The sequence below is a fragment of the Carcharhinus amblyrhynchos genome, chromosome 2 (genome assembly GCF_965287045.1).
Source record: "Carcharhinus amblyrhynchos chromosome 2, sCarAmb.v2.hapA, whole genome shotgun sequence".
NCBI classification, from domain to species: Eukaryota; Metazoa; Chordata; class Chondrichthyes; order Carcharhiniformes; family Carcharhinidae; genus Carcharhinus; species Carcharhinus amblyrhynchos.
In genome coordinates, this window is record NC_137325.1 from 97,618,925 (window position 1) to 97,758,605 (window position 139,681).

At 42.0% G+C, this 139,681-nt stretch overlaps 1 protein-coding gene across 1 annotated transcript; it reads right to left on the bottom strand.

The window, feature by feature from the left end:
• Positions 1 to 2,721: 2,721 nt before the first annotated feature.
• LOC145361306 (raftlin-like) lies at positions 2,722 to 113,693 on the bottom strand. The gene is made up of 10 exons (XM_080216962.1): positions 113,113 to 113,693; positions 108,482 to 108,637; positions 71,677 to 71,851; positions 56,203 to 56,311; positions 43,625 to 44,270; positions 33,332 to 33,535; positions 30,545 to 30,651; positions 10,969 to 11,072; positions 6,078 to 6,159; positions 2,722 to 3,708 (listed from the first exon to the last, which is right to left on the bottom strand). Exons 2-10 carry the CDS (start codon positions 108,624 to 108,626, stop codon positions 3,079 to 3,081), a joined length of 2,202 nt encoding a protein of 733 aa, XP_080073088.1. The 5' UTR covers positions 108,627 to 108,637; positions 113,113 to 113,693; the 3' UTR covers positions 2,722 to 3,078.
• Between the last annotated feature and the right edge of the window lie 25,988 nt (positions 113,694 to 139,681).

Genomic DNA, 139,681 nt, shown 5'->3' on the forward strand with positions numbered 1-139,681 from the left:
CCTTAAGTGCATGCCCCCTAGTATTAGAAATTTCATCTCTGGGAAAAGGATTTTGACTGTCAACCCTATCTATGCTTCTCATAATGTTATAGACTTCTATCATGTGTCTCTACCACTCTAGTTTGTCCAGCCCCTCCTTGGAGCTCATGCCCTCTAATCCAGGCAGCATCCTGGTAAACTTCTTCTGCATTCTCTCCAAAGCCTCCACATCCTTCCTGTAATGTGGCAATCAGATCTATAGAAAATTTGTGTGGATTAACATCCTGGTAGTATTTAAAAAGGGTTAAAAAATGAGGTTGGTACAGCTATTGATGCTCCTTTTAAATTGCATTTGGTTTGTGACTTTATAAAATAAAATTTATGTTGCTTCTGTGTCCCTAAATAATAATTAGGCTTTTCCTGTAGCATGCACACTTTTCTGATTAATGACCCGTATCTAAACAAATGACCGAGTAAATCTCATGAAGACAGTTGATATTATGAGCAAGAATATTTTGCCTCCAGGAAAACTATCTGCCAGCTAGACTTTTCTTACTCTCTTCCTTTTCACTTGTCTATTCGCTGAGTGCACTTTCATGTTTTTTTAAGTCTTTCCTGCCTCTCTCTCCTACTGGTATTTTTCATTTATCCTTGTTCCTTGTTTTCTTTTTGCTTCCCTCCGGTAAATCCATCTTAAACATCAGCAATGGTGAGAAGATTTGAATGACATGATATTCTAATTAAATATGATCATCAAATCCATTTACACAGAAGCAGTACTTGTTTCATTCAAAAAGTCATAGAACATAATTTATGAAAGGCACATCAATTCCATGATCTGTAGTCATCAGTAATATTTTTAATACTTATATGATCCTCATTTCTTTGAAAAGGTTTGTTCCCAATTCTTTCTGCCCTTAAAGTGGCAGGGGGTAACTGAAATGTAGCATGAATGATGAATTTCTGGCTAGTTCAAATGTAAAATTCTCAGGGGAGGATTCCTAGGGTTTAATGTGTATGATGATTGAAATGTATGTTGCTGACACATGCAGATGAATAAACCCAGATGTGCAAGAGGATTCTTTTTACTCTCAAATGCAATTTGCATTCTGGAATTGGTATGGTGCTGAACTGACAGTACTTGATACATCGCCTTTTTGAAGCAGACATTAGAGCCAGAGCTATTTTTGAGCTTTGTCTGAAACTCAAAGGCCTCAAATTACTATAGAAGAAGCTACGTGCGAGGGATTTGGTTGAATATTAATGTAGAGTCCAAGCAACAGTCTGTAAGAGTACTTGATACGCGACACCAACTTAGATTTAACAGCTGTCACACCCAGTGAAAGAAAGGACATGTATGAGACTGCAGTTGTATTAAAAACAATTAAGATAAAATGAAACAAATCTGAAAGTTGGAAGTTCAAATATAACACAAGAAATAGAATCCTACAGTGCAGAAGAAAGACATTCGGTCCATCGAGTCTGTGCCAACCACAATCCCACCCAGGCCCTATCCCCACAACCCCATGCTTTTACCTTAACTAGTCCCCCCGATACTAAGGGGCAATTTGGCATTGTCAACCCACCTAACCCGTACATCTTTGGATTATGGGAGGAAAACGGAGCACCCAGAGGAAATCCACGCTGACGTGGGGAGAATATGCAAACTCCACACAAGCAGTGACCCAAGCCAGGAATCGAACCCAAGTTCCTGCTGTGAGGCAGCAGTGCTAACCACTGTGCCACCCCATATGAAGAAAGATGGGAATAAAGTATATTTATGAGGGAGAAATTCATTGCCAAGTAGGGGTGCATGCCAGAACTGGGACAAAGTTGAGTCTCACTGGAAGACACACATGGGCTCTGAATTTTCAAATCTAAATTCCACAGCAATTTAGCCTCTGGGTTGTGAATATGTTCCAGGAATAAAATACCTTTTGAAAAGAAACTGAGAATTGTTCATGAAAGTGCTGCATGTCACTGTATTCAGGGATTTTGACAATAATTACCAGTCAGACAAAAGGATCAATAATTGACAGCTTATTTAGAAATAATGATTGGGAAAATAACATGATATTCTAACAAAATGTTCTACATCCACTCCTTTGATATTTTGAAATAATAAGACACTTAAAAAAATTCAGCGCAATAGCTGAGTCGACATTAATAAATCTTCCTTACTGATACTAAGGAAACACCTTGAGATAATCAATGAGCTGACTGGAAAGATTAGAAACAAGTTGATTGAGTCAAAGTTATGAAAACTATAAAAACTCTGATGTGCCTACATTGTTTTGCTCCTTGAACTGTAGCAGGTCTCCTATATCCCTGTGAAGATGGTGGCGTTTTTTAAAATGGCATAACATTCCACAAGCAACAGTACTTCAGCAGTACTTCACCCTGGTGACTGATTTCATTGTTAGAATAACCAGTGAGAGTGCAAGGTTATTCCATAATAGAGTATTATAGCTGACCACAATACCCACATGTGATTGGTAGCCAGGGCCATGGATAGCAACTCAGCCCAGTGTTCTGAGGTTTTGTAACATTATCTCTAACTTTCAGGTCAATTAACTCAGCACAAAAACTGAATCTTGAACCTTGCGAGCATTATAGCTTAACACCATAAAAATATTCAAACACAAAGCTTGAAATGCAAACATAGAAATTGCCTTCTCAGCTGGAAGAATCATTTCTTCACTGGTTGGAAAACAAGATTAAATGATGGCAGAACACACACAATCTTGTTAAAAAAAGGGAATAAACAGAAGACATTTATTTTTGTATAAAAAATGTTGTATTTCATGTTACATTAATTCAAAGAAGGTTACCATCTTACCCGAAACACAAAAAGTATTTTATCACCAGCACATTTCTACATATTAGTATTTTTTTACTGTTAGCAAATCATACCATCAGCTGTAGTATCACAATTTTTTTAAAAAAATGCCAGCGTACATTTGTATTTGGTTCTATTGCACAGAAAGCAAAGGTTGTAATTGTGAGTTCATGCACTATGCGTGGCACAATACTGACATTAAAAAGTATATTAAAACATGGCCAGCAAGAGTACTCCACAGGACAAAATACGTAATCATTTCAAACTGGAATTTCACTTTCTTCAGGCGCTGCACCATCACCATCCTGTCCAGCGATGACACCTTCCCTTTTCTCAGGTACAAAATTGGCTACTTCTGGGATGGGCCCACCTGTCTCCTCCGGGGCCTCAGCTACTGGCATGCTGCTCAGCTGCTGACTGGTAACAGCCTGCTCACCATTTTCTGGAGCGACACTTTCTGTTTGGCTGGCCTCTTCCTCTTTTTTACTAATTGTGCCATTTTGACATTTATCATCATGTGTGACCTGTTCATCTTCCTTATCCTCTTTTTCACAAATATCATTGTTGCCACTGGCCTCACTGATGATACTTTCTGAAGCAGTACTCCCGCCCACTTCTGCACATTTCCTGATTTCAGCATTTGTCTCACAAACGGAGTCTTGTACTGATTCAGCTGCAGGGACACTTTCCTTTTCTTTTCCTTCCTTTTTCGAGGAAATTCCATTTTCAGCATTTTCTTTGTCACCATTCTTCGCAACGGTTTGTTCCTGTTTTGCTTTTTCATCGGAATCTCCTGTAGAGCTCTTCACTTGAGCAGCCCCTTTGCCATTTTTATCTTTTAGGCAAATTTTGTCTTGCTTGCTTAGTTTGTCATCTTTTGTTGATCTTTTCTGGAGGCAAGGGAAAGAAAGCATTCAATTAATGCCAGCATTGTCTGCAGTTTTAATTCCAAGCGACATTTATGATCTTTGTTTTTCAATGTGCAAAGGTAGCGTTTCTTTCAAATGGCCATTGTTAGGAATGTTTAACTGCCTAAAGTTAGCAAACCCAAGCAATTTGAACATAAACCCTTTCAACGTTTCTGAACAGTACACAGCATTGCATGCTCAATTTAGCTTTAATAATACTGCAACCCAGGCAGCTTCAGCAGAATAATCACAAAGTCCTTTAGGAAACTACAGCATTTGCTCCAGTAAATAAACCTAGTGCTTTGCATTTGACCTAATTTGTTTTCTCATTTCTTTTTACTGCAAGAGAATTGATTAAAATGCTGTTTCTTTCATGTTCTACTGAGGGTTTGGTGAAATGTCCATGGATTACTCTGGTCCTATGAGTTTGAGCAGTAAAGCACTCATCCTTCTGAAAGGGGAGGAGGTTCAAATCTATCACACATTGTTCCTCTTTTGAATAACATTACCATAAAATTGATCCTAATGTCAGAATTATTTGCCTAACCTCTCAAAAGTGGATCAAAGCTATAATTAGAAGTTCCAGCGAGAGATTGAAACTTTTTAGAAAGATCTCCACTGTGCATTAGTAATAGCACAATCAGAAATATTAACAGCATAATTGGGCAGCACGGTAGCACAGTGGTTAGCACAGCTACCTCACAGCTCCAGGGACCCGAGTTCAATTACTGGCTTGCGTCACTGTCTGAATGGAGTTTGCACGTTCTCCCCATGTAAGCCTGGGTTTCCTCTAGGTGCTCCAATTTCCTCCCACAGTTGAAGATGTGTGGGTTAGGTAAATTGGCCATGCTAAATTGCCCCTTAGTGTCAGGGGGGCTAGCTAGGGTAAATGCATGGGGTTGTGGGGATAAGGTCTGGGTGGGATTGTGGTCAGTACAGACTCGATGGCCAAATGGTCTCCTTCTGTATAGTAGGGATCTATGATCAATCACAAAGTGTGCACTTGGAAATGGCAACCTGGAGAACTCTTTCTTGCAAATGATCAATATGTGATAACAGTTAGCAAACTTCAAAAATCACAAACCTATTCTGCACCAGTACCTGAGATTATTTTACTCCATGTAGCAAAATAAGTGAACACAAATATAAAGTAGGGAACATTGCTCATTTTAATGAGAATGCTGTCGTGAGTGTGAATCAAATGGAATTAAACATAACTTACAGAATCCTTTCTACTAAAGATAACATTCTTTTCCTGTTTTAACTATTTCAGTTCATCCCGACCCCTCATGAGTTAATGCTAGCACCCAACTTTTAGCCAGCTCCCTCAATGCTACCATTTTTCCTTTCCATTGTAGACTTCTGTTGACCCTCACACTCTCCACACATTCTGTAGTTGATGGAAGTTATTATGAGGCTTCATGCCTACAGAATGAAATAATAAATAATAAAATTGTATGATTGGGGAAGGAGTTATAGTTGAACGGTGAAGTGAATAATCCATTCAGCTTCAGCTAATATAGTGCGAATGGTTGTGATGCCACCAGGAATGGATCTCTCAGGGCAGGTACTTAATACCTTGGTGATGATCTGACTTGGAGTCATAGAGGTTTACAGCATGGAAACAGGCTCTTCGGCCCAACTTATCCATGCCACCCAATTTTTACCACTAAGCTAGTTCCAGTTGCCCACATTTGGCCCCATATCCCACTATATCCATCTTATGTAACTATCTAAATGCTTTTTAAAAGACAAAATTGTGTCTGCAAAAAGACAAAATTGTGTCTGCAGTTGTGGATGGCCACAGTCACATTTTGAGCTGTTCCTCTTACAAATGTCCACATCTCTACTACCCCATTGTCAAGCAGTGGGTTGTCCAGATTTTCCATTTGGGCCAGTTGCTGGGTCAGTTCCCAGAATTCAATGACTTCCATTAACAACAATGCTCAGGTACAAGATTCACCATCTTTATTGAAGGCGGTTTTGAAAAGGATTGATCAGTGCCAAAAGCTGGGAGCAGTGTCATTCAATTCAAGTAGATGTATGATGGCAGCACTTTCAGCAGAGGGTTGATGAAAAGATCACATAGTTTTGCTATGATGTCATCATGCTGCTGTAACAGCTCCACTCCTGGTAATGAAGACGGTGACCCTTTAAATGTAACCCTTTTATGGACCCACTTCAACAATTCAATTGTGTTGAACTTGAATGGGTTAAGAACCATGCTGGGCAAACAGGTTTAGATTGATCGTTTAAAATAGTCTAACGCAGAATGATATAGCTGTGCAAATCGTTTGTGAAGTTACACTTGCTACCAAGAAAAACAAAGAGAAGAATGTAAAAGCATTTACCTTTGACTCTTTCTTCTTTTCTTTGTGGGATAGTGAGGGTCTCTGGAGGAAGACAATCTGTTTAGTAGCAAGGTTCCCTTCACTAAAAAACACACCACACCAAGAAGATTAGATATCAGTCTTTCCTATTTCTTACCTTTTACAAATTCTAATCAAACCTACTTTTGAATACAGTATTCTAAGGCCCTCTGTCATCAGTTTCAATACATGTAAGTCCCTGAAATATTCTACACTCTACATATTCTTTGTAAATGCAAAGCTCAAATCGGTTATGCAAATGCAGATAGAGCTCATCTCACATATAACATTTCCTCTCTACCTGCTCCCCTCACCTCTATTCCCAAAGTGACCTGGTAGAAGGTAATATCAGATCCAGGGTAACAATAATAATAGCCCAAAATATCTATGAAGGGAGAGGGCCTACCCACCCCAGTTTGGCTTTCACTCCATTATCTATTTCGGTCTACAGCGCTCCAGCTCTTGACATTGGTGGGTTCTTCTGCTGCCTTTAGCATTGATGCAACAGGGACTCCTTTGCAGAGTGATTGATATTGACTAGGACCAACTTAGCAGTGGAAGTCCCACCATACAAGAGCAATGAATCCCAAAAGCAGTGGTGTCAGAGGACCCATTGCAATAGTCCCACCGTGCCTAAACACCACAGCTTACATATATATTATGCACAGGTTAAGGGCAGGAATGGACCACTCGGCTTCTCGAGCCTGCTCCTCCGTTCGATAAGATCATGGCAGATTTGATATTACCTCAAATCCACATTCCCGCCTACCACCCCACCACAATTCACCCCCTTGCTTATCAATAATCTACCTACCTCTGCCTTAAAAATATTCCACTTCCTTTTGTGGAAGAGAGTTCCAAAGAGTCATGACCCTCTGAGAGAAACAAATTTCCTCATCTCTGTCTTAAATGGATGACCCCTTATTTTTAAACAGCGACTCCTCGTTTGAGATTCTCCCACAAGAGGAAACAATCGCTCCAAATCCACCCTGTCAGGGCCTCTCAGGATCTTACATTCGATAAACATTTATTGTATTTCCTTCATTACGATACACTCCATTAAAAGTATGATAATTGTGTTCTGTAATTTTCAGTGGAGGGAGATGAGAATGTGGCAACATAATCAAAAATAATTCTGGTAAAACATTACAGCACAAAATTCAACAAACAAAATAACATGATAAGATTTTCACTTTTAATGAAGGTGGAAGTTGGTCAGTAGTGTATTAGCACCAGGCATACCGAAAAATGAGGTGCCACCCTGATGAAGCTACAACTTGTGTGCTGAACAGTGGAAGCAGCATGCAAAAAGCAGAGCTAAGTGATCCCACAAAATAACAAACCAGATCAAAGTTCTCTAAACTCACCACATCGCGTCATGAATGGTGACGGACAATTAAACAACTAACCTCAACTATCCACACCCTCAATGATGGGGGAGCCTAACACAACAGTGCAAACGACAAGAAGCATTTGCAATAATCTTCAACCAGAAATGCCAAGTGGATAGTCCATCTTAGCCTTTAGAGTTTGCCAGCATGACAGATGCCAGTTTCCAGCCAATTTGATTCACTCCACATGATACCAAGAAATGGTTGAAAGTATCGGATATTGCAAAGGCTAAGGGCCCTGACAACACTTCGGCTGTGATACTGAAAACATGTGCTCCAGAACTTGCCGTGTCCCCAGCCAAGCTGTTCTAGTGCAGCCACAACATCAGCATCTACCTATCAATGTGGAAAATTGACTGCGTATATCCTGTCCACAGAAAACAGGACAAATCCAACCTGGTCCTTTATCACCTCATCAGTCTACTGTCAATCATTGGCAAAATGATGGAAAGTGTTATGGACAATGCTATCAAACGGCACTTGAACTAACCAATGTCTGGCTCACTAATGCTCAATTTGGTTACCACCTAGATAATTCAGTTCCTGGCCTCATTACTGCCAAACATGAAAAAAGCAACTAAACTCAAGAGGTGAGGCAGCATTTGACCAAATGTGGCATGAGTGCCATGATGTCTCAGGCCTTAACGCTAATGTTTACATCCATCAAGAGATTGTCCACCTGTATGGAGTATCAAAGGCATTAGGGTGGCTGACGGCACGCCTACACTGACCAATGATCTGCCCATCCTGACAATGGTCTGCAAACTCAGTCTCGCTCCCTGAAGCACGATTATTGAAAACCTTGCCTTGGCCAGTCTGAGCCTTACTGACATGAAGCAAAGTCCTCTCAGCTCTTGGCTAGCAAGGAAATCTGGGTGGGCCATGAGAGGGAAGATAGGGAAGGGGGCAGATGTAAAGAAACAATGCTTGCTCACTTGTGTTGTGTGGCTCACCATGTGCTAACCAACCACCGGTTTGGAGGATTCTACTGAAGTGTGTCTAACAGAACTGGTGGAGGCAGAACATGAGTCATGTGACAGCGGATTCTCAGAGTGAGTGAATAACCTTCGTCCTTTTCCAGCACTGGCTCCTGAGGAACACTCATAGGGCTCCTGACATCAAATCAACATGACTGAGGTGTTGTGCATCACGTTATGTGACATCTAATTCTGCCACTATGAAGCTGGGAGGTTTCAATCTCCCCATCATCATGTATGCCAAAATATGGTTCATCTCAATCGCTTCCTCCTCCACTGCTGTGAAGTTGGCGATGGCTGATGGGTCAGCTCTACTTTTCTGTCTGTCTCCGCTGTTCTGTTCTCGATTCTCCTCCACAGAGAAATAAAAGAGAATCATGAGTGTGAATTTGTGGAATGTTTTGAGAGGATGGAAGGACAACATCTGTGAAGGTTCACAATGGATTGGTGATGGATTGGTATCATGTTGCAATATAAGAGTGAGTGGTAGCTGGTCAGATGGGGTTGCGAGGCAATGAGGAGAAGCCTCAAGAGAGACACATGGGTGCACCAGCAAGCTGCGCTGGTTTGAGGAATGATGTACAGGAGAAGGCAGAGTGAAGGGATTTGCACTGGAATGTGGAAACTAGTTACCTTTTGCTGCCCTGATGTGGTCATTCAATCTCTTGCAGCACTGTATCCAGAAGCAAGGCACCACTCTCCTGCTGCTGATCTCCTCTACCACTTCCAATATGATAGCTTGTTCACTGTGGTGCCCTTTTTCCACCAGTTCATAGGGAAAATGACCTTCCTGCTGGCCCTTACTGTAACCCAAGGCACTAGTGAGCAATGTGGCACAGCCCCTAGGTTCTAACCAGTAGCTTATCTGTCCTATCAATTCCGTTAATATCTTTATAACTCTTAATCAAATTACCCGTAGCTTTCTAAATTGCAAGGGATATGATCCTTGTTTGTGGGTCCTCCTAATTTAATCCTTGGAGTCCAGGCATCATTCTGGTAAATTACACTGTTCCCTCTCCGAGGTCAATATATGTTTCCTAAGGTTTGGTGTCCTAAACTGCTCACCTTTCTCCAAGTATAGTCTAAGCAGGATTATATATAACCCTATCTAGGTGTGTTTTAACCAAGATTTTGTACAGCTGTGGTTTGATACAACCATCTGCTGCATATTGTTGTGGTGATTTGGAAGGAGTTAATACATAAAGATTTATCATATTGTGACCTTGACTGCCTCTGACTGACAACCCATGGTGGAGATTGCCTGCGGGTGGATTTGCAGCCAGGATAACCTGCCTCCTTAAACATCAACCTCCGGCAACAGTTCTCTTCAAGACAGTCTTAGGTAGGTACAGCTGGATCTGTAAATCTTTCTAGAAAATTAATACACGCTGATTAAATGCACTTCCTTGGCTTTCCTTATTTCAGCTTCCTCTTACACACCCAGAGAAGCAAAAAGGAGAGATACGCACTGGAGTAATTTTATCTACTTTTGCTTTAGCAACCAATATTCCTGTTAGAAATCACTTCCTAGACAAAGCCTGAACATGACCATGACATCAATATTTCTGAGAGTATATTCAATGATATCATAAGAACATAAGAACATAAGAAATAGGAGCAGGAGTAGGCCATCTGGCCCTTCGAGCCTGCCCCGCCATTCAATAAGATCATGGCTGATCTGTCGTGGCTCAGTTCCACATTCCCGCCCTCTCCCCATAACCCTTAATCCCCTCTCTTATCAAAAACCCATCAACCCGCTTCTTAAAAATATTTAGCGAGGCAGCCTCCACCACTTCAACGGGCAGAGAATTCCAGAGATTCACCACCCTTTGAGTGAAGAAGTTCCTCCTCAACTCCGTTCTGAACCGCCCCCCCTTTATCTTGAGGCTGTGCCCCCTAGTCCTACTGTCTTTTTTGAGCGGGAAGAGTCTTTCCACCTCTATCCTATCCATCCCATTCATCATCTTATACGTCTCAATGAGATCTCCCCTCATTCTTCTAAACTCTAACGAGTACAAGCCCAGTTTATTCAGCCTCTCCTCATAGCTCAACCCCCTCAACTCCGGTATCAGCCTAGTAAACCTCCTCTGCACTCCCTCCAAGGCCAAAATATCCTTGCGCAGGTGCGGCGCCCAAAACTGCACACAGTACTCCAGCTGCGGCCTCACCAATGCCCTATACAGCTGCAGCAAGACCTCCCTACTTTTATATTCAATCCCCCTCGCTATGAAGGCCAGCATCCCATTCGCCTTCCTGACCACCTGCTGCACCTGCAGCATCATGCTGCACAGATGAGAATTGTGCTGGGTCTTTCCATCTGAGGACCAATGAATTGAATAGTAAAATAGCTCCCTGAAAAGCTCCACGACAGAGTAATTAACACAAGCAAAAGTGCAAATAGAATTTGTGAAGCAGTGTAGCCAAACAAAACAGATTCTCACCCACTTCTGCGGTCCTTGAACACCTATTCAAGTTAAGGTTTCTGTTGACATAAAATGTTCTTACCTGTCCCTCTTTACAATCGGAGTAGGAAGCACACAGGTTAACTGCCAGCCGTATGCAGCCAGAGAATTCAGCAAGGGAACATAATCAGTTTTCACCTCAACTCCCTAAAGAGAGAAATAAAAAGGAAGCTGTTAATGATAATCATGTTAACTTAGGGCATTGATGACAATCTCATTTCATATTAAAATGTTGCTTCAATGTCTGTTCCTTTCATCATTATTAGTGCTGGCTGCTTGTTGTCAAGTTTTTTTTTGCTTCCAGCAAGTGGTGGGATACAGGTTCAATCTCCCATTCTGCTGAGCTGTCATTCTGAATTATATTACTGCGAGTAGCACAATGCTGGAGCAAAGTCACTGCTCCAGGACTGGAGGGAAAATTAGATTGAGTGTAATTGCTGGGGCTGGTTTGGTTCAGCTCCTAGTGGTTAGCTCAGAGTAAAATAGACTGAGATCTTGGGGCGGGAGGTGGGTAGCTTCAGTCTCTGTCACGTTTAGCTGCAGACTAACTACGCTTAGGGACACTGAGTCCTCAAAACTATGGATGTAAGATTCTTCTTGTTGAATAACCTTAAAGAAAGGTCAACATGCGTACTAAATAGAATGGGTGGAATTTTCTGGCTGTTCCGTTCAGTGGGATCCTCTGGTTCCACTCACGTCCCCACCCCTCCCCCACACCCCCACCATTGGTTCCCTAGCAGTGCAGGTGGCACGACTGGAAAATCCTGCTGCTGGCCAATAGTGTGCCATCTCTGCCGCTACGAAGCACAGCACCAGGTTGTGGGGGGTGTGGTGGGGGGGGAGGGTGGAAAATTCGAGCCGATTTTACATTTACATTCAAAGTATGGGATTTTCCAGCCCTTCCTGCCAGTAGGGTCTTTCAGTCCTGCTGAAGATGACTGCCCCACCCCCATCACCACCTCCTCCGCCCCCTGGCTGGTTCCCCAGTGACGGGATGGTGAGCCATTTCAAACACTGTAGTCAGCAGGACGGAGGATCCAGCAAGCGATCAATGAAGGCGCTGCCTCTCTGTCACTGGAAAGCACACCGTGAGGTGAGGTGGGGGGAAGGGGAGGAGAGGGACGGCGCAGGCAGAAAATTCCAGCCAAACTCATTCTTTTGTTAAAATTTTCAATAAGAGGAACTTTAATCTCTTAAAGAATGTAAACCACCACACATATATTACAGCCTTAAAGATTTAATTATGTTAGTCTTAAATTGTCATTATTTCCACCTCACTCCTATTTAATAACTTTGTTCTTTTAAATGTTTCTCACAAAAAGTATAGCACTTATCCTCTAACTTTGAGATGCCCCCTCATTCAAATAAACTTGCGATTGAAACAGAGCTTCAGTACTTCAGGGAATTTTTATATTCTTAAATTTTCCAATGATTGAAAATGAATATATTTAATACTAAGCACTTTTCCATCTGTCTAAAAGTCAAAAAAATGTATTATAGAATTCAATTCCTACAAAATAAACTTTTACTTCTTAAAAATTAGATACGGATAATATTTTATCCCAGTATTTTGTTTGAATAACGACAGATAGAGACACTATTGCAAGGCTGGGTTAACCTGATTGGAGCTTGAGGATAGTGTCTCTACCTGTCGTAAGTACCGAATGCTGCTCATGTTGTATCTTCATCAAAATACTGCATTTGTCTTAATTCACACTACTTCTTGAGATGCAATGGACATCACGGGGGCGATTGTCCCAAAAACATCAAATTCACATAAAAATTGGAGTAAATCCCATAGGATTTTTCGGTGAGAGTTTCAAAATGAATCTCCACACTCTGTGCACTGCACTGTATCTCATCGTGAATCAAGCTGAAATTCCATGGGCAATGCTGCCTCTCTGACTCCTCCATGGCCAGCCCAGCATCCCCTTCATTGCTGGCCCCCCAACCTCCCCACAGCCCGTTCACAGACCCCCTGGATGTGCCCTGTCCAGCCTCGCCCAAACCCCCCCCCTCCCAATGGCCTGACTCAATCTCACTCCCAACCTTCCGCAGCCCCGATCTCCCAATATGCCCCCCGCTCTGGCAGGCCCAACCCTACAGTCCCGAACCCTCCCCTACAGCCCTGATGTCTCCCAGAGGCTGAGCCCCCCGTCCCCCTCCAACCTGATGCCCAGTTCTGATAGCTGACCACCCTCCTTCTGTCACTCAGCTCGAATGCAGAATGGCAGTGGGACCCCCGCCCCCCAATCGCGTCTCAGAGACCCTGCCCCATTAGTCTCCACCCCCATTAGGCCACAACCCCTTGCCCTGTACCCACTGGACAGTGCCAAGATGCCCCCGGGCATTGGCACTTTGCCCCTTGGACAGTGTCAGGGGGCCCAGGCTGGCACTGCTGGATTGGCAATGTCCAGGGGAACACCCCACTGGCACCCAACTTTCTGGGGGGGGCTTTGATACCCTTTCTTTCACTCCAGCAGGATTGGTCCACCAGCTCCCGCAAGTGGGAACCTATAGTAAACCCCGCTGGAGTGAACCAGTCTTGGCAGAGGCGGGGAGAGAGACGCTAGTGGACCTGGAGATTTCAGTTCTGTCCAGGTCCACTAATGCTATTTAAATGAGATTTAAATTGAAATTAGCATAAATTATGCAGCTCCAGGCTGATTTCTGGAGCAGAACTGATGGCACCAGAAATCCAGCTGCCAGAGACATTTGGAGGGTGTGGCAGGAAGCCTGCAAAACACCTCCACTTGGGTCTCCTGGCCTGCTGTGCTACAAAAGCAGCACAGTGGGAAAGGAGAATTGCCCCATTATGGTATTATTTCTACACATATTAATTCCTACTTCCAATGCAGGGAGCAAGAATAGGTCATGTTGTTGCTTCAAATAATAGATTATGATGGCACTTTAAGAATCAGACTTCTGGCATCATATTTTCTAAATATTTTACTTCAATCTTGATGGGGAAGAGTTGAAGCTTTACACATCAGATCACATACGAGCCCTATCTTAGTGTTGACAGCTCAGATCAAATTCATGGAATAGCGGATCCTGCAAAAATTCATTTTGAATCTTTTTTTGAATGACATTTGGGAAAATTAGTGACCAAATCTTCCATCCTCATTATTGGCTGACATTTTCCAGTGCCACTGAAAGTGAATGGAGTTTCGGCTGGAATGCCAAATTTTTCATACTCATTCGCTACAAAGAACAAGGAGAACAAAGAAAAGTACAGCATAGGGACAGGCCCTTCAATCCTCCAAGCCTGTGTCGATCATGATGCCTGCCTAAACTAAAACCATATGCACTTACAGAGTCTGTATCTTCCATTCCCATCCTATTCATATATTTGTCTAGATGCCCCTTAAATGCTGCTATTGTATCTGCTCCCAACATTTTCCCAGGCAGTGTGTTCCAGACATTCACAGACTCTGTAAAAGACTAGCCTCTCACATCTCCTCTAAACTCTTCCCCATGCACCTAAAGCCCATGTCCCCTAGTACCTAACTTTTCTACCCTAGGAAAGAATGTCTGACTATTCAATCTGTCCATGCCACCCACAATCTTGTAAAACTCTATCAGGTCACTCCTCAACCTCTGTCGTTCCAGTGACAGCAAATCATGTTTATCCAACCTCTCCTCATAGCTAGTACCCTCCAGATCACGCAACATCCTGGTAAACCTCTTCTGTATTCTCTTCAAAGCCTCCACATCCTTCTGATAGTGGACGCTTTGGAGAGGGTACAGATGAGACCTGTAACGATGCTGTGCCTTTAACAAATGCATTTGACTCATGTTTCTGTTTTAACAGTTTATTTTAACTGGGGCTGCTGGATCTACATTCAGCATACTCTATAGTTACTGCAGCAGCATAATTGCTCCTTATTGCTAGAATGTTTGTTTTAATCCGAACTAATGCTGTTCTGTTGATTTTAGTGATTTCTCCTGGGTTGATTGACAGTAATATCAGGTGACTCAGTAGAACTAGGCTTACACAGAGAACTCAAGCTTAGATGCCTCTTGGAAGCTAGAGAGAGAAGTAGCTCTTTCTTTCTCTAAAGTCTAGAGACTGGGATCAGCCAGAGGCAAGGTTTATTTCTCTAAAGTTCTATTGTTTGAGAATCTGTCTGGTGTTAAAAGGCTGGAAATCTAATATCCATGTAAATATAGCTGCTTTTGGTGCTAACTGGTTCTGAAGAAGGGTTTTTTATCAAAGGGAATATTGCTAAATTGGAAAGATAGAGATGGATAGCTATTAAGAAACAAAGAAACATAGAAAATAGAAGCAGGAGTAGGCCATTCGACCCTTTGAGCCTGGTCCACCATTCATTATGATCATGACCGATCATGGAAGTCAATATCCTGATCTTCCCTTCCCCCCCGTATTGTTTGATCCCTTTAGCCCCAACAGCTATATCTAATTTATTCTTGAAATCAGACAACGTTTTGGCCTCAACTACATTTGGTGGTAGTAAATTCCACACATTCACCACTTGCTGGGTAAAGAAATTTCTCCTATACTTTGTCACGCTTGAGTATTTTAGTTGGTAAACGTTACGCTATACTTATCATATTCTAACTGTGTCCTCAAATGAAGTTTGTTTTGGTAAAAACTTCCTTGTGGGTCAATTGAATCATACCTAGAGCGAAACAACTTATGCTCACTTGAATGCCAAAATAAAAAGAAAAAGTTGGGGTCTAGCTGATTTCATAATACACCTTGGAGTTTCTGATCTGGTCTTTAACAAACCAAAGAATCTCAGCCATTTGGTTAACTACAATCTCATAAACAAACAGCTAGAAATATAACAACATAAAATTTATACCAATCAGATAGTTTACAACGTAGGAAGGGTTCCTGAAACTGCAATGCGGAATTGGACGCAAGGAGCAATTTCCGAAATATTGAATCAATCCTACAAGCTTCCACACACAAATAGCAAAGTAAAAACTTCAACTATCCACTCACCATACAAACTGACCCAGTTCATGTCCTTTACATGACTCATTGCCAGAAGATCTAAGGTAATATTATGTCTCGGCTTGCAGCAACTTCGGTCAAGACTCAGTAAAAATAATGTGTTTTAGTAAATGCATCATTTAAAAATGCACCTTGGGGATTTGCACAGATGTGATTTAAAGCACTGGAATATAATGTGTAATTTTAATGTGTTATTTTAATGATTCATGCAAACCTGTTCAAAAATTCACCATGTTTTTGGTTCACTGTGGATTTTGATAAATTTTAGCACAATGGGGGAGCAATAAAGTACCAGAACTACAAACCTTACACTAGGTACCAGCCAATATAATTAACTACAGTCACGGAAAGCAGTTCAGAATGGCTCAAAAAGAACATCTGGGAGGCAGAATCTATTCTCCAAACTTGATATATTACTTTCCTTTAATAACTATTGTGTTAGTCCTGTTAAGTTCACTGAAATTGTTCACAGACTCAACTAATCAGGCTTGAATTTTGTGCTGCTGATCAGCTAAGCATGTCCCAATGGCAATGAGGCCCCATTACTCTGTGGCTTAGGCCTCATTTGACTCTGGTTGGCAAATGTTTCTGAGCAACAGCAATATTAGCCAGCTAGGGTACTTGCTAAAACTGCATTTACATCCAGGACAAGGAAAGGGAAGGTGAGGCTGACGGGGTTAGGCCTGGTCCGTTTGTTGGTATGATGACACAGTGGTTAGCACTGCTGCCTCACAGTGCCAGGGATCTGAGTTTGATTTCCAACTTCGGTTACTGTCTTTGCAGAGTCTGCACATTCTTCCCTCGTCTGCGTGGGTTTCCTTCGGGTGCTCTGGTTTCCTCCCACAGTCTGAAAGACGTGTTGGTTAGGTGTGTTGGCTATGCTAAATTCTCCTTCAGTGTATCCGAACAGGCACTAAAGTGTGGCGACTAGGGGATTTTCACAGCAAGTTCATTGCAGTGTTAATGTAAGCCTACTTGCGATACTAATAAATAAACTTTAAAATATATTTTGGTGGAGCCTTGTGGAGAAGTACCTTTGCTCTTCTCTGTCCCACAGATAATGTGTGAATCTTTCCTCGTCTAGGATTCTTTAGCTTTAATGTGGGGAAAAGAGGTTGGAGGGTGTACAGCCCAATTCCCTCTATAAATCGTACTTGCGGTTCCATGTGCACCAATTATCATTTTAAATGGATCTACTGCCTAACTGGGGGCGGGGGTTGTCCAGTGACCATAGTCATGAGGCAGAAAGCTTCTGTTTCCACATCACAAATTAGCCCAGAGTTCATTGTGAGTCACAAATGACCTAAAAAAGAGGCTTTACAGAAAGGGCAGGTGAAGATTACGTTGGAGATGGAAAATAATCTCACGCTGCATACCATAATATCACACCAAATGTGAATAACCAAAGTTATGTGTACATCTCAAAACATATCAGTTTGGAGTTTCCTTTGGGATATGCAGCTAATTCCAGTGCACTTCATGCAAAGTCATCACAAAAGGTCGAGGAATTTCAAACGCAAATTACATCCATTGCAAATCAAGATACTTGTGCGGCAGTTTAAAAACCGTCACACTGAAGGATCACCACACCCACAAACTTGACACACTTACAGCCCCGAATAATTACTATGGTGAGTTTCTGCACATTGTGCTCATTTTTTAAATGTATAAGGATGCTAATAAGCACCTTTTAAAAGCTTTTTTTAAAACCTCTTCTGCTTGCTGTACATCAATGAAAGTAGTAAATTGTTCAGTATAATACTTAAAGCGACTTTTCAGTCATTTAAAGTCATGTTACTCACAGATGATGAATGAGAAATTTGTTTAAAAATGATTATTTTATGTAATAAGCCAATTTTCAGCTATATTAATAAAATGGCACATGTATATCTATATATAGAGGTACATATATCTCTTACAAGCAGGAGAGAGGTGGCCCACTTCTTGACTGACCAGACAGATGTGTTTTTAAAAAGAAAACATGGTGGGTGCTGCCACTGTTCAGAATAGGTAAAGAATAGCTTTTCTCATAAGTTTAAAAGAAAGGATAAATGTCTGTTACTCAACACCTAAATTATATTTGCAACCAGACACACTCATACAGACACACACACATATACTCACAAGAAAAGATGATGCACTGAGGTCTTAAAAGTCTAACACTTCTCTGTCAGACTTGCTTCTCCCAACTTGAAGCCTTGAAGCAGGCCTGTGATTCCTTCTTGGTCCACTGAAGAAACAGAGTTTGGATGTTGCTGAAGACAGATTCGTACTGGTTTATTGCTTCCAGTAGCAGGTTTCTTTTGTTTCACTCCAGTCCAGCTGCAGATGGACCTCTGTAGTGAAAACCTGGCTCTTCAGTTAGATAGGTAAAGGCCAGCCTGAATTTTCTGCTTTCTGGTGATGCCAGTCTGGAGCTTTCTCTCCATTTCTGCTCCAAAAATGTGCATTATTGAATGTCCCTGATCAGAAACCTAGTTTGTGGCATGTGACCACAGTATCTGTTTTTCATTGTCCTTTGAAAACTTGGCCATTGTCAAACAATGGGGTCCAGGTTTCACCCTTTGATATAACAATGTGATAGAATAGGGTATTTTCACCCCTATTCTTTGTAATTCGTTTCAAATTTATACTCAAACTCCATGAGTCCATACTGTATGAGCGTTGTAATATCAAGGAATATTTTGTCACTTTTTGAAAGGTTGCATTCAAAAATGCTGCATGATTGCACTGAATCATAGAGGATATTATAGGTATAATACTGTTAAAACTGGTCGCTAGGCAATGTTTCCTAACTTGTCAACTGTCTGAATGAATTTTGTCAAACCCCCAGGTGAGGAGGAATTTGCTGGTTCCTCTTTTTATTCAACACAACTCCCCACCTCTGGTTCATCACAGCAAGGCTAATTTAAAAGAAAACCTTTCCCCTGTGGATATCTTTACCCTGTCCAAATGTATTAACGTATTTAAAGGAGCCAATTTAACCAGCCTTTCTTGAATCAAAGAAAGAGTAAATCTAATAGAACTTGAGAAAATAATGAAGAATGCAACACACACATTCACACACTGTTTGGAAATGGGAAGCTAAAAGTAAGAAAAATATACCAATCGGTGTTTGGCTCGTCTGTAAGGGCAGATGGTATGGTGCAGCATTTAAGTTGGGTATTTCCAGCAGAGCTGACTTTGGTAGATAAGTAGTTGGTTTGAAGGTATTGAATTCTGTAGGGTGGCTGAAAAGCTATTCAGTTTCCTTTAGCTGGGGCTTTTGCTGAGCTTTCTCCAGCAGTAGAGAGAGAGAGAGATCATTTCCTGTCTGCTTGTCATTTTTTCAGTGGTGACTAGCTATGGTTCCTTCTTGTTTCTGAAGTCATACACACACTCTGACACATCAGCACACAGTACACACAAGATATATCTGAATTTCTTTCACCCACGGTTTCCCGTGTATTCTGAAAGGAACGAACGACATATCTCTCACCCCAAAGTCAGATTCCTTTGAATCATTTCCACATTCTGAGTTGGGTTTTGGACGCCATGCAAAATGTCCCTTCTTAGCGTCAAAGAGTTATAGAGCTTTACAGCACGGAAACAGGCCTTTCAGCCAACTTGTCCATGCCATTTTTTTTTAATGACTAAGCTAGTCCTAATTGCCTGCGCTTGGCCCATATCCCTCAATACCCATCTTACTCATGTAACCGTCTAAACACTTTTTAAAAGACAAAATTATACCCGCCTCTACTACTACCTCTGGCGACTTGTTCCAGGCACTAATCATCCTCTATTGAAAAAATTGTCCCTCTGGACCCTTTTGTATCTCGCCCTTCTCACTTTGAACCTATGCCCTCTAGTTTTGGACTCCCCTACCTTTGGGAAAAGATATTGGCTACCTACCTGATCTATGCCCCTCATTATTTGATAGGCCTGTTTAAGATCACCCCAAGCCTTCTATGCCCCAGAGAAAAAAGTCCCATTCTATCCAATCTCTCCTTAAAACTCAAGCCATCAAGTCCCGATAGCATCCTAGTAAAGCTTTTCTGCATTTTTTCTAGTTTAATAATATCCTTTCTATAATAGGCTGACCAGAACTGTACACAGTATTCCAAGTGTGGCCTTACCAATGTCTTGTACAACTTCAACAAGACATCCCAACTCTTGTATTTATATGTTCTGACTACTGCCTTCCCTTTTGGACAGTTCTTGTTGACCTTTCTTACTTTCACCTTTGAAGGTGGCCTTGCGTTTTAAAGCAGTTTCTTCTGTCTCATTCCAAATTCCAGATTTTCAGTTAGAGATTTTGAAAAATCCAATCTCAAAAAAAATAAAGAGCAGGAACTTCACGAAATATGCAAATAGATTCAAAAAGGAAGCCGAACAAATTAAATCACCACGAAAAGGTAGCATAAATTTGCATCTAGATGTTTGATTGAATCCAAAGCAGAAGCACTTGGCCTTCATATTAGCAGTATAACCAGATAGCACCTGACATAAAGCCCAGCACAGTAATAAACCCCTCACTGTCTGCAGTGAAAACTTCCCATGCGCAAGCAGCTGAATCAAGCTAAAACAATTACACAAAGAAGATCAGAATTATAGCATTTCTTTCACATACAAATTCTGAGGACTTGAATTTTGTTTTACTGATGAAGATCCATTATTAGGAAAAGACTCTCATCCCTGTTCTTAAAAAGTAAAATTTACCCCATTTCCCCTATGTTTGCACCTAGGCTGTGTGTTACTAGCTATGGGGATCAGTACAGTTTCATCTAATATTAATGTTTGGACTTGTGCCAGAGTTCGGGGAATTCATGAAGCTGTGTGTTTTGCCTAATGTCTGACAGAGTTATGTCCCAAGAACTTGTTATCAAAAGGAAATGAGGCAAATGTAAGAGAGATCAACCTATACAAGTCTTTCAATGAACATTTGGTCATTGACTCAGATATTTCTGAGAACAGAGGCAAAAATGACAAGGAATTCAACAGAATAACTGTACTAATGAATGTGGATTAGAGAGTTCAAGAGACAATAGTGAATGCTGCACTGCTAAAGTCTTGATAGTTCAGTGTTGCAAACTGGGGGGACTTTTGACACTCAGTTTGGATTCTGCCAGGTTCACCTGGCTCCTGACTTTGTTACAGCCTTGGTTAAAACATGGGCTAAAGAGCTGAACTTCAGAGGTGAAACAAGAGTAACTATCCTTGAGATCAATTCAGTAGTTAACAGAACGTGGCATCAAGGAGCCCAAAACAAAATTGAAGTCAATGGGAATCAGAAGAGCTCCTGACTGATTGGAGTCATACCGAGCACAATGGAAGATGATTGTGTTTTTTTTATTCATTCATGGGACATGGACATTGCTGGCTGGCCAACACTTATTGTTGACCGAGAGCAGTTGAAAGTCAACCACATTGCTCTGGAATCATATGTAGGCCAGACCTGGTAAGGACGGCAGATTTCCTTCCCTAAAGGACATTAATGAGCCATATGGAATTTTCCAACAATTGACAATGATTTTATGGTCTTCAACAAATTCTTAATTCCAGATATTTTTTATTGAATTCAAATTCCACCATCTGCTGCGGTAGGATTCAAACCCAGGTCTCCAGAACATTAGCTGAATTTCTGGATTAATAGTCTAGCGATAATACCACATGACCATCACCTCCTCTGTTTCTCCTGCTGGAGAAAAAAGTCCCAATTCCAGACCTTCCTGCAGGAGTTCTTCAGGATAGTGTTTTAGACCCAGCTGCTTCATCAATGAACTTCCCTCCATTATGAGGTGAGAAGTGGGCATCTTCTATTATCTGCAGATTTGGAGATAATACATTCTGTTCCCCCATCCAAATCTTTAATATAGAATGTGAACAGTTGGGGTCCTAGCACAGATCCCTGCGGAACTCCACTAGTCGCTGCCTGCCAATCAGCAAAGGATCCATTTATGCCAACTCTTTCCTTCCAATTTGCTAACCAGATTTCTATCCTTCTCAAGACATTGCCTGCAATCCATGCAAATAACATTCATTTGCCATACTTCACCCTCACAAACTTAGCACTGCTGTAAACCTCAAATTCACAGCTCACAGCTTACACACACTGCTGCCAATCCAACTCTGACAGCTGGTTCACCAAAACCAACTGCAGCACACTGACTCATACACTTTGCTCTATCTTGCAGGGTAAGATGATGCACAGAGATCTCTGCAGCAACTTACTGGAGAGGAACTGGGGTGCATATTCTAACCCCCAGAGAACAGGCAGTAGATCATAGCTAGCATTGGGGCTGAAAACATCAAAGGTGATGGTATGCTCTGATCTTCTTACACCTCACTTGCCTCTCAACCGCAATCTCTCCTGAATTGAAAGAGGGAGGTGATATAAACATACACCTTTTACTTTTACATAAGAACATAGGAACTGGGAGCAGAAGTAGGCCCCCCTCAAACCTGCTCCACCATTCAATAAGATCACGGCTGATCTTTTCATAGATTCAGTTCCACTTACCCACCTGCTCACCATAACCCTTAATTCCTTTATTGGTCAAAAGCCTTTGCTTTAAAAACATTCAATGAGGCAACCTCAACTGCTTCACTAGGCAGGGAATTCCACAGATTCACAACCCTTTGGATGAAGAAGTTCCTCCTCAACTCAGTCCTAAATCTGCTCCTGCTTACTTTGAGGCTATGCCCCCTAATTCTAGTTTCATCTGCAAATGGAAACAATCTTCCTGCTTCTATCTTATCTATTTCCTTCATAATTTTATATGTTTCTCTAAGATCCCCCCTCATTCCAACGAGTAAAGACCCAGTCAACTCAGTCTCCTCTCATAAGCCAGAATCAACCTAGTGAATCTCCTCTGCACCCTCTCTAGCGCCAGTACATCCTTTCTCAAGTAAGAAGACCAAAGCTGTACACAGTACTCCTGGTGTGGCCTCGCCAGCACCTTACACAGCTGCAACATAACCTCCCTGTTTTTAAATTTCATCCCTCCAGCAATGGCCTTGATGGAATGCATCCCAGGGTACTAAAAGAGACGGTGACACATCGCCTTCTGGTGCCACATTAATTCTGCAGGCCAATGCTCGCTCCTTCCGAATTTCTCCCCCTCCTCAAGTCACAGGTGCATGGGAGCCAGTGACCTCGCCAGCTGGTCTCAACCTCTTAATAACCACCATACTGTTTTTTGGGACACACCTGAATTGTCCTGCACACCAGTCACATCCCAATGAAACAAGATGACCAATTGTGCGTGATCCCATTGAGCACCTGTTTCCTCGTGAGGGTCCGCACTTGATGCTGGGTGGGAACAAATCTCTCAAGATTTACTCTTCCAAAATAAAACTTGCCATCCTCTTTCTGCCAATATCTTCCTTCTTTGGGCTCAGCCTCAAAGATGCCAGTTGCCCTTGGTTATATTGTAAGACTGCAAAGGGAATCACAGTGGAAGTAAATATTGTTCTTGCTGAATTCCTCCGGACTACCAGCAAAGGTTGATGTGACAGTGATCAGGAGTCACAATCATGTCTATTTTCTCCTTCTGAAACTCAGGGTTGCTGAAATCAATTGTATGCCTGTAACTAATTACCATATAACTCAGCGCAGATCAGAAAGCAAACTTGGAATTTTCCCTCTTCCAAAATGATTGCTTTAAGAATTGCTCTTTTAGTTATTCCAAAGAAGCTGAACTTGAACTCCGAGAGTTTTATATATATGTAAATACAGAGTAATTTGTACATAGTCATTTGTGTATATTTGTGTGTATATTTGCATGAATGTGTGCCTTGGTATGTAGACATGTGCATGTGTGAAAGTGAATGTAACATCCATGTTCCTATTCTGTTTTACTTTCAGGCATGATATAATTGAATGCACAGTCTGATGATGACAGGAGAAATAGCCTGAAGAGTATAGACGAGGGAGAAAAGATTCATATTGAATTCCAGGAGCAGAGGCCATGTGACATGATATTATCATGTATTTCTGATCCTTCATTTGCTGACTGAGTTGGTGCTATTTCATGTGGACAATAATGGATGAATGCTTGCTCTGCAGCTTTTAATCCTTTAACAATTTGTACTGCATAAGTTCCAGTTCTTAGCACCATTTGTTTCCAGCAAGTTCAGTTTTTAACAGAAAGAATATGATTACAAGTGACTATGGTTCCATTGTATTTACTGCAGATACACGTGCAGACCGTTTGTGTCAAAACAGGAAGCTCATTGTGGTTTGCAAAATAGCCACTTTACATTGCTGAACCAATGCCTAACTTTCTGAATACTGCACTCGCACAAAACACGTTATTAATTATTCACATTGTCTGAAAGCGTGCAGCTTTTACCTTCACATGACCTACATAAAATAACCACAGTTAGCAATTTTAAACATCACATGCGACAGATCTAACCACCCCCTGCCAGTCAACCCCATTAGGCTGAAATTATTCCTCAAGGTAACCCATTTAACTACTGTGAAGTGATTCAGATCAAAAGTGATAGATATTAACAATAGATGAAGGATTGACAATTGGAAAATTTGACATACAATATGTATCTGACTTCACACGATGATCCATAAAGAGTTGTCACATTTGGACTATGGATTAAAACAATAGTTTGTGTTTTTAGACTGATTAAGTTTAATCATTGCTTGCATTGTTTTAATGTTGTATTCATACATATAAACAATGACTATAAGTTACACTCAATGGTGTAAAGTGCTGCCCAGCTGAAATTGCAAGAGTTTAAAGCGCACTTAACTGCTCTGGGAAACTTTGTTGAAACCTCCATTGGCTGGAGCTACTAGAACCATCCGAAGGTGGAGGTTTAAATCACTTTGTTGCATAGTTCCCAGCCCAGCACAAATGTCCAGAGGAAGTTAGCACTTCTGGCTAATTGTCACATAAACCCTTACCTTGAGACTTCCAATAGGGATTCCCCAGAGCATCTTTGGAATACCCCTCAAATCCCAACACTGGGGAGCCAGGAAATTATGAGACCATTAATATTAGTCTAAATAGATTTGCTTGTACACATAATAATATGTGAACACATTCCTTGTATTTTAAAATCTCCAACTGAACTTTACAAACAATAAAGGCAGTTTCTAAACAATATCTGCATCATACTAATGCTCTGAATAAACACATTCACCCAGATAATATTTGATTCAGACTATGTCACTGCATATAAATAAAAACGGAGTTATTTAAATACGGTAGCTGTAGAGTTACATTTATGTTAGTTACATTTTCCATTCATTCACAATGAGTGGATGAAAATCTAGCTCTGATATGTTATTTTAAGCCAACCTGCTTCTTCTCAATTCAATGAAGCCACCTCAGTACCAGAAAACTGACAGTTTTCTTCTAATCTGATGAGCGAAATATTGTGATGTGGAGATGCTGGCATTGGACTCGGGTAAACACAGTAAGAAGTCTGACAACACCAGGTTTAAGTCCAACCGATTTATTTTTTAGTAAACTCACAAGCTTTCAAGGCTTAACTCTTCATCAGGTGAACGATGAAGAGGTAAACCTCAAAAGCTTGTGAGTTCACTATCAAATAAATCGGTTGGACTTAAACCTGGTGTTGTCAGACTTCTTACTGAGCGAAATATTACTCAGAAGAGATGAGTGATTTTGTCTCCAATATTATATACTGTGATTTTTCCATTTAAACTTCAGTTTTTTACATTACTTTACTGAAAACCTTAAAACTGAAAAGCTATAAGCGGGAGAAAGTTTTATCTTTTGAAGACTAACCTTAAAGTATTAAAAGCCATATTTGTACCATTGGAGGCGGCACGGTGGCACAGTGGTTAGCACTGCTGCCTCACAGCACCAGGGACCTAAGTTAATCCCAATTGCTCGTATTTGGCCCATATCCCTCTGTACCCATCATATCCATGTAACTATCTAAATGCTTTTTAAAAGACAAAAATGCACCCGCTTCTACTATTACCTTTGGCAACTTGTTCCAGACACTCACTACCCTTTATGTGAAAAAATTGCCCCTCTAGACACTTTTGTATCTCTCCCCTCTCACCTTAAACCTATGCGCTCTGGTTTTAGACTCCTCTACCTTTGGGAAAAGATATTGATTATTTATCCGATCTATGCCCCTCATTTATGACGAGGGGCATAGACGAAGGAAGTCAAGGCAACACAAGTTGGCAAACTGGAGGACTCCAGAATTTTCAAAGCAAGTGGAGCTGGAGGGCATTACGATAATGGCGAGGGGCAAAGTCATGGATTTCTACACAGTCTAATAGGAAATTAGTGGTGTTGATGAACCAGGAACCAAATGTGGGCACAGGCATGGTGTGTGAATGGGAGTTGATACAAGTTAGGATATGTTTACTCAGCAACTCACGCCCAAAATAAATTGAGGGATTGATAGAGAATGAAGTAAAGTAAGAGTAAATAGGAGAGAAAAAGATGAGAAAGAGGCTGAAGAGCAAAGAGTAAGAGAAACAACAAGACAAACAAGAGGCAAGAAAGAATGTAGTCACAATTTTTCCTAATTTACTGTGTTCAATGCCAGGGCAGATCAACAAGTCAGGCCTATGGAACAAAAGGAATAACTGGTTATGAGTTAGGGTGAATGACAGGAATCGAAGAATAATGATAAAAGGTTGTTTTTCAGAAGGGGAAATTAATTGTGGTGTAGTATACAGTGGAATTAGTATAAGGACTACTGTTTTTCTTAGTCTATATTAATGACCTGATTTTGGGTGTATAGGTCACAATTTCAAAATTTAAAATCAACTGAAAACTTGTAAGTACTGTGAATGATTAGGCTGCTAGGGACAGACTTTAAGAAGGCACAAACATGCTGGATGAATAGGTGGACAGGTGGCAGAGAAGTGGGCAGCATGGTGGCACAGTGGTTAGCACTGCTGCCTCACACTGCCAGGGACCTGGGTTCAATTCCGGCCTTGGTCACTGTCTGTGTGGAGTTTACACATTCTCCCTGTGAATGCGTGGGTTTCCTCTGGGTGCTCTGGTTTCCTCCCACAGTCCAAAGATGTGCGGGTTAGGTTGATTGGCCATACTAAATTGACCCTAGTGTCAGGGGAATTAGCAGGGTAAATATATGGGGTTATGGGATTACAGCCTGTGTGGGATTGTGGTCAGTGTGGAATCAATGGGCTGAATGGCCTGCTTTTGTACTGCTGGGATTCCATGAACTGAGATTATATTAGTAGCATTTCAAAGAGGATAATATAGAAGTACTGAAAACCCTATTGTCTCTTCTCTACTGTCCATAATTGTGTTTCTTTTAAAGAAAGAAAGGTTTGTTAATTAATCTGGGAGTGTGGACAATTTAGATAACCAGCTTTTCAATAAAGAGAAACATTTATTCATGCATTCACCCAGAAAATGTAATGTTACCTCACTGTTACGAACGGCGGGGAGAGATGAGCTGAAACCCTCAATTCCCTCCCATTCTATCCATAGCCGTTGTGGTTTATCTTGAAAAGGTGCATGTGTGTGTGTTTCTGAATCCCTGTTGCTGTGTAGTCAATTTAAAATGTCTCAGCAGCAGACTTTCCTGGGTTTAAACGAAGAAGATTATTTCTTCCCAAACATCACTCTGAAAGATCTAAGCTATGTCAGTCACACACCACACATTCAAGAAAGATACATTAAAAAAGACAGTGCACTTCTACAAATATAAACCAAAATAATAGTTAACAGTTCATGTGTTTTGGTGATTCGAGTGAAGAAGAAAGCTTTTATCACTCTTAGATTGTCGTTAAGGTAAGTTCAGATGGCTGAGGGTCAGATATCAGAATTATTGCAGGATTCCTTTGAAGAGAAGAATGTTCAGCAGGTCATGAAATCTGGCACTTCAGAGCTTTGGAATCAGACTGGGAAATATTTTTAAATACTTTTAAGCTTTTCAGTTCTTAGGACACAGAGATAGAACAACCTTTTCCTGCAGCTGTTTGTCTTGTCAGTGTTATTCTGCAGATTGAACGACGCCTGCCCCCCAACCGCAGCCCCCCCCACCCCACCCCCCCCCCCCCACCCCCTCCAGGTCTCCTCTGAGTTTTGGGATAAAATGATTTCAGTGTCAAGAATCAGTTTCAGTCACATGATCAATGGCCATTGATATTTGCTAGAAAGTAGATGGTGGTCTTTGACACTTAATTTACGGATGACTGGTCTCATCAGTTTTCCTTTGATGCACTACAAATCCGGAGACATGGGGCGGAACTTTACCAGCACGTCCACCTGAGGTTCATACGATCCCACCAGAGGCCATCGGACAATGCTGTTCTCCAAGCCTCGCCCGCCCCCGGAATCTGGCCGGGAGTCCCGTAAAATTCCAGCCATGGTGTGGGATTTTCAGCCTTCCTCATCCCGAAACCGTAAAATCCTGCCTGATATCAACAGACTTTTCCATGGTCTGCCCCTCACCCACTTCAATTCCCATGGCAGGAAGTACAATAAAATTCTGGTCAAGGAGCCTAGGAGTTCATTAACTCTGTGTTTTGGAGCAAGCTTCAAACAATGGCAGATATAAATTCCACAGACGAATGCAATCTCGGCACATCCAATTATTATTCAAGAATTTTCTCAACACTTGATAGTTTGTGTTGAAGTTGCAAAGATCACCTGACCCCTTGACAGCCGTCCTAACAATTACACACACACATACACACACACGCACACAGAAAAGACAGTTAAAGGGGAAGTGGACTTTTACAATTAGAAACAAAGGAATCGGTCATAAATCAAATGATTGGCTCATTTTGAAAAACATGATGCAGGCCTACTGAAGAAAGTTTTCATTTTTTAAGTGTAAGTTAGATGAATGCAGTAGCTGAAATCAAAAATCAAAATTCTTGCAGGATTTTCTGAAAGAAATTGACTTTCTGGAGGACACAAGGTTAATTACTTGTATTCTTCTTAGCAGGAGGTCATTTTTCTGTATCAGTGGGTTTGAAAAGTAACACACTTGGGAGCTTACAATCTTACTGTCATTAACTGTTGCTACACTTTCTGCTGCTGGTGTTTCTGCAGTTGTTGTGTTGTCCTATGGAGAGCACTTAAAGATTTTAAATTCGAAAACTAACTTGGCTGACTTGACATGTGGTTTCTTGTAGCTCTTATAAAGTTTAAAGTTTATTTTTATTGCTGTCACAAGTAGGCTTACATTAACACTGCAATGAAGTTACTGTGAAAAGCCCCTAGTCCCCACACTCTGGCATTTGTTGGGGTACACTGAGGGAGAATTTAGCATGGCTAATGCATCTAACCAGTAAGTCTTTCAGATTGTGGGAGGAAACCAGATCACTCGGAGGAAACACACATAGACGGGGGAGAACGTGCAGACTCCGCACAGTGACCCAAGCCGGGAACCCAGATCCCTGGTGCTGTGAGGCAGCAGTGCTAATCTTTGTGCCACCATGCCACTGAAAGTATGGTGTTGAGCTTAAGTTGATTACCATAACCTGAATTATTGCTTGTACTCTGGGGGCTTGAGACAATCACTGTGTTGGTTTTCAAATGACCCATTCAAGTCAGGAAATGCTATTTTTAGATGGTTTCAGAAGAAGGGTAGTGGCTCCTGTAGTTGCAAATGTGTAATGTTCACCTTGAGAATCAAGTGACCTTCTTTTCCAGCCCACATTGTCCATTGAAAAAAGAAAAATCAGATCAAGGAGGTTCCACATTTGAGTATACTTTGTGTTTTAAAAGTTTTAATGTAACATGCCATTACTGGATGTGATAGTATGGAGGCCAGGGAGAGGAAATTTAAAATGAAAGGTATAATTCTAAAGTGGGTGCAGCAAATAAATCTTGGGGCGCACAAACCATTGAAGGGGGAAGGACATGTTGAGAAAGTGGTTAAAATGCATGTGGGATTATGGGTTTTATAACTAGACTCATAAAGTACAAAAGTGAGGAATTATGATTAACCTTTATTAGACAATGGTTTGGGCCCCAGTGGAGTAGTGTTCAATTCTGGACACCACACTTAAGAAAGAATGTGAAGGTTTCAGAGAGGATGTAGAAAAAATTTACAAGAATGGTCCAAAGGATGAAGAACTCCAGTTTCATGGAGAAGCTGAGGTTTTTCTCGTTGGGGGGAAAAGATTGATAGAAGTGTTCAAAATCATCAGCAGTCTAGAAGGAGTCGATAGAGGGAAATTGTTCACATTTGTGGAAGGGTCAAGGATATAAGGACACAGGAATGATGTGATTGGTAAAAGAACCCAAAATGAGATGGCGGAAATGCTTCTTACATTGTGAGTGCTTAGGATCTGGAATATATTGCCTGAGTGGACAGTGGAGGCAGATTCAATCTGGACTTTCAAAGGAGAATTGGATAAGCAACTACAGAGAAAGAAATTGCAGGGCAAATGAGAAAGGTAAGGGAGTGGAACCATCTAAATTGTTCTTAGAACATAGAACAGGCATGGGCTCAATGGGCTCTTTCTGTGCTGTAACCATTCTGTAATTCTATGATAATCTGTTGCAAACGATATCTTGATTGGTTGAAGATATATTTTACTTATTAATAAAGCTGCTGAATTATCAGCTGATAACATATGTGCAGCATGCTCCACACATTGGGTACAAATGTTTGTAATGCAGGGACCTATACAGGTTCCTGCACTGATACTTACATTAATCACTGTCCACTGCTCCACAACTATGGCATCATAGCTTTCACACTTGTCCTCAGAAACTCCTTCAAAGATAAAGAGCCCATCCACTGATTTTGGTACTGTATCTGTTCAAACATGAAACATATTTCTGCTTACTTAGCTGACATTCGCAGTACTAATAAAGAGATGAAAAGTTTACCACCACAACCAGAAATACTAGCCAGGATTTTACACTCCTATCACAGTGTGTCTCTCCCGGGTGCCTGCAGCAGGTCATTTAAATAGCCGTTTACTTTGGCAGAGCTGTAATGTCCTGCAGTGCGAGAGGGACCATAAAATGCTGGCCACTGTTCCTTTTTTAAATTTTGTTGTCTATTGCCATAATAAAACAGCAAAAAAGCAGAATTGCTGCAGATGCTGGAAATCTGAAATAACAGAAAAATGTTGGAAATTCTCAACAAGTCAGTTAGCATCTGTGGAGGAAGAACCAGAGTTAACATTTCAGGTCCATGACCCTTCATCAGAATTGAGAAAAGTGTGAAAGTAATGGATTTGGAGCAACAAAAAGTGGGAGATGTGGGGTGAAGAAGAGGGTTGGGGGCAGGTGGGGGGAAGGTGGGAGGCAGGAGAGGTTAATGACAAAAGATTTCACCAAACGTAGTGATAACATGACAAGTAAACTAACAAAAGGCGTAGCTATATCAGGTGAGATTAGTGGGATGATAGCCATCCATATGGAAAGTGAAGGGATTTAGATAGCATTCCAAACAAGCCCGGATCAACAAACAGCACAAAACAAAGTGAGGCAGAGGGTATGATCTAAAATTGTGGATGTCCAAGTCAATTCTAGAAGGCTTTAAACTGTCCACTTGAAAGAGGTTCCTCAAGTTTGTATTGAACCACTGGTTACACTCCAGCAGGCCTAGGGCAGGAAGGTCAGAGTGGAGCAAGGTCATAGATTGAAAAGGTAGGCTAGGAAGTTTAGATTCATGTTTGTGGACTGAATAACAGTGTCCCTGTCCACATTTGATCTCCTAGAGGGGGCCATATTGTGAGCAGTGAATGTTAAACTGCAAGAAGAATGTTCCTGGTAGGTACCTGATCAAACGTGAGAATGGAAAAAGAAAGCAATGAAGGTGAACAAGGTGGAAGCAACAAATGGAGGTCCTGTAGGAGGGCAGGGCAGAACTCCTTCAAGGTGAGAATTCCTGGAGAAGTAGTCACAGTGAATTAAAATAATGGTTCTTTAATCACAGTGATTATGAATGCCCAAAAGATCCAATGGTATTCTGTTTCTTTGAATTTGATAACTCAGAGAAAACACCACTTTTTTTTTGCAAATGGCCAAAGGTTGTTCATATGGTCTTTATGTTTTCACTTGGGTTAAGAGTGTACAGTACTACACAGAATTGTAATTGAAGCATTGGAATGAAATACGTCTGATTAAAGTACACGGAAAGAGCAGGGGAAATGGAATGAAGTGGAGTGCTCTTTCAAAGAGTCCACACTAACAGAAATTTGCCATCACTTTCACAAGAGCACCTAGGGATGAGCAGTAAGTCCTGACCTTGTCAAAGCTGCCCAAATCCCATGAATAAATATAAAAATAAAGAACAGTCAAAGCAAATTAGGCCCAGCAATGGTAGTGTAGGGAAAAACACCCAAAGCAAGAGCTCTCATACCAAAACAATGTAGCATTTATTAAGTCTTTTCAGTTCAGAATATACTTTTGCTGGAGTGGGAGCTGAACTGATGGATAAGCTTCTTCCCACCAATTTTCGGACAGAACTATTCTGTTTCCACACAGCAGTGCCTGTGTAAATCTTTCCCCTTGTGGCTGTCCAGTTAATGTTGCAGTTTATCATCACAATTTATTTTTAGGAGGCTCAGCAGATCTTAAACGACTGTATATGTACAGAATGTCATTGCTTCTGTTTATTTATTGAATGACGACTTAGTAAATCATGGCACAGACTGAACAAGTGTTTATTCTACTATCTTCTGAAATTGAAAAAGATCACAAGGGCACACGATGTAGTGAGTCTGTCAAAATAAATAAGGAGGTTTTCTCCCAATCTCTGGCATCACTACAAAGGACTTAGACATTGAGCAGGCAAAATACACTACTGGTTGCAGGGAGCAAGGGTGATTGTCTCACAGGACTAGTATGAGATGCTAGGCCTGGCAAAAACATTTAGAACAAAAATTGTACAATGTCTTTGTAAACCCAACTGACAGATTAATATCTCCAATGATACATAAATGTAGCTTAAAGTTTTTTTTAAAATTGAAGGTATTCTCCAATCATGTCCGAGCCTGGCCCGCTGCAAGTGAAAACGGAGAATTTGGCATTCCAGCCAAAACACCATTCTCTTTCAACTGTACCGGAGAATCCCAGCCACGAACAAGGTCTGAGATTTTCAGTGTGTGTCTCTGTAATTTGGTGGAATTAGAAATTTGATTTTTAAACTGGAATATTCTGTTGGAGACAGTGAAAGAAGTATCTCAGGATTAGACCAAAACAGCGAAGGAGTATTGCAATTTACCAACAAGTCTTCTAGCAGATAAAGTTTACAGATCAGAAGCCACTGACTTTCTAAATGAATTTGGAGCTAGATTATTTTACCAGGCTTTACGTTTGATAGAACTCTCCTGTGAAGCAACAGTTTACGAAATTGGTCTTATATATATTCTGCTCGGAACTTACATCAATAATATACCATGTCAGCCACATTAAATCAAAGTGTAATAATATATCCTTATCTAGCATTAGAAAACAAAGCTAATTAAAATTTTCATATGTACCAGTTGGCGTTCCCAGACAAATCAGAGCATCCACCAACAAGGCTCCCTTTGTAAAGTGTTGCGTCATATGCTCTAGCCAGTTTGCTTCAATGCTGTTAATATCCTGTCCCTTTTTACAGATCTTCAGTGGAATTGTGGCTGTATAATACTTGTAAGATTTCTGGTTTGCTTGTGATTTATTGAAAAGGAGAAACACTTCATTTTCTAGAAAGAAACAAAAAATAATTAGTTATTATTACTTATGTGTGAAGGGTCTAAGAGCCTCACACTATTATTTTTATAAAATACAAATAGATATCCTCATGGTTCTTTCTAAAATTTTAAAAACTGAACAAAGATATTTTTAAATGGCTGATTCTTTGTCTGTCTACAACCCCTGAACAAAATGGGGTGATCTGGCAGTTTCAAAGAAACTGTCACCTTGTTGTCTCTAAGGAGACTTTAATGACACATTGTGGCAGCACGGAACAAATTCAAAAACAGCTATACAAAGACCACCTGCATTCAATGGCTCAGGTTGGCCAACCTGTGTTAACACCTGCTGGGACAAAGGGCCTATTACCTTCTTTCAATTCTTAATAATTTAGATATTTAACTAGCTTGGGAATCCAGGCCCAAGATATACATCCAGTCAAAGACACTGGGAAGAGGTGGGAGTCATTTGACATGGATTTCTAGCTTGTGTAATCAGCAAAGTTGTCTTATAGACTGGAAAACCTCAGTTTGTCATTTACCATCTAACTGCAGAAACACTGAATAGGAGCTCTACCCAGAGTGAATACCTGACCACATAAACACTGTTTCCATTGGAGTACATGTAGCATACAGACTGATCCACCTCTGTGTGCTTATCTCATTGTGTATTTACAGCATCAGATTTTGGCTTGCTGACATTCATGGAGGAATACCTCACTGTGCTATGAGTCTGAACTCTGAAACAATATTCTTTTCTCTGTGGTCTCTGTACTATAAATTATTCTTTTCTCTATCCCTTTTTTACTGTATGAATGCAAAGGAGGCAATATTGCCAACCTCCTCTTGTGGTTTGAATGTGTGCAAATAAACTAACCCTTTGAGTTCATCCTATCTCAAGCTTGCTGCAGGGTTATGAATAGGAAATTGAATCACAATAAACTGTGGGTTGGGATACACAGCACTGCTTATAATGGGGGAATTATCTCAAAAAACCTCTCTGTTTACAGATGGGTGGTGAGTGGAGAAATTGGGGCAGGCTTAATTTAATCCCCTCCTATCTGTAACAGATATGAATTTAAAGAAATTTAGAATACATTTGTATTATTCACGCAATATTGAGTGCAACTGAACTGAAGAATATTTTGCTGTTTCTCCTGCATTGTCAAATAGCACAGATTAATGAAAACCAGGTTCTACATGGCTAACTCTGAGATTGTTAAACTAAACTAGAAACAATTAAATTACTACCATTCAACCAATTTACTGTGAAAGAACTAATGCTCCATTAGAGGCGACCCTGAGACAATTATGGTAGCATTTTGCCAGATTATATTTTGATACTGCTAAAGCCTGGAAGAAAATACTAAAAGTTACATTTCTATTTTTCAATCCCAAACTACTGCTCCCTGTTTATGAAAATGCACCATTTTCAAAGACATCATATTCAGCCAGCGAGTGTAATGTTTATCTTGTTAACTTAGTCTTTTTCTCTCGTTTGGTTTACAAAGCTCACAACAGGATAATACAAGGATTTCTACTCAGGGAACTTTGTTCACGGTTCTCACTCTCTGCTGCTGTAATTTGGGTGGGAATTTAGCAAAACTCCTGTTTACATATATAAATGGTGCAAGAGGAGAAATCACTGAGGAAGCAACCAGCAAACAATTTCAACACTGTGTTTTGACTTATACCAAGTAATATGGTAGAACTTTGAAATCAGCAGATTTTTAGCCTCATATAATTCCAAAGTCAACCATTCAGATGGCTGTATATTGTAGTTGAATTTCAGGTGTCACTATCAATGCTGGAGTTTATTTCCATCTTCAGTTGTAGTTTTATAGAACAGAGGAGCTTGCCAGACCATGTCAGAATGTAATTAAGAGTCAACTGCGTTGGCATGTGACTGATGTCATCAGTTCCATTGTTACAACAATCTGACAGACTGGGTTGGATTCTAATATAAAAAGGAAAATACTGCGGATGCTGGAATCTGAAACAACAGGAAATGCTGGAAAATCTCAGCAAGTCTGACAGCATCTGTGGAGAGAGAGAATCGAATCTCCAGTCTAAATAAGCCTTCATCAGAGCTGAGATGAAAGTCAGAAACTGTGTTGGATTGTTGTTTTCCGATCAGGATACTTTCCTGGACCTAATCCCGTATCACATGGTGTCAGACACCCCAATACAATTTCTCTAGAGGCGGACAGTTAATAGCCAGGGAGCAAATTTGTTGTCCAAGTATCTTCTCTTTTCATGGAAGCTGGGCATCGCTGATTGGGCCAACATTTGTTGTCTATCACTGATTTCCCTGGAACTGAGGGCAGTTAAGAGTCAACCACATTGCTATGGGTCTGAAGTTGCGTATAGGTCAGGTAGGATTTCCTTCCCTTAAGGATATTAGTGAACCAGATGGGTTTTTTTTTAAATGACAATCCACAATGGTTTCATGGTCAGCATTAGCCTTTTTGTTCCAGATTTTATTAGATTCACATTTCACTGTCTGCCATGGTGGGATTTGAACCCAGGTCCCCAGCGTATTACATTGAGTCCCTGGATTTTTTGTCTATTGACACCACCATCTCCTTTAAATGTGGTGATCTCCAATACCAATCCACCAATGGGAATCAAAAATTCTGCCCATTGTTTTTATTTCAACTGAGTTTTTTTTATTCCTTTGTGGGACATGGGTGTCGCTAGCTGGCCAGCATTTATTGCCATTTCTGGTTGCCCTTGAGAAGGTGCTGGTGAGCTAGCTTCTTGAATCGCTGCAGTCCATCTTCTATGGGTTGAACCACAATACCATTAGGGAGGGAATTCCAGGATTTTGATCCAGCGATTGGGAAGGAACGGCGATATATTTCCAAGTCAGGATGAAGAGTAGCTTGGAGGGACACTTGCAGGTGGTGGTGCTCCCATTTATCTGCTGCCCTTGTCCTTCTAGATGGAAGTGGTCGGGGGTTGGGAAAGCGCTGTTTAAGGATCTTTGGTGAATTTCTGCAGTACATCTTGTCGATAGTACACACTGTTGCAACTGAGTGTTGGTGGTGGAGGGATCGAGTGTTTGTAGATGTGGTGCCAATTAAGTGGGATGCTTTGTCCTGGATGGTTTCAAGCTTCTTGAGTGTTGCAGGAGCTGCCCCCATCCAGGCAAGTGGGGAGTATTCCATCACATCCTGACTTGTGCCTTGCAGATGGTGAACAGGCTTTGGGGAGTCAAGAAGTGAGTTACTCACCACAGTATTCCTAGTCTCTGACTTGCTGTTGTAGCCACTGTGTTTATGTGATGAGTTTCTGGTCAATCGTAGCCCCAGGGATGTTGACAGTGGGGGATTCAATGATGATTACACCACTGAATGTCAAAGGGCAGTGGTTAGAGTGTCCCTTATTGGTGATGGTGATTGGCTGGCATTTGTGTGGCGCATATGTTATTTGCCACTAGTCAGTCCAAGCTTTGATATTGTCCAGATCTTGTTGCACTTGAACACGGATTGCTTCAGTATCTGAGGAATTGTGAATGGTGCTGAACGTTGTGCAATCATCAGCAAACATCCCCATTTCTGACCTTTTGATGGAGGGAAGGTAATTGATGAAGCAGCTGAAGATTGTTGGGCCTAGGGCACTGCCCTGAGGGACTCCTGCAGAGATGTCCTGGAGCTGAGATGGCTGACCCTCCATAACCACAACCATCTTCCTATGTGTCAAAATTCTCAGTGGGATAAGAATTTACATCCTCTGGGATCAAGCCACTGCGTCATTAGCCCAGTCACACGCTTGTGCATTGTAATTAAACTTTATATACAATAAATAGCATGTAGGCAAATAAACAGCCACTTTCGATTCCATACATTGGCCTGGATTTTACAGTAGAGACAAAGAGGGAGTGCACAGCCAAAATCTGTTTAAAACTGAGGTGTTACTTTTTTAACCTGGAACCTATTCCAAATGCAGCACAAACCCATTGGCAAGGTAAGTCAGAGGGCCCCCAGTGGAATATAATCCAGGGATACCAGATCCTTTTCATATCCCAAATTAAAGATACGTCTCTTGAGGTCTGTCTTCAGTTCAGTGAATTTCACTGTTTGAAAATGTACCTGTCACCTGGTTTTAATACCAGCTTCCCCCCAAAACAGCCAATCAACTCATTCACCCCCTCCAAAACAGCTCACCCCCTTCCTCCCCCGACACCGTTCACCCCCTTCCTGAACCCTTGACATTGCTCACAATCAAACTGGATCTGTTTGAACTCAGTACTAAATTCAAATGACCCTACTGAATTCAGATATGTTTAACTAACAACAAATCCTCTTTCCTTCTGATGACAAAAATTAGATCTGGTGGAAATAAAGGCAGTACTTGGATCCCACCCATCATTTTTTTTTAAAGTTTGTGAAGACTTCCCAATGGCACAAAAATCTGCTCCTTGGCTTTATTTCTCATTTGTATAGTGGACAATTGGCCCAGGCTGATGTGTTCAAGTCCTGGGAAGTGTTCTGAACCCTCAAACTTCAGCCTCAAAGGCTGCATTGCTAAAAACTGAGACAAGCTGATGAGTACCTAAGATATACCCAATAGGTGGTAGAAAAATATTCAATTAAATATACCAATTTCACTCTGTTCATAATTTCCAGGCAAATCATTAAAGATACAGGGTTAAAAATATAAAACATATGCAGTAAACTGAAGAAGCCTGATCTTGATTTGAAATTACAGCTTGTTTTCTTCCAACCATATAACATCATTTCATAGCATAATGTACACTTTTAAGCATGCTGTAGGGATGCACAAATCTTTCTATACATTTTACATTAGACACATTATTGGCACCAGTAGATAATTAAGAAATTTCAAGATGAGAATTTAGAAGCATATGTCAATCCCTGCAATTTATTGGTCTACAAATGCACTATCTTACATCTGAATAGTCTTTCCAACTGATTTTCTTGTCGTTAATGTGCTGGAAATGGCTAACATATGGCTTGTCTATGCAAACATCTGCATTAAAATAAATAAAATCATGCCTGATAAATCAAAGCCACATGATCATTGCATGCACAAAGCATGATAAATACAATTTGCTAGTTTAGAGATTGTTGTGGTTTATAGAGATTTCACAACTGTAACAGCTGTCTTGTTTCACACTAGGATCCACTTTATTACTGTCCCCTTTAAAACTCATTACTCATCCACGGAAAAATCAATCATCTTACATTGGCAGTCAGGAACACAGCACACTGTCTCTACTCTAACGTACTGTACCTATTACACAATATTTCTACTTGGATATTTGTGGTGTTAAAACTTGCTAGGAAGATTCCTCTGAGCACTATTGTTAATAGTACATTCTGGAACTAGGAGACACAGTCTAAGGATAAAGGAGCAGGGGTGGGGAGGTGGGAGGAGTGTCAGCCATGTAAGACTGAGGTGAAGACAAATTTCTTTACTTAGAAGGTAGTGAATCTTTGAATATTTTTCCTGCAGAGAGCTATGGATGCTCAGCTGTTGAGTATTTTTAAGTGAGAGATTTATTCTTACAATCCAAGGGAATTAAGGTATAGGAAGATAAAGTTGATGAAACCAGTTATGATCTTATGCAATGTCTGAGCAATCTTGAGGAGCTGGATGGCCTATTTCTGCTTCTTACATTCTATCATATTATAATTGTAAATGATTTTTTATAAATTGGTTTACACTTCTGTAGCAGTTAAACACTAGTGGGGCGACATGGTGGCACAGTGATTAGTACTGCTTCACAGCGACAGGGACCCAGGTTTGATTTCAGCTTTGAGCAACTGTCTGTGTGGACTTTGTACTTTCTTCCGTGTCTGCATGCATGGGTTTCCTTTGTGTGCTCCGGTTCCTCCCACAGTCCAAAGATGTGTGGGTTAGGTTGATTGGCCATGCTAAAATTGCCCTCAGTGTCAGGGGGATTAGCAAGGTAAACATGTGGGGTTGTAGGAAGAGGACTGGGGTGGGATTGTGGTTGGTACAGACTTGATGGGCCAAATGGCCTCCTTCTGTACTGTGGAGACTCGATGCTTCTGTGACATAGAATACTGTATTTCTCATTGTCAATCTGAAAAGTGAATGTTTCTACATCAATAAAACCAACTCAATTTGTGCTTTTTAACTTAATAAACTAGAGTAGACTCAAGGCATCGAGACATGTCCTGAACATGCTCTGATACCTAATCTTGACGAATGGTTTGTACACTGTATTTCACATGTGAGCAATGAAATATTTAATTGTGACAGATTTGGCAGCACCTGCCCTGCACTTTTGACTTTCATCAAAAATCTCTCTATATCTCCACCCAGCTTTGAAAGCACCACAACATTTACCTCTTAGACTGTAACTTTCATTCCTCACTCCCACCCCCGCCCCATTTATTTGGTATCTCCCACTGCTGCAAGTTCTTGGGGTCTTTCATTGCATGAAAAACACAATATAACTATAACTTCTTGTTTTGCTTCATTCTATATATAGCTGAGATAAGTAGCACAACTTCAAGAAGGATTTATTGTCAGCATGGAATATGTAGCTACTTCATCCCCAACAGAGTTGATTTGCAGAATGTCAATCATCTTACAGAGATAGTAGAATGTTGATGATGGATAGTGTTTAAAGTTCCTTCCTGTTTCATCTGAGGCACTTTTCATCTTTACAGATCTGGCTTGTTGCAAAGTTAATCTCTGCTGGAGTGGAATTTTACATTTTAAGGAATTTTCAACTCTAAATAATAATTTGATGAATGACTCACGGCATTGCCAAGAACATTTGGCTCCAAGATTCCAAAAGCACTTGTAGATTGGAAATGATTATTAGTGTAAGCAATTAAAACTGGCAGTTATTGAGGGGAAATTCCTGATAGTTTAAATTTGTAGAAAAACTTTATTTTCAAGTATCCATTTAAAATGCCTTTAGTCCAACCATGCATTTGCTTGGGTTGGCGACTGTACGTTAATAATATCTGTTCCCTATCATTAAACCCTGAATGTGCATATAAGAACTAAGAGCAGGAGTAGGCAACTCAGCCCCTCGAGCCTGCTCTGCCATTCAATATGATCATGACTAATCTCACCTCAGCCTCCACTCCACTTTTCTGCCCCTTCAACCCATTACAAATTAAAAATCTGTCTATCTCTCCCTTAAATAGTGGCGGGGCAGGCTCAAAGGGCTAGATGGTCTTCTCCTGCTCCTATTTCTTATGATCTGATTATGATCTTAATTTACTCAATATCCCAGCATCCACCGCACTCTAGGCTAGTGAATTCCACAGACTGATTACTCTTTGAGTGAAGTTATTTCTCTTCATATCTGCTTTAAATCTGCCATCCCTTTATCCTAAAATTATGACCTCCCATTCTAGATTGCCCCACAAGAGGAAACACCCTCTCTACATCTACTTTGTCATCTATCTTTTATCATCTTATATACAAGATGATAAGTATCCAATGTAGATGAAAACTAAATCTATTATAGTTTTAATCTTAATCACATATACAATGGTGACAGTTTAATTAATGTCATATCCCACAGCTGCAAGTCACTGATTCAATTACTTAATTTTCTTTTGACGGTTGGATTATTTTCTTAATGAAAATTTGGAGCAGCTGCTATTATCCAAGGTTGCAATAAAAGTGGTGATTTATTGGTGGAAAGAAATGGATAAATTAGAGTCTTTGGCATTTAAAGCCTGAATTTCCAAATATAAAGCGAGAAAACCAATTGATTACCTTGGACAACAAGCAGACATATTTGAGTATGTGCTTTCACAAAATATAATTTGGAAAAAAAACTAAATAACTAAGAAAGGGGAGTCTTTTAAGAAAACAGTTAAATATCAAAGAGATATATCTGTGTGCTTATAAATTGTAATTAAGGGTAAAATTATGTTAGTCTTGAAAATGTGCAGTCGATGCTGAACATTAGACCAATTAAAAAAAATCTTCATGCCTGCTAAAATGTTTGAAGATAGAGAACTAAGGCTAACAGCCAATTAAAGTGAGGAAATTGTGATATTATAAGGACAGTGAACCGGCTAATAAGCCAGTGGGCGATTGTTATGTTCCAATTCAGAGCTGCTTGGAGGCTGACATTCCTGGGTGGGGGAGGGTGCAACATGGTAGAGAATCCAGGTTTCCATCCTACACAAATTATAATTGGGGGTGGGTGAGAAAGGGACGAGCTGCTAGTCTTCCTATCTGCTCCCTTGAACCTCTAGGACTTAAATACAAGCTGTTTCCAAGGTCAGGCATCGAGTCTGTTTGAAGCAGAGATGATAGATTTCCAAGTACCAATGACTTCAAGGGTTGTGTGAGGAAAAAGACATTGAAATGAATAACTAGCCATGATTCTAGTGAATGGCAGAGCAGGTTCGATGGGCTGAATGGCCCACTCTTGCTTCGATGTTTCTGTGTTCCAAACCGTCCTGACGATTTTCTCCTAATGCTGCCACATGCCTATTTAGAACATGGGATCCATACAGATAATTCCCAGGATCCAAGCCATTTCACTGAGCTAGATTAATCATTCCAGATTTGATTGAAATGCCTTTTCCTTTACGGAAAACTTTTCAGTCATGTTTTTGGTCCATTAAGGACTTTACCTATCTGGTAGGCATGGTACCTCTTCATATTTCCAGATCCTCTTTGGGGTAGGCCCTCTTTTGCAGCTCCAAAAGTGAAATATTAAAAAGGACCCAGTCCCCAGATTTTGGGGCAAAGTCTGTCAGCACGGGGAAGTCCAGCAGCAGAGTGAGACATCAGTCATTTCAGGGTTGACTGATGCAGATATTATATGAGGTATTGTATTGCAAAGTCTTTTATTGTTCTACATAATAAAAATCCAAATGGCCTCACAAACTGTGTACAAAAAATGTGTAGATTAGGTGGATTAGCCATGCTAAATGTGTGGGGTTACAGAGATATGGCAGGGGTGTGAACCTGGATAAGATACTCTTTGGAGAGTTGATGCAGACATGATGAGCCGAATGACCTGCTTCTGCAGTATAGAGATTCTAACCAGTCCTGTGTTGTAGCTTTAATAATAAATACTACCACTTAGAATCTGAATAAATATTTGCCCTCTTTTCACCTGCTATACATAGATAATCAGATAACCAAGAAATGAAATAAAATACTCATTGCAGTAAAGCCACATTGGGTGGATACTTGTATCCTCACCCATGGCGAGTGTGGTGGAAGGGGGGCATTTATTCAGGCAGGAGGATGGCAAGTGGGGATTCCACCACCTTCCCAATTTCACCTTGAATGGGTCCTTGGGGGAGTAGGGCCTTCCAGCCCTGTTGCCACTGGAGGCTCTTAAGGAAAATTAGTGCCTGTAGGCACTTATCCAATTCCCTTTTGAAAGTCACAATTTAATCTGCCTCTGTCACCCTGTCAGATAATGTTTTTCAGATGTATAGTGGACAAAAGGCCTCGTTCAATGTCTCACAGTTCCATGACATAGCTGTTAATCAAAAGTCAAAATAATAATATTCCGTTATGGGTATCCACATAAGGGAGTGGAAGTTGCTTCGGGCCTGAATAGTCACCACGTACAGAAGCCAGCCCACCATTGCTTTTCAGGCATCATTAACATTGTTGTGCAACAACATTTACCCTTCCACAAGAAGTCACCCATATTAAAAAGAAAAGGATACATTTTGGGCCACATTTTTACAAGCTGTAGCTGAAGCTAAGCCCCAGTGTGTTTGGTGGGACAAATGGGGGCTGAAGGAGCAACATCAGAGTAGTTAAGATACTGAGGAGTCAGGGAATGCACTTCCTAATGGAGCCTGGCTGATCTACACTATTGGCCAAAAAACTTATTCTCAACTTGGAAAGGTGTCTAAATAAAGTTAAGGGGTATATGTTTACTTGGAACATTTTTGCACAATGCAAAAATGAACTCATGATTTATCAATATTACTTTTACATCCATTAAAAATATTTAAAATAAGAATTGCCATGAACTTTGAGAATCATTGGATGGTATTAAATACTCAGAATGATTTAGGATGAATGAATATTTTGGCATAAATATTCTAAATAAATATCCTGCAAGATTGTAAACATAGCATAGTAAAAACAACTCACCCACATCATTCTTCTTTCCATTCTCTTCAGGCTTTCCTTGTTTCAAGGGTGCTCCCTGTTTGGTGTCATTTGCCTCAAATGTGGCTGTTGTTTCAGCTGTTTCATGACTTTCAGTTATTAGCTTCACCTCATTGTGCTTGTCTGTTGCTCTGAGGGATTGCTCCTCCTCAGCTGGCCTCTCAGTTTGCAGTCTCTCTGCTGCTTTGGCTTCAAGAGCTTCTGCTTGCGATGAAGCTTCTTGTTTATCAGCAACTTTGCCTTCTGCCTCACAGTTAGCTGTGTTCTTATTTTGTATCCATCTTTCATCATGTTGACATTCCTGACTTTCTGCCATGGGCTGGCCATTGATTTGCTCTTCAACTTTTGCTTGACCTTGATCAGTTTGTTCTTCGGACTGGGGGACCTCCCCTTGATTTAGTTTTTGTTTTGCCTTCTGCTCTGTAGTTTCTGTTTCCTGCTTTTCTGCAAGTTTATCTCTATCGGTATTGTTTTGCACATTTTGAACAGCATTCCTTTCCTTTTTCATCGAGTTGTTTTGACACGTAGGACTGTTAACGGCTGAGACCTCTTCACACCTTTCTGCTGGAGAGTTTTGGTGCTGCAGAAGTCCAACAAACCGTAAGCCTTTGCTTGTTCCTTCTTGTACCTAATTATTAACCAGAAAATAATTACTTAACTAATACAGTTCTCTTTTCAACTTTTCTCCCCTATCATTCTCCTTCTTCTGAAGACAATGCTTGTTGTTTTCAATCACCCACCCATTCCTTATCTGAGCAACACATGGACATCTGAAAACTGGGCGAGGGGGTACCTCAGCCAATCCATTGATAGCAAAGGTGTAGCGAATGGGAGGGGGTAGAGACGATCCCAGGGACTGGGGTCTCAAAAAGATGAGACGGTGCCTGAAGCTCACCGGTGGCATTTTAATAAGGCCAGAATCTCATACTGGCTCAGGGTTCAAGCTAGCACCAAAGAGCTGATGGCTCCATATCTGTTTAGGATGGCAATGCAAAATGGCCACCAGCATCTCATGGTTCAACAAACATCAATGAGCCATCAGTGGCCTAACTAAGTAACCGTTCTTCATATCAAGAGCTGTTCATGGAGTGTCAGTAAACTACTTAATCATTAGGGCATAGCCAAGTTTGAGCTCATAGCCACCAATATCCACAGGTGCCCCTGGATTATCCAGTGGATAATGATTAGGATCAGAATTCTAAATGACATTTCCCTCCCTTATCCAGAAATATTTACTGAGTCGTTGTGCTTCATTGTTGCAGGATGGGCGTAGACATCACGGGGGAATTAAACTAAAAACATTTCCGGGGTTTATCTCAGTGCCATGCCAGGCATTCTGTTTACACCTTGAACCATCATAGATGTCTGCATGTTTATTTTCTCCGATATAAATAAGTCCTGTATTGCCCTGTAACATGACCAACTTTTCAATAATCCTACTGGTCAAACCAATTTTTAAATGCGTCAATCTGTTAACATAGAACATAGAACATAGAACATTACAGCGCAGAACAGGCCCTTCGGCCCACGATGTTGCGCCGACCAGCTTTTAAAAAAAAACACTAACCCACTAATCTAAACCAATCCCATTTCGTCCATAAACCTATCCACAGATCTCTTAAACGCCCCCAAACTAGGCGCATTTACAACTGCAGCTGGCAGGGCATTCCAGTCCTTCACCACCCTCTGGGTAAAGAACCTACCCCTGACATCAGTCCTATAACTACCCCCCCTTAATTTAAAGCCATGCCCCCTCGTGCTAGCTTTCTCCATCCTAGGAAAAAGGCTATCACTATCTACCCTGTCTAAACCTCTAATCATCTTATATGTTTCAATAAGGTCCCCTCTTAGCCGCCTTCTTTCCAGCGAAAACAACCCCAAATCTCTCAGTCTCTCCTCATAGGATCTCCCCTCCATACCAGGCAACATCCTGGTAAACCTCCTCTGCACCCTCTCCAAAGCCTCTACATCCTTCCTGTAATGTGGGGACCAGAACTGCACACAATACTCCAAGTGCGGCTGCACCAGAGTTGTGTACAGTTGCATCATGACGCTGCGACTGCTAAATTCAATCCCCCTACCAATAAACGCCAAGACACCGTATGCCTTCTTAACAACCTTATCTACTTGATTCCCAACTTTCAGGGATCTATGTACACATACACCTAGATCCCTCTGCTCCTCCACACTATTCAAAGTCCTCCCGTTAGCCCTATACTCAACACATCTGTTATTCCTACCGAAATGAATTACCTCACACTTCTCCACATTAAACTCCATCCGCCACCTCGCGGCCCAGCTCTGCAACCTTTCTAAGTCACCCTGCAAACTATGACACCCTTCCTCACAATCTACCACACCTCCGACTTTGGTGTCATCAGCAAACTTACTAATCCACCCAACTATACCCTCATCCAGATCATTAATAAAAATTACAAACAGCAGTGGCCCCAAAACAGATCCCTGAGGCACACCACTCATAACCGAACTCCATGACGAATATTTACCATCAACCACCACCCTCTGTCTCCTATCTGCTAGCCAATTCCTGATCCAATTACCTAGATCACCCCCAATCCCATACATCTGCATTTTCTGCAGAAGCCTACCATGGTGAACCTTATCAAACGCCTTACTAAAATCCATATACACCACGTCAACTGCCTTACCCCTATCCACCTCTTTGGTCACTTTCTCAAAGAACTCGATAAGGTTAGTAAGGCACGACCTACCCGCTACAAAACCATGCTGACTGTCTCTAATCAATTCATTACTCTCCAAATAACTGTAAATCCTGTCTCTAATAATCCTTTCCAAAACCTTACCCACCACAGAAGTAAGACTCACCGGTCTATAATTCCCAGGGAAGTCTCTGCTCCCCTTCTTAAACAATGGGACAACATTTGCTGTCCTCCAATCTTCCGGTACTACACCAGAGACCAACGACGACCTGAAGATCAGAGCCAGAGGCTCCGCAATCACCTCTCTTGCCTCCCAGAGAATCCTAGGGTAAATCCCATCCGGACCAGGGGACTTATCTATTTTCAAACCCTCTAAAATATCCAGCACATCCCCCGTATCAACTGCAATACTATCTATTTTACACCCCTGCACCCCAGTGTCCTCCTCAACTACATTCATGTCCCCTTGCGTGAACACCGAAGAGAAATATTGGTTCAACGCCTCTCCAATCTCCTCCGGTTCCACACGCAACTTCCCTCTACTGTCTGTAACTGGCCCTAATCTTGCCCTAACCAACCTTCTGTTCTTGACATACCTGTAAAACGCCTTAGGGTTCTCCTTAATCCTATCAGCCAAAGTCATCTCATGTCCTCTTTTAGCCCTTCTTAACTCCCTCTTCAACTCCCTCCTAGCCAATCTAAAACTTTCTAATGCACTACCTGAGCCCTCAAGCCTCATCCGAACATAAGCCTCCTTTTTCTTCCTAACCAACGAATCAACTTTTTTAGTGCACCACGGTTCCCTGGGCCTACCAAATCCTCCTTGCCTGACAGGGATATACCTATCACAGACCCGCAGTAGCTGCTCCTTGAAAAATCTCCACATCTCGGACGTTCCCAGTCCCTGTAATCTCCTAGTCCAACCAATGCTTCCTAATTCTCTCCTAATAGCCTCATAATTACCCTTCCCCCAGCTGAAACTACTGACCCGAGGTTCATGCCTATCCCTTTCCATCACTAAGGTGAACGTAATCGAATTGTGGTCACTATCCCCAAAATGCACACCAACTTCCAAGTCTAGCACCTGGTCTGGCTCATTACCCAGCACCAAATCCAATATAGCCTCACCTCTAGTCGGCCTATCTACATACTGAGTCAAAAAACCTTCCTGCACGCTTTGAACAAAAACTGACCCCTCTAACGAGCTAGAGCTATAGCAATTCCAATCAACATGAGTAAAGTTAAAGTCCCCCATAACAATTACCCTATTACTTTCACTCCTAACAAGGATCGTCTCCGCAATCCTTTCCTCAACCTCTCTAGAACTTTTTGGAGGTCTATAAAAGACTCCCAACAGGGTGACCTCTCCTCTCCTATTTCTAATCTCCGCCCATACTACCTCAACAGACAAGTCCTCATCAAAGTTCCTCTCTGACACTGTGATACAGTCCTTGACCAATAATGCTACCCCACCCCCCCTTCTACCTCCTTCTCTACTCCGACTAAAGCATTTGTACCCCGGGACCTGCAACATCCATTCCTGACCCTGCTCTATCCAAGTCTCTGAAATGGCCACAACATCAAAGTCCCAGGTACTGGTCCAACAGTAATAATAAAAGATGAGGTTTGTTTAGCCATCTAATAGATGAATATTTTTACTACCTGCTGTAATCAACAATTAATAAAAACAATGCTAGCATGTCTTCTGTAACATAAAGGGTTAATGCCTATTATGTTAATAGCTAATAGATCACATGTCATTGGAACTCAGAGAGAGAGAGATGGTGCTGGAAGGAGCCCTGTATGTAGTCATCGACAGTTCTTGAAGGCCGTGTCTCCAGTAGTTTAGGTTAGCCAAACACTGAGCCCATTTATTATGATACTTCATGGTGACAGTTTTAAAACTACCCAATAGCAAGGATGTCCAACAAAACCGAAGATGGCAGAAAAATGAAAGCTGTCCAATAATGGGGAAGAATCAGAAGGAAAAGTGCCAACAGAGTTCCAAGACAGTCAATTAATAGTAACAGACAGTGATCGGAAAAGGCCTACCTCTACCCAAATGCATTGACCATATAGAGGCAAAACTGCAGATTCAACAGGTAAAGGACCGAATCAGGATTAGCTCAGAAACCTGATAAAGAACAAGTCAGCACACTCCTCTATTCGATTGGCAGCATTGCAGCTGACGTTGTATTAAGATAGGGTGTTAATAAGGACACGACAACCTCTGAAAAGGCCATTAAGACCTTTAATTCATATTTCAGTCTTCAGAGGAACATTATTAGAAACCAGATGGGATTTAACAGGCGCACTCAGGAATCCAATGTAAGTGTTGACTTTTCTATTAATGACCAGTATCATTTGGCTGATAGCTGCAAGTATGAAACTCTAAAGGATGAACTCATCCAAGAATGCATTGTGGTGGCAGCACTTGATGACGCCTTATCTGATTTCGTACTATCCAGGGAAGATCTTACATTGTCCAAGGCAGTGCAATTTGTAAGGCAGGCTGAGCTATGGAAATACAACTGAGTTTTCATTTGGACTGAAAGAGAACCTTTATGGACCCGTATCACTCAGTCTGCTTTTGTGAACACCGGAGGTGCCAGTGCGCCCACTAAAAAGCAGACGCAGAACAAAGAGGAGGCAATCACCGCTGTTATCCAGTGATCTGGGTGAGGTGCCAAAAAAAACCCACCTGCATGAAGACTGTCCTGCCACAAATGCAAAGTATCATTCCTGCGCGAGGTGGGGTCATTGTAAAGTAGTATGCCACAGCAAAAAGCTGCCTACTCCAAGATTTAGAGGGAGACTAATTACAGTGCCATCCTACGTTGAAGTTAAATCTCAAGGGGACTTCTGGAGTCCAGATACCAGAATCATTGACCACAATGGCAATTTTAAATGAGGCATGGAAAGAAGTGTCAATTCTCTCTGATACAGGACAGAGGCTGAAGCCTGAGTTTCTCTAGCCACCTACCATTCAACACCATGGTCCAGGGGGCTTCCCACTGAAAGTGCAAGGCAGACAAATGAGGGAAATTATAAGGAAAGAGAACTAACAGAATTTTGTTATGTTTTCCAAATTCAGGAGTGCTCATTACTTAGCCGGAGTGCCTGCTCAGATTTGTGACATATAAAAGTAGGGAGGTCTTGCTGCAGCTGTATAGGGCATTGGTGAGGCCGCAGCTGGAGTACTGTGTGCAGTTTTGGGCGCCGCACCTGCGCAAGGATATTTTGGCCCTGGAGGGAGTGCAGAGGAGGTTTACTAGGCTGATACCGGAGTTGAGGGGGTTGAGCTATGAGGAGAGGCTGAATAAACTAGGCTTGTACTCGTTAGAGTTTAGAAGAATGAGGGGAGATCTCATTGAGACGTATAAGATGATGAATGGGATGGATAGGATAGAGGTGGAGAGACTCTTCCCGCTCAAAAAAGACAGTAGGACTAGGGGGCACAGCCTCAAGATAAAGGGGAGGCGGTTTAGAACGGAGTTGAGGAGGAACTTCTTCACTCAAAGGGTGGTGAATCTCTGGAATTCTCTGCCCGTTGAAGTGGTGGAGGCTGCCTCGCTAAATATTTTTAAGAAGCGGGTTGATGGGTTCTTGATAAGAGAGGGGATTAAGGGTTATGGGGAGAGGGCGGGAAAGTGGAACTGAGCCACAACAGATCAGCCATGATCTTATTGAATGGCGGGGCAGGCTCGAAGGGCCAGATGGCCTACTCCTGCTCCTATTTCTTATGTTCTTATGTTCTTATATTCACACAGTGGAAGAGCTGAAAACCAGGACAAACTCGATCAATTCCAGAGGGAATGTCGAAAGCTATTCACAGGTCTGGGGAACTCCCAAAATTTAGCTTAGAGTGAAATGTTTATTCTTCAAAATACTGGAGACAATAGATCGACAACTGAAGGTGATATCTCCAGGAACACAACCCACTTCTTGGTGCTCAGGCATGGTGCCCACCACACATGTGTGTGGACTTCACAGAGTTGAACAAGACAGTAAAAAGGAAGGTCTACCCTATAGCATATGTCAGCAAAAGATTGGCGAAGCTTGTGAAGAGATCAATCTTCATTTAACTGGATGCAAAAAGTAATTTGACTTGATTTGATTGGATTTATTATTGTCACATGTACTAGTATACAGTAAAAAGTATTGTTTCTTGTGTGCTATACAGATAAAGCATACCATTCATAGAGCACATAGAGAAGGAGACGGTGCAAAAATGGTGTTACAGTCATAGCTAGGGAAAGATCAATTTAATTACAGTTTCCTTGAACAGTGTGTGTTGGAGCCAACGAGGGAGCGAGCTATCTTAGATCTGGTGTTATGTAATGAGGCAGGTAGAATTAGGGACCTTGTGGTGAAGGATCCTCTTGGGAAGAGTGATCATTGTATGGTGGAGTTTCTGATGCAGATGGAGGAGGAGAAAGTAGGATCCCGGACCTGTGTCCTTTGTTTGAACAGAGGGGAGTACGATAAGATGAGAGAGGAATTGGCGAATGTAGATTGGGGAAGCAGATTGGGAGGTAGGTCTGCTGAGGAACAGTGGAGGATCTTTAAGGAGATCTTTCTTGGTGCTCAGCAGAAATTTATTCCGATGGTAAAAAAGGATTGTAGGAGGAGAGATAATCAGCCGTGGATAATGAAGGAGATAAAGGAGAGTATTAAATTAAAAGCTGAAGCGTTTAGAGTGGCTAAGAGTAGTGGGCGAGAAGAGGATTGGGAGAGGTTTAAATATCAACAAAGAATGACGAAGAAGTTGATAAAGAAAGGAAGGTTAAACTATGAAGCTGGGCTAGTGCTAAATATAAAAAAGAATAGTAAGAGTTTTTATAAATATATAAAAAGGAAGAGGCTGGCTAGGGTGAATGTTGGACCCTTAGAGGATGAGAGGGGGGATTTAGTGGTGGGGGATGGGGAAATGGCTGAGGCCTTGAATAACTTTTTTGCTTCGGTCTTCACAGAGGAGGACGCGAATAGTTTGCCGGGTGTTAACGATGGAAAGATGGTAGGAGTGGAGGGCCTGAACGACATTATTGTTACTAGAGAGGCAGTGCTCAACAGACTAGAGGGACTGATAGTGGACAAGTCCCCAGGACCGGATGGAATGCATCCAAGGGTTCTGAAAGAAATGGCGGAGGTGATAGTGGATGCCTTGGTGATTATTTTCCAAACCTCGCTGGATTCCGGGGAAGTGCCAGAAGATTGGAAAACGGCTAATGTTATGCCACTGTTGAAAAAGGGTAGAGGCAAAAGGCAGGGAATTATAAGCTGGTTAGTTTAACGTCTGTTGTAGGAAAAGTGCTTGAATCCGTAATCAAGGAGAAAATAGCGAGGCATCTTGAGGAGAATTGTTTGATAGAGCAGACGCAGCATGGTTTCGTTAAGGGGAAGTCGTGTCTGATGAATATATTGGAATTCTATGAGGTCTAGGGCGGTGGGTAGAGGGGAACCGGTGGATGTGGTGTTTCTTGATTTTCAGAAGGCGTTTGATAAGGTACCTCACAAGAGGTTGTTACAGAAGGTAAGGGGGCATGGAGTTGGGGGTAGGGTGTTAGCGTGGATAGAGGACTGGTTGTCAAATAGGAGGCAGAGAGTGGGGGTCAATGGGTGCTATTCGGATTGGCGGATGGTGACTAGTGGAGTGCCCCAGGGGTCGGTGCTGGGGCCTCAGCTTTTTACCATTTATATAGATGATCTGGAGGAGGGAACCGAGTGTAGGGTGTCGAAATTTGCTGATGACACCAAGATTGGTGGAACGGCAAATTTCGCGGAGGGTGTGGAGAGTCTGCAGAAGGATCTAGATAGGCTGGGCGAATGGGCCAGGAACTGGCAAATGGAATTTAATGTTGGCAAGTGTGAGGTGGTCCACTTTGGTAGGAATAATGGTAGGAAAGACTATTACTTACGGGGCGAAAAACTGCAGCAGGTGACGGTGCAGAGGGACCTGGGGGTCCTTGTGCATGAGTCGCAAAAACCCAGCCTACAGGTGCAGCAGGTGGTCAGGAAGGCAAATGGGATGCTGGCCTTCATAGCGAGGGGGATTGAATATAAAAGTAGGGAGGTCTTGCTGCAGCTGTATAGGGCATTGGTGAGGCCGCAGCTGGAGTACTGTGTGCAGTTTTGGTCGCCGTACTTACGCAAGGATATTTTGGCCTTGGAGGGAGTGCAGAGGAGGTTTACTAGGCTGATATCGGAGTTGAGGGGGTTGAGCTATGAGGAGAGGCTGAATAAACTAGGCTTGTACTCGTTAGAGTTTAGAAGAATGAGGGGAGATCTCATTGAGACGTATAAGATCATGAATGGGATGGATAGGACACAGGTGGAGAGGCTCTTCCCGCTCAGAAAGGACAGCAGGACTAGGGGGCACAGCCTCAAGATAAAGGGGGCGGGGCAGTTTAGAACAGAGTTGAGGAGGAACTTCTTCACTCAAAGGGTGGTGAATCTCTGGAATCTCTGCCCGTTGAGGTGGTGGAGGCTGCCTCGCTAAATATTTTTAAGACGCGGGTTGATGGGTTTTTGATAAGCGAGGGGATTAAGGGTTATGGGGAGAGGGTGGGAATGTGGAACTGAGCCACGACAGATCAGCCATGATCTTATTGAATGGCGGGGCAGGCTCAAAGGGCTGGATGGCCTACTCCTGCTCCTATTTCTTATGTCCTTATGTGCAACAGCTGCAATTCCTGACCCCACTTCAGTGCACAGCCAGGCCTCTGAGGCTTCGCCTATTGTTCACTCATTCGTGAACTTGAAAGCTAAGAGGCAACATCAACGGCAGAAAAATCTATGTGTAAATGAGGACAAGTACTTTCAAACACGGGTTTCTTGATGGGCGTTTAATAGCACATATGCTGACGAAGATTCCAGTCTTGCAGTCATCCTTATAGAGAGTTAACACAAGAACATTAATTCAATACAGCTGTTTGGTTCTGACCAAGCAGCGGTGAAGGCATGAACTATCATTCCTTTTTACTTTGAGCCTTCAAGAGAGCAGTTTGATGGATTCTGCATCTCCTTCACCCACGGAACAAGTTTTTATACTTAAGATGTGACACTGAATAACAGGATAAAGAACATCACTCTTTATCCTGGCAGCAGTCTCCTCCATCATGACTTTCCAGCTACATTTTGGATGCATAATTTTGACATTTGTCAGAGAGAATTAAAGCTGTTTTATAAAATGGAAGTGAAATATAAATGTTAAATAATTACAGGTTACTGAGTTACCATGCAATTACTATAAATGATGGTGTCGTCATGATGGGCTGTATATTCACTTATCCTTATATACTTCAGAGCAGGGATTCTTTCTCTTTAGGTCTGAGAATATGTGTAAATACAAAATGATAGTAGAGAATATAAGAAATTAAACATGTCTTTTTGTGCTGCAGAAAAGTATTACTTTGGTTGATTTTGAGAAGTGACTGAGCTGCCACAGACACCAATATTACAGATGCATCTCGGTGATGGTTGACCGTAGAATATAAATGCTGCTGGGCTTATTTCCACAGGTGGCATAGATCAGAGCTCACACAAGCCATTAAAGCACACTTATGATTTACAACCTAGGTCTCTCCCATTCTGAGCATCTAAACATTATTCTTGGAAAATCAGGGGAGAAATGTGTTGGGATCAGAGCTATAAAGACTTACACCAATTCTCTAGAGGCAAGACGTGCCATTGGCTGCTATCTGGATACCCTGCATCACACGCTTCATTGATAATAATTGGCTGACTGCCCCTGGGGAATCTGCACAGCATCACTAGAAGCAGGGCTATGCAAAGGAGTTTCTTTCCCTCTGCCTATTGGCAACTTAAACCAAATTTCTCTGCAACCTCAATTGAAAGCAGAGACATTAACTGGCTGTATGCCAGAAAACTATCCCCATCATCAGTACATTACTAGGACCTTCATTATAGTTCAAACTAGGCAGAGCTTTGGCAAGCTAACAGGAGAACTGAAGGGGAGTTACATATCTGATGAAAATGCCATATATGAACGTGGAAAGCACCCAGATGTTGAATACAGTGGGGTTGAGTTAGATAGCACTTAAAAACAGGTATGGGAATGACACTGCAACTATATACTGCCTGCTTGAGTGATCTTTATATCCAGCAAGCATTAAGCATACTGGTCACTGATCAGGCAGCTACAGAAAAGCAAACTTGTGAGGAGCTATAGCACCACACAAAGCTGACCTGCATCTCTTAAACTTGCTGCGAGTCACAGCTGAAGAGAATCAAATCTGAGAAAGAATGAGGAATGGTGCAACAGGAGGGAGAGTGGGATCCAAGATTTTCAGATGCCATACTGGAGGTATTGGTGCAGGAGGTGGAAAGGAAGAGGGATGCTCTGAACAACTACGGGGGAAGAGGGCCCTTTAGACATGGTCAAAAAGCAGTGGAACTAGAAATCCATGGAAGTTAATGCACGAAGTCCAGCCCAAGGACTTGAAAGCAGTGCAAGAAGTTCAATGAGCTCACATGAGTGCCATAATGTACCAATTGAATTAGTAGCCTCAGCCATTGTTCAGATCACCACACAACCAACACTCATCTCCCAATTATTTCAATCAGGTCTCATAGCTCACACTCATAGCTTCACCTCAATTTCAAACACCTACTACTGCTGCAAGCATCACACACAGATCTTACAGCTTGCAAACATGGCCAGTGACCCTCTTCACTCGCTCTTACAGGACAAGACGGAGTACAATCAAAAGCAGCAAAGGGAGATGATTGTGGTTATTGGAGGTCAATCATCTCAGCCTTAGGACATCACTGTTGAAGTTCCTCAGGGTTATGTCCTAGGCCAACTATTTTCATCTGCTTCATCATAAAGCTAGAAGTGGAAGCAGTCCATGTCAGAATACAGCAAGACCTGGACAACATTCAGGCTTGGGCAAGTACAAGTGGCAAGTAACATTCACACCAACACAAGTGGCAGGTTTTTGTTTATTCATTCATCGGACATGGGTGTCACTGGCTGGCCAGCATTTATTGCCCATCACTAGTTGCCCCTTGGAAGGCACTTGAGAGTCAACCACATTGCTGTGGTTCTGGCATCACATGTAGGCCAGACTGGATAAGGACGACAGATTTCCTTCCCTAAAGGATATTAATCGACCAGGTGGGTTTTTCCGAAAATCGACAATGGTTTCATGGTCATCAGTAGATTATTAATTGCAGATATCTTTTATTGAATTCAAATTTCACCATCTGCCGTGGCAGGATTTAAACCCAGGTCCCCAGGGTTAGCTGAGTTTCTGGATTAATAGTCTAGTGATAATACCACTAATGAGCATTTCCAACAAGAGAGAGAAATTCCTTTTAATATTCAATGGGATTACCACCATTGAATCCCCACTCTCAGCATCTTGAGGGCTACCAGAAGCTGAACTGAATTAGCCATTTAAATTCTATGGCTCCAGAAACAAGTCAGGGGCTGGGAATTCTGTGGAGAATAACTCACCTACTGACTCCCAAAGAGGTTTACAGAGATCATTGGCTGGGACACTGAGCTCCGAATGGCATCACCGGCCTCAAAAAGGAACACATAGTTTACATCATGGTCTGCTTACTTAGTTACTTTTAGCAAGTGTTGACTGCAAGTGTGCAAACATCTGCAACAACATGGCATCTGGCCTGATCTGCCACACAAGTATGTTCATGTGTAATGATGTTAAGGGCATATGTAGTGTACATAAAACAAGTGATAATAAGCCCAATTTCCTGTCTATTGTGTTCTAGGGAATTTACTTAGCTCACAGTTTGTAAGACTGCAAATAAGTAAATTCAAAACCATTTTTTGGTCCATGAATACAAACTAATTTTCTTAAGAAGAGGGGAAAAAATGAATTAAACTCTTACTTTTTGAAGAAATTCTTCTAGCCCCTTTGATTTAGGAAGTTGGTTGGACAGCAAACTCAATTCCACTTCAAGGCTGCATGGTTCACTCTTGGCATTATTCTCTTCAGAGCTGAGAAGATTAGAGAAAAATAATGGGTTATGGTGATCCTCAAAGATGCTCTTAGTAACATTCAATTTAAGACATCAGTTTTAATTTATTTTGTTTCTTCCCCGACCCTAAGGCACATTATTTTCTCCCTCATAATCACAAACAAATCACTCTTCAAACAGGCATTTACTTGACTGAAGCAGATTATGTTGGAACATCTGGACTTGTGATTGACCACCCAGTTAAACAATGCTCCGACCTCACCCTCAGCTGGGATTCTCCAGTCCCCCTGCTGCAAATAGTGGGGCACATGAGACAGGAGGATTTCAGCCCATGTTGTTCTCTACAAAAACTCTTTCGCAACAATGCATAAATTGGTGAAAATCCAACAAACAAGTTGATATTACAGGATTGTTATATAGGTATGCTTTTTGTTTATTCATTCATATGATGTGGGCATCGCGGGTTAGACAAACATTTTTTGCCCATCCATAATTGTCCTTCAGAAGGTGGTGGTGAGCTGTCTTCTTGAACTGCTGCAGTCCATATGGTGTTGGTACACCTACAGTGCTGTTATGGAGGAAATGTGCACATATTTTCCTGGGAATTTTTTATTCAGATGATTGGACTACTGGACAAACAGTTACAACTATTTTCATTTAATACCTTCTTTTTCAGACAGAGATTGAATCATAAATCAAATCAAATACCTATAAATGCTATTAAAATACTCCAGTTGTTCCAGTAATGTTAAATTGGATTACTGATTTTAAAAAAATCACCTAAAATATGGAAATTATTTTTCACTAGCTTTTCTGCTTCTAGTTTTCCTTTAACTCCTTCATGATCACATTTGCTCCCCCACTGAGAATCAGTCATTCAGCCAACAGTCCCAATCTCCCAGCCAAGAGAAAGCAGGGCTTCTTCAAAACTCCACGTCCATTTACAATCTTACAAAGTGAAAAATTAGGACAATGACTAAATGCTTTTGCTCCAAAATAAACTCTTCTTGATACTTGCTATCTAGCAAATTCAACATTGCCTTCAAAACTTGGAGCAAACAGTATAGAGCATTGTTTCTACACAATGATTCCATTATCGGACAGCCACATATTGGCAACATTGTGCAGGTACATTTGACAGTCATTTGCAGCTATGTTATGTGCTCAGTTAACCTGGAATTCCCTGGAATTCACTTGCATAAGTCAACTGATGATTTTCTATCCGGTGGTCGTTTCCTCCTGAACAGTCTCATCTGTCTCCCGGTGTTTGCAAAGCAACTTCTATGCTCTTTAACATTAGCTTTAGGCACATAATAAAATTACCCCAAGGTGTTGTGGGCAGTAAGGAATGTCAAGATTACAACATGCAGGATATACTTAAAGTCAACATTTGGTTCTCATATCCTGTAAGAAGTTTTCTTTCCCCCTTCCCATCTGGTGCTTTCCATAATGATAAAGCTTAAATTACTATGCTTCTAAATAGCTAACCATTTAATGCCGGACTGCCTTTAAAGGAAGATTGTTGAAATAATTCTTGTGGTGGGACATCATGAGGGGGCACTGAGCTGAGGTAGACATTTTCACACAGAGTACAAGGAAAGAACAGGGAGAGAGTCACCTTATACCTCTCACCATGGGCTACTTACATGAGCGCTGGCGCCTAGAGCCAGTGCACTTGGTCCACAATGGTATCCAGATTCTGGGAGGCGGGATGCCGTCTGCTGTTATACAAGGTTTTCAGAGCCTGATTACTGATATTAGGAGTGACAGACCACTCATTAAATGTCACACCAAGGCATATGTACATATGAATATATGAACAAGGTGCAGCAGGAGGCCATTCAACCCCTTAAGCCTGTTCTACCACTTAATAAGATCATGGCTGATCTAATAGTAACCTCAAATCTGCATCTAGCAGGGCCGGCCTCCAGCAAGAGCTGGAGGTGCCTGGCATGGGGTTTTTTTTTGCGGACAGCAACACTGTTGCTAATTTAACTAATAATAATGAGCGTACATGAGAATACATACATACATGAATACATACATGACAGCATACATGAGAATCTTCAGATCGTATTAGGAACTACAAGACAGGCTCTCTGAGCAGAAACCCAAATGGAAATGAACCACAAACCTGAATTCAAAATCATCACTATACTGATGTAATGTCAGACACTGACCATGAGTTAATCTGGGACTCCCAACTTATTATCATATGTGCTGAGGAAGATTCCAGTCTTGTGAGTCACCTGATGAAGGAGCAGTGCTCCAAAAGCTTGTGATTCCATCTTTTGCCAGCCCCAATAGAATCCCGACCATAAAGCTGGAAACATGCACCAGATTTACAGAGGAAGTGAGCTGGCAGATTTGTGGATTTTCAGCCTTATAGACACCAAGTGAACTTGTATTTTAATTCCAACTGGGCTTGGGTAATTCTACATTCACAGTGATTTATTGGTAAAGTTTTGTGGAGAAATAAGGAGATACCAAGCAGTAAACTACTACTTAACATGTTGTGAATTAGAACACCATTACAATATAAACCTTCCAAGGCTGCTGAATTTAATATGTGATAGTTCAGTTACGTTGTCATTTTTGCAGTGGAGCAATGCGGTTTCTGCATCAACCTCAAGCAAAAATTGTATTGTCATTAATACTGTGCTGATTTCTGGTAAACGATGCAATTACACTTTGGGGAAATAACTTCACACTGCTTTGGGTCTACTTCAACTGGATTATAATTGCAAGCACAGTGAAATCATTATTTTAAATTTCCAGCTTGATTCATCTTTTTAAATGTTTAGTGCTAATCAAGGAGCTTATCAGTTTTATTTTTGAGATAATAGGAATAGAAGTGGGGAGAGCGATTCTTCCATCCCATTGCAATGAGTGCAATGAGCCAAGAGACTTCAGTGGGACCAGATTAGCACAATCCGTGCTGGGCATCCGACCCCGAGTGCTTCTCCCAGCACTAGATTCCTGATACCATCAGCTCCTTGCCAGAAATAGGAGCAAATCTGCATTAGGTATACATAAGAAGGATTTTAATATAACTTAAATATGATTAGCAGGCTTGGCACTGAAGTGTCTGGGAACACTAGCCTCTCCCCTCCCCCGCCAGGAGTGGTTCATTCCAATGGGGTTTACAGTAGGTCACCACTTTTGGGAAGCTAGCAGCCCAACCCCACTGGAGTGAAGGGGAGCAACTGGGGCCCCCAGAGGATTGGGCAGGGGGAGGGTGCCCCCTGGATGCTGGCACTTTGGCAGTGCCAGCCTGGGCCCCCGGCACTGTAAAAGGGGCAAAATACCAATGCCCAGTGGGTACCTTGGCACTGCCTACTATGCCTGAGGCAATGCCAAGGGAGCAGGGCCTGGTGGAGGTGGGGCAATCAGTGGGGGTGAGGGCTCCCTCTGCCACTTGCCACTCTGCAGTTGTGACTGGTAGGGGAAGGAGGGAGGCCAGCGATCAGGGTGGGCTTAGTGGAGATGGGGGGTTGGGGGGAGTGTGTGTAGAGGGAGGCAGGGACTGCGGTGGCGGGGGGGTAGTTTAGCACTGTGGGGGGGTCGGGGTCATGACGGCGGAGGGGGGGTGGGATCGGGTGGGGGGGGGTGTCGTGGCTGGGCCTGAATATAGTCAGGGGGTCAGTGATAGGGCCGTGGGGAGCTGGAAAGCCAGTGTTGTGAGGTCACGAGGCTGGCCAGTGATTGAGCTGATTCAGGCTAGTGGGCACTGCAATCCACAGAAGGAGATTCATTTTGAAATTCCCGCTGAAAAATCAGCGTGATTCACTCCAGATTTCACATGAATTTGGCACTTAGAGTTTTTTTGGAAGAATCGCCCCACCTTATTTATCCTGTCTCATCAGACAGCAGCAGTGTAATTCAATTCTGCCAGCTCACCCCAGACTAAAGATGGTATCTAACTGGTATTTTAACAATAAAAGGGTCAATGTAAAACTCAATGTTTCATTATTCTTCCTATTTATATCACAATATTCTTTATAGTATATGAAAGACTTGCCGTAAGAAGTTCACAGTCAAAACCAGTTAGTTTTTAATAATGTTAAAAGTTGGGGTCAGACTGCATAATGAGGTATGTGTTCCACTCTGTCATTTTAAATGTGAAGAAATTCAATCCATACTTGTATACTTTCTTCTGTTAATATTGGCAAAGGGCAAAAAATATACTCAATGCCAAAAATAGGTAATACACTTTTTGTGTACATCATAGCTTAGAAATTGGATTGTGGCAGGAGTGAAGCCTGAACTAGGTGCAGCACATGTGCCTAAAGAGTCCAGGGGCAGCACTATAAAACAAAGTTTATTTATTAGTCACAAATAGGCTTACATTCACACTGCAATGAAGGTACTGCGAAAATCCCCTGGTCGCCACACACCAGCGCCTGTTTGGGTGCACTGAGGGAGAATTTAGCATGGCCAATTCACCTAACCTGCACATCTTTGGATTGTGGGAGATATTTAGAGCACCCGGAGGAAACCCATACAGACACAGGGAGAATGTGCAAACTCCACACAGACAGTGACACAAGCCGGGAATCGAACCCGGGTTGCTGGCACTGTGAGGCAGCAGTGCTAACCACTGTGCCACCTCAATGATATTCTGCTGGTTTCACTTGCATGTTACCAATTGTCACTTCCATTCCATTCTCCCAGTTTCTCAATCTCCATCACATTTGTTCTGATGTTGCAATCTTCCACAGCAGCAATTTTTCCTCAATGAAGGGTTCCCACCCAACATAGAAAGCAAGAGCATGATTAGGCCATTTGGCTCTTTGAATGTGTTCCACCATTCAATATGATCATGGCTGATCCTGTATCTCAAAACCATACCTCCGTGCTGTTCCCACCCCCTTCATACCTTTAGAGTCTAGAAATCTATCTATTCTTTTCAAATATATATTCAGTGACTTGCCCTCCACAGCCTTCTGTGGTAGAGAATTCCACAGGTTCACCACACTCTCAGTGAAGCTCATCTCAGTCTCATCAATGGCCTACCATGTATCTGAAACAGCCCCCAACCCCCACCTGCTTCAGGGCGCCTTACCATGCAAACACAGGAGATGTAACACTTGTCCTATTGCCTCCTCCCTTTTCATCATCCAAGACAATAATGGGAATAGTATTCAATGGTAGTTGATCTGTATTTGACTGTGTTGGCCTGTTCACTAATCAATGTAGCTGTGTTTGATTGTTAAAGCCTGAGGGTAGGGCTAGAGAGTTAAAACCACTAAATGTTTCAGAAAGGATCTGGCTGAGATATGAGATCTGTGTGTACAAACTCATGTCTTACATATGTATTTACAAAATCCTGCAAGCTCTGAGAGGTTTTAAATTTCTGTAAATGAACTGTTTGGATTTAGAAGTCGAGTCTCTCTGCGTGCTCTGCAATAAATTAGATATGCAGCAATCCAATGAGTACATAAATCCAAATACTCCTTCCAAGTGGAATAGTGATTCACTTATCTTTCTTTCAATTTTTTATATATGTGTTGCATTTGATGTTAATGCTGTGACCTCTACATTGTGAAGGGCAAACATGGACTGGGTGACTGCTTTGCGAAATACCTCCATTCAATTTGCAAGCATGACCCTGAGCTTCCTGTCGCTTGTCATTTTAATTCTCCACCCTACTCCAACACTGACCTTTCTGTCCAAGGCCTGTTACAGTGTTCTGATAAAGTTCAACGCAAGCTCAAGGGACTGCATCTTATCTTTCGCCTTGGCACACTGGACTCAACTTTGAGTTGAATAATTTTGGATCATAACCCCTGCCTCCATCTGGTTCTATGTGGGAGTTATGTTTTTTGTTCTGGTTTGTTTCTTTCTTTATTCCTTTATCTTGTATTTAGATGGATGATCTAAACATACCTCCTTGTCTTTGCATCATGAAATCTCATGTTAATTAACACAAGATAGGTTCTCACCCTATCACAGAGCTAACCTGTTGTTTTTCTTTCCCCCTTCCCCTTAAAAACTCTTACATTCCTGTCTTCCGTCTGTTGGAATATGTTAACTCTGCTTCTGTGGGAGTCCACTACCTGTGTCTGCATGGATTTCCTCCCGCAGTCTGGAAGATGTGCTGGTTAGGTGCATTGGCCGTGCTGAATTCTCCCACGGTATTAACAAACAGGTGCCAGAGTGTGGCGACTGGGGATTTTCACAGTAACTTCATTGAAGTATTAATGTAAACCTATTTGTGACACTAATAAAATATATCATATCATATTGATGAGTATGTCCGGGCTTTTTATTTTGGATGAACTTGTTTAAGTTACAATTATCATTCCCATTATTTTCTATTAACTCCAGGCAATGATCCTGATGTGTGTTTTTTTTTGTCCAATAAAACCTGGCCTATGTTTGACCAGATATCCGCTTGCCTCAGTGCTGGCACTCTTGCCTATGCATTTGAAGACTTCAGCTTCAAGTCTTATTCCTCAATTTGATTGCACATTCTAAGCTGACACTTCTGTGCAATGTTGAAGGAGAGCCACATTGGTTGGAATCTTCTGCTCTCGCCGGTGGGGAGCCTGGAGGCAGCAGGATGTGTAATGAGACAGGACAGTAACATACCTGCACCTGTCGCCATCTCATGTCTGTAAGAATTAAGTTCTGGTCAGAAAGGCCTAACGATAAGCTTTTCCAACCTGCCACCAGTTGAGGACCTTAAGTGGCCATTTAATGACCACTTAAGAGCCTTGTGGTGTGTGGACCTGTTGCCAAGAGGCACGCATAGCAGCCTGCCACCTCATGGAGATGTGGAGGATCACCCTCAATCAAAGGCATTCAGTAACTGATCAAGAAATCAAGCATCAGGAAATGGCCAACACCCTGGCCTTTCTGTCAACCACCCGCCTCCCTCACATCCATCTCCCTGTGGACCCTCAGCCTGCAATAAGGAACCCAATTACCTTCCTGTGGTTGGGGCTGCTCCCTAGTCCTTGGTCACTGTCCTTCATGGTTCCAGCCACGGCCTCCCAGTGAAGTTGCTGAGCACAGTTCAAAGGTGCTGGTCTCTGATTGGCCAGCCCTGCAGCTCTTGGTAGGCAAGGCTCCCATTCCCAGGGTTTTGGTTTCAGGGGAAGGCCTGCCACTGCCTGACTGGTTTGTGGTTCAGGAGGCCTTCCTGAAAAGAGGCAGCATGGGTCTCTTGCTGGCAGATTAGACCCTCGACACTTCAACAAGATTCTGCCCATTGGCAGAACTATAATCTTTTTAATGGCACATTAAAGTTTAAAGTTAAAGTTTATTTATTAGTGTCACAAGTTGGCTTACATTAACACTGCAATGAAGTTACTGTGAAAATCCCCTAGTCACCACACTCCGGTGCCTCTTCGGGTACTCTGAGGTAGAATTTAGCAAGGCCAATGCACCTAACCAACTCATCTTTTGGACCAAAGCGACCGCTGCTTTTTCCAGAGGACAGAAGAATTTCATGATCTTATGGTTTACTAAGGAAGTTGAATCTCTGGTGAAGAGGAAGGAGAGTAACAGGATTACAGAGTATTGGGCTAATGGAAGGACTCTTGGTAGTGTTGATGAGCAGAGAGATCTCGGTGTACATGTACATAGATCCCTGAGAGTTGGCACCCAGGTTGATAAGGTTGTTAATAAGGTTCACGGTGTGTTAGCTTTTATTGGTAGAGGGATTGAGTTTCGGAGCTATGGGATCATGTTGCAACTGTACAAAACTCTGGTGCGGCCGCACTTGGACTAATGCGTACAGTTCTGGTCGCCGCATTATAAGAAAGATGTGGAAGCATTGAAAAGGGTGCAGAGGAGGTTTACCAGAGAGTTGCCTGGTATGGTGGGAAGGTCTTATGAGGAAAGGCTGAGGGACTTGAGGTTGTTTTCGTTAGAAGAAGGTTAAGAGGTGACCTAATTGATGCATACAAGATGATCAGAGGATTAGATAGGGTGGACAGTGAGAGCCTTTTTCCTCGGATGGTGATGGCTAACATGAGGGGACATAGCTTTAAATTGAGGGGTGGTAATTATAGGGCGGATGTCAGAAGTAGGTTCTTTACTCAGAGGGTAGTAAGGGTATGGAATGCCCTGCCTGCAGCAGTTGTGGACTCGCCAACTTTAAGGGCGTTCAAATGGTCATTGGATAGGCATATAGATAATGTTGGAATAGTTTAGGTTAGAGGGTCATTAGATTGGTTCCACTGGTTGGCACAACATCGAGGGCCGAAGGGCTTGTACTGTCTGTAATGTTCTATGTTCTATGTTCAAACAGTAGCTGAAAGCTCTCCTGTTGCTTCCAGCCATTAATTACTCAGCATCAAATACAGAAATTAACTGGCCTTTTATCACATTGCTGTTTGTAGGATCTTGCTCTGTTGTAAATTGGCTGCAGTTGAGAAGTGACCCATTGTTCATGATGTAATTTGGGAAGTTCTGATGATGCAAAACATGCTATATAAATGCAAATTCTTTCTTTAGTCGCCCTGAGTCATAATGAATTTCCCTGGTCATGGGGCCAAGAACCATCCTCACACCAAACAAATAAAATTTTAAATTAAAGGGCAGCACAGTGGTAGTGGTTATCATTGCTGCTTCACAGCACCAGGGACCTGGTTTTGATTCCCGGCTTAAGTCTAGATTCCTGGCTTAGGTCACTGTCTGTGTGGACTCGGCACGTTCTCCCTATCTCTGCGTGGGTTTCCTCCAGGTGTTTCAGTTTCCTCCCACAGTCTAAATTCTCCCTCAGAGTACCGAAAGAAACACCAGAGTGTGGTGACTAGGGGATTTTCACAGTAACTTCATTGCAGTATTAATGGAAGCCTACTTGTGACACTAATAAATAATCTTGAAATTTAATCAGAAAATGAAGAAATGCTTTTATATAATGCAAAAGTTAGCACCAGAAAGTATAAGTGCTGAGGATGCTACTTGAGTAGAAGTACGTAATTTGAAAGTTTTAAATAATTACTCAGATTGCAAAAAGTTTGAAGTGCGGGGCTTCTGACAACCTGTAAAATTTACTTAACCTTTGCCCTTTACTCTGAAAAACATGATATTAGTCTGGGGTGAGCCTCCAGACCAACAGTTATAGAAATTTCCATTTTAATTATAAGTAACAGGAAACTCTCATTCCTATGTTGCTTGAACAGGCTTTGAAATATTCTTCGACTCTGCCCATTGTAGACAGACTAGAGTTCAAACTCAAGTGTAAATTACATATTGGACACCTTCTCATCCAATTCTTTCTTATTGAATGTCTGCAATCATCAACCATTGGACTCCTAATGAGACTTGAATTTGACTCCTCATCTTGTTAGACTTCCCCTGGAGGGTTACATTGCGTAGTCATGATGTAGACGTGACAGACGGGCATTCGGCCTCTGATCTTCGGGTAAGTGCCCTCCAAGGCGGCCTTCACGACACACGACAGCGCAGAGTTGCTGAGTAGAGACTGAAAGCTAAGTTCCGCACACGAGGACAGCCTCAACCAGGATCTTGGGTTCACGTCACACTATCTGTTACCCCCACAACTTGCCTGGGCTTGCAAAATCTCACTTACTGTCCTGTCTGGAGACAATATACATCTCTTTAACCTATGCTAATGCTATCTCCTCTCACATTGTCTTCATCTTTAAGACTTGAATAGCAGGTTAGCTGTAAAGACTTGCATTCTAATCAGTTTTCAGTAAACTGTGTGTGTCTTTATATGCCCTTCTCTGATCAGAACCTTCCACACATCTGACGAAGGAACAGCGTTTCCAAAAGCTTGTGGGATTACTATCAAATAAGCTGGTTGGACTTTAACCTGGTGTTCTGAGACTCCTTACTGGGGTTACATTGCAGTAGTTGCATCTGAAAAAATGGACAGGATAAAAACATTGGCGGCTAGATTTTGACTTTCTGTGATAGTGTGATAAAGTCAAGATGATAATGAGTTAGCAGCCTACCTTACCTCTCTCTTAGCTATCCCATTTATCTCAAAACAACTGAAAATCAGTTAGAGTTTCCGTTTTGCTCTCAGCTGCATCAAGGAATGAGGTCTGGGGGTCGTTTGCATCAAGTAAATCTTCTGGAGGTCTAGTTAAGAAACAGAACCTACTATGTCAATGAAAATGTCCCGGACAGTTCCACTGCAAATAATCAGCAGGGGAAGAGAAATTCACCGATTCATGTGGTGTGTAGACTTCAGTGGAGGCAGCTGAGTTTTGCACTCGACTGATATCTTTTAAAGGAGACTATCCTGCAGGAGAAATGATGGGAAAAGGCCACTATGTAAGGCCTTTCAACTGTGGGACTGGTAACTGGGTAAAACCCCTCAGACTAGCGCTCAATCCTAACATAATTTTAACTGAAGCACTGCAGATTGCTATATAATCAGTGTGTATAGTTTGTAAAGAACTTTACTCTTGAAAAATCCTGAAATATGTGCAATGTTCTCACTATTGAACTGAAGCACCTCAAAGCGCAACTTGATTTCTGGGGAAAATGTAAAAATCTTTGCACTTCACTGTTCTCACAACCTGAAATATTTGGTAATGTGTCTTTCAGATTAATCCAAATAAAGGAGGTTTTTGCAAAATGAAAAGATTTAGGTCGTGGATTTCAACCTTTTGGCTAAAATCAAGTGTCAGATCAAGCCCAAGATGGGTGCAATGCCTTTTCTTCACAACTTGTCTCTTGTGGGATCAGGAATTGGATTAAATTTGAATTTGGTTTTTGGAGCAAGTAAGGAGATGGATTCAGGCTTGCCTGGCCCAGTCTGCGCATTGGCTTTGTAACTTAAAGAGTGGGTGAGAATTGCAAAAAAAGATTTTATGTCATGGATCCAACCCAAAATCTCCATAGTTTCTAACAGTAAAGCAAACTACATTTGGGTTAAATTAGCAGTCTGGATTCAATTACAGAAAGAATGCACCATATTATTTTTGCCATAATGATGTTAAGAACAGATCATCTTAAACATCATTACTAATTTCAACTCAACATTGTAAAAATGCTGTGGTTTGGAATGAATTACTGTTCCAGAAAACCAACAGCGACGGTAACATTAATTTGATGAAGCCGAGATTCAGTAAACTGAAACTGTAAAGTCCAAACTTGGTCTGCTTAAATGTTACCAATCCTTTCCTCTATCTGTGAACATGCCTTCTATCATCTTGCAAGTGACACTTTTGAGTGATGATATCATGACAGAAGAAAAATTGCAATCCTTTTGGCACACCCCTGCAATAACTTCAATCGGAATACATTTAAAGGGCTGGAAACTAGGCTGAGACACAGATGTGGCTGTTCCAAGCGTTATTTTGGGAATTCTACAGAACCTTGCCAGAGATGGAAATATTTCCAGCAGAAAAGGGAGATCGGGGTGGGAATTCCCATTTTTGACACTCCCACCATCAGTAGCAATGGTCACATAGGTCACATCACCTATTTGCCAAATGGTGGTTGTCATTTAGATGTCTCCCACCAAAATAAATGTTTCAGGTCAGTAAAATCTTTCAATATTTTTATAGTGACAGAGACAGTTCTTTCTAAGGGGAGACCGTCACTACCTCCACTCCTGACATGACGTAATATAACATGTGACATCTCTGGCAGGCATAGGATGCGCTCCAAATTCCAGAGTTACTCAACATTGGCATTCAAAGTAAGGAACCTCCTTCAACCTTGGAAAGCCCACATGGATCAGGGGTGGTTACTCTTGGTGAATGCATTTTTAAAATTCATTTACAGGAAGTGGGCATCGTGAGCTAGGTCAGCGTTTAATGCCCTTCCCTAATTTTCTTTCAGAAGGTGATGGTTAAAGGCCTTCTTGAACTGCTGCAATCCCTGAGGTCTAAGTACACCTGAAGTGTTGTTAGGAAGGGGATTCGAGGGTTATGACCCAACAGCAGCGATGAAACTCTTGTTTCCACGCTTGTCCTAGACTTAGAATATTTTTTGTAAGATCACCCCCCATGGTCTTTAGGCTTTTAATTCCAAAAGTTCTGTTCAGTTTAAATCCTACCATGGTGAACCTACCCTAGGTCTCTGGATTACTAGTGTTGTGACAATCCCACTGACCCACTGCTTCCCCTTAACACTGCGGGGAGATGTGCCCATTCCTATTGACTTTCTCTTCTTTATTATTTGAGAATGAGTATTTTCGTAACTTTTTCCAAATGAAATAAAAACACAAGCAAAGGATAATTTAACAGTAAATTGCCTTCACTAATTGGTGTGTGCTCTGCCTGAAGGCAAGTCCGTGGCTCATTGTCTGCTGATGTTTCATCCTGAACTATTTTCTCCGCAATTTTTGTTAATGGTGGTTTACCAGTACTCTTCATTCTCAGGACAGAGCAAGGAAGCAGGTCTCAAATCTACCTCAGCCATAACGGGAATTGAACCTGGACAGATATTCTGTGTGCCAGCCATCTAAACAAGTGAACTAACCAGTCCTGTATGATATTGATAAATACAAATATTTCAGGTATGTTTATTTATAACTGGGATCACCAGTTTTATTGACTTGAAATGTCACTAAATGACATTTTCCCAAAGTGGTAGATTTGGTATTTATATGATCAGATCATCTCATTGGCTAGCTGTGCTTATAATCTTATTTCCTGGGCTTGGATTTTTCTCAGATAAAAATCTTATTAAAGCCTTCAGTATGAATAGAAAGGTTAAAATAACACATTTTATTTTGGTAATTGGAATACAATTATATTACTAATTATAAAAAAATATACTTTCAGTAATTGCTTCAACCTTAAAATCATTTGTGCATTTTTGCCCCCTTCCAAACATTTTTGGAGTTCTTTTCCCAAGATACTCGCAAGTGAATTAAATGAGCATTTACGGAGGACGTTTTTATTTCTGTGAAACACGTGAAGTTCCCAATTGTTTTCAAATCCAAACTCTGAGCAAATAAAGCGAGGCTGGAACTCTCTGGCTCTTTACGCCGGCAGGATTTTCCAGTCTCACCAACAGCACATCTCCAGCACAGGCTTCACTGCGGCAAGGATGCATTAAGTGGGAAACCCAATTGGCAACAGCAGAACCGGAAGACTCTGCTGCTGGAAATGGCGGGCCACCCCTCAATGCCATGAAATCGTGAGCAGGTTGCTCAGTAAATCCCGCCCACAAAGCCACAAACTGAGCTTGTATTTATAGAAACAGAAAACGGTGGACAACTCAGGAGGTCCATCAGCATCTGTGGAGTGAGAAACAGAGTTAACAGAAGGAATTCTAAACTCTGTGCACAGAGTGCTGACTGAGGTGAGAAAACGGATGTGCAGCTCTCCAGCAGTATACCAGAACGGTGGCTCAGTGGTTAGTACTGCTGCCTCACTTGCCAGGGACCCGGGTTCAATTCTGGCCTTGGGTCACTATCTGTGTGCAGTTTACACATTCTGTGTCTGTGTGGGTTTCCTCTGGGTGCTCTGGTTTCGTCCCACAGTCCAAAGGCATATGGGTTAGGTTGATTGGCCACGCTAAAATAACCTTAGTGTCAGGGGGATTAGCAGGGTAAATATGAGGGGTTATGGGAATAGGGCCTGTGTGGGGTTGTGGTCAAATAGCCTCCTTCTGTACTGTAGGGATTCTATGAATTTTCTCTCCAGATTCTCTGACACTCTGTGCAGAAAATCCAGGTGCCTGGTTTTCACCGTGATACTGGTGGGCCAGGGCTTGATAGAGTCACACAATTGGTTCCACAGAGATCTGGGTGCCATTTTTAAAGCATGCCCGATCAGCACAGGAAGTAATACTACCCACCCCTCAAATCCCCATGGATAGGGAGCCCACAGGCCCCTGGTAGTGCCAGGGTACTGCCCAGGCATGTCTCTCTCTCCCCAGGGGCTATAATTAGCTTTGTGCTACTGACGGATTCCCCTCAACTGCTTCACATTTTTAAATACTGAATGTAAACGTCGTCAAGGAGCTGCTATAATCGATAGTTGGTGGGGGGTGGGGAGGAACAAAGATCAAAGAACAATACAGCACAGGAAACAGGCCCTTCGGCCCTCCAAGCCTGCGCTGCTCATTGGTCCAACTAGACCATTCGTTTGTATCCCTCCATTCCCAGTCTGCTCATGTGGCTATCCAGATAAGTCTTAAATGATCCCAGCGTGTCCGCCTCCACCACCGTGCTTGGCAGCGCATTCCAGGCCTCCACCACTCTGTGTAAAATACGTCCCTCTGATATCTGAGCTAAACCTCGTCCCCTTCACCTTGAACCTGTGACCCCTCGTGATCGTCACCTCCGACCTGGGAAAAAGCTTCCCACTATTCACCCTGTCTATGCCCTACATAAATTTTATACAGCTCTATTAGGTTTCCCCTCATTCTCCATCTTTCCAGGGAGAAAAAACCCAGTTTACCCAATCTCTCCTCATAGCTAAGACCTCCATACCAGGCAACATCCTGTTAAACCTTGTCTGCACTCTCTCTAAAGCCTCCACGTCCTTCTGGTAGTGTGGTGACCAGAATTGGACACAGTATTCCAAATGTGGCCTAACCAATGTTCCATACAGCTGTAACATCAGACGCCAATTTTTATACTCTATGCCCCATTTTATAAAGTTCTTTGTTTTTGGAGGGGGGAGCAGGGGGTGGTGGCATATGGCAAGAACACCCTGTAAGAGCATGTAAAGTTATTAAAATAGACTGAAAGAGTGGAAACATCGTTACATCACCAGGGAGGGGTGGGGTATTCAGAGTGACATCTCACCACCAGATTCATATTTAAATCAGCTACGTGAGATTTTCTGCTGGCATCACAATTTTCACCCGCAGTGAATTCCCAGGGCCTTCCGTGCCCAACATGTTGCCCATGCAGAGGGTAAGGGAGAGGTTTTCCTGGCAAGTCTGTCCCCCAAATCACAGCCAGGTCAGTTTGTTCACATGGTGCGGGATTCTAACTACCACCTGACCATGACAGAACCATTCCATGGTGTTTTTTCAGCATTTTCTATTTCCAGACTAGATATGTTACTTTTACAGGAGGTAAAAGTTAATATTTTGGAGGAAACTACAACATTGGAAGAAGCTATTTATGATCCATATTTTTATTATTTGGTAGCTATTAGGTGTGCAGAATTGAATTATAGGTATTAATTCAGGTAAGTTGTTTTGTCGATGTCGTATTTTTGAATGTCAGTAATACCTGAAGGAGGAAGGACTGTTTTAAAAGCACCGCCAGTCATTTATTGTTATTCTTTCTAATATTGAAGTCCCAAAGTGAGACTTGAACCCACATCTTCTGGCTCACAGACAAGATCCTTATAGCACTGCACCACAAGACACAGAGGCAAATACACGACAAACCAATTAAAAATTTGTAAAGTACAAAATGAAACAATTTTTAACACAAAGACAGTATATTAGTGACCATTTTTATTTAGGCCGCTTTACCTCACTGCTGGTTTGATCAGAATGGCCCTGAACATTTTCTCCTCTGGAGTTTTCTTCTGCACATCAATGGACTGTATGAAGGGATGAAAGCCAGCCAGAACGAAACCCTTCTGGTAAAGTTCCTGTAGCTGAGTGGGAAGATCATGTAAGGAGGAGAGCTTGACTGCAGACGACTCTGTTATTTCAGAAGAGAAGCCACATGAAAGAGAAAGCAGAGCCTTAAGAAATGCATAGGACTAACTTTGGTAAATCATCCAGCAACCCACAATATTTCCACCCTTTTTTTAGTTCAGAAGCTTCCCCTGAATAACACTCATCTTGTTGCACTACAGTCTTACATTGCCTATAAACATATCAGCAACTGTGTGCAGCTTTGGAAGAATCACATTCACAATATGTCAAATAGAAAAGTATATTCGAAGAATTAAATTTTGAGTCCACCTATTACTCAAAACAATTTCTGGAACAAAACTCCTTAATATACTGTTAAACAGTAATTAACTACAGCTAATTAACATCTTTATATTCACTGCAGTTAATTGCCATGTTCCAAGCTATCATCAACACCCACTGAAAGAGCCATTTCAGTTTAATTATCACCTTTCCTACAGGAGTACAAAGCGATCTATTTTGCTTACTCACTTCTCCCAATGGTTCACTGCAAATTGGTCTCTCTGTGCCTCTTTACAAAAGACTCTTCTAACAGTGTCACTGCTACTATTTTATTGATAAGATATTCAAACGTGAGAAATCATTTCAGACTTGTACTTGTATTTATGTGCTGTACGACGCCATGAAACCACAGGAAAGAAGGATCATTGTCTGTACCATCTCTTTCCTAGAGCAAAGTTGTCACAGTGCAGCCTCAAAACGCAGGAATTCCAGTTCAGCTTAAACCCATTGTTGGCTGCTTTGATCTGTTTCAATTTTGGGTCTTGACGAGGATTTGGCATGGAGTTGCTTTAAACATGTTGCTTAACTGGTGAATAAGTAGCAACAGATACACGCAGATTAAAAGGAGCAAGGAATGGGGCGGCATGGTGGCACAGTGGTTAGCACTGCTGCCTCACAGCACCAGGGACCTGGGTTTGATTCTTGGCTCGGGTCACTGTCTGTGTGGAGTTTGCACATTCTCCCTGTGTCTGTGTGGGTTTCGTCCAGGTGCTCTCGTTTCCTCCCAGAGTCCAAAGATGTGCGGGTTAGGTGGATAGGCCATGCTAAATTGTCCCTTAGTGTTAGGAGGACTAACTAGGGTAAATGCATGGGGTTATGGGTGTGGGGCCTGGATGGGATTGTGGTCGGTGCAGATTTGATGGGCCAAGTGGCCTCCTTCTGCACTGTAGGATTCAATGATTCTATGAAACAAAGGCTGTAGGTTAGAAATTCATTGCAGTAGTTCTGAGCTGCAGGTCACTTCCTGTGCAGCTGATGCAGCTTTGGTACAGAATGGCACATGAGGGAGTATTACTCCGTCCAAATCACCACCAGCCACCTGTGCCACACGAAAGCCAGCCTGTATGAAGCTCTTTTGGTATTTATTCACTTAAGGGATATGGGCCTGGGCCAGTATCCATTGCCCATTCCTAATTGCCCTTGTGAAGGTGGTGGTGAGCTGTCTTCTTGAACTGCTGCAGTCAGCTACACCCACTGCACTGTTAGGGAGGGAGTTCCAGGATTTTGACTGTGAAGGGACAGTGGCCTCACACAACCCAATCAGCTAATGTGATGCCAGGTTCCCAAACTTAGTCAGCAAATGTTCCAGAAGCTTCCTCATTGCTCAGTCCGCCAACAACAAGGTCAAGCTACAAGATGGTTCCTGCACTCGGTATTGAAAGGAACCAACATTCAGCTTGGACATCTTTTGGAGCTTTTCAATTGCAAAGTGCAAGTACCCCAGAATGTTTTTGGAGGTGTTCTGGTGAATTCCTGGATCTGTCAGAGAGTGTTGCTGTATCCTCACAGAGGGGCCAGAGAAATAGGCAACTTGTCCACTCAAAGGCTGCAATAGATATAAAGAGATAGGCTTGAATTTAGAAAGCTCTTTTGATGAGTAGCAGATATCCCAAAGCATTTTACAGTCAGTGAAGTACTTTTGAAGTGTAGTTTTGCAGCTAAATTGTGCAGAGACCAGAATATGATAATAAACAGATCATTTGTTTATTCTGATATTAATTAAGAGATAAATACTTGCGAGAACACTAGAGATAACTCCCCTTCTTTTTAAAACAGCACCATAGAATATTTTACATTCACCTGAAGGGGCAGATAGGGCCATGATTTAATGTCTCATTCAACAGATGGCAGCAGTGTCCCTGGATCTGCACTGTGAAAGAAATAGAGGGGAACCCTCTGCCGCATGCCCTCATTCAACTGGGAGCCAGATTCTTCCATGCTCCTTGAAAGTCACAGGAAGCTGATGGGCAGCCCAAAAAATGACTCAACATCACAGAGTGCATGCCCCTCAGTGTACTATAAGCTGTGTCATTGAGTTCCACATCGGAGCAACGCTCAACTGAAATCTCACTCCCTGGTGAGCTGATAACAGAATCTGGCCTGGCTAAAGTCCACACCATCTAGCTTCCAAGGTATGTACACTGTCAATTCTGAACAGTGTGTACCTGAGTAAGGCTTCTGTTTTAGTGCTGTGTTCTTGCAATTCTTCCTCCTCCTGATGCTTCTGTGACTCAGCATTCGGGTTAGATTTTTGGGATGAGACAGAAAGAGGACATGCCCCCTTTTCTTCGTGCTCTGCCACTTTTCTTTCGGCTCATGTCCAACCCTTGTTGCCCCCGTGATTCAGGTTAGGGTTAACGTTAGAGTTGGGTTAGGGTTAATGCAGGCACCAGTTCTTGGGCGTCTGAAAGCAGGAAATCAGAGAGGAGAGATCGGTGTGAGGAAAGCGGGTTAAGGTGAGAGCACGAGATCCATGGTCACTCTCACCTCACCTCTTAAGTTCAATTCTTTTGTCCATGTTTTACCCAAGGCTGTAGTGAGATAAGAGGGTGCCTTAATTGGGCATCAGTGAGCAGGTTATAGCTGTTTGATGGCACTGTTTGCTCTCCCATGATGGGGCAGTAATTGGATTTGTTTTGCTTTTTGTCAAGTGGACAATTGACCACATTGTCAGGTAGATTGTAGACTGGAGGGATGCAAAGATCAGCAATGGATGACAAAACAGAATGAGAAGAGAGTGTGAAAATAAACTTTTAAGTGATATCCAAACTGGGCTGTAGTTGCCCGCCTTTTATCTACCTTCCTTTTTAAACAGTGGTGTTACATTAGCTGTTTTCCAATCAGCTGGCACCTCCCCAGAGTCCAGCAAATTTTGATAAATTACAACGAATGCATGTACAATTACTTCTGCCATTTCTTTTAGTAACCTGGGATGCATTCCATCCGGACCCAGGGACTTGTCTATCTTTAGTTCCATTAGCCTACCCAGCACTACCTCTTTAGTAATAGTGGTCGTTTTAAGGTCCTCACCCCCTATAGTCTCATGACCGTCAATTATTGGTCTGCTATTTGTGTCCTCCACTGTGAAGACCGACACAAAAAACTTGTTTAAGGCTTCAGCTATCTCATCATTTCCCATTATTAAATCCTCCTTCTCATCTTCTAAGGGTCCAACATTTACTTTAGCCACTCTTTTCTGTTTTATATATTTGTAAAAACTTTTACTATCAGTTTTTATATTTTGTGCTGGTTTACTTTCATAATCTATCTTTCTTTTTTTTACTGCTTTCTTAGTAGTTCTTTGTTGTTTTTTAAAGCTTTCCCAATCTTTTAGTTCCCCACTAATTTTGGCCACTCTATATGCACTGGTTTTTAATTTGATACTCTCTATTTCCTTAGTTATTCACAGCTGGTTATCCCTTTTCTTAAACTCCTTCTTTTTCACTGGAATATATTTTTGCTGAGTACGGAGAAAAATCTCCTTAAAAATCCTCCACTGTTCCTCAGCTGTCCCACCAACTAGTCTGCGCTCCCAGTCTACATTAGCCAACTCCACCCTCATCCTATCATACTCCCTCTTGTTCAAGCAGAGGACGCTGGTTTGGGACCCTACAGAATGCTGACTCACCAATTTCTCCTTGCTCAATTTAAGTGATCCTTTTACCCCATGGCCAAAAATCACTTGAAATGGACTGAATTTATTTGATTCATTGGTGCATCCCCAACTGCAAAAAGTACAAATGGAATTCCTTTATCCCAATCCTCTGGATAATCCTGACTATCAATCTTCAACATGATCTTTAAATTTTGATGCCACCATTCTAATGCTCCCTGCAAATCTGAATGGTGCACAATTGATTTAAATTGTTTTACTCCTAAGCTGGTCCATAACTTTGTTGTAAAATTTGGTCCTTGATCTGATTGGATTTCTGTGGGCAGTCCATATCTGGTAAAAAAATTTGTATATCCTCTACAATTCTTTTAGCTGTAATATTACTGAATGGAATGGCCTCCAAAAATCTAGTAAACACACCCATTATGGTCAACAGACACTGATTCCCACTTTTTGTTTTATGCAGAGGGTCCCACAAAACCAAATGACCCTTGTAGAACTTTTCATTCTAATAGTTTCCCTGCTACATTTTCCCTGGTGTTGGGTGATTGTTTTGAGTTCCTCCTTCCCTGTTACCTCTTGATTTTAAACTATTGTTGGGATGATTTTTGTGTCTTCTACAGAGTCAGGTCGGTGGCAGGGGGGATCAGGTTGGGATGGGGGGGGGCGAGTTTGGTTTGTGGAGGGGGGTGTTGAACTGGATAGGCTTTCCTGACCAGCCTCCCACTTTGCAGCATTTGTAAGCTTGAGCTCTACTGTCCATATCATAGCTCACGCCACATCCTGTGAACCCATCACACTATATTTGCTGATGTATGTTATCTTCCAATCTGGCAACAGCTCAGGTTTAGAACTCTCATTCTTATTTTAAAATTCCTCCATGGTCCACCCAACCCCATCACTGTAATCTCCTCCAGCGCAACAATCGTCAAAACCTCAGTGCTTTTTCAATTCAGGCATCATGTGCACCCACAATTTTTAGTATTCCCTCCCGTATCTTCTCCACCTCTTGATGCTCCTTAAAACCTACTTTTTGTTAGCTGTCCTAATACTTCTTATTTTAACAGCATGGTGGCAAATTTTTGTCTGACTGCACTCCTGTGTAATGCTTTGGAATGTTTTACTACATTAAAGGCACTATATAAATGCAAATTCTTATTGTGATGGAATCAGACAGTGAGATTTTGAATTAGTGACTTTTCTTGCAATCCTGTTTGTGGTGAAGCGTCTTATCGATTCAGAATTTTCAGTCAGACGACCAGACGCCCTTTCACTAATTGCCAGACAAAAGCCATTAAGAGCGCACATCATAGTGCCATAACAGCACTGGAGGAGGTCATTTAACTCATTGAATCCATGCTGGCTCACTGCACATCAACGTATTCAGTCCCATTTCCCTGCATTATCCACCTATTGCTGCAAGATTATTTCCCTCAAGAAGGTGTCCTTTTGAAATCATTGGCTGGTATTTTATGACCTCGCTCGGGCAAGGCTCATTAAAATTCCACCCGAGGCCAATGAAGTATTTCGTTCCGCGAGCCTTGCCCGTCACGATTCTGCGGTGGGCGTGCCAGTAAAATTCTGGCCATTGTCTCTGCTTACACCAACCTCCTAGGCAGGGAGTTGCAGGTCATCACTATTTGTTGTATCCAAAATCGCAATTCCTCACATCCCCCCATATCTTTTCCCAAAAACCTTAAATCTAATAACTAATAACTTGTGCCAGGATACCTAACCTCCCAGAAATTTACATTCCTCTTTCAAATCTGCTCTCAGCTTCCTTTACTCCAAAGAGCATCAGCTCAGATTCTCCAACCTAACCTTGTAGCTAGAATCCCTCATCCCTGAAATTATCCTGGTAATTCTCTACACCATCTCAAGAATCCTCACATGCTGGTGTTTACACTCTAACTGTAGTTCAGTGTGAGGCTGTTTCATGCTGATGTTGCAGCCATGTAAATGCAGTCCAATGTCAGAGTGCAGCCTGTAGGAAATAGTTCCACTGCACATTCACTCCAAGGTCAATTCAGGTCTAAGTGTCCAACTCACATTCCAGCTTTGGCACAAAGTGGTTTTGATTTCCTGCCAACTCAATCATTCAGCACATATTCAGCTGATGGCTGCAATGGGTCTAAACCAAAGATTTCCACTTATCTTTTGCTAAAGTTATCGAATCGCCAAAGAAATTCCCAACATAACTTCTGATCTTAAATCCAACAGTGGATAATTAATTACACTGCACATGAAGACAGTTTTAAATGCACAGCTCCTGCTGTACCTCCTATGTAGTATGAATAGTTTTTTTTCCCCTGCAAAGGGGGAGAAAAGATGGTGACTTTAACAACATATAATTATTTACAGCAACCTCTTGCAACTGTTAAATAATCTGGTTGGGACTTACAGATTTAATCCGCACGTGATTTTGATGAACCAACCAGTGACCTGTTCGTCTGCCCAGAAAACAAAATGATTTCTATATCTAAGAAAACTTTAACTCGATTACACTTTCTGTCTGCAGGGCCCGAAGCCACCACAGTAACATTGAGAGCAGTGTTGACACTGTCAATGGAAACAAGCCAAACCCACGTGATTTGTTTTTAAACTGCCACTGAATCATTATGAGCTTTCCCCGCAAGTGTGTGTGTAATCCTGAGAACCGGTCAAACTTAAAATCTAATCTTTCATAAACCAAAAATAACTTCTTCCAAATCTGTAAAGATTAACTATCGTCTAGACAATTGCACCCAAGCTTTTCTTCTGGATCATATCATCAAGAGGTTAGTGGTAGTAACTGCATAGAAGTCGGACATTAACACAGAAATAATAGTGTAAAAATTCTAAAAAGAAAGTTAAATATGGTCAAACAGACAGGATCTATTTTAACTTATGATTCAACTTAAGTTTCAGATAAAAACAGCCTTTATCAGTGATAAAGTGTAAACATCTTTCATTGTGTGGTCTCTATGTCTATGAAGATATCAATATCTTCTAATCTCTCACCTAGAATCAAGGGGGGGTGGCAGGGAATGGTTTCCTCACCAGTTGGAAGTGCGTTGGATGCATGCAGGGTTGTTTAATGCTGCAAGATTGGTTTGGGGCTCTTTGGGCTTTCAACGAACTGGTTTGAAGATGAATAGAGAAACCAGCATCTACGTGCAGATGTGTAAGTAATCAAAAGACTCAAACACTCATTATGTTGCATTTTAGCCATTCATTCTGGCTTTAGCAGCTAGCTGACTTATTTCCTGAGCTCTGTGGAACATACCATTAACACCAAAGCAACTGCAGAGCAGGGGGTTCTTCTCCTGTGAAACTGACAGCTCGGGGAGCATTTGATCAGGGAAACTGAAGATTTGCAGCCATGGCCTGGTAATGCCTATCGACATCACAGGAGGCAGTGTCAGGGCAGTGCCAGGGGGCATTCTGGGGGGGAGCTGCTAGGGGTCTGTGTCCATTGGGAGGTGGGTGGGTTCCATGGTGGGGGACAAATTCATTTTATCTTTTTTACATTAGGCTGCCTTTAAAAACTACATCCTGATCTTTCAAGAGCTTATTTTGGTGTAGAGCAGGCTCCAGTGTTTAAACGTATGATGGGACAAGCCAGTGGGGCAGTCAGCAGGCTACACGCTTCTTTCCCTGCCTGAGCTGATGTTCTAAAATACAATGGGAAATTGCAGCCCCAGTTTCTGCTAGCGAAGCACACAGATCTGTACTCTATCACTCTAGACACAGGTTAGCTTTTTTTTTGCAGTGGCTACGGAAGAAGGGGATGGGGCCCCTTCTCATCAAGGAGTCAGGGGTGTGCTCAGGCATCCAAAGAGTGGAAGAGCATCAGCTGGATATCAAGTTTATACTGTGGCACTGGTGTACAGTAATTGTATGTAGTTTTAGCATCTTTGTAAATGTACGAAGCATTTCACTTCATGGAGGTCTCCTGATTTTTCTTGTTGTTCTTGTATTATTGCCTCCCCCACATGGCAGAGAACACTGGTGCCACATTAATCCAAGGTAAATATCTTCTAGAAAATGGGAAAGCTATGCCATATTCCCCAATATTCCCCATCAGCATCATAGAATCAGGGATTAGCCATATCAACACCTACAAGAACTAAGCAAAAACTGGGTACTCTGAAATGAGTGAGTCAAAGCCTCTGTACCATTTACAAAGTGCAAACTAGAATTGTGCTGAAATACTCGCCACTCAACTGGATGGATGCAATCAGAACAACACTCAAGAAGCTTGCCACCATCCAAGTCAGAACAATCTTCTTAACTAACACCCCTGCTGTTAGACTCAATATCATTCCTCTCTGTTAAAAATGTACTGTGGCTGTGTTATCTTTCATCTGCAAGATGTACTGCAACCAATCACCAAAGTTGCTTTGATAGCACATTCCAGCACCTAGATCTCTAACAGCAACAGTAACACCATCTCCAAATTTCTTCTCAAGTCATTCTCCACCTTGACTTGGACAAAACTACAAATTCTTGTATCAGCAGTAGTCAATGTGCTAGAATTCCTGACCAAACACCACTGGGGCAGCCTGCAGCAATTCAGGAGCAGGTTCATCGCCTTTTCAGGGCAACAATGGTTGCATTCCTGGGGTCAATAATTGAGTCCTTTCCAGCATTGCCCACATTTTAATAAAAAAAGAAAAATTGAGGTTGAGAATAAACAGCCCTTCCAATCTACCCCCATTTTAACTTTGGATACCACACATCCCAGCTAAAAGTTGGAGTTTCTGGGAAGAAACAGAGCCTCTGCCCACCTGGAAGCAGCATAAGAGCAACTGGAACTGAGAGCAGGGTCTCTCTATATTAGGAGTTCGTGTGAACCCAGCTCTCAAAGGAATTTAGCATAGGGCTGGTGAAAGTACACCTTGTGACAGCACATGCATCACACTGAGCAACTGATGGAAAAGGGGCCCATTGAGGGAACTTTGCTGTCACCACCTAGTCCCACAAACTCTATCTTCGAGAAGGAGAAGAGCGTTAAGAACATAGAACATAGAACATTACAGCGCAGAACAGGCCCTTCGGCCCACGATGTTGCGCCGACCAGTTACAAAAACAATGACCCACTAGCCTATACCAATCCCTTTTCGTCCATAAACCTATCCAGAGATCTCTTAAACGCCCCCAAACTAGACGCATCTACAACTGCAGCAGGCAGGGCATTCCAATCCCTCACCACCCGCTGGGTAAAGAACCTACCCCTGACATCCGTCCTGTAGCTACCCCCCCTTAATTTAAAGTCATGCCCCCTCGTGCTAGCTTTCTCCATCCGAGGAAAAAGGCTATCACTATCCACCCTATCTAAACCCCTAATCATCTTAATGACATGGAAACATCGGCACAGCCTCCCCAAATCTCATTTTATTCAGACTCAGACACATAGCTGTTCCTTCAACACTACTGGATCAAAATCCTGGCATTTCCATCCAGCTTTACCATGGGAACAAGGTGGTTACAAGGACTGGAGGGTCCACATGTTTTCAGGGAAACCAGGCAATTAATCTGATATTACCGACACAACATTTAAGCTTCATCTGACACAAATTCATTCTCAAACAGTTGTCCACTCTCAGAGTGCTGTCTAATTCAGGAATAATGGGACATGCAGTTTTAATATACAACTGGGAATCTGCAGCCACAAACTGGAGAATAATTATGCAGTCAACTTGTGAATGTACAAGCACACCTAAAGAATGTCTCTTTTATTTGCTCTATTCATTCTATTCTCCCATGAGGAACAGGCAATATATAAAAACATAAACATAGAAGCAGGAGGTGGCCATTTGGCCCTTCAAGCCTGCTCTGCCATTCATCACAATCATGGCTGATTGTCCAACTCAGTAGCCTAATCCTGCTTTCTCCCCATAACCTTTGATCCCATTCACCCCAAGTGCTATATAGCCATCTCTTGAATACATTAGCCGCCACTTGAATGCATTACACATTCTAGAATTCTAGAATACGTTACGGGTATTGTTATTCTCAACAAATGTGACAGAATTTTTAAAAACTCATTGCTAAAATATATCTTCCATTGTAATGTTCTGGGAAAATGATGATATGTACACAGAATAATGGAACAACAGGGAGGTTCTAAATGTAGAACTATCAGGAGACAAATGACAGTCATACTCATATGTGTAACCCAATATGCAAAGTGAAACAACATTGCTGAATAGTAAATGACTGGTCAGCCCCAGAATTCTTCCTCAGACCATTTGAAAGAACTTTATTGTTAATAAAACTCAGCTAATCAGCCGAAGGTGCTCGCTTCTATTAAAGTATAACATGGTGTACTGGTTTCCATTCTACCAGGCCCTATTTTTTTCCAAAGATATGCTTTTCTAATGAGTCTTCAGAGATGGAAGTCCCTTCACCAAGATCCCTTTATTTACAATTCCAATAGTAGTACACAGAGTACTATCAATCAGCAGGCTACCTTCAGGAGTGCCAGAGAAACCGACACTCCTGGATAAATACAAGGAAACGATTCCTTGAACTCTTTAATCAGGGAGTTCATATTCCAATAGGCCAACCTCAATAGCCTGACTGAAGTCATGACAATTTTATTCATATAATTTGTAAAAATACAAAGCATTTCAACTAGAAAATTACAGAATACCTGTCTCCAAATAGTATTTCTACTCTGAGGTGCCTCTATACACCTGGAATTCTTTTCATATTAACAATATACATTCCATGTCAGGCATATGGCCATGATGTGGAGATATTGGCGCTGGACTGGGGTGGGCACAGTCAGAAGTCTCACAACACCAGGTTAAAATCCAACAGGTTTGGCATCACAAGCTTTCAGAGCACTGCTCCATCCTCAGATGAATGAAGAGCTGGGTTTACAAACATGGCATATAGCCTGAGCGGGCAAAAGCATTTCAGACTGAAAACAAAGAGAAAATGCAATAGAATCCGACTTTTCTCCATACAGCATGTCCCTCTCTGAGATGTTTCAAGATAATTTCAATACTCTTGACATTTATAATGTATATTCCATGTCAGGCATGCAGCCTGAGGGGTTTTCCAAATTACACAGCCCATCCGTGTGTCATAGCTGAAAGGCCTTAGACTTTCCTTTCTTTTAGGCTCTCCAAGAACTGAGATACTCCCCAAGCTTCCAATTATGCTGTCAACTTTGCATCCCTTCACTGCAGCCAGTGATCTGGTGACATTTCTTAGCCCTGGTGACTATACTTCCTAATGTCATGACACTCTCTGAAAACCCACTTCCCCTTTCAGATACTTACAGATTGATAAAAAACAGCTGCTATTTGCATACAGTAACGGAAAAATACTCACTGCCACCTGCACACAGGCCCTTTGCACTATCATTATCAATTTTAAATTTGTGTGAGATTTGTCCGTCTCTTTTCCTTTGATCCACAGAGAGTTACATTGAACACACAATACAGGAACAGGGCTTTCAGCCCAACTGTTTCTTGCCAGCTCCAGCATCCTCCCATCCATCTCACTCTACCAGCACAACACTCTATTTTCCTCTCCCACTTTTGGTCTTCGTCTTAAATACACATCTGTACATCAACTACACTGAACCGCTTTCTGCAACAGGCATTCTCACCACTCTCAGAGTAAAATAGTTCCCTCTGAATTCCATATTTGATTTTTTAATGAATTATTTTATAGTAGTAGTCCTTCATTTTGATGTTATGCACAAGTGATAACACCCTGTTGGCCATGTTCAATATTTGTCATAATTTTAAAAACACTATTATGTCACAACTCAGCCTTCCCTTCGTAAAAAGCGACTTGGGGTGAGATTTTCTCATAAACCTGCAAAGATCGATGGTGGGTGGGAAAACTGGTACTTAGTGATGGCGGCTTTTCACACCATATACTCTAGCACTTAATGCCAAAAACTTACACGTATGGGTTCCACTGGGTTGGCGGGCAGCCTCTGATTCACCCGCCCTGCCATCACTTCAGCACTTTAATGACTGGGTTGTCACATTTAAAGGCTGTCCTTACACACAGCCTGTACACTTGCTGCTGGGAAGTCAAAGCTGTAAAAGCTAAGAAGCATACTGCCTTGAAATTCACCAGCCCCCTCCATGGAGTGTGTGCCAGATGCAGTGGAGACACACCATGATGTGATATACCAACACTTGGGGTGAAGACCTAGAGTCATAGGGGTTTACAGTATGGGAACAGGCCCTTCAGCCCAACTTGTCTACACTGCCTTTTTTTTTAAAACCCTAAGCTAACCCCAAATACCTGCATTTGGCCCATATCCCTCTACACCCATCGTACCCATGTAACTATCTAAATGCTTTTAAAAGATAAAATTGTACCCACCTCTATTACTACCTCTGGCAACTTGTTCCAGACACTCACCACCCTCTGTGTGAAAAAATTGCCCCTCTGGACACTTTTGTATCTTTCCCCTCTCACCTTAAACCTATTTCCTCTAGTTTTAGACTCCCCTGCCTTTGGAAAAAGATATTGACTATCTACCTTGTCTACGCCCCTGATTATTTTATAGACCTCTATAAGGTCATCCCTCAGCCTCCTATGCTCCAGGCGAACAAAGTCCCAGTCTGTTCAGCCTCTCCTTTTAACTCAATCCATCAAGTCCTGATAGCATCCTAGTAAATCTTTTCTGCACTCTTTCTAGTTTAATAATATCCTTTCTATAATAGGGAGATCAGAATTCCTCTTCACAGTTTTGCTTCTGCCTTTGGGAAGCCAGGTGGCTCCAATAATATCTTCTTCTTCTGTCCTGCCTATGAGGAAGAAGAATGACTGCAAGATCACCAGGCTCCATGTTTAGTACGTCCTTCTGACTGCAGTATCAAAGAGAGACTTGATGGTTATCAGTTGTCTCCTAAGGATCATTCTTTATCCATTCAATGTCTGAAGCTGCCTTTCAAAGCCCACTGGCTCATGTTCTGGCCACAACATTGATGCCCAGTCCTTATTTTAAATTCTGCTTTGGCAACACCCCACATCACTCTTGCCCTATGAGTGAGTGGCCACAGCTTTGGCGACTCTACTGTATTCTGCGCTCTCCTCTCAGGTGCCAGCGTTGTCCCAAGCTTCACTCCAAGACCTTGCACTCTCCCTGTCCTTGTCCTTGTCAGGCACACTTCAGTACACAGCCAAGGAGTAAGAGCACTCTCCTCTAACAGTGTGCCATTGCAACTCTCTAAGGGAATATAGTTGCTTTCCCAGTCAGGCAATGGTACAGGCACACGATGGTAGTCAGCAATTTTGGAAGTCAGTGTGCCAAGGGTGCTAAGTAGCTATCAGTGGCACTTATACACATAAATGGTGCTTGAATGGGCATAAGTACGTGATTAGTTTGACTCCAGCCATACCAATTGAGTTACAACTGAATGGTCTCAGCAGCAACCAAATACTGATCACTGGCAGGTTTTCCAACTGTCTTTGCCCTTGGCAACGTGCCATCTTCAGAAACTACCCCTGCAAAATTGAATGGAACTGTCCATCCATAGTGACACTGCACAACTCCTCCCCCCACCCCCCAACCCACTTCCTCCTGCTTCCCTTCTCTCTGTGAGGCCCTGCTAAGAGACTTGTGGTCCAGGAGCAGAAGGCAACCTCAAGAATGACAGTTTTCACACATGACAGTCCAGCCCTCCTCCCTCTCCCAATGACTCCCTGAATCAACCTTCTCCAGTCTCCCTGGAGTCAACACCATAGTGTTGTGGAATCAAACCCCGATACTCTTCCAGTCTTATCCTGGTACTTCAAGTCAAAGCCGAGTAGCTCTTTGGGTCAAGCTCTGGTGCCACAAGTCAAATCCTGGTACCCCCCCCCCCCCCCAGTCAAACCCTGGTACCCCCCCAGTCAAACCCTAGTTGCCCTGAGTCAAGCCTGGAGCTCCCCCCTGCCTCACCCACCCCCAAACTCCCCACCAGTCCCCCAAACACCAAATCTTCTATCTCCTGAGTCAAATTTCGATACCCTTGGAGTCAAGCCTGGTGACCCCTGATTCACCCCACTTCCCTTGAATATCCTGAGCTGCTTCTTGAATGTTGCACTCACCTTCGAGCTACCTTCAGAGCTCTGTTCACCAGGCACATGTCATGACATCATGTCACTGTGGAAGGATTTTTTTGATGAGGATTTGATTCCGGCATATTGGCTTGATGTGTTAACATATTCAGTGAGGTTGCTGACATTTAACAGCAGGAAATACATCCCCCGTTGATGGGGGGAGGGGACGACTGCAGCAAGCTTTCATGCCGATGTAAAAGATAACTTTACACTTCTCATGGGGTTTGGCAAAGGGAGTGGAAAATCTCAGCCTCCATCTGTCAATCCTTTTCTGGTAGGTATCCTGTAAATTATTTCTGTATCTCCTCCAGTGCTTCATCTATGATATGACAACCAGAACTAGAACACAGTGGTCTGACCAAGGTTTGCAACAAGTTTATCATATCTTTCCCATTTTCAATTTTATCCCTGTAGGAATAAGCCCCCAGGCTTAGATTTCTATTTTATGGACTTCTTATCCCTGCATCACTACTCTTAGCGACTTGTGTATCTGTACTCCCAGATCCCTTTGCTTCCAATTACATTCTTATTTTTCTAATAATGTGACTTCCTCAACTTTGTCACTTTAATCTTATCTGTGTTAAAATTCATCTGCCAATTATCCACCCACTTTGCAAGTTTATTCATATCTTCTTTAAAGTTATTGTAGTTCTCCTCAGTCTCGACATCCTCCAGATATGATGTCACCTGTGAACCTAGAAACTTGTGTTGTTGATTCCAAAGTCTAAATTGTTCACAATAATACAACTTGTGAACCACAGTGATTATGGTGCTGGTCCTTTCAAGGCTCCACGCCTTTAATCATCATGTTGTTTCAATGGTGTTTAGTTTGTTGTGGTTTTTTCATAGAATGTATTTTTTTCTGGATATTGTTGTTCTGAATGTTCCCTATTGTTATTCCACATCATTGTTTGCCAATTTTAGATAACTAGTCTTTATCCCTACTTTCCTTTTTCTGTCTTGCAGCCAGCGAGCAATGCATTCTGCTGCTTGTTCCTTACTTTGTTCATTAGTGCATTATGCAGCAGAAACAAAGTTTAGTTTTTTTACTCGTGTCACAAGTAGGCTTACTTTAGCCTTGCAATGCAGCTACTGTGAAAATTCCCTCGTTGTCATATTCTGGCGCCTGTTCGGGCACACTGAGGGAGAATTTAGCATGGCCAATGCATCTAATCAGCACATCTTTCAGACTGTGGGAGGAAACTGGAGCACCCAGAGGAAACCCACACAGACACGGAGAGAAGATGCAGATTCTGCACAGACATTGACCCAAGCCGGGAATCGAACCCGGCTCCCTGGAGCTGTGAGGCAGCAATGTTAACCAAGAGCCACTGTGAATTACAGATAAATTACAATAGACTTAGCAACATTCTCTGTAACCTCCTCAAAGAATTCAATGAGGTTAGTCAAGCAAGATTTTCTCTTTTGAAATCCATGTTGGTTTATTCTAGTTTTGGTTTTTAGATGTTTTTCTTCGGTAGGGATTCCATTATTTTCAAGGGCCAATGTTAAACTAACTGGTCTCTAGTTTGCTGCTCACGTTTTGGTTCCATAGGCATAGGATTAGCTGCTTGCTAGTGCTCTGGCATGACACTTCTTTGTGCAAATGATTAAATATGTGCAATAGTGCCTCTGTCCTTTTTCTAGATTATTTTTGAAATGTGCGGTTGCTACCCCTCCAGAGATTGAAACCACTCTGAGTTTGATTCATTTTATTTAATGTTTCTCCTCAAGTTATTTCAAATGAGATATCATTTTTAATCTCATTTTCTGATGTTATATCCACCTGAACTGCACTCCCTGGTAAATATTGAAACAAAGTAATTATTTAATATTTCCACCAGTTTGCTACTGCTGCTTGTGATTTTATTCTGACAGTCATTAGTGACTAATTCACATCTCAGCTTACCTTTTACAATTTCATGCCTGTAGAATATTTTACTGTTTTGCTCTAGGTTCCTTGCTCTTTTAGTTTCATTGTTCCTCTTTGTCCTCCTATTTATTTTTTGACTTCTCTCCTCATCTCTTCCTATATTACCATGCTCTTCCCTGCTGTCCATCTACATGTATATCTCTTTTACTCACCCTCAATTTGTCCCTCATGTCTTAGATCATCATGGTATTTCATTGGTGTTTAGTTTTGGGGTTTTTTTTTTAAACAGAATGTATAATTTTTTCTCAATTTTGGTTTTACATTCTGTTTTAAATGTTTCCCATTGTTATTCCACATCATTGTTTGACAGTGTTGTCTTTTTTATTTTCCCAAGTTCTATTCGCAGTCCCTCAACACTCATCTTACTCCATCTATTATCCTATTCTTTGTTATACTAATGACCTTCCCATTTAAAGTGTATTACATTATGGTGACTATTACCTACATAGATGTTCTCTATTTCTTTTACCTGCTCTAGTGACAAATCCGGTAACAGATCCACACTTGTTTGGCTTTTATATATTCAGTTATCTAACACACATTGGAGGAAGTCCATTCCCTAAACCCTTTTAGAAACTCTTCTGGACAATTAATTTTGGACTGGTTGAAATCACCAATGATTCGGATTTCATTTTCCTAATTTGCATATTTTCTCTTCCGCCTCCTTTCCACTATTAGGCGATTACAGCGATTAATGTGATTAATCCTTTACTAATTTTAACTTTATCCCTGGGTATTCAATTTCTGTCATATTGATGACTGCGCCCCCTGTTTCTTAGTGTCTCAATGTTATTTATGATATGTAAAGTTTCTTCATCTTTTCCAGGTACGTTATAGGCTGTGATCTTTAATTCCCAGTCCTGATTTTTCTGTAGCCATTTGGTAGAATTTCCCAAGAGCTCCAGGACCCTGACATCAGGACTAAGTGGGGCACCTGAGCCCACAATTAATCACAGTCAGACTAGCTTCCAGGATACTCCACCCCCTGCAACCCCCAAAAGATGAACACCTCACTGACCTCACACAACTAGCCCCCAACCAACCAACTACCCCCTCAACCCAACTATCCCAAGACTCAACTACCCTCCCATACAAATTTGACTATCCTGCCAAACTGATCATAGAATCGCTACAGTGCAGAAAGAGGCCACTTCGCCCATCAAACCTGCAGCGACAATAATCCCACCCAGGCCCTTTCCCTATAACCCCTTCTAGTCCCCCCCAACACTAAGGGACAATTTAGCATGACCAATCAGCCTAATTTGCAAATCTTTGGAGTGTGGGAGGAAACCACAGCACCCTGAGGATACTCATGCAAACACTGGGAGAATGTGCAAACACCACAGATTCAGTGATCTGAGGTCGAGTTGAACCCAGATCCCTGGCATTGTGGAGCAGCAGTGCAAACCCCTGTGCCACCGTGTCACTCTGATCTGGCAACTGCCTGTGCCATGTACCAGGTCACCCACCTCGCCACCTACTGCCTCACTCACCTACTCCCATCCACCTACCCTCCAACCCACTTGCTCTCTCACTCATCTACCCTCATCCACCTAACCACCCATCTACCACCATACCCATCTACCCAACCAACAAGCCACTACCTCCTCACCCACCTACTCATCTCACTCACATACCTTTGGCAAAACAGACAGCATAATTGAGAACGCCATGCACCCAGACATGCTCTCTTCCACCTTCTTCCGTTGGGATAAAGATACAAAAGTCTGAGGTAACATACCAACCGACTCAAGAACAGTTTCTTCCCTGCTGCCATCAGACTTTTGAATGAAGCTACCTTGCATTAAGTTGACCTTTCTCTATACCCTCGTTATGACTGTAACACTACATTCTGCACTCTTTCTTTTCCTTCTCTATGAACGGTATGCTCTGAGAGCAAAGAACAAAGAAAATTACAGCAAAGGAATTGTCCCTTCAGCCCTCCAAGCCTGCACCGACTATGCTGCCTAACTGAGCTAAAACCCTCTATCCTTCTGAGGACTATATCCCTCTAATCCCATCCTAATCATGTATTTGTCCAGACATCCCTTAAAACTCACTATTGTACTGTATTGCTTCCACTATCTCCAGCGAATTCCAGGCACCACTACCCTCTGTGTAAAAAACTTGTCTTGTACATCTCCTTTAAACCTTGCCCCTCTTACCTTAAACTTATGACCCTTAGCAATTGACTCTTCCACTCTGGGAAAAAGCTTCTGACTATCCACTCTGTCTATGCCCCTTATAATCAATGGGTTGGTATCAATGGGTGCTATTCTGATTGGCGGTTGGTGACTAGTGGAGTGCTGCAGGGATCAGTGCTGGGGCCTCAGCTATTTACCATTTATATAGATGATCTGGAGGAGGGGGCTGAGTGTAGGGTGTCAAAATTTGCTGATGACACAAAGATGAGTGGAAAAGCAAATTGTGCGGAGGGTGTGGAAAGTCTGCAGAGGGAGCTAGATAGGCTGAGCGAGTGGGCGAGGACCTGGCAGATGGAGTATAATGTTAGCAAGTGTGAGGTTATCCACTTTGTCAGGAATAATAGTAGGAGGGATTACTATTTAAAGGGTGAAAAGCTGCAGCATGCTACGGTGCAGAGGGTCCTGGGGGTCCTTGTGCATGAGTCGCAAAAACCCAGTCTGCAGGTGCAGCAGGTGATCAAGAAGGCGAATGGGATGCTGGCCTTCATAGCGAAGGGGATAGAATATAAAAGCAGGGAGGTCTTGCTGCGACTGTACAGGGCACTGGTGAGGTCGCAGCTGGAGTACTGTGTGCAGTTTTGGTCGCCGCACTTGCGCAAGGATATATTGGCCTTGGAGGGAGTGCACAGGAGGTTCACTAGGCTGATACCGGAGATGAGGGGGTTGGCCTATGAAGAGAGACTAAATAGTCTGTACTCGTTGCAGTTTAGAAGGATGAGGGGGGATCTTATAGAGACGTATAAGATAATGAAAGGGATGGATAGGGTAGAGGTAGAGAGATTCTCCCCGCTCAGAAAGGACGGTAGGACTAGAGGGCACAGCCTCAAGATAAAGGGAGGGCGGTTTAGAACGGAGTTGAGGAGGAACTTCTTCACTCAAAGGGTGGTGAATCTCTGGAATTCTCTGCCCGTTGAAGTGGTGGAGGCTACCTCGCTAAATATATTTAAGTCACGGGTAGATAGGTTTTTGGTAGGCAAGGGGATTAAGGGTTATGGGGAGAAAGCGGGAAAGTGGAACTGTGCCACTTCAGATCAGCCATGATCTTATTGAATGGTGGGGCAGGCTCGAAGGGCTAGATGCCCTACTCCTGTTCCTATTTCTTATGTTCTTAATCTTGAAGACTTCTATCAGATTGCCCCTCAATCTCCGCAGTTCCAATGAAAACAAACAAAGTTTCTTCAACCTTTCCTCATAGCTAATGCCCTCCACACCAAGCAACATCCTATTAAATCTTTTCTATAACCCTTCCAAAACCTCCACACCTTTCTGGTAGTGCGGCAACCAGAATTGAACACTATATTCCAAGTGCTGCCTAACTAAGGTTCAATACAGCTGCAACATGACTCGCCAATTTTTAAACTCAATGCTCTGGCCGATGAAGGCAAGCATGTCGTATGCCTTCTTGACTAACTTCTCCTGCATTGCCACTTTCAGAGACCTGTGTACTTGTACACCCAGATCCCACTATCAATACTCTTAAGGGTTCTGCCATTTACAATATATTTCCTATCTGTATTAAACTTTCCAAAATGCATTTGTCCAGATTAAACTCCATCTGCCATCTCTCCTCCCAAGTCTCCAACCAATCTCTATCCTGCTGTATCCCCTAATGGTCCTCATCATTATCTGCAAATCCAAAAACCTTTGTGTTGTCTACAAACTTACTAATCAAATCAGTTACATTTTCCTCCAAATCATTTGTACATGTCTGTATAGCGCACATGAAACAATAGTTTTCACTGCATACTAATACATGTGACAACGATAAATCAGATCCAATCAAATACCCATTCACTCATCCATACTGGACCTTTAAAGTTACCATATGCCAGCTAGTGACTTAAAAGAGGAGAATCTTCTCTTTTCTCCCAACTCTCCACTCTGACAGAGTTCCCTGCAGGATGCTGGAATCAGAGGAACCTGGGAGAAACACGCAGCAACGCAGGGTCGGGAACTGCCACTGCTCAGAAGATACGGGATATTCCTTGTGACTCTGGGGGATACTATCTATCCCCCCATATAGAATCTCCCATCCGATTGCAATTTTGAGGTACAAACTGATTTAGATAATATTGTGAATTCTTAATGGCTCTTCAAAATTAATTTACACATAAATTAGTTTTATTAATATTAATAATTAATATTAATTTACTTCAGTAATTCACTAGCAGTACTGTGAGACTATTCTCAAATCTAAATACAAGGTGCACTGGTAAAATGTGCAGTAAGTTACAATACCAAGCTACAGACAAAAGTTTAAAATCTTGGTATAATGCCTTCAGCGAAACATTTCCTGTCTGAATGCGCTGCTGTCAAGCATCATTACTTACTTTATACAGTGTGTGAGCGTATTCCTGTGTGAATAGAGCTTTTGTTAAATAGTTCTTCAAAATCAGTTTCCACGGAATAAGGTCATTTAATGGTTCACATAGTTAGGAAGGAAATAACTGCTTGAATATTATCTCGAAAAGTAGTCCAGTTAAAACTTCAGTCCAAACCTCAGACTAATAGAGAGGGAAAGCAAGGAAGACAGAGACAGTCATATGATGTTAATCAAAATATTTATCTAATTAGTACATGTGGGACTTCGCTGTGCACACATTAGCTGCTATGTCTAAGTGAGACTTAAGCACGGAAATTGGAGCAATGCATGCACTGATTGTGTTGCACTGAGTGTTTTAGCACTGATGAAGGTTACACATCTAACACATACATTGTGGAAAAAAACTGCGATGCCGATTAATCCATGGCAGATCATTCTGATGCAGACAGCACACAAACATTATGCTGTTGCTTATTTACATAGTCATAGAGTTTTACAGCACAGAAAGAGGCCCTTTGGCCCATCGTGTCTATATTTATTCTAATCCCATTTTCTAGCACTGCATCCATAGATTTGTATGCTACAGCGTTTCAGGTACTCATCTAAATGCTTCTCAAATGCTGTGAAGGTTCCCGCCTCCACCATCCTTTCGGGTAGTGAGTTCTAGATTCCCACTGAGTGAAAAGGCTTTTCCTCAAACCCCCTCTAAATCTCCTGTCCCTCATCATAATCTGTGGCCCCTCTACTAAGTGGATAGGTTCCTTCCTATCCATCTATCAATGTTCCTCATGACTTTGTACACCTCACTGAAGTCCCCCTCAACTTTCTCTGCTCTAAGGAAAGGAAGCCCAGTCTAATCAACCTCTCTTCATAGCTGAAAAGCTCCAAACCAGGCAACAGCCTGGTGAATCCCCTCTGCACCCTTTCTAGTGCAATCACATCCTTACTATAGCGTGGTGACCAGAACAGCACACATTACTCTAGTTGTGGCCTAATGAGCATCTTATACAGCTCCATCATAACCTCCCTGCTCTTATATTCCATGTTAGTCCTCCCAAAGTGCATCACCTCTCACTCACACATGGTTTCAGCTTGCACCCTGTGCTAAGCGTGCTGTTGCAGGGCTCAATGCCTCAGCAAGTTGTGAGAGTCTAACATGAATTCAAGCAAGCAAGCATTATTTAAAGAAAACATGCTTCTTTTAAAGGAGCAGGTGCTGCTAGAATGCATTTCATTTTCATGCATGACTTTGATTTGGGAAGGAAACTGAAATGCACAATTTGGCAGAGACCTGGGCATGGGGCATTAGCAGGAGGAGAGAAGTCTCCTCTCCACAGAAGGTGGTGCTAGACAAACTGCAAGGCAATGGGAGAAGATGTCCTTGCAGATGAATGCCAACAATGTTAGGCCCAAGGACTTTAAGGTGATGCCATAAGAAGTTCAACGACATCACATGATTGGTTAAGGTTAGTAATTGCATCATCAAACACCATAATCCACCAACAGTAACTTCACATACTATACATATAGGTGACACCACATCACTCACCCACCAATAAATTCATTCAGTCATGACACAGGTCACAATTTTTTCATCCTCTTACACTCAGCAGTACTGCAAGCCTCACACCCACACCTCACAACTTGGACACATTGCCAACTATTTACCTATGACAGCCACAACAGGTAAGTGCATTGTACCATGTTCACTGATATTCTTTCCTCTCCCTTACAAGACAAGGTGGTGAATAACTACAGGGAGCAGCACAGATACAGTTAGAACATAGAACACTACAGCACAAACAGGCCCTTCAGCCCACAAATTGTGCTGATCATATCCCTATCTACTAGGCCTATCTATAACCCTCAATCCCATTAACACCCATGTACTCATCCAGACGTCTCTTAAAAGACCCCAGTGAGTTCGCCTTTACCACCACTGACTGCAGCCGATTCCACTCACTCACCACCTTTTGAGTGAAAAACTTACTCCTGACATCTCCTCTGTACCTACTCCCCAGCATCTTAAACCTGTGTCGTCTCATAGCGACCATTTCAGCCCTGGGAAATCGCCTCCGAGAATCCACCCTATCTTTACCTCTCAACATTTTATAAACCTCTCTCAGGTCGCCTCTCAACCTTCGTCTCTCCAGGGAGAAGAGACCTAGTTCCCTTAACCTATCCTCATAAGGCATGCCTCCCAATCCAGGCAACATCCTTGTAAATCTCCTCTGCACCCTCTCAATAGCTTCCACATCCTTCCTGTAGTGAGGCGACTAGAACTGCGCACAGTATTCCAAGTGGGGTCTGACAAGGGTCTTATAAAGTTGCAGCATTATAGAACATAGAACACTACAGCACAAACAGGCCCTTCCGCCCACAAGTTGCGCCAATCACATCCATAACTACCAGGCCATAGAACTATCTGTAACTCCCAATCCCATTATATCCCATGTACTCATCCAGGTCTTTTCAAAGACGCCAGCGAGTTCACCTCTACCACCACTGACGGCAGCTGATTCCACTCACCACCTTCTGAGTGAAAAACGTACCCCTGACGTCTCCTCTGTACTTGCTTCCCAGCACCTTAAACCGGTGTCCTCTCGTAGTGACCATTTCAGCCCTGGGAAACAGCCTCCGAGAATCCACCCAATCTATTCCTCTCAACATTTTATAAACCTCTATCAGGTCACCTCTCAACCTTCATCTCTCCAGGGAGAAGAGACCTAGCTCCCTCAACCTATCTTCATAAGGCATGCCTCCCAATCCAGGCAACAGCCTTGTAAATCTCCTCTGTACCCTCTCAATAGCTTCCACATCCTTCCTGCAGTGAGGCGACCAGAACTGAGCACAGTACTCCAAGTGGGGTCTGACAATCTCCCGACTCTAAACTCAATCCCTCGGTTAATGAAGGCAAGTACACCATACGCCTTCTTGACCACATCCTCCACCTGCAAGACCAATTTAAGAGTCCTATGGACCTGGACCCCAAGGTCCTTCTGCTCCTCAGCACTGCTAAGAATCCTACCCTTGATATTATACTCCTTCATCCCATTGGACCTCCCAAAATGGACCACCACACATTTATCCACATTGAAGTCCATCTGCCACTTCTCCGCCCAGCCTTGCATCCTATCTATGTCTCACTGCAACTTCTGACATCCCTCCAGACTATCCACAATACCACCAACCTTCGTGTCATCGGCAAACTTACCAACCCATCCCTTCACTTCCTCGTGCAGGTCATTTATGAAAATGACAAACAGCAAGGGTCCTAGAACAGATCCCTGGGGCACTCCACTGGTGACCGACCTCCATGCAGAAAAAGACCCATCCACAACCACTCTCTGCCTTCTGCAGGCAAGCCAGTTCTGGATCCACAAGGCCAAAAGCCCTTGGATCCCATGCCCTCTCACTTTTTCAAGAAGTTTTGCAGGGGGGACATTATCAAATGCCTTGCTGAAGTCCATGTAAACCACATCCACTGCTCTTCCTTCAATGTGTTCAGTCACATTTTCAAAGAACTCAACTAGGCTCATAAGGCACAACCTGCCCTTGACAAAGCCAAGTTGTATGTCCTTACTCCCATAGAGAAAATGGTGCTGACCATCACTGAAGCAACGATAACTGAGGTTATAGCCAGTGGCGGGGCTTAGGGGATTGATGATGATGATATCCTCATGCCCAATCCTCCTCCTAACATCCCACGTCCCACTCATCATACAATCACATCTAAATCCCAAGCTGCACATAGTTCACTTATGACCCTTTTGCCCTCCCACCCTACCCCATCTCCTATCACTGCAATCCTACCACTTGCCTTTCTTTCAGATCTCTAAGAACGGCCATTTGGCCAGGTGGTGGTGCAGCTGCATGAAGTGAAACAGACTTATGATGATAAAACACCACTTTTCAATCTTGCACCTGCACCCAGTAGCTCAGATACTGACACTGCATTTACTTTAGAGAGCAGCATAGAGATGGGATCTGCACATGATGAGTCATTGGTGACGAGTGGCCTGCAATCAGGACAGGGGGAGGGGCAGCACAGGTTGAAGGCACACGGGTTCTGCTCAATAGCACAGTTTACAGGGAAAGGTTCTTGGACATGTACAGTATGCTTGGTGCACTGGCTGGTCTACAAGAAAACCTACAATCAATGTTATGGAGTGTGGAATACTCTAGCACTGACTTGGTATATGGCTTTGTGTAGAGCTTTGAGTCTATCTTTTCCAGTGTGGAGATGGCAGTCAGCTCCACAAAAGCAATTGTGGATTTAAACATAATGCAGTGTTTGATGGTCAATGTCTTCGTTTCCATTGCTGCACAAGCAGGAACTATCCACAATCTGAGTGCTGTGTGGAAGCTTAGCTAAGGCTTATGTAATCGTAGTTTATTGTCAAGCAACCTCAGTCCGCTGCCATAATGACTATGGACTCCAGTGCTCAAGGGGATTTGCAAAGTTTTGCAGCAGTCCGCAAATTTATCCTCCAACAGATTACTACCGCTCTGAGCTGGCACCTGAAGTGGGTGACAGTGGCTTCACACAACACAAACCTCTGTCCTCTCTCAAGATGACTGCATCTGTCCTCTCACCACTGCCATTTTGCCAGTCCTCTCGTTGTTGTCTGTCAGCTAGCTAGCCTAGACTGCCTAGACTGCTGTCATCCATGCCAAAGGGCTGCAAAGAGCTGCAATCCTTCTGGAGTCAGAGCTGTCTGAGGCCACCTTGCAAGCCTATCTCCCACCAAAGTCTGTCCCACTGAATTGCCAGCCATGCTGCAACTATTAGAATATAGAACATGTAAAATAGAACAGTACAGCACAGTACAGGCCCTTTGGCCCTCGATGTTGTGCCGAGCTACGTCCAAATCCAAGATCAAGCTATCCCACTCCCTATCATTCTGGTGTGTTCCATGTGCCTATCCAATAATCACTTGAAAGTTCCTGAAGTGTCCGACTCCACTATCACAGCAGGCAGTGCATTCCACACCCCAACCACTCTCTGAGTAAAGAACCTACCTCGAACATCCCTCCTATATCTTCCACCATGAACCTTATGCAATGGCATCTCAATAAGGGCATAACTATAAGAGTGAACAAAGGCAATAATTTTCAATTCCTGTCTGGAACAGAGATGCCAGAGGACCGGAGGACAACCAATATGGTGCCATTATTCAAGAAAGGAGAAAGGGATAAACCAGGAAACAACAGGCCAGTCAGTCTAACCTCAGTGGTGTGGGAACCATTGGAAGCAATTCTGAGACAGGATTAATCTGCATTTGGAGAGGCAGGGATTAATCGAGAACAGTTAGCACAGTTTTGTGAAGGGGAGGTCACATCTGACCGACTTGACTGAATTTTGATTGAACAAGTGATCAAGTGATTTGACATGCTCTACTTGGACTTTGACAAGGCTTTTGACAAGGTTCCACACGGGAGACTGATAGCGAAGCTAAGAGTCCATGGGATCCAAGGAAATTTGGCAAATTGGATCCAGAATCGGCTGAGTGGAAGCAAAGGGTGATGATCAAGGGGTTTTTTTCAAACTGAAAGTCTGGGGGTCCCTAAGAGGTCAATTTTGGGACCCTTGCTGTGTGTGGTTTATATAAATTATGGAGGGTTGATCAGTAAATTCACAGATGATATGAAAATTGATGGGGTGGTAAATAGAGAGGATGATTAGATTAGAGAAGGATATGAATAGGCTGATCAGATAGGCTGATCAATGGCAAATTGAATTCAATGCAGATAAGTGCGAGGTGATGCACTTGGGCAGGACAAACAAGGCAAGGGAATACAACGTGACAGTGGTTAGCACTGCTGCCTTACAGTGCCAGGGATGCAGGTTCAATTCCGGCCTCAGGTAACCGTTTGTGCGGAGTTTGCACATTCTCCCTGTGTTGGTGTGGGTTTCCTCTGGGTGCTCCGGTTTCCTCCCACACTCCAAAGATGTGCAGATTAGGTTGTGGCTATGATAAATTGGCCCTTAGTGTCAACGAGCTTAGCAAGGTAAATACATGAGGTTACAGGGATAGGACCTGGGTGGGATTGTTGTTGATGCAAGCTCGATGCTGAATAGTCTCCTTCTACATCGATGATTTCTTTTTCTATCTTGGGAAGCAGTAGGATCAGAGGGACCTTGGCATGCATGTACATCAGTCTCTTAAGATAGTAGGACAGGTGGATAAAGTGGTTAAGAAAGCATATGGTGTTGTTTATCTTTATTAGCTGCGACATAGAGTGTAAGAGCATGGAAGCTATGCTGGAAGTGTATAAAATGTTGGTTGGGCTACAGCTAGAGTACAATGTGCAGTTCTGGAATCTACATTATAGGAGGGATCTGATATTACTGGAGATTTACCAGGATGTTGCCTGGGCTGGAGAGTTTTAGTTATGAGGAGAGATTGGGATAGACTGGGGTTGTTTTCCTTGCAGCAGAGGAGACTGAGGGGGGACATGATTGAGATGTATAAAATTGAGGGACATAGATAGAGTAGGCAGGAAGAAACTTTCCTCCTTGGTGGAGGGATCAATGACTAGATTCACAAATTTAAGGAAAGGGGGTTATAGTGGGGATGTGAGGAAAAACTTTTTCACCCAGAAGGTAGTGGGAGTCTGAAACTCACTACCTGAAAGGATGGCAGAGGCTGAGACCCTCATACCATTTATGAAGTATTTAGATGCACATTTGTGACACCAAGGCATGCAAGGCTATGGGCCAAGTGCTGGAAAATGGGTTTGGAATTGCGAATGGTTTGTCTTTGACCCACGCAGATGCAATGGGCCAAAGGGCCTTTTTCTGTGCTGTATACCTCTATGACTCTAAAGGCTCAAAAGAAATGTACAAAGGTGATTAGCTAACTTTTGTGTGCAATTTTAATATTTTGTTCGATAAATGTGATTTGGAATATTTGTTTTGTGGTGGCTTTTATCCCAGCAATAAGCACATGAAGACATTACAATGTACAGTAATAGAGGAAGCTAAGGTGTGTAACTTGTTGAATGGAGATTTGCGGTTGTGTGTGATACCTGTAGTGCTGAAAAAAATAGGCTGAATTTTTCATCTGTTTGGCACATTAACAGATTCCCACGACAACCACACACGCTCTCCCATCCCTTGCTCCCTGGGGTAATGAGATCCATTTAAATCAGATAGTTAAAATGATTTAATGAACATTTTATATCTGAACAGCTGAAAATACTAACTAAGTGTGTGTATTATAAATGCACATAGCCCCATTCTGTGTCATTGTCTTTGTCCTAGGTCATGTTTCACGCTGTGTCAGATAGGAGTTGCTTCAAGGAGAATCCATAATGCTAAATGGACATTCATATAAGTTTCATGTGTTTAGAGATTTCAAAGAGCAAAGAACAAAGAATAGGCCCTTCGGCCCTCCAAGCCTGCACCGACCATGCTGCCCATGTGAACTAAAACCCCCTATCCTTCTGGGGACCATATCCCTCTATTCCCATCCTATTCATGTATTTGTCAAGATGCCCCTTAAAAGTCACTATCATATCTACCTCCACTACCTCCCCTGGCACTGAATTCCAGGCATCCACCACCCTCTGTGAAAAAAAACTTGCCTTGTACATCTCCTTTAAACTTTGCGCTTCACACCTTAAACCTATACCCCCTAGTAATTGCCTCTTCCGTCCTGGGAAAAAGCTTCTGACTATCCATTCTGTCCATGTCTCTCATAATCTTGTAGGCTTCTATCAAGTCGCCCCTCAACCTCCATCGTTCCAATGAGAACAAACCAAGTTTCTCCAAGCTCTCCTCATAGCGAATGCCCTCCATATCAGGCAACATTCTGGCAAATCTTTTTTGTACTCTCTCCAAAGCCTCCACATCCTTCTGGTAGTGTGGCGACCAGAATTGAACGCTATATTCCAAGTGTGGCCTAACTAAGGTTCTATAAAGATGCAACATAACTTGCCAATTTTTAAACACAATGCCCCCACCAATGAAGGCAAGCATGCTGTATGCCTTGTTGACTAAGGCTTCAAGGAGAATCTATAATGCTAAATGGACATTCATATAAGTATTGTTTGTTTAGGGTCTTCGTGACCATTTATCGCATTGCCCAATCCATCACGCAAACCAGCCTCCCATCCATTGACTCTGTCTACACTTCCCGCTGCCTTGGCAAAGCAGCCAGCATAATTAAGGACCCCACACACCCCGGACATTCTCTCTTCCACCTTCTTCCTTCGGGAAAAAGATACAAAAGTCTAAGATCACAGACCAAATGACTCAAGAACAGCTTCTTCCCTGCTGCTGTCAGACTGCCGGAAGATTGGAAAACGGCTAATGTTACGCCGTTGTTTAAGAAGGGTGGCAGGCAAAAGGCAGGGGATTATAGGCCGGTTAGTTTAACGTCTGTTGTAGGTAAAATGTTAGAATCCGTCATCAAGGAGAAAATAGCGAGGCATCTTGAGGAGAATTGTTTGATAGGGCAGACTCAGCACGGTTTCGTTAAGGGGAAGTCGTGTCTGACGAATTTATTGGAGTTCTATGAGGATGTGTCTAGGTGTGGTGTTTCTTGATTTTCAGATGGCGTTTGATAAGGTGCCGCACAAGAGGTTATTACAGAAGGTCAGGGGGCATGGAGTTGGGGGTAGGGTGTTAGCGTGGATAGGGGATTGGCTGTCAAATAGGAGGCAGAGAGTGGGGGTCAATGGGTGCTATTCGGATTGGCGGTTGGTGACTAGTGGAGTGCCCCAGGGGTCAGTGCTGGGGCCTCAGCTATTTACCATTTATATAGATGATCTGGAGGAGGGAACCGAGTGTATGGTGTCGAAATTTGCTGATGACACCAAGATTGGTGGAACGGCAAATTGTGCGGAGGGTGTGGAAAGTCTGCAGAGGGATCTAGATAGGCTGGGCGAATGGGCCAGGAACTGGCAAATGGAATTTAATGTTGGCAAGTGTGAAGTTGTCCACTTTGGTAGGAATAATGGTAGGAAGGACTATTACTTACATGGCGAAAAACTGCAGCATGCGACGGTGCAGAGGGACCTGGGGGTCCTTGTGCATGAGTCGCAAAAACCCAGCTTGCAGGTGCAGCAGGTGGTCAGGAAGGCGAATGGGATGCTGGCCTTCATAGCGAGGGGGATTGAATATAAAAGTAGGGAGGTTTTGCTGCAACTGTACAGGGCACTGGTGAGGCCGCAGCTGGAGTACTGTGTGCAGTTTTGGTCGCCGCACTTACGCAAGGATATTTTGGCCTTGGAGGGAGTGCAGAGGAGGTTTACTAGGCTGATACCGGAGTTGAGGGGGTTGAACTATGAGGAGAGGCTGAATAAACTAGGCTTGTACTCATTAGAGTTTAGAAGAATGAGGGGAGATCTCATTGAGACGTATAAGATGATGAATGGGATGGATAGGATAGAGGTGGAGAGACTCTTCCCGCTCAGAAAGGACAGTAGGACTAGAGGGCACAGCCTCAAGATAAAGGGGGGGCGGTTTAGAATGGAGTTGAGGAGGAACTTCTTCACTCAAAGGGTGGTGAATCTCTGGAATTCTCTGCCCGTTGAAGTGGTGGAGGCTGCCTCGCTAAATATATTTAAGACGCGGGTTGATGGGTTTTTGATAAGCGAGGGGATTAAGGGTTAAGGGGAGAGGGCGGGAATGTGGAACTGAGACACGACAGATCAGCCATGATCTTACTGAATGGCGGGGCAGGCTCGAAGGGCTAGATGGCCTACTCCTGCTCTTTTTCTTATGTTCTTACTTTTGAATGGACTTACCTTGCATTAAGTTGATCTTTCTCTAAACCCTAGCTATGACTGCAACACTACATTCTGCACTCTCTCGTTCCCTTCTCCGTGAGTGGTATGTTTTGTCTGTATAGCGCACACGAAACAATACTTTTCACTGTATGTTAATACATGTGACAATAATAAATCAAATCAAATCAAATGCTATTTGTGAGGCCTTGCAGTGCACAGATTGACTGCTCCATTTCTTTATAGTACAAGAGTTGCCACAATTCCAAAGTGCTTCATTAGCTGAGGGTTATCCCGAGGTCACAAATAGTGTTGCTTAAATTTAAGTTGGTTCTTTATTTAATACTGAGCCTCATTTCAGGAAGATATATTCCTTCCATCAAAACTAAACCGGAGCGAACAAATCGAATCTAGGCAGGATGGGATTTTGTGGCAGGTTTTATTTGCTACAGCAACTAAGGTTCCAAAGCAGTGAACATAACAAGGGAGCCAGAGATTGATGATGCGGCAGTGAATCTGCCTTGGCCAAATGGAACAAGGCAAACTTTGTACTGGCATAACCAATGCTAATTAGATTGCATGATTTGGAAAGTGGTGCTTCTGATCATATTCATATGGAATGAGGCAGGAGAAAAAGCACAATGAGAAATGGATGGAGTTTAGGAGAATGAGAAGTAATTTAGTTGAAGCATATCAAATTCATAAGGGGCTTGACAGGATGGGTGCTTGAGCAAATACTTCCCCTGATTTGGGAATCTACAACATGGGGTCAAAGTCTCAGAATAAGGAGATGAGGGGAGATTTCTTCACTGAAAGGGTTGTGAATCTTTGAAATTGTCTACCTTACAGCTTTAGCTGCTCAGTCACTGACTATGTACAAGAGAGAAGTCGATAAATCTTTTTATACTGAGGGAATTAAGGGATATGAGGCGAGGGGAGTTGAGGTAAAAGTTCAGCTATGATCTTACTGAAAGACTGAGCAGGCTTGAAAGACCAAATGGAATGCTCCTGCTCCTATTTCTTAAGTTCTCATGTTGCTAAGGAGACCTTCATGGTGGAATTTAAAGTAAATCCATTAACTAATGTGTATTATTCTTTCAAAATTGGCAACTGAAGGCTAGCTTAATAGTGTCCTGTACATGGAAGGATTACACAATAATACTGATATGAAGCGTACAGACAAATCCCATCATCACTAGGTGAGGTTATGCACCTGAAGCAAGCTTTCACTATTCTGTTAAAGAACAAAATGTATTGATTACTTTGAATGTTAACAGTAAATTTACGGTAATTTAAGTGAGCACTTTGAATAAAAAGAGACAATTTTATATCTTTACTCTGTTAGAAATACCTTAAAGCCTAAAACATACAACTGAATGTACATCCAGCTCAGCAGGAGTTTGTCACATTTATATTAACAACCTGTTAAATATCCCTCCATTGTTAAACTTGGGTAAGGCATTAAATTCCACCCACTTTCTCCTTGTTGACTTGTCTCACAGATACCCAATCTATGTAAGCAACCCCTCACAGTTGTGCTTGTTGTGCTTCCTGGATGGGGAACCCCATTTACCAAGGCTAATACCAGCAGAGGCAGGTTTTAGCCCATAAGGAGATATCAATTATCCACTTAAGGGCCTCAGTTGATGAAAGGGCAGAAAGGCCATCCACGGTCTTCCTGCCATGAGCTTATCTGGGGCAGAGGTGCAAGATGGCAGAGTTCCCACCCAATTAAATGCCTCTCCACCACCAAACTGAGGGACGGTATTCATTTCCATCCATTGTCTCACAGATAGCCAGTCCCTGTGATTCATGTGTCAGCTTTGGTAGAACAAGTCAGCTGTTAATAGAGGGGGGAATGATAAGAGGAGAACTGAAAGTCAAAAACTGATCCTGCCTTTACACAATGTCCCCATAAATCATACAAGGTTTGCTGGATAATGACCAGAAATTCTGGTCAATTTCCTTCCCAAACATAAAGGTGCTGAGGCCACCACAGCTGAGATCAATTATTCAGTACACTTCAAGGATTGAAGCTGGACTCTATAACACAGTTTTTCATTGTATAATCTCAATGAGTCATCAAGGGAGTTTGCTCCACAAAACCTTTACTAATTTGGAAACACTACTACTGGTAATTTGCTGAAGTATGAATGTTAAATTTGTCAGCAGTTGAATGGCTTTAGCAGCTTATGCACTAAATCTTTTGATAAGCAACAAATGGGTACAGGTAAGTCATAAATAACAGTTTCATTGGGTGCAAATAATCCAAAACAGAGCAAGCTATCAAAACCATTCAGTTTTTAATTGGGTTTGACCTTACATAAGTGTCACTGCAGTAACGTTTCTTTGTTCCTTTCTCCTTCTTGTAGCCACACTTCCTTTTTATAAAAATAAATGAGCCTGGCATGTAGATTTCTTCAATAGAGATTGTTACTTCTGTTCAGTAATTGGCCAACAGGACATGTGATGTCCCACCCTGGGGCACATTTACTGCAATCCAGAGTCTGTCTAAGAACTGGTGAAAATGAAGGCAGGCAAACTTCAGCATCAGCTGAGATTAGTACTCAAATCTGTGACTGACTTCAGAGTATAATAACTTCACACGTTGGAGTTGCTGCACTGTCGAAAGACTTTGTATGAACAGTGGCGTTTTATATATATATGACTCGAAGAAAATTCTTAAGGCGAATACAACAGTTAAGTCTCCCTTCAGGAATTTAAGTTTTAAAGTTGTTTACTTAACAATTAGCAAGATGTGGCATTAAGATATCCCCTCTTTTGTACATACACACATATTTCTACATTTAATAAAAGATGATCAAATAATATTCTGAATGATATTTTTGTTGTATTCATTACATCAAGCCATTAATTTCTTGAAAAAGATCAATTAAAATGTTCACAAAGACATGTGGAATGCTCTGAAAAAAGGTCAAATAACTGGGAGTGCATAGTTACTATTTTTGTAATAATAACCTAATCAGATCAACCAGAAACAAGATGGATGGGAAAGCTATATTTCTGTCAGGTTTAAGAAAATGTGATATTAGAAAAGCAGAATGTGGAGTGAGGAGTGGAGTCTGCAGGCAGCTGGAATGCATTGAGCTGTTTCAACTGTGGCCTTGTTTTCAGCACACAGCCCTTGTTTTCCTTCCTCTCCTCTCTTTCCTGTTATAATCTGTTACAGTGCTTATTCCTCAACCTATATTCATTTGTCCTTATTTCTCAATAATTCAACTCCAGTGGACTGCCTTCGAGGCAATATTTCCATTCATTTCACTGCACCATCCGAGGAATCAGTTCACCTCATCGAATATGTAATTATTGCTGATGTTATCTGTACCAAACGCTATTACTAAGCAACTAATGTAAAATATATTATTGATGATACAAATTTATTTTTGATCATTGAATCTGACCATTTGGCAGGAAAATAAAACCGATACCAGAAGTTGTCCCATTTATGATCTTACCAATATGTACATAGAGATATAAAATTAACAATGTTCATTCTTTCCTATCATTAGTTTTGCTGATGATTTATTTTACAAAACTGTCCCTTCAATCTTTCATGTACCCAGTGGCCATTGGACAGTGCCAGCCTGGTAATGCTCAGCTGACACCCTGGCAGTGCCGATCTGGAATCTTGAATTGCCTGGTTGGGCATCAGATATACATGTGCTTGTGGCAATGCCAAGGGGATGTGACCTAAATGGGGGTAGGGCTATGACTGGGGAGGGTATACAAAATGACGGGGGGACTTATGTAGGGGAGAAGCTGTGCAAAGGTGAGCTGTGTAATGGGGGAGCTCTGAAAGGGGAATGCTCTGCAAGGAGGGATCGCGCAGGACAGTCATGTGGAGAAATCATGCAGGGGGGTTTGTGTGGAGGGGGGATTGCGCAGCAGGTAATGCAGGGTGGGGTCATGTAGGGGGAGTTATGGACGGTGTTGTGACAGGGCAAGCTCGGGAGTCCGCCAGGAGACTCACTGGGAGAGTCCTGATGCCAGTTACCCATATTGGTAATTGGTGTGGGGGGGGGGGGGGGGCGCAGCAATGCCACCAGTGATTATGGGGGCAGGGGGATGGGGCGGTGTCTGATGTCCATGTGGGCAGGGTGGGGGTGGAGATCTCCCAGTTCACTGTGTGATCAGCACACCCTATGCAATAGCACCTAAGCGCTCTGCTGCTGGCTTCACCAGCAGACGTAGGCTGTGCCGCCCCATCCAGTGCAAAGCTCCAAGCTGTCAGAAATACTGACTGAGTGCTGGAGGATCGCAGTGCTGAACTTGCCCAAAAGACTGATGTGGAACGCTCCCGTTTTCATGCTGTTATGAATGGATGAATTTTTCTAGCCTCCTCATGTCCCATTCACAACTTACTTTTCCAACCAGCTTTGTGTCATCAGCAAAATTAACAACCATGCCCTCAAACTCTTCATCCAAGTCTTTTATATAAATTGTAAAAGAAAATTGTAAAAAATTGATGCCACACCACTGTGGCAAACTACTCATTACATTCTGGCAACCAGAAAAGAAACCAATTTGTTTCCTGTTAGCTAGCCAATTTTCATCCGTGCCAATATGTTACCTCTACACCATGAATTTTTAATCTCCACAATAATCTTAACAAATGTCTTCTGGAAATCTAAGTACAGTATATCCACCGGTTCCACTTTATCCTCAAAACATGTGACTCCTTCAAAGGATTTCAATAAATTTATTAAATATGATTTTCCTTTCATTAAAATATGTTAACTCTGTTTGATTGTTGGCTTTTCCTAAGTATCCTGCATTAACATTCTTAATAATAGCTTCTAACATTTTCCCTATGACAGATGGCCTGTCCCCCTCCCTTTTTGAATAAAGGAATTGCATTTGCTATTTTCAAATCTAACAGAACTTTTCTCAAATTTAAGGAATTCTGGCAAATTAAAACCAGCACATTAACTATCTCGCTAACCATTTAAGACACTTGAATAAGCCCACAGCTCCAACAATTTACTAAATATCACTTCCCTGATGATTGTAATTTTCCAGAGTTCCTTCCTCCAATATCTTGATTTAGAACATAAGAACATAAGAAATAGGAGCAGGAGTAGGCCATCTAGCCCTTCGAGCCTGCCCCGCCATTCAATAAGATCGTGGCTGATCTGAAGTGGCTCAGTTCCACTTTCCCGCTTTCTCCCCATAACCCTTAATCCCCTTGCCTACCAAAAACCTAAGTACCCGCGTCATAAATATATTTAGCGAGGTAGCCTCCACCACTTCAACGGGCAGAGAATTCCAGAGATTCACCACCCTTTGAGTGAAGAAATTCCTCCTCAACTCGGTTCTAAACTGCCCCCTCCTTATCTTGAGGCTGTGCCCTCTAGTCCTGCTGTCCTTTCTGAGCGGGAAGAACCTCTCCACCTCTACCCTATCCATCCCCTTCATCATCTTATACGTCTCAATAAGATCCCCCTTCATCCTTCTAAACTCCAACGAGTACAAGCCAGGTCTATTCAGCCTCTCTTCATAGTTCAACCCCCTCAACTCTGGTATCAGCCTACTGAACCTCCTCTGCACTCCCTCCAAGGCCAAAATATCCTTGCACAAGTGCGGCGACCAAAACTGCACACAGTACTCCAGCTGTGGCCTCACCAGTGCCCTGTACAGTAATTTCTGGAAGATTACTTGTATTCTCTATAGTGGAGACTGATGCTAAATACCTGTTTAATTAATCTGCCATTTAGGTCATTTGGAGGGGCTGGAGAGAGGGATGTGGTCCATGCACAGACCATCAGAGTGATCGTGCAGAGGGTGTGAAATAGACTGGAGTGGACGACCGAGGCATTGGAGGTATGATGGACAGAAAGGCCATTTGTGGTGAAATTGGGAAGAGGCTGTAGTGATCAGTGGGCCTAACTGTGGAATTCCAATAGCATGTAATAGAAAACAGGTTTGCTTGTGCTGGGGTAGTGGGGAAAGCACTCCTGGCCCACTAGCAGTGCTAGAAAGGCATTTAACTATTATGTCCAGCCATTCTTACCTCCTTTCAGCTGTTGGATTTGCCAAGCTTTGGGAAACCCAATTCGCAGCAATTAAACTTAAAACAGAGCTAAACTTGGAGGCATGCAGCCTCATTAAAATATTTGAATGATAGATCTAACTCTCGTTAGTTCCCCAACCCACCTCCATTAATACCAGAAGAGGATGCATCTTTGAAAATAACCAACCCTTTACCCCTCTCTTACTGTTCCTACTGAGGAATTAAGATTCCCCTATGTGTGACTGTCTAAAAGTGGCTGGTATAGTTATCATAAGCAGCTTGAAGGATGGTTATCACAAATCAATGGTATGAGATGATTTTCGTTATTTAAACAGGCAGCCAAATCATTCATGAGAACATTTGGTGAGTAACATATCATCAGGCAAATGATCAGAATCAATTGCTTTAAGTCACAATAATATAAATGGTAAGCATGGCCATCACTTACCAATCTCTGCTGTGGTGAAATCCAGGTGTTTATACTGATAGGCTATTCCCACTTTAGTTTCCACTTGTGGTCGTTTAAGTGTTGAGTATATTTTGCCTGGGCTGTTCTCATCAGGCTTTTCCAGCTTTGGTAGGCCACAACCCATTGTGACAGATGCTAATTCAAAATAGAAAAGCACAAAAAGTGATAGAATCAACAGCAGAACAGCAATAAATGACAGATTCAGATTCCTCTGGGAAACTAAATAAATCTTAATCAAATAAATGAACCACAAATTGGATGAACTATATTCATCAAAGATGTCAAATTCAGTTTGTTCAATGGATTTCGTCCTTAGCAACACAACTGCAGTCGTAGAAATATTTAGCAGTATTAACAATGCAACGTCTTAGTGGCAAGAGGTTTTCTACATTTGGTTTTCTCTGTTTTAACCGTCTGTACTGTTTCACTAATTCAGGGCTAAAATGGTTCTAATTTCCTATACTATATCTAGCAAATGATGGCACCATTGGGCACACCATTATTACCTAGTTAATGCTTCAACATGGAATTATTGATCACAGTGCTCTTCATTTGTAAAACTCAAAATGTTGACCTTTTGATTGCGGTTTTGCATGTTCTCTCTCAGTATCTTTTATCTAATTGCTGATCTGAAAATATTTAATAGCTAATTCTGGAAAAAGATAAAGCGCCGGTAATATGGAACATTAACACAAAGTATTCGAGATTCCTACCCAATACATTAACCCATCTTTCTATTTCAGCCACTGACATTTCCAGCTTTTCCTGTTTTCATTGTTGATAGTTGACATAAAAAGTGCTGGTAGAATTTTATGTGACTGGAATAACTGCTAATTTGGTGGTGATAAAACTGGTACAACAAGAATGAGTTTACGCTCATCCGAGAACCAAACAAGCAGACTGTGCTTTAACTCCTAGAGGTCTTGTTCCATTTCTGGGTCATATTAATAAAAACTGCAGACTCTAATTAACATACAAGATCCTGCAAATAAAGTTTTATAATTCCACACACACCTTAATGTTATTTTAGCATTCTTTAAAAAGTCCTTTTCAGATGAGGGAATAAAAAATGTGCTTCTTTGAAGGTTGTGAAGTTAGGGCTGAACCGTTGATGTAAACCAGCACAGCATACAACATTTGAGAACAATCTGAGAATTGTTTGACCAGAAACATCCAAGAACTTAAGAAGTGAGAGCAGGAGTGGATCTTTCAGCCCCTCAAACCTGCACTGACATGAGGTACAGTTATGGCCGATCCACAACCTCAACCCCACTTCCTGTCCAATCCCCATAGCCTGTTCCTGTGTTCAGAAATCTATCTCAGCCTTGAGTAGACTCAATGGCTGAGCAGCTGCAGCTGGCTATGGTAGAGAATTCCAAAGATCCGCAGCCCTCTTAGTGAAGGATTTTCTCCTTAACTGAGTCCTATGGTTGCCCCCTCATCCTGAGATTATAGACTGGATTGTGTGTTGAGAACAGGCTCCCATTGTAAATGTCGAGGGGCGGGGGAAGGGGTGGGGAGGGTAACAGGGGGGTGCAGGGGTGAGCCAGCCTCTGTTGGCCTGGCTCATCTGACTTTATTTTTTCCAAGCCTTTAATTGTTATGAGGCGAGACTTTCAACCCCATCCAGGAGGAAGTGCCATCTCAGAGAGCTGCCAGCTAATCGGAGATTGGCAGCTCCACTGTAACTGAGGCACCACCAGGTGCTGTGGCCACTGCCGGTACTGCACTGAGGATATCGAGAAAGTGTTCAGTGATGAACCAAACGTCCACACGAGTCTCAGATCTTGCTGTGGCCATGCTGGCAAGCTCCAATGAGAGCGGTGGAGCAGTCATATTGGGCAGAGCAGGGGAGAAGATGAACATGTAGAGGAAAAACTGCGAAGGAGCCTTCTGATTGGCACAGGAGACAAAGAAAAGAGGAGTGCCCCCCCACCCCTCAACCGCCATGCCCCCACTAAACAGCAGTCCGCAGGTCTTTTCTACCACGCATTAAATCTGAGTAGTAGCTGGATTAATTACTCACTTAAGGCCCTCATTGGACCAAGGGTGGGCAGTCCACCTGACATCTCCACCGCAACTTGTAAAATTGTGGCAGGGTGGCAGGGCAGGTTGATCAGCAGTGGGCACACCGCCTGTGCCACTGCACCCTATTTTATGGGTCCACACAGCTGCTTTGTCATCCATAGGTGATCTGTAAAATCAAGTGCTACGTTCTGGCTCATGATTCTCCAGACAGGGGAAAGAGTCTCTGAGCATTGAACAGGATGCATAAAGCTGGCTTGTATTCTCTTAAGTTTAGAAGGTTGAAAAAGTATCTGATCAAGGTGTTTCAAATGAAAACAGCATTCAATATATAGAAACCAGTTCCTGTGACAAGAGGATCTAGAATAAGGGCCAAAGTTAGGACCAAGTCATTCAGGATTAAAACCAGACACGAATGTTACACACAAATGATAGTGGAAATCTGGAACTCTCTCCCCGAAAAATTGATGGGTCGTTTAAAATTTTAAAACTGATATCAATAGTTTTTGTTTGGCAAGAGTATCAAGAGTTATGGAGCAAAGATGGGCAGTAGAGATGAGGCACAGTGACAGATCAGCCATGGTTTAATTTAATGGTGGTATCGGTTCAAGAGGTTGAGGGACAGTCCCCACGAGGCCACTGCAATTTTAACCATAGGGCCTCATATTAACTCCTGTTCCTCCTGGCCCCACGGAGGAATATAAAATCTTACCTAGAAGTCCTCCTTGGCTCCCCAAACCTCTTCTTGCAAGGCTTCACCTGGTGTAAAAGCTTGCCCACTCAGAGATTTAAATCGATATTGGGGCCAGATTATATATTCAATTCTGATTAACATATATGCATTCGAACCCTATCAGCTTTGGGTGGCAACTCTGCTAAATTAGGGTAACTACAGGAGCTGGCATGCCTTTCTGTATTGCTGCTATTGACAGACAAAGTCAAATCTGCTCTAAAGTTTGTGTTTGGTGTTTGTTTTGTGGTCTGTTAAGTGGCAGACGGAATATCGATGCACGACTAAGTTCAGTATTTACCGTACTAATGCCCCTGACACTAGGACCAATTTAGCATGGCCAGTCAACCTAACTTACACATCTTTGGAGTGTGGGAGGAAACTGGAGCAGCTGAAGGAAACCCATGCAGACACAGGGCAAACTCCACACAGTCACCCGAGCCGGGAAACAAATCCTGGTTCTTGGCACTGTGAGGCAGCAATGCTGATCAACTGTGCCACCATGCCGCAGTGGGTCTTCTGTGACTCATTAAAACAAATGCCTCAAATGGGAGAGTGACTTCAATATTGAGTCAGTTCTGATTTGCTAAAAATGTTCTATAATTGTTCATAAACAGTATCTTTAACAATTATTATTTACAGATAATAATTATCTTTAAACCATTCTTTGTTTTTTAAAGAATTACTTGCAATGAATGTTATGCTTGTTTTTTTCAGTGACCAAAGGATTCTATTTTCAAATCTCATATTACATTTATGTTTTAGTCAGGATATTTTTCATTCATAAGTTTACAAGACATCACTGGGAATTCACATCCTCTTCAGAAGTTACCTAACCTGACTGAGAGGAAACTTCTGTTTTCAATCCATGTGCATAATTGAAATACTGTGCATTTATTATTTCTTCTTTACCTCTACAACAGAAACCTACTGAAAGAACTGGAATGGTAGTTAATATGAAAACAAAGGTATTAAATGTATTTTTTAAGGGACTGCAAGCTGGAATTCTCAACGCCAGACTCAGTGAGCTGAGGAACAAAGTTTCATCATTAGCTAAATTGTTGGTTTTAGTTTTTTAAATAATTGCCACTAGTTTTCAAAGCACGCTCTATCACATTCTGTTAAAGTTTTGGAGATTAGTTCCAAACTGTCTTTAACTACAGATAAAACCTTGTAAAATAGTCATTTTTCTTAAAGAAATGTAGCCATGCTGTACTTTCCAATAAAGTCTGTATTTTATGAGGGGAAGGAGACGCCATTAATACATCATTAAATATGTGTAAAGAATTCAGCATGCAAGTCCAGCTGAATTTTTATTTACTCCTGTGGTGTAACAATACTTATGGTGTCAATGGAACAAAAGTAATTCCACATGCATCAGAATTGTGCAAAAATACTTATGAAGCAAATAGTAAATAGAACATTTAACCCTTTGAAGACTGATGCTCCTTTTATTCCATATGTATAAACTTCATACAGTTGGAATATAAATGCCAACTGATGTAAAGAGATCATTCTTTCTTCATTATCAATGGGAAACAATATTATTAAATATTCTAAGATAATGCCTTGGAGACTATGTTTTTCAGACATTTATAGACTTAGTTGGTCCATAACGGGTTAAAGAAAGAGCTCTTCAGACAATTCACGTTTATTTTGTAACACATTTCCTGTGACATTTAATCAAAGGAAAACAAAGGCTGAAAAGAAGGTTTATATCGTAAAGACCAAACAAAATACTGTTTACATTGCGGCAATGCTCTCGTGCTCTTTCAGAACTAGCACCAAGGCACACAGTCTACAACGACATTTAGAACTATTAACATACAAATTCAAACACAAATAATGGATTTACCTGAGAAAGGCTTGCCCCAAAAATTATTTCAAACAAAACCGGCGGTCTGTTCAGGAATTGCGAACAATCCAAATACGACCCACAAAGAAAGGTTCTCTCATCTCAGGGAAGGAAGTTACTGACCCTGAAGGAAACTTGGATGAGCTTTACGAGCAAGAACTAACTCGAAAAAGGCTGGAGTGCGACAAAGCACAACAAGCGACTCCCAGAAATACAGGGAGGGGGGAGCCGAGCCATACGTGAAAGTGGCTCGATCCTTATACAGATTGTACAAATGAAGTTTGTAGCTCTAAATTTATCCGCTCACTTCCTTTTGCTCTTGCAAAAAAACGTCATGCATCAAAAATTTTAATCTTCATCGCTGCGTGTTCAGTAAAAAACCACATCCTGTAACAGTTTCGGTGTGTTTTTTTTCCATTCTTTTCCCACTCTACTGGTCAAATCACAATTGCAAGGAAACGTCTCCAAAATACCAGCTCCAGTCTTGTCGAGATCACTGAAATAAGTGAGCTGGGTACGAGGCGAGAGCAGAGCAGGCAAAAATGTGTCTGAGCCAGCTGAGCTGTGTGAGCATCAGTGCAGCCGCCAGATGGGTCTGGCCAGCATGCTCTCTTCACTCTTCAATGAAATTCACATTTTAAAACCCGGACCGGCAGAACCCCCTCCCCTGGGGCTGAAATCCATTAGGGGGATCTCTGGAGGAGACTGTTAAAGGGGGCAATCCACTCCTGGGACAGTCTGGGACTAATTGAAATTTCACTTAAATAAAACAGAAAAGATCTGCTGGTCTTGAAAAACAAACTGCCACAGGGGACTCAATTATCTGGTCGATGTCAAAGCAAGAAAGTTTGGAGGATTAACAGTCCGGAAGAACTGACGATGGATTGATATGAGGCAGCGACCAAGTGGCTGAAAAATCCAATCATAGTCTAGAGAAGGTTGTCTCCCCAATTCAGACTCAGACCCCCGTGGTGGCCATGGACAGCTGAGCCGAACTGATGCTCAACAGAACCACTCAAAACTGGTCCGTTTGTGTCTTCAGGACCAGACAAGTTATGCTGGGAACATGGATCACACTACGCAGTGCACTGAAGAATAGACATGATGTGGAGATGCCGACGTTGGACTGGGGTGGGTACAGTAAGAAGTCTCACAACACCAGGTTAGAGTTCAACAGGTTTATTTGGTATCACAAGTTTTTGGAGTGCTGCTCCTTCATGAGGGGACTCACCTGATGAAGGAGCAGCGCTCTGAAAGCTCGTTCCACCAAATAAACCTGTTGGACTTTAACCTGGTGTTGTGAGACTTCTTACTGAGGATAGAAATTTTGGTCAACTGTGAGACTTCAATTGGAGATTGATGAGAGGGGGTAATAGTAACTGGCACCCTCCCCTCTTTCTCCCAAAGTACTTCTACAGGACCAGCAGCTTTCTTAAAGGCCATTCACCCAACTGCTTTCCACTTGAGAAAACTGACTGCAGCACACATGACACATATTCCAGACTACCGGTGGTCAGTTTTCTAAAGGACACTCAAATAAGCCAATCTTCTTATGCAATAGTCTGACTTCAGCTTAAGGCGAGTATCCTGGATGATTACAGGCCACGTAATGAATATGGTGTGTATTACATGCCTATCCTGCAATGACCACATGCATGACACATATATGACATGCAGCAAGCTTGGAGAGAGGCCATATGGTCCAGAAGCATTATCTCCTGGTCCTGGATCCAGTGTAGGTAACATTTCAATGTTATCCTCAGAAAGGCAAGCAATGGTGAATTTGTCTCTTTCTTTCTCATCTTGCTCAATCTTGCCCCTTCATCTCTCACCACCCCAAATTCTCTCAACCACATCATTATCTATCACATGCAAACACAATACCACATTTAACCTTCAATGCAGATGCACACTCATCACTGCCTTACTATTTTCCTCTTGTGGGGCAATCTAGAACAAGACGTTGTAGTTTTAGGATAAGGGGTAGCAAATTTAAAACATAGATGAGGACAAACTACTTCTCTTAAAGGGTTGTTTATTGTTCAACAATGTTCATAGCTATGAACATTGTCGAACAATACAGCAGGATATAGATAGGCTGGAAAATTGGGCAGAGAAATGGCAAATGGAATTTAATCCTGATAAATGCAAGGTGATGCATTTTGGAAGATCTAATGTAGGGGGGAGCTATACAATAAATGGTAGGGCCATCAAGAGTATAGAAACACAGAGGGACCTAGGTGTGCAAGTCCACAAATCCCTGAAGGTGGCAGCACAGGTGGAGAAGGTAGTGAAGAAGGCATATGATATGCTTGCCTTTATAAGATGGGGTTTAGAGTATAAAAGCTGGAGTCTGATGTTGCAGCTGTATAGAATGCTAGTTAGGCCACATTTGGAGTACTGCATCCAATTCTGGTCACCACACTACCAGAAGGACATGGAGGCTTTAGAGAGAGTGCAGAGAAGGTTTACCAGGATGTTGCCTGGTATGGAGGATCTTAGCTATGAGGAGAGATTGGGTAGACTGGGATTGTTCTCCCCAGAAAGGTGGAGAATGAGGGGAGATCTAATAGAGGTGTACAAAGTTATGAAGGGTATAGATAGGGTGAATAGTGGGAAGCTTTATCCCAGATCGGAGGTGACGATCACGAGGGGTCACAGGCTCAAGGTGAGAGGGGCGAGGTATAACTCCGATATCAGAGGGACGTTTTTTACGCAGAGGGTGGTGGGGGCCTGGAATGCGCTGCCAAGTAGGGTGGTGGAGGCAGACATGCTGGCATCGTTTAAGAATTACCTGGATAGTCACATGAGCAGCCTGGGAATGGAGGGATACAAACAAATGGTCTAGTTGGACCAATGAGCAGCACAGAGTTGGAGGGCCGAAGGGCCTGTTTCCTGTGCTGTACTGTTCTTTGTTCTTGTTGTGAATCTGTGGAATTCACTACCCCAGAGTCTGGCAGATGTGGGAGTAAATTTAAGGATGTGATAGACTTTTTATTAGTAATGGATTGAAGGGTTATGGAGAATGGACAGAAAGTGGAGTTGAGGCTGAAATGAAATCAACTACGATTTTATTGAATGGTGGAGCAGGCACAAAGAGCTGAATTGCCCACTTCTGCTCCTAGTTCTATGTTCCTATGTTCTTCACAACAGCCACAAGCAGCATTTTGTTCTGATATTTTGATTTTTGATTTGATTTATTGTCACATATATTAACATACAATGAAAAGTATCGTTTCTTACGCTCTACACAGACAAAGCATACTGTTCATAGAGAAGGAAATGAGAGAGTGCAGAATGTAATGTTACAGTCATAGCTAAGATGTAGAGAAAGATCAACTTAATGCAAGGTAGGTCCATTCAAAAGTCTGATGGCAACAGGGAAGAAGCTGCTCTTGAGTCAGTTGGTATGTGATTTCAGACTTTTGTATCTTTTTCCTGATGGAAGAAGGCAAAAGAGGGAATGTCCGGGGTGCGTGGAGTCCTTAATTATGCTGGCTGTTTTGCCGAGGCAGCAGGAAGTGTAGACAAAGTCAATGGATGGGAGGCTGGCTTGCATGATGGTTTGCGATACAATAGCATTTGCAAAACTAGGAATTCCTGGTTCATTTCACATTCCAGTCACTCGCTTTCCATTCAACACTTCACCACCTTGTTTGCATTGCATTTCTCTCTCTCAGTATCTGCATTCGCAGAAGTCCCATCAATACTAATAACACTAATAAATAAAATTTAAACTTGAAAGCTATGTGCACTTTTCATTACAGGGAAGATCACTAATTCTCTTCCTTTCAGAGAAGACAGTGTACAATATGGTAGAAGAGGAAGACTGGCAGAAAAATACCCAACGTGGTGATCCTCTCAAAGTTACAATGGCACGCTGGACTCTCCAAAGCTGTGCAAACTGGGCATTTTAAAACTGGGGTTTGTCTGAGCAATGGTTATTATCATTATTTGTACCTCATCATGTGCATTAGGAAAATACACATTCAGCTAAGCTAACTTGCATCCCTTTCTCCATTTTCTTTTCATTCTCTATAAGATTCCTGAGGGAAAGACAATGCATCTTTCCTATGCATCAATATAGGGGCTGGCATCCCCAGTGGTGTCGATAGTGAATTACAGGGGCCTGCACATGCTGTGGCACCCAACATAAATCAACAAACGGAACAACTAGTGGCAGGGACAACCCCGGAGATGGCTTCTTGAAGGGTGACATCCTTTCCCAATTCTACCAAGAAGGATAGTGATGCAGACTTTAGGAATCTGGTCTTGAAAAGAAAGCCAAAGGAGTCAGCTATGCTGGGCATTGGAATGACTGTCAAGGAGTTTCATCACCACAGCTAAACAAAAAGGCGTCTTCTTTCAGTTTGTCTGGTGTCAGCTCACACAGCATTGCCACTCTGCAATCTATCTCGTAGAGTGTGGCTACCTCCAGGGACTCTGCAGCCAGACCCTCACAATAAGGGTTGTTGTTACAAGTCATTGCAATTTTAGTGACAAGTTCAAGGGATAACTTTACATCTTCTTTCAACTCCTGAGTTTGGATTGTCAGTATGTCACTGATTTAGAAGTTGATGTTTTGTCTTGGGTTCCGGGTTAGATAGCTTTTTTTTAGCGCTTGCCTTTTACCCTAAGAATGCTACCATAGACATAGAACACATTTTTGTTTATTTACAAAACAACGTAAATCATAGTGCTCTACATAAGGTTGTATTTATGCTTCCCACCAGATCTCAGGCCAGGATTCTCCGGCCTCATCGCTGGCTTGGATTTTGTAGTGAGCAGAGATTTGGCTGAGCACCAAATTCTCTATTCTCACTGACAGTGGGAGCATTCGACATCAGAGAATTCTGGCCTCAGTCTCTAAGCCCAGTGTCATTGCATCATAATTACATCAATAGTTATAACAGATGCTCCTGATGTTAACTCTACATCTTCCCCAGAACTTCATCCTAACTATATACATTCTCCTACATCTCCCTACAAAGTCTCAGACCACACAGGTTAGTCTCTGTGATGCCTCGACCAATCTTCTGATCTCGTATTCATTTTGTTTCAAAGTTGAGGGTGAACTGGACTCTCATCATTCCATTAATCTTTCACTTGGGTGGATGTGGAATTCTATTCCTTTCAGGTTCTTTTTCTCCATCCAGATGTAAATAGTATGTCCAAGGTTTTATTAGTTTCCTTCCCGATGATATCAAAGCTTTTCGGTTCCTCCTGATATTTCCCTGGCCTGTCCCAATTCTATAAGATCTTGCCGGTGGAGATCTTTCTATTACAATGCCTTCTTGCTGTTGATCTTGTATTCACACTTTCTCCCCAGTCCGTAGTACTTTCAAGTCTAGTGTTTTGTGCCTGATATTGAAATTATGAGCTTGACTGTTTCTTTGTTGCCCCTCACACTTGCTAACGTTCTCATGATCATCGGAAGTAACGTTAGATTGTTGTGCTTGTAAGTTGTGTTTGCAGCCATCTGATGGTGAGATCAGATTTCTTTGACAGTGAGGTTCTGCTGTTGAGAAAGGTCAAGTTAATACCTTTGTTCTTTTTCATTCAACTTCTTGATTGTTTGAACTTCTCTTTCTGCTTCTCCATTCAGCTGAAGATATCTAGACATACCAGCCACATGCAAGAAACCATGTGCCTGTGCAAATTTATTGAACGGCTGATAAATCAATGAGGACTGTTGTCTGACACCAGAACATCCAGGATACCTTGTGTGGCGGAGATTATTTTTAGTGATGTAATGACTGCGTCTGCCGTGGTATTATGAAGTCTAATCACTACAAACCACCTGGAGTGGTACGCAAAGATAATGATGAAAACTTTGCCTTTAAACTCAAATAAATCCATTTGCAGGCACCACCATGACTTAAAAGGAAAAGTGAAAAGTACCAAAGGTTCACTCTGTAATCGGCTGTTCAAACATATAAACGTACAAATCTACAAACATACAAATAGGCCGGTCACCAGTAAAAGGACACTTGGCCTCTTGAGCCAGCTCTGCCTGTAACCTGTCTGACTGTAACCTCCCGCTTAATGCCACTAATCTTTCACCTCCTGCAAGAGATTGGTTCAACTGCACCTGTATTGACTGGAATTTAGAAGTGTAAGGGGAATTTCTTGGGGTGTCCCATTGAGGGGTCTTGTAGGCATTCCTGTACTGTGTCTTGTAATTAGTCAACCAAACCCAGACCTTCTTCCCCTCATTGCCTAGTAACCTTACCTACGCAAATCTTATAGGTTCAAGGTTGCCCTTAATACCTGCAGTCCTGGGAACCAGAAAGGAATCATCTTCTCTGGTCTGTTTTCTCTCCTTTTATCAGTGGGGTTGAGTTAGTTATTCATTACTGGAGTTGAATCCTTTTATTCATTTCAATAACCTTGGTTGCTTGTAATTGACTGCCCCTGATAATAGAATATACGCTCTATACTTCATTGTTCCAAAAGAATGTGGTCTGTCTAATTAAACTTATTTCCCATAATGCTAAGGAGTAAATTGCTTGTTGGCCAAAGCTCACAAGAAAATACAAAAATACAGTTTAAATCTAATAATACTTGTTAAAAAATGATTGTATATGTGCTTATACAGACAATATCTTTGTATGATATATATGAGGCACATTGTAATACTTTTGGTATATAAGCACACTGTGATCCCCATTTTAAACTAATCTACTTGTTTCAATAGTCCCTAAAGCAGGATTTCAGTATCCCCTGCTACAAGAATGGTCAAAGGAGATCTGATTGAAATATATAAAATTCTAACTGGGCTGGATAGACTAGATGCAGGGAGGATGTTTTCCCTGATTTGGAAAACCAGGACCAGGGGCACAGTCTCCAGATACAGTGTAATCCATTTGGGACTGAGATAAGGAAAGATATCTTCACTCATAGAGAATTCCACAGGTTCTCTACCCTAACGCAGAAGTCTATGGAGGCCACGTCACTGAATATATTCAAGAAAGAGATGGTTTTTTTTAAGATTTTAATGGGGAGAAAGTGGGAATATAGCACTGAGGTAGAGGATCAGCCATGATCATATTGAATGGTGGAGCAGACTTGAAGGGCCAAATGACTTACTCCTGCTCGATGTTTCTATGTTTATCAAGATGCTACTTACCTCTGCCTTGAAAACATTCAAAGACTCTTCTGCCACTGCCTTTTGAGGAAGAAAATTCCAAAGATTCATGACCCTCAGAAAAAAAAATCTTCTCATTTCTGTCTCAAATGGGCAACTACTTATTTATAAATAATGACCCCTACTTCCAGATTCTCCCACAGGAGGAAACATCCACTCCACATCCACCCTGTCAAGGCCATCAGCATCTTGAATATTTCAATCGTTGCCTATTTTTCTTCTAAACTCCATTGGCCACAAGCCAAGCCTGTCCAATCTTTCCTCATAAGACAACCACTGTGACTGGTATTAGTTTAGTAAATCATCTCTGAACTGCTTTTAATGCATTTACGTCCTTCCTTAGATAAGGAGACTGATACTGTACACAATACTCCAGATGTGGTCTCACCAGTGTCCTCCCTACTGTATACTCAATTCCCATTGCAATAATTGATAAAATTATTTAAGGTTTCCTAATTAACTACTTACAATGTTTGCATTCTAGCCATTTGTGATCCATGCATTCGAACTCCCAGATCTCTATGAATCTCAGAATTCCATTATTTCTCATCATTGAGCAAATTTGCTTCCTTTTTATTTTTCCTGCCAAGATGAATAATTTCACTTTTCCCACATTGGCCAGACCTTTGCCCACTTGCTTAACCTATCTATGTCCCTCTATATCTTCATGTCCTCTTCACAACTTACTTTCCTACTTATCTTTGTATCATCAGCAAATTTAGCAACCATATCTTCAATCCCTTCATCCAAATCATAGCAATATGTCACCCCTGACACCACAAGCTATTATTTTCTGCAATAACTTTTGACATGGAACCTTAGCAAATGTCATTTACCAGTACATCTACCAGTCCCCCTTTTATTCACAGCACATATGACTTCTTCAAAGAATTGAAATACACTTTTTAAACATGATTTCCCATTTACAAAACTATGTTGACTCTGCCTAACTGCCTTGAATTTTCTAAGTGCCCTACCATAATGTTTTAATAATAGCTTACATTATTTTCCCTATGACAGGTGTTAGGCTAACTGGCCTGTAGTTTTCTGCTTTCTGTCTCCTTCCCTTTTTGAATAAAGGAGTTACATTTGCTATTTTCCAATCAAATGGAACCTTCTCTAAATCCGGGGAATTTTGGGAAATTAAAACCAACACATCAATTATCTTGCTAATCAGTTCTTTTAAGATCCTAGGACAAAATCCATCAGGACCTGGGGATTTGTCAGCCTGCATCTTCAACAATTTGCCAAGTACTACTTCCCTGATGAGTGTAATTGTCCTGAATTCGACCTTCCCTTCCAATTACTGATTTCCAGTTATTTCTGTGATATTACTTGTATGCTTTATCTTCAGATTTGATGCAAGATACCTAGTCAATTCATCTTTCATTATCCATTATTAATTCCCCAGATTTCCCCACTTTCCATAGGATCAATGCTCACATTGTTAACTCTTTTCTTATTTAAGGATCTATAGAAAGGCTTACTGTCTATTTTTATATTTTTAGCTTTCGCACATGCGCTAATTTTTTATTTTTGTTATTCTTTGCTGTTCTTTATATTCAGCTCAATCTGCTGATCTGAAAACATTCTTTGAACTCCTTAACTAGGCTAAATTTGCTCATCTGATTTCTTGTGGATTAAAATTCCTCATTATTATCGCAGTATCTTTCTGACAAACTCCCATTATTCCTCCCTTTATACTCTGTCATACTATGTAGTTACAATGAAGGGGCCTATACAGCACTCCCACAAGTGACTTCTTGTCTTTATTATCTCTCATTTCAGTCCTCACCACTTGTACATGCTGGTTTCCTGAAGTTAGGTCATCCCTCTCTAATGTGCTAATAGCATCATTAATTAACAATGCCAACCCTCCACCTTTTTCAAGCATTCTGTCCTTCCTTAAAGTCACATATCCATGAGACCATAAGTATAAGACCATAAGATGTAGGAGCAAAAGTAGGTCATTCAGCTTATTGAGTCTGCCACTCAATGAGAGTGACCTGATAATCCCCAACAGCATTTGCTCGCCTTATCCCCATAACCACTGATTCCATTACCAATTAAAATGTTTCGATCCTACCCATCGATATTCAGTCCCAATCTATGTCAATGAGCAGCCTTGTCTCTCTAATGACTATCAGATCATAACTATTTATTTCTATTTGCACCATCAGTTAATCTGTTTTGTTTTGAATATATGCATTTAGATACTGCTTTGTATTTTTATTATTTTTGTAACCTCTAGCCTTGATTGCTATTTTACTTTTTAATTTGTACTCTTTATCCTTTCCTGTCACATTCTATACATCATTTCCTAGTCACTGCAATGGAAAGCAATTCATGTGTAACTCTTCAATGCAGTGACTGATGCCAGGTCACCAGACTGACTGCTGAGCTCTTGCTCAGCATTTCACTATTCCCAAGTGACACTGATCGATTTTCTAGAGAACGTCAAGTCAAAGTGTTTTAGGGATGACTAATTTGTTGTCAAAAACTAAGAATGCGTTGATGTTTGTGAGATGTTTTCTCTGTTCAAAGAATTGGTGAAGTACTGGGTTGTTAGGAGTTAATCTGGCCACCTGTTTTAGCAATACATTTTATCTTGATGTACAAATCACCTTTCTGTTGTGCTTGTTTAATTTCTTGTAATTGCTTCTCAGTGGCAGGTAAGTGTTTAGTAATGAGCAAAGTATACACTTCCACTTCTGCATAATAAAATTAAAACTTTCCAGTTGGACTCCTTCCACTCGTATTCTTGATAATGCATCTGTCGTTTTCCGGTACCTCCCTGGAACATAATCAGTAACTGAATTGTATGTCAAGTCCCAGTCTAAAATATTGAATTCTAGGTGACATTTTTGCAAGTTTCTTTAGATTACGAGTGATCAAAGATCTGTGGTTGTTTTTTTTAAAATTTAATTCCATGATACAAGAGAACTTTTCAAAGGCCCATGTGGCTATAAATGCTTCTTTCTCAATGGCTGCTTACCTCTTCTCTGTGTTACTGAGAGATTTTGAGGTATAATAAACTGGGCTTCTTTATCTTTTTTTAAAATTTGAAACAACAGTGCATCCAAGCCCGTGGATGGTGTGTTAGCTACTACCCATTATTGGCAATTACGGATCATAATGTATGAGATCTGTACATTAGGAGAAAGTAGGAGACTTTCGATCTTGCCAAAAGCATTAGCTGGTCCACATTCCAGACCTTGTCTGAACAGCTTTTATAGCAACTCATTGACTTCCACCAAGTCTGGAAGGGGTTTGCCTATTTGATTGACCACCCCATGAAATCTTCGTTTCTAAGCTGTGCAAACTCTCTAATGATCTTGGTTTTTCTGTGTGTCAGCCATAGTTCTTGAAGCTCACATAGTGTGTCTTTAAGTTTTATCATAGGTTTTGAAAAGTCACATTTGTCATTTAATGTAAAGTCGGCTTCTTGACAGACTTTGAGCACAGCTCTCACTTGGCGGTCGTGCTCTACATGATCTGTGTTCATGAATGCCATCCATTTGGCATATTACTCTTTTCATGGCTTCCAGGGTCTGAGATATTGTCCTTTGGAAGAGCTCAGGTGTAGAAGCAATTTCAAATGGTAACTGGTTAGAACAATAGCAACTAAATGGGGTGATAAAATAATTAACAATCTGGAATCTTTGTCTAGAGTTAACTTGCAAAAGGTGCTTTTAGCATCCAATTTTGTGAAGAGGCTGTTTTTGCTAATTTAGTGAGATTTTCATTCAGTGAAGCCATCAGATGGACCTCGTGTTCTCGTGACTTGTTTAATTGAATCAGGTTCACACAAATTCTGAGTATTAAGTAATGTGACCATTCCAGAATAGAACTGTTCTTCAAAATGTCCTCTCCAGCAAGCACCAACTGGCTCCTGGTTATATGTGTTGAACCTCTTGACAGCACTGAAGAAACCATGCGTATTATTAGTGTCTATGAGTTGTTGGATCCCCTAAGCTCTTTGTGATCCATTATTTGTTCTTTATGTCATGGGGTGATGCTGTACCACTGCCTACAACCCTCGTAGGACTGCTGCTTCTCTTGAGCCACGGTGAAGGTTCCAGTCAATGAAAGTTTTATGCCATGCTCAATTAGATCCTGAAAGGTCCTTGGTCATTTTTGTTGAACCAAGCATATTTTCTGATAGAGAGGTCAAGGACCTCTTCACAGCTGCATGTAATTGTGGACTTTAGATTCAACCAGGCACACTGTAACTCCTGGCAGCTGGAGGTTAAAAGGTGAGGTGAGGTACTGACTGCAAAGGGCCATCTGGGTGTATCTTTGAGTCCTTCAATGTTAATTGTCTTGTGACATTCCTTCTATTGCCTCTGCTGTTTGGGGGCCGGGCTGAGATAGTGATGCAGATAAAGTCTAGCAGTCGTTCAATACTTGCCATGGCACGTATCCCTCATCTGATAACAAGTGCGCATGCCAAGTGATCTCAGGGACACAGATTGTGATTATATTCTACAAGAGAAACAAGACTGATTGTGGTAACCACAAAGAGGTCCGCCTGTTGTGGGCTAAAGAAAAGATCTTTGCAAGGATCCTCCTCAAATGCCTCCACCAAGTGGTTGAGGAACTTGTTCTAGAGTCACAGTACAGCTTTAACCCATCGAAAGGCACCACAGACATGATCTTCACTTCATGGCATATTCATGAAAGGTGCAAGAAACAGTACCAACCATTGTATGTGGCTTTTTTGACCCAATAAAACTTTCATTCTGTCAACTGTGAAGGTTTATAGGGTATTCTCCTCAAATTTGGCTGCCCTCAGAAAATTGATATCATCTTGTGCCTATTCCATGATGATATGCAAGATGTGATCCTCCCCAGTGGAAGACTGGGATTAAACAACTCTTCTCCATTTAGTTTTGTTGCAATATAACACCTCACCTACAGCAAATTGCCCACAAGCATGGAGATAATCTGCAGACCAGATAGGAAACTGTTCAATCTATGCTGCCTTCAGTCCAAAACCACTCCAACCTCAGTCATAGAATTTCAGTATGCAGCTGAATCTAGTGTGTATGCTCACTCAGAAACTATACTCCAGTTGACTCCTTCTCTGAAGCATATGAGAAAACGGGCCTTTCTTGAAATACCAGGAAACCTGACAACCAGCTCACTCACCCCCACCCCCACTCCCTCTCCCCACTCAGTCAATTATGATCAATTGCAAGATGCCAGAAAATGCAGACCATTGGCTGTACCATGAGAGCCTCCTCTTAACAAAGGCAGACATAGATGACAAAATTTATTATTGCCTTCGATATGCTAGCTTAGCCTTTGGCCAACTGGGGAATAGGACCACAAATCAGACGGTAGACAGCAGTGAACCCCACACTCCTATATGTGACTTGGACAACCTATAGCAGTAGAGAAATACCATCAGTGGTACCTTCACAAGATTCTCCAAACCTGTTGACAAGAATGGCAATTCCACAGCAGCGTCCTCTCTCGAGCCAACTTGTCCAGCACTGTATTGGCACAAACACCCTTACTTGGATGGGAAAAGTAGTTTGCATGCCTGACACCAAACTCACAAAGCAACTGCTGTACTTAGAACTCAGCCACTACAGGACACTACCAGATGGACAGTTTTGGGCATGCCATGAAAGCATCCCTGAAGAGTCAAACATCTCTGTCGACTCACAGGAGTCCTTGTCTTGTGACTTACAAAAATAGAGAAGATTTCTTTGTGAAGGCACTGAACACATCGAGAGAATTTGTTGGCAACATGCAAAGGCTAAGTCAAGGAAATGAAAGGAGTGTAAAAACCTCCAAATATTCCAACCCTTCTAGCACCACCTGCCCCACATGTGGCACAGTCTGCAGAGATCATTCATTTATCAGCCACCTCAGAACCTATTGAACCAGAGTGGGAACAAGTCATCCTCAAACCTGACGGACGACCTAAGAAGAATCTGCATCTTGCTGATAGCTGCATTCCTTTATTCTACTGCCATTGTGTTATCCCTAATATGTATTTCATCTTCCCATTTTCCCTCTCTGTTTTTCCAAAGATATTATAGCCCGGAATGATTAATTTCCAGTCCTGATTTTTTGATAGCACGTCTCAGTAATTCCTAGTATGTTTGGTTCTTCCTAACACGTGATTACTTCCAACTGCCATTTTATCATGAACACTCTGCATTGCTGTACACACATTTGTTTTACGTTTAAACATCTTTTTAGACTCCTCATCTGTAACTCTTGTTCCTTTGCCGTCATCATCCTCCCTTACTTGATTCTTTCCTCATTCTCCTTTCTTTACATTTGCTTACATTTCTTTCAGATCCCTTCCCTTATGCTGCTAGTTTAAAGTCTTTTGCCATTTTTCTATTTAGCTTTTCCGTTAGGATACAAATCCCATCCTGGTTTAGGTGTGATTGGAACAGCTCCTTTCTGTCTCAGAACTGGTGCCGTAAAAGGAACCCCTTTTTAACAAACCACCCCTTTAGCTTGAGCAAGTGTGTTGCTGGGTCAACAGATTGGATGCAGGATGCAACATCTGACCTACCCAGTTAAAACTGAGTAAGGTTCCTAAAAGCATTATAGGATTCCAGTATGTATGCCCACCTATCTCAACCACCTGAAGTTACATGGCAGCCAGTATGTTTACAATGGGAATGGGGCATTAAGTGACACTGATATACATTACAGACATAATGACCCTTTGACATAAATCACATCCATCAGATGAAGGGAATAAAGATCAACCTCATTTTTAAAAATCTGAAATTTTAGCTTTAATCGAATAGTGATTATTTATAATCCACATTTCTGAAAGTCTATTAAGTATACTATAGAAGTTGAATTAGCTGCATTTATACATCGTTTTAATACTGGTTAAAAAAAAAGGTCAAAAAGTGTCAGTGATACTTGATTTTGATTTATGAAGTATAAAGATCAACGAAGGCCCCATATTTTCCATAACATGAAAAAGTACGACCGTCAATTATACATAACGCAACAGTATGTCAAGTTGTGCTAGTGTAAATAATTTAGTGCATTCTTTATGATAACCATTCCTCAAGAGAGAAAGAGCCAAGGGGGAAGAAAGGATGTAAATTCCAATTCTTGTTAACAGAATAGTGTCATCTTGACATTTTTTTCCAATCTTTATTTTTAGAAGAGAGAAAGTTTTAATCACAACGATACCAAGATCAAGAAAGTAATTATGTGTTTTGAAATTATTTATATCATTGTATGATGAGAAAAGTTAGGTGGAGAAGGCCATTTGTACCATCTTAACCTATCCATCCACAATAATGTGGACAAAGATTGTTCACAGTGTAGTGCAATCACGCAAACACTTAACACATTTGCATAGAGTTTCAGTGTCCAATATTTTGATGGAAATAGTCACCTATCTAAGATGAATGGATTAATGGTTCCCATACCCATGCAATACATGTGGTCCTTTGTATCCACTAGCCTCCCAAAATGACTCTAACTCTTTCACATTTATTAACCTAGCATAAATCCCTCTTTGTGTGATCAACTACAGCACCGTCCTTAATTTGCCTTTCACCAGTTTGAAGATGTGTTTACTAGTCCCACTTTCATTATTTGCCTTATGGTGCTCTGCATCTACCCCTTGTGTATAGTTTAATAGGGTGGATATTCTGGTTGGTTAAGGTCTGTGTGAATACTTAATCTGTATTCATGCTCCCTTCCTGTGCGTGCGATTTCATACAACCTTTAACTTGCTTATTTCAAATGGCCTAATTTAAACCTCGATAAAAATAGACCACCATGAATGTAGTAATAGAACATTAGATGTTGGTGCATAAAGTTTGCTGATCTTAAATCTCATATAGCCACTCTTGTGTATCTTTAACGTCAAATGCAATGGAAAATTTGAAGAAGCAAACAAAGGGCAAAGACCCATATTCCCAATTTACCTCAGACCCATATCTGTCTCAGAAGAAAAACCAACGTCTCTTTAATCTGCTTTTAACTAGAAATGTTTGTTGTGATGTGTACAACAGTATTTAGATCAATAATATTTCCAAGTGAACAAAAGAAAACAAAAAGAAAATTGATATAAAAACAGATGGCTCCATTTGCCAATGAGGGGAACAAGAATTAAAAAGGGAATAAGTACTTAGGTCAGGTATTCTTCATTTTGCAGTTGGACCTCTGCATATAAAAGGCATGAACTGTTCCACCCCAATGTACCACCAATTTAACTAAGAGATACCGTACGTCCAAACAAAACATCCAGGTCAGGTGCATTTGCCATGCTAAATTCTCCCTCAATGTACCCAAATAGGTGCCGGAGTGTGGCAACTCAGGGATTTTCACAATAACTTCATTGCAGTGTTAATGTAAGCCTGCTGGTGACACCAATAAATAAATTTAACATAAACCCACAATGTAATGATGAGACCCACTTATAATCCAAGCTAAAGATGGAGTTAAATTAGATCAAGTACTGCCTGCTCCTGGGCATTACACAGCCACGACCTAAAGATGGAGTCTGAGATGTGCACATGTATTTTCAAAAACAAGTGTACAGAACGCCATTTAACCACCATTAGCAACAGCATGCGAAGCAGGGGAATGATGATGTAAATCAGTGTGTAAAGCTGACATGTTGAAACTTCTCACTTCAGCCAATCCCCTGTCTTAACCTTGCACAGCTGAATATGACATTAAACAGTATAAATAGCCCTGGCACTACTTAAAATTACCTTGACGTACTTACAAGTGAATTTCCAGATTATTTCTCATGATTATTGGTGCAGGTTTACATGTTTTTGGAGGTTTCTCATATTTAACTGCAGCTGAAGTACTCTATAGGGACTAGTTTGGTTGGTCTTGCAGTTTATTTTTTGTCTTATAAAATTTTGTGCTAAAATGAGTTGCTTCCAGACTTACATGGGTTACTAGGGCTTCCTCTTGAAACTGGGCATGACTGGGAGAATGAAGAGACCCCACAGAGCAGAAAAAAAATCTTTCAACCTACTGTTCTAGAAATAAGCAATTTGTAATTTTGCATTCCCTCTCGCCAGATAAGCAAATGGAGCAAGCAAGAGAGGTTTTACAGACCACAGGCCCTTCTTCCAAACTCGAATTGTTGGCTCTATTCTCTCTCCACAAATGCTGTCAGCCCCAGAGATTTTCCAGTATTTCCTATTCTTGTCCTCATCCTAAATGATGGGTGAGCTCAGCGTGCAATGCAAAAGCAAATGCTAAGACATTTGCAACCATTTTCAGCCTGAAGGGCTTCTCCTGAGGTCCCCAGCGTCACAGTGCCAGTCTTCAGCCAATTTGATTATTTATGATATCAGCAGCTGAAGGTTAGAATTCTTGGGATTCTGAGGCAACTAACTCACATCCTGACCGCCATTTACAAGTGACAAGTCAGGATGGAATACCTTTGATTTACCTGGATCAGTACAGCTTCAACAACACTCAAGAAGCTTGACACCACCCATGACAAGGCAGCCCACTTAATTGGCACCCCATTCACCAACTTCGACATTCACTCCCTTCACCACTGAGGCACAGGGGCAACAGTGTGTATCATCTACCAGATGTACTGCAGCAACTCGCCGAGACTCCTTCAATAGCACCTTTTAAACCCACGACCTAGGACAAGTACAGCAGCTGCATTGGAACACCACCATCTGCAAACTGCCCTCAAGTAACATGCCATCCTTTACTGTCAGTGGAACTCATTCCCTAATAGCACTCTGTGTGGACAACAGCAGTTCAAGAAGGTATCTCACCACCACCTTCTCAAGGGGCAATTAGGGATGGCAATAAATGGCCCAGCCAGTGATGCCTACATCCTGTAATTGAATAAAAGAAAATATTAGGACAGGTGAGGTGGATTTTAAGAGTGTCTTAAAGGAGGCTGCCTCCTCAAAGACAATTAGAGATGGACATTTTAATCTTTGTATCTGAATTTCAATTAAAAATTTTTTAATTGAAAAATTTTCAAATAAAACTTTTAGCTAAGAACAGAGGAAGGCCATTCGGCCCTACAAGTCTGCAACAACTCTCCAAAAGACTATCTCATTCAAGGTCATCCCTCCCTCACACACCCAGGCATCCACCAGTGACAAAGCATCCAATCTATACATCAGTGAACACCAAAGGGCAATCCACCTAAATTGTATAGCTTTGAATTGTGGGAGAAAACTGGAGCACCTGGAAAAACCCACACAGACATGGGGAGAATGTGCAAATTCCACATGGCTACCCAAGGCCAGAATCAATCCGGAATTCCTGGCATTGTGAGGCAGCAGTGCTAACCACTGTGCCAACATACCGTCCACATCCTACAGGCACAGTACATCACATTCTCTCACACCAAGCCTTCTAGAATACCAACAAAAATCCTTGGTGCACTCTCTCCTGTGGGTTGTTCCACCTTGAAAAAAATTCCTCGAAATCAATTCACTTCCTGCCACCGTTTTCAACAGCCACAATGCATTTCCCTGGAGGAGCAGCTGGAAACCTTTAAGGTGAACGAGCCACTCGCATTATTGTTAGCGGCATTTATTTCTTTCATAATGATAAATGTAAGCTGGCTGTGGCGGGGACTCAGGCTGGTAAGAAGGTGGAACTACAAAATGAGGCTCATACTGAAGTTTTGAAGAGACAGTTTCATCTAAACAAACACATTCGTACATGAGAGAGCAGGCCAATGAGATAGCAGACACACTGAACTAGATAATGAACACTCAGGAATGTGTGAATGCCCTTCTTCCTGCCCCAAGATAGTGTAATAGTACCCGTTGTTGGTATACATCTGAGGAAGCTGTCCCTGCTTAGGGCAGGATATGACTACATACGCATTCTTTGATTGTTACTGTTTGTTAGATAGAAGGATACATATATACATTGCAGCTTTGATATTAAGGGTTGAATTGTTAAATGGGCACCTAGATTTGAATCAGTGACCACTTGGTATGCAAACTAATGCTCTACCATTGAATTATATCCCCTCCAAGGCCACAAAGGGGTGGTCCTTGATGGGATTAATAAGCCAAACAGGCGATCCAGTTCAAAGTATTAACTTATAAGCTAAAGGTCAGGTTAAGGAAAGTGTTTGAAGACCAAGCCTGAAGGACATTGTTGCTGCAATCAATAGACTGGCCTTAGTCATTCCAAAGTCATTATGGGAGATCTATTGAAGGGTTGCCCACCTAAGATGGACCCTAGCTCAAACAGCTGTGGCCAAACGGGCCATCTAAAATGGTGTTTTGTAAAGTACTCTGGGACAGTTGGGCAAGAATTAAACAGACAGGCTGCAGCCTAAAAGACAAACAGGCTGCAACCCTGACGAGTGAATAAACAGGATATGGGTCTTCTCCAGGATGAAAGGGACTTGATAGTCACACTGGTTTGTTTCATCTCCAGGATGAAAGAGACTTTCTGGTCACACTGGGTTGTTTACCAGACATAAGGGCACAGTGACCCCTTATTTAGGAGGGAGGTATGTAACCTATGTGCCTCCAGCACCTACAGACATGGCCATTGGGGTCACACCCAGAGATCGGTATGGTAGCACCTGATTGGATTCTTATCGATCAGGGGAATCAAGTCCTAATCAATTGATCGGCAATGGTCAAAAGGGGCGTGAAACCAAACAGGGTATAACCAGGAATCTCTCTCTCTCTCTGACCTCACAAACAAGCTACAATAATGGTGACCATCACCAGAACGAGGAGAGCCACCACACCGGAGAAGGAAGGAAGAAAGACCAGAGCCACAGTGCCACATCAGATCAAAGGACCAAACTACGCAGACGACTAGCAAGACCAGTGCACAGATAAAGGTTAGTATCTGCTTGGGTACTTGCCAGTCACGCAAAGTTAAGTCAGGGTCCTGTATTGGATTTGAACTTCAGTATTTTTCTGTAAGATAACTTATTGTTGGTCAGGTGGGTGATTATTGATTGTGTGGGTTTAAATAAATATTGTTTGTACTAACAAGACATCTACTCGTAGTCATTTGTCCACCTTATAAGAGTTAAAACAGACTGTGCGGCAAGCAATACAGCAGTCCTCAGCAACCAGTACCATTGTATATACTATTAATTGGAGATTTAATAAAGGTACTTCACATTTAATGATACAGTATCCCAAGGTACTGTGCGCATTGATATTAAGAGTGAAGACAAGAACGTTTAGACAGAGAGGAATGAATGATCAAGTAGCACTGGCTGCATGCGGTAATCACAGAAATTAACAGGCAGCAACAACTTAATAAGCTGTCTGCAGTGTAACCAGTATGTGTTAACCGCATCATTCATACCTATGCCATTCCCAAAACTTCTTGAATGTTGACCTTAGCACTTGGTGAGTCCAGACACAAGCCTTTGAATTGCTCTACGTTACAATGAGCATGTTAATAAACAGAATGACTTTCCACTCAATCTTCCCTTTCTCCCTGACACAGTGGTGGGGTTATATATATATATCATTTATGCCTTTAATGGGACATGCTGTTTATTGTTTTGGAGTCGACTTTCTTGACAGGCAATTTTTAGTGCAAACACGACTCCTACTTTGAGCTTTCAGCTGCAAGCCCCAAGCCTACACTTTGTCCTCCATGTTCCAAGTCCAAGGATAGCCTCCCATCCTTGCCAGCAGTCCTGTCAATAGATCCAGCTCAATAAAAGCAGAAAAAGCTGGAAAATCTCAGCAGGTCTGACAGTATCTGTGGGGAGAGAATAGAACTAATGTTTCGAATCTAGATGACCCTTCATCCTTGTAGAACCAGCTACTTTTCTTGCTCCTTTAGCTATGGTTTGAAACAAAAATTTCCATTCTCAAATTTCTTCTCAAAAATTATTTTCATTGTATAAATTGGGAATCTATGAACTGGTTTGTCTGGCTCCCAATACATAATCCTCAATATGGCACCTTTTTAAAAAAAAACTTATGTGACTTTGCTTGGTTTCAAAACACACTGCCCCAAAATACTTTAATGAATAGAAAAATCAAATAATATTCTGTTTGCATGCTGTAACATGATATAGTCCTTCTGGAATCAACATTTTTTCTTGAATTACAATGAACCACGGCAGCATAATTTGCTGAAACATGGCGCAGGAACTCATGCTGATTACTTCATATTGCTAAATAAGGCATGGTCACTAATGCACATTGCTTATGATTCAGTGGTTTGAGACAAGAACCAAAAAGCAGTACTATGTTTTCATCCAGAACAGTAGTTTGAAGTTTCTGTACAGGAACTAAGAAGAGTAACATAAGTTCTGTGGTTTCAGGTCCTAGACCACAGATATTTAAACATGGCCACGCTTTCTACTCCACTTTAGTAAATTGCTTAATCTCCCAAAGACACAACTTAGTTACACAAACACAAGAGAAACAAAAATAGCCAATGTTTGCCGTCTGATGGAATGGAGTATAATATCTGTGGATGTCGAAAACATTACACAGCAGCTCATGCAGAAAAAGCTTACAAAGTTAGAACATCAGATCAATGAAGAGGGGTAAATGTTCTTCAAGGCCATCAGGTTGTAAAGCTCAAAGAATTCTTATTTCTTGGGCAAGTGAGATTAAGGAGTATTATTCATTTTTAGACCAAGTTAATGTTATATAAAATGAGTTTTGGTGCTAACATTAACTTGTGATGGTATTGGTACCTGTTCATATGTATCAACAGGTGATGATGGCAGACAAAAGCAATTGTGGGTAAACAGATGAAGGCAAATGTTTCAAAAGCTAGTAAACTGGTACAACAAAAAAAAATCAATCAACAAGATTAATGAAATTCTGGCCTTTATCTCAACAGGAATGCAGTTCAAAGTGAAGGAAATTATACACCAATTCTAGAACCTTCTTTAGATTGCTGATTGTTCTTTAATGCTGTTTGAGGTGTCACACCTCAAGCAGTTTCAACTTGGATAGAATAGGGTGTAGACTTACAGGGTTAAAGAGTGATGGCAGCAGGTTATATCAACTTGGACTGTACTTCCTTCTATATAAAATGTTGCTAGGTAATTTAAATCAAGGTATTAAAAACTATGGAAGGATCCAATATAGTAGGTATGCGAAAATAATATCCTCTCGGGGGAGATCCAGAATAACAGTTTGTCGTTGAAGAGTTTGAGAAGCATAGGAGGCCATTTGGCCCATTGTGTTCATGCTGGCCCCCTGTATAAGTCGACTAGTGCCTTCCCATGCCTTTACCCGTAACCCTGTACATTCTTCCTTTTCAAATAATGACCTAATCTCTTTTGAATGCCCCAACTGAGCTTTCTTCCATCACAAATGTATTCTAGGCATTTACTTAAATCTGTGCCCTTTGACTGTCAATCCTTCAAATAATGAGAACAATTTCTCCCTGCCTGTTATGCCCAGAACTTATAGGATTTTAAATACCTCTACCATAGCTCCTCTCAACTTGCTCTTCTCGAAAAAGAGATTCCCGGTTTCTCCAATCTTTCTATGCAACTGGGTTGAGGAAAGTCATTGTCATTGGCCTTTTCTGTGCCAATACTAAGCTGTGATACATCTGGAAATGATGCTTTCTATGGTGTTACTGTACAACTTGGTGAGAGTCATAACATGCCAAATTTCCTTAGGCTCTTGAGAAAGTAGAGGCAGTGTTGGACTTTAACTATAGCGTCGATGTTCTTAACTATTGCACAGGTGTGGAGGACCAGGACAGGTTGTTGGTGATCTGGACACCTAGAAACCTGAAGCTCTTGACCATTTTCACTTCAGAGCTCTAAAAAAAAGATAGTCTTAGTAATGGTGTGTATATTTGGTCAGAAGCTTATTTCAGGGTCAAATATGACCTTGAGGCTGTGAGCAGAAAGGGAGCAGGCACCAATAACTGCATCAGTGTTCCCAATATTCATCCAAAGATGACTTCTGCTCAATTTTGCAAGTGAAGGAATTGAAAGATAGTGGTAAGCGCTGGGTGTTGTCAATGTACATGTAAAAAAAATCATATCTACATTCAGATGATGTCATTGAGGAAAAGCCTATAAATGAAATTTAGATGACGGCAAGGCACTCCTTGGGGAACACCAGAAATAACAGCGCAGGTAGACAAAAGAGAAACCATGGCAAGGCATACTCTGGATATTACATCGGTAAAAATGGAGGTTAGTCCACCCACCAGGACAACAGTGGAGAGGTGCTAAAGGGGATGGTGTAGTCAATTACATCAAAGACTACAGATTGGTTGAGAAGGATGAGGATATTAGTTCATATCATGATGTGTAAGAAAGCAATCTGCAAGGATGACAAGAGTTTTCAAAGGGATATAGATAGGTTGAGTAGATAATGCAAGCTTAATAAAAGCAAATTACTGCAGATAATGGAATCTGAAACCAAAAGAGAAAATGCTGGAAAATCTCAGCAGGTCTGGCAGCATCTGTAAGGCAAGAAAAGAGCTGACGTTGAGTCCAGATGACCCTTTGTCAAAGCTAAAAAGGCATAAAAAAAGGGAGAGATTTATATCTCAGGGTGAGGGAATGAAAAATGAGTCATCCAACGCTAAGAGAAATGGAAAGCAGTGAAGGTGGACGTGGGGATGGGGGGGAGGGGGGTGGTGGAGGATACATGTACGGAAATGCTGTCAGAGAGAACAGTACTTCTCCAGGGTAGGCATTCCTGGAAGAGAAGTGGCAGTGAATTAAACACTGGATAAAAAGCAAATTATTGCAGATGCTGGAATCTGAAATCAAAAGAGAAAACACTAGAAAATCTCAGCAGGTCTGGCCTGAAACGAAAAGAGAGAACACTGGAAAATGCAAGCTTGCTTTAGTGGGAGGACCAGAAAACTAAAATGTTATTTAAATAAGAGACATTGAAGAATCATATGGGTGTCCCTGTACATGAATCAAAAAGGTTAGCATGTAGATGCAGCAAGTAATTAGTAAAATTAGTGGAATGCTGGCCTTTATTGCATAGAGAAAGGAATATTGTGAAGGCTTGTTACAACTGTATAAGGCTTTGGTGGGAGTGGGATAAAGTGGCACTTGGAAGCAATTCAAAGAAGGGTCACGCTTTGATTCCTGGAATTAAGTGGGTGCTTATCTGGAAAGGTTGATTAGATTAGACCTACACGATTCACCAAGGATCCTTAGACAGCACCTTCCAAACCCATAACCACTTCCATCTAGAAGGACAGGAGCGGCAGATAAATGGGAACACCACCACCTACAAGCTCCCCTCCAAGCCACTCACCATCCTAATTTGGAAAGATAATCACCTTTCCTTCGCAGTCGCTGGATCAAAATCCTGGAATTCTCTTTCTAATGGCATTGTGGTTCAGCCTACAGAACACGGACTGCAGCGATTCAAGAAGACAACTCACCACCTTCTCAAGGGCAACTAGAGATAGGCAATAAATGCTGAACAGCCAGCAATGCCCATGATTGAATTAAAAAATTAATTGGCATTCTGATTGTGGAAAAGTAAGTTTCTGTGGGGTGGGGAGGGGTGCTGCAGCTTGAATGGATAAATGCTGAAATGGAGGAATCTAGAACTATGGGGCACTGATTAAAAAAAAAGTTTCTCATTTAAGGGGCTGTAGATGAAATTCTTTCCTGAGGGTCATTAATCTGTGGCAGTCATCCTTGCAGAGCAGAGGAAGCTGGATCATTGAATACGAGTTAGGCAGACAAGAGAGTCAAAGGTTCTGATGGAATTTTATAAATCTGCAGTTATTCCACAACTTGAGTACTACGTGTTGTTCTGGTCATTTCATTACAGAGTATATTTTTCCACTAAAGAGGGTACAGAGATGATTTACAAGGTATGGCCAGGACTGGAATATTGCAACTATGAGGAAAGATTGGAAAGGCTCAGGTTGTTCTCCTTGAAAGCAGAAAGGGCATGTGATTGAGATATACAAAATTGTGACAGGACTCGAGAGTGTGGATGAGAAGAGCCTGATTATCTTAAGACACAAAAATAGATGAGAAAGCAAGTGGTGAGGATGACAAAAGTCTACAGAGAGATGTAGACAAGTACACAAGCAAACTTGGCAGATGAAATTTAATGTACGAAATTGTGATGTTACATACATTGATAGGTAGAATAAAGGAGTTGAATATTATTTAAATGGAGAAAGATTGCAGAGAACTGCAGCACAGAGGGATTTGTGACTCCACTAGAAACAAATGTGTTGTCAGTTGCTCTCTTGGACAAAATAAATGGAACTTATGCCGCTTCAGACATTTGCATGTCTGTTCCAGCTTGGAACCAAGTGGGCGCATATATTGGAGCTCCTACTTTCAGTCATGTCAATGGCAATATTGGGGTGGTTGAAGGCTTCAATTCCAACAGGTCATTATGAGTACTCCAGTTTTTAGCTTCAAGATCATATGTACCAAAAAAATGACCAAACACCCACAAAAGAAGGCCTCGATGACCAAGGCAAAATAAACTTTAGGTAATAAACAAGGATCTCTTGGCAAACATCATTTGAACAATCCCTACATGATAGCCTGGATCCACATTACCTTTCAACAGAACATTTTCGAAAAACAGTTGCACACAAAATATCAAAACTGTCATTTGAGAGATGTTGAGGATTTTAGGTCATTTTCTCCAAACTTCTCCACACCATCAGCCCTCCTCCCCCAAGCCAACAAGTAACATGACCAGTGAATTTATGCCATCACTTGGTAATAGCATGGCCTGATGGCCTGAATTTTCACTACCAAGGTAGTGAACTCAAATATGGAAGTTTCCCGAGGCAGCAGATCCATGCATGGGGCGGAATTTTATGGCCTCGCTCATCCTGAAACCGTAAAATCCTGCCTGAGGTCAATGGATCTATGATCCTCCCCATACCTGTTCCAATTCCCATGGCAGGTACAACACAGAACATTAAAGCACAGTACAGGCCCTTTGCCTCTCGATGTTGCGCCGACCAGTAGAACCAATCTAATGACCGTCTAACCTAAACTATTGCAATATTATCCATATGTCTATCCAATGACCATTTGAATACCCTTAAAGTTGGCAAGTCCACTACTGCTGCAGGCAGGGCATTCCATGCCTTTATTACGCTCTGAGTAAAGAACCTACCTCTGACATCTGTCCTATATTTATCACCCTTCAATTTAAAGCTATGTCCCCTCGTGTTAGCCATCACCATCCAAGGAAAAAGGCTCTCACTGTCTATCCTATCTAATCCTCTGATCATCTTGTATGCTTCAATTAAGTCACCTCTTAACCTTCTCTCTTACAAAAACAACCTAAAGTCCCTCAGCACTTCCTCATAAGACTTTCCCACCATACCAGGCAACATCCTGGAAAATCTCCTCTGCACCCTTTCCAATGCTTCCACATCTTTCCTATAATGCGGCGACCAGAACTGTACGCAATACTCCAAGTGCAGCTGCACCAGGGTTTTGTACAGCTGCAACACGATCTCATGGCTCCGAAACTCAATCCCTCTACCAATAGAAATTAACATACTACTGTATGCCTTCTTAACAACCCTATCAACCTGGGTGCCAACTTTCAGGGATCTATGCACATGGACACCAAGATCTCTCTGCTCATCCACACTACCAAGAGTCTTTCCATTAGCCCAGTACTTTGTAATCCTGTTACTCCTTCCCAAGTGAATCACCTCACTTTTCCACATTAAACTCCATTTGCCACCTCTTAGCCCAGCTCTGCAGCTTATCTATGTCCAGCTCTGCAAACTGCAACATCTATCCGCACTGTCCACAACTCCTCCGACTTTAGTGTCATCCAGAAATTTACTAACCCATCCTTCTACACCCTCATCCAGGTCATTTATAAAAATGACAAACAGCAGTGGCCCCAAAACAGATCCCTGCGGTACACCACTAGTAACTGAACTCCACGTTGAACATTTCCCATCAACTACCACCTTCTGTCTTCTTTCAGCTAGCCAATTCCTGATCCAAACCGCTAAATCACCCTCAATCCCACGCATCTGCATTTTCTGCAGTAGCTTACTACAGGGAACGCTATCAAACGCTTTATTGAAATCCATATACACCACATCAACTGCTTTACCCTCATCCACCTCTTTGGTCACCTTCTCAAAGAACTCAATAAGGTTTGTGAGGCACGACCTACCCTTCACAAAACCGTGATGACTATCCCTAATCAAATTATTTCTCTCCAGATGATTATAAATCCTATCTCTTATAATCCTTTCCAAAACTTTGCCCACAACAGAAGCAAGGCTCACCAGTCTATAATTTCCAGGATGGTCTCTACTCCTCTTCTTGAATAAGGGGACAGCATTTGCTATCCTCCAGTCTTCTGGTACTATACCTGTAGACAACGATGACATAAAGATCAAAGCCAAAGGTGCTGCAATCTCCTCCCTAGCCTCCCAGAGAATCCTAGGATAAATCCCATCCAGTCCAGGGGATTTATCTATTTTCACACTTTCTAGAATTGC

Bases quoted from the DNA above. Each gene is read 5' to 3' on its own strand.
- LOC145361306 (XM_080216962.1), bottom strand. From the start codon at position 108,626: ATGGGTTGTGGCCTACCAAAGCTGGAAAAGCCTGATGAGAACAGCCCA. The intron at 33,536-43,624 runs GTGAGTTGTTTT...GTTTCTTTCTAG, and splicing joins TGGAAAGAAGAATGATGTGG to AAAATGAAGTGTTTCTCCTT. The intron at 11,073-30,544 runs GTAAGTATCAGT...TTCTCTCTTTAG, and splicing joins AGCAGTGGACAGTGATTAAT to GGAGTTGAGGTGAAAACTGA.